The sequence below is a fragment of the Nycticebus coucang genome, chromosome X, assembly GCF_027406575.1.
Source record: "Nycticebus coucang isolate mNycCou1 chromosome X, mNycCou1.pri, whole genome shotgun sequence".
NCBI classification, from domain to species: domain Eukaryota; kingdom Metazoa; phylum Chordata; class Mammalia; order Primates; family Lorisidae; genus Nycticebus; species Nycticebus coucang.
In genome coordinates this window covers 145,265,337-145,409,515 of record NC_069804.1, presented here as the reverse complement: position 1 = coordinate 145,409,515, position 144,179 = coordinate 145,265,337, and the positions used below count along the sequence as shown (strand labels likewise).

The 144,179-nt window shown below is 41.2% G+C and overlaps 2 protein-coding genes, 1 non-coding gene and 3 pseudogenes across 3 annotated transcripts; all 6 read left to right on the top strand.

Moving 5' to 3' along the window:
• The first annotated feature begins 1,764 nt into the window (after nt 1-1,764).
• LOC128577031 (ER membrane protein complex subunit 8-like) lies at nt 1,765-7,171 on the top strand (annotated as a pseudogene).
• An 8,543-nt stretch (nt 7,172-15,714) lies between these two features.
• On the top strand, nt 15,715-16,511 carry LOC128577765 (complement component 1 Q subcomponent-binding protein, mitochondrial-like; annotated as a pseudogene).
• Nucleotides 16,512-39,767: 23,256 nt separating this feature from the next.
• CUL4B (cullin 4B) lies at nt 39,768-75,609 on the top strand. Its single transcript, XM_053580084.1, has 21 exons — nt 39,768-39,896; nt 40,613-41,146; nt 43,212-43,327; nt 55,339-55,442; nt 56,182-56,251; nt 57,668-57,741; nt 58,970-59,132; nt 59,276-59,365; nt 59,672-59,754; nt 60,512-60,579; nt 61,386-61,504; nt 62,107-62,299; nt 63,216-63,320; nt 63,820-63,930; nt 64,664-64,749; nt 65,852-65,959; nt 67,111-67,224; nt 67,902-68,007; nt 69,454-69,626; nt 72,026-72,178; nt 74,942-75,609. The coding sequence occupies exons 1-21, from the start codon at nt 39,869-39,871 to the stop codon at nt 75,035-75,037; spliced, it is 2,694 nt and encodes an 897-aa protein (XP_053436059.1). The 5' UTR covers nt 39,768-39,868; the 3' UTR covers nt 75,038-75,609.
• Nucleotides 75,610-96,730: 21,121 nt separating this feature from the next.
• LOC128577767 (type III endosome membrane protein TEMP-like) lies at nt 96,731-97,076 on the top strand (annotated as a pseudogene).
• Nucleotides 97,077-115,859: 18,783 nt separating this feature from the next.
• LOC128578690 (U6 spliceosomal RNA) lies at nt 115,860-115,963 on the top strand. The gene has a single exon (XR_008377830.1). It is a non-coding gene; the product is annotated as a U6 spliceosomal RNA (small nuclear RNA).
• Nucleotides 115,964-118,645: 2,682 nt separating this feature from the next.
• Nucleotides 118,646-121,293, top strand: LOC128577762 (protein argonaute-4-like). Its single transcript, XM_053580085.1, has one exon. The coding sequence runs from the start codon at nt 118,646-118,648 to the stop codon at nt 121,229-121,231; it is 2,586 nt and encodes an 861-aa protein (XP_053436060.1). The 3' UTR covers nt 121,232-121,293.
• The last annotated feature ends 22,886 nt before the right edge of the window (nt 121,294-144,179 follow it).

Below are 144,179 nucleotides of genomic sequence, written 5' to 3'. Positions count from 1 at the left end.
CTCAGCTGTGAATAACATTTATGTCTCCAATCCAGACCTCTCCCTTACACTCTAGACTTGTATATCCAGCTGTCTACTTGACTTCTTTGCTTAGATAACTAAAAAACATATCAAAGTACATGTCCAAATCTGTACTTCGAGTCTCTCTCCATCCTGCCCCCATCCTTCAACTTATATTACTGACAGTCTTCAATTGATGATAACTTTTCATGTGCTCAGACCCCAAATCTTGATTTGAGTCCTCTCTTTCTCTCACATTCAATCTTCAAGTCATCAGCAAATCTTATTTATTCTTCAAAATATATATATCAAAAATTATTCAGTGACTTCTCTCACAGCTACCATCTTGGTTCAAGCCATCGTTATTTTATCTCTTGCCTGGGTTGTTTCAATAGCCTCCTAACAAGTGTTCTACCTTTTCCCCCTACCACAACCTACTCTCGACACAAGTTGGATTTTCCTATCAAAAATGAAAGTAAAGGGCGGTGCCCGTAGCTCAGTGGGTAAGGTGCTGGCCACATACACGGAGGCTGGCTGGTTCAAACCCAGCCTGGGCCAGTGAAAAAAACAATAACAACAACAACAAAAATAGCCAGGCATTGTGGTGGGTGCCTGTAGTCCCAGCTACTTGGGAGCCTGAGGCAAGAGAATCACTTAAACCCAAGAGTTTGAGGTTGCTGTGAGCTGTGACATCACAGCACTCTACCAATGGTGACAGCTTGAGACTCTGTCTCAAAAAAAAAAAAATGAAAGTAAACAGCCAAGCAGGTGGCACACATCTGTAATCCCAGCTACTCTGAAGGCTGAGGTGGAAGGACTGCTTGAGCCAGGAATTTGAGGCTGTGTGTGCTATGACCATCTGTGAATAGCCACTACACTCCAGCCTGGACAACATTGTGAAACGCCATCTCTTCAAAAAATAAAATTAGATAACAAATAAAAATGAAAGTTAAAATCTCTCCTGTGATCAAACTTCTCCAATGGCTTCCCATATTATTTAGAAAAAAATCAGTATCTGTATAAGAACTTACAAGTTCTGGGCGGCACCTGTGGCTCAAGGAATAGGGCATCAGTCCCATATGCCAGAGGTGGCAGGTTCATACCCAGCCCAGGCCAAAAACAAAAAAAAAAAAACAAACAAACCCACAAAAAAAGAACTTACAAGTTCTTTAATTCTCTGGATTTCTGTTACCTCTTTCACTTCATTTCCTGCTACTCTCCCCTACCTTCTCTAACTCCTCTCCAGTCACACTGACCTTCTTTCTATTTTTGCAGCACACTAGGCATGTTCATGCTTTAGGGTCTTTGCACTGGTTGTTCTTTCTACCTGGAAAGCTCTACCTAAGATTTTCAAGGAACTATTCCCCTCACTTCCTTCAGGTCTTTGCTCAAATCTCTCTCTCTTTTTCTCTCTCTTTTTCTCTCTCTCTTTCTCTGCATGGTATCAGATTAGCTCGCAGCAACCTCAAACTCCTGGGTCCAACCTCCTCCTGCCTCATCCTGCCTCAACCTCCAAGCTTGGACTACAGGCACCTGCCACAATGCCCAATTTTTTTATTTTTAGTGGAGATGGGTCTCGCTCTTGGTCAGGTTGGTCTCTAACTCCTGAGCTCAAGCAATCCTCCCACCTTGGCCTCGCAGTGTGCTAGGATTACAAGCATAAGCCATCACTCCCAGCCTAATGTTACCTTCTCAGGTAGGCATTGCCCTATTCACCCCATTTAAAAATGTCATCTGGTCAGCGGCGACTGGCGAGAAGCCCAAGTGGAGTTCCAGGTGGCGGCTTCCTGGAGGAGTCCCGGTCGGAGGAGGATGGGCCTGTGGAGGGGCGGGGGAGCCCACCAGCCTGTGGCTGCACCAGGCAGTCTCTGCCTCCTCGTCCGGCTTCTCCGCTCAGGCGCCAAGCCGCTGGGTAGAGGGTCCAGGCCTCAGCTACTCGCGCAGGGGACTCTGGGGCCCTCCCAGGCTCTCCATGCCGGGGGTAAAGCTGACCACTCAGGCCTACTGCAAGACGGTGCTACACAGCACCAAGTACTCGCACTGCCCATCAACGGACTCCTTGTGGCCAAGAAGCAGAATCTCTGTAAAATACAATGTATGTATGCATGTAAGTGTTTTTGTCTTAATGTTGCTACTCCCATGGCAAAGAAAAAAGAAAAAAAATTGGAATAAAAAATCAGGCTCATAGCAGCTACTGTGTAGAAATTTTCCCTTCTAATTTGCTGAATGAAGAAAAAAATCTTTTATTTGTGATATTTTCAGAGACATTTGCTCTAGTATGGTGTATTTAAATAATAAAAACTTAAAAGAAAAAAAAAAGAAGCAGCAGAAGCCGTGCAAGGAGCACCACCCACTGGGAGACCCCCGCTGCCCACCACACCCTCTTCGTGGACTGTATCCCCCTCTTCCACGGCACACTGGCCCTTGCCCCCATGCTGGAGGTGGCTCTTACCCTGATTGATTCACAGAACAAATATAATAAATAGCTAGGTGATTGCTGGTTATTACCAAGCTAATGAACAAATGAAGGATGCCAGTCCTAACCAAGTTGCAGAGAAGGTGGTGTCCAGAATCTTTGAGGACTTCAGCGACACAGCCCTCATCATGGTGGACAACACCAAGTTTACAATGGACTGCGTAGCACCTATGATCCACGTGTATGAGCACCATAAAAACAGGTGGCAGGTGCAGGGACCCACATCATAACTACTGCAAAGACTGGCCAGAGGCACAGAGGATCTTGGTGTGGCTACTGGACAGCTGGTCCTACGAAAGGCTAGTGGATTTTGCTAACCACCTGAATGACGTTGGTCTCAGTTGCTTTTTCTTTTTCTTTTTTTGAGAAGAAAACCTATTTTTAAATGTAAATATAGTATCTTATAGCCTGCGTGGAAAGCTGAGAGTTTTAAGAAGTGGCATGTGCCTTGAGAGAGGGCAGGATTAGAGTGTTTAATCAGTCATCTTTTAATGCAGAGTCTTTAGTAAAGAGGTACAGACAGTACAATCCAACCATCCCTGTGGATTTTTTCCTGGTTGTATGTTGCTATAATCTTCCAAATCAAAGCTATTTCTGCTTGTCCAAGATTGTTCCTATTAAACAGTTTTAACTAACTTTTTTTTTTTTTTCTTTTGAGACAAGAGTCTCAATTTGTCACCCTTGGTAGAGTGCCGTGGCGTCACAGTTCACAGCAACCTCAAACTTTTGGGCTCAAGGGATTTTTTTTTTCTTTTTTTTTTTTTTTTTTTTTTTTTTATAGAGACAGAGTCTCACTTTATGGCCTTCAGAAGAGTGCCATGGCATCACACAGCTCACAGCAACCTCCAGCTCCTGGGCTTAAGCGATTCTCTTGCCTCAGCCTCCTGAGTAGCTGGGACTACAGGCGCCCGCCACAACGCCCGGCTATTTTTTTTTTGTTGTTGCAGTTTGGCCGGGGCTGGGTTTGAACCCGCCACCCTCGGCATATGGGGCCGGCGCCCTACTCACTGAGCCACAGGCGCCGCCCGGGATTTTTTTTTTCTTAGAGACAGAGTCTCACTTTGTTGCCCACGGTAGAGTGCCATGGCATCATAGCTCACAGCAACCTCCAACTCCTGGGCTTAGGAGATTCTCTTGCCTCAGCCTCCGGAGTAGCTGGGACTACAGGTGCTACCACAACACCCTGCTGTTTTTAGAGACAGGGTGTCACACTGGCTCAGGCTGGTCTGGAACCTGTGAGCTGAGGTAATCCACCTGCCTCAGCCTCCCAAGTGCTAGGATTACAGGCATGAGCCACCTTGCCCAGTCTTAACTAACCTTTTATTAAAAAAAAAATGTCATCTGCCTTCCCATCCATTTTATTCAATTCAATTTTTTCATAGCATGCATTACCTTCTAATATACTATAAACTTTATTTATTATGTTATTATTCATTGTGTCTCTTCTCAACTAGATTGTAAGCTCATAAAGGCAGGAATTTGCTTGCTTTTCATCACTGTCATATGTAAGTTCCTGGCACACAGTACACATTCAATAAATATATGTTGAATGAATAAATGAAATACCACTTTAGCTACCATTATACCAACAATCCTGGAAATAGGTGTCTATACTGACAGTCAAGGTTAACATCAGTGACAGATCATGTCAATGTACTCTTAATATGATGTGGTAATAATGGCACTTTACCTTTCTGATCTTCCTTCCAGAAATTCCTAACTCCTGTCTCATATGAAAAAAGCATTAGACAATCACAAATTCTCCAAAATATCTCAAAAGACTTCTTAAAATTATCAACATAATCAAAGACAAGGAAAGTCTAAGAAACTATCACAGCCAAGAGAACCTAAGGAGACATGATGGACTAAATATAATGTAATGTCATGGATCCTGGATGGGATCACACAACAGAAAAAAGAACATCAGGTTTAAAAAAAAAAAAAAAAGAAGCCTGAATAAAGTGTGGACTCCAGTTAATAATAAATACTGATTCATTAAGTTGAAACAAATAACCTTTCTACTTTCTCAGGAACCTTGCCTTATCAGTTACCTTCTCTCTCTCTAATTCCCCTCTCCTCGAATCTGGGCTGGTTTTGGGTATTTTCTTAACTAAAATAATGTAGTAGTCTCAGCGCCTATGGCTCAAGTGGCTAAAGCGCCAGCCACATACACTTTAGCTGGCAGGTTCAAATCCAGCCCAGGCCCACCAAACAACAATGATGGCTGCAACCAAAAATTAGCCAGGCGTTGTGGCGGGCACCTGTAGTCCCAGCTACTTGGGAGGCAGAGGCAAGAGAATTGCTTGAGCCCAGGAGTTGGAGGTTGCTGTGAGCTGTCATGTCACAGCACTCTACCTAGGGCAACAGCTTGCGGCTTTGTCTCAATAATAATAATAATAATAATGTAGCAGAAGTGACACTCTGGGATTTATAAGCCTAGGTCATAAGAAGCTTTGCAGCTTCCATCTGAGCCTCTTAGAACACTCACTCTTGGACCCTTGAGATAGCATGTAACAAGCCTGTCTAACCCAAGTCTGTCATTGTAGGAGGAGACCCCAGTTAGCAAAGTGAAGATGCTACCTAGAGAGAGAGATAACCAACCTGCCTCCAACTACTGTAGTCCCTTCTCTTCCTTTCCCCAAAACCAAAACCAAAATAACCTGATCCTTTTGCAGTGTTCCTTAAATCAGTAAATGGCACCATCATCCGTCCATTTGCACAAACCAGAAATTAGGAAATAATCTTTGTTATGTTCTCTCTCACATCTTCATGGGCAACCCATCCTGAAGCCCTACCAATTTTTCCCACTAAATATAACTTAGAACTTGTCTGTTCTTTCTTGTTGTCTACCTCTTTACCATCTCTAAGTTACTGTCTTTTCTTTTCTTTTTTTTTGAGACAGAGTCTCAAGCTGTCACCCTGGATAGAGTGCTGTGGCGGCACAGCTCACAGCAACCTCAAACTCTTGGGCTTAAGGGATTATCTTGCCTCAGTCTCCCAAGTAGCTGGGACTATTGGTGCCCGCCACAAAGCCCAGCTATTTTTTTTTTTTTTTAGAGGTGGGGTTTTGCTCTTGCTCAGGCTGGTCTCGAACCTGTGATCTCAGGGCAATCTACCTGCCTCAGCCTCCGAAGTGCTGGAATTACAGGTGCGAGCCACCATGTCCAGCCCTACTGTCTTTTCTTAGGTATAGTAATAGCCTGCTAATTGATCTCCCTACTTTGACTTTTGCCCCTTATTCAGTTCTTTTTATAGTCAGTTGTGGCCTTTTTCACTTTTAAACGTTTCAATGATTCCTATTTTTCTTAGGATAGGACGTTAATATAGCTTCTGAGACCCGGCACAGCCTGGCCAATCTACCTCTTCAGCCTCGTGAAATTCTCTACTGCTGTCTGAGCTCCAGCTGTCCTGGCTCTCTTTTGTCCTTCATATTCTCTATGCTTCATCCTGCCCCAGGATCTTTACACATGCTTCCCTCCTCTGCTTGGAATAATTTTACTCCCTCTTCACCTGGTTAACTCAAATGCACTCTTCAGATCTCTGAGCAAGTTTTGCTTGCTCAGGAGAACTTCCCCGACCTCATAGCTCTGTGCACCTCTCCTGCAGAACACTCATCACAGTTGTAATTTTACATGTATTCGAATGAATATTTGAATAATATGTGTCTCCCTAACTAGACTATAATAAGCTTCATGTAGCAGGTACCAAGGTTCTTTTGTTACTATGCCCACAGTACCTAAATAACACCTGGTACATATTATGTGCTAAATACATATTTATTTGGAGGAAGGAAGAGAAGGCAAGAAAGGGATAAGCAGAGAAGTGGGGAAGAAGAGAAGCAATAGCAAAGAGGACAATCTCCTCCTGTGATTGGTTATTTATAAATTTTTATTCTCCTTGTGTTTCTAATAGACTTTGTTTTATATATCTCTAATTCACATCATTATATGCATAAAGGCCCAGACTGAAACATAGTCTTGGTGAAGTATACCTTTTATCAATAATAAATATCTCTTTATCTCTTTTTCTTTCTTTTTTTTTTTTTTTTTGAGACAGAGTCTTACTCTGTCACCCTGGGTAGAGTGCCATGGCATCAGAGCTCACAGCAATCTCAAACTCTTGAGCAATCCTCTTGCCTCAGCCTCCCGAGTATAGGCTCCCTCCACAACGCCCAACTATTTTTAGAGACAGACTCTCGCTCTTGCTCAGGCTTGAACTGAGCTCAAGCAATCCACCTGCCTCAGCCACCCAGAGTGCTAGGATTACAGGCGTGAGCCACCGTGCCCAGCCCCGTTGTCTCTTTTAATACTATTGGCTCTGAATTCTATTTTTGTCTGGTTTGAATATTGTTCCTGTTTGCTAGCATTTGGACAACTCCAAGTTTCACCATTTTCTCACTCATTACTTCTTGTATTCCACATGGTCCTCTATTTAGATACATTTTTCATTTTCTGTAATACATACTTGAGTAATTAATAGAGGTTCTGAATATGTCTAAAATGTGTTTTGAATATATTCTGAACATGTCTGAAAATCAGAACCTGAAAATTGAAGTTTTGTTCCTTGTATTATTTCACACATGCACACACCCTGTCCCTTCTCCATGCAGGGTCAATTGTTCTTTTTATTCATTTTTGTTCTTCTATGTTGTAGATTTTCTCCAAATGTAATACTTTGCTATCTGTGCATATTTAGTGAACAAGGGACAAATCAGTCAGCAAAAATAACCTTGCCTGGGTTTGCTCTTTAGTCACAATGGCCTGTGTTTCCTAGCTGGGCTGGCTGTCTCCTGAGGGAAGAGCTTTATGTTAGTGGGCCAGATGCCTTGACCTGTCAAGCTTCACATTAAGGTAGGTACAAAACAGAAGAAATGGTCTCCCTCCTGCAAACTGTCAAAATAATTTTATTCAAGCAGTAGAGGTTCTTAGTATATTTCTTTCACTGGCCAAAGCTGCTTGTCTTTTTTTGTTTTTCCCTATTATTTTCTGGAAGTCCAGATTACAGCAAAGTCTATTCTGCTTTTGGGGTTTTTTCTTTTGTTTTTTTTTGTTTGTTTTTCACTACGATCCCATGCTCACACTAGCAAACTTTTGGAAGTAAACAATTTATTTTTTTACTGTGAAGTTCTAGGTTTTAGCCTTGGAAAAAGTTGGGGGAAGGAGAGGCAGGGCTGATCACAAAGGTGCCCAATTGGCCCTTCTTTTCTGAAAGCAATTCTTTAATTAACCAAGAGGGTCTCCCTACTTTTTGTATTTATTCATTATGAAATTTGATTTTCTCTGTATTTTCTCCAATTTTCTCTTACAACTTTAAGACAAAGTTCCTCATCCTCTCATCAATATGATTCTAACTGATTTCTTTTCTTTCTTTTTTTTTTTTTTTTGAGACAGAGTCTCACTATGTCACCCTCAGTAGAGGGCCATGGCATCACAGCTCACAGCTCACAGCAACCTCCAAGAGCAAACTCTTGCTCTTCAGTGATTCTCTTGCCACAGCCTCCCAAGTAGCTGAGACTACAGGCGCCTGCCACAATGCCTGGCTTTTTTGTTATTGTTGTAGTTGTAGTTATCATTGTTGTTTGGCAGGCCTGGGCCAGGTTTGAACCTGCCAGCCCTGGTGCATGTGGCCAGCGCCCTAGCCACTGAGCTACAGGTGCCAAGCCTAATTCTAACTGATTTCTATCCTCGAGAGATTGTTCACTGGCCAGGTGCAATGGCTCATGCCTGTAATCCTAACACTCTGGGAGGCCGAGGCAAGTGGATAGCTTGAGCTCACAAGTTCAAGACCACCCTAAGCAAAAGTGAGACACCTCGTCTCTACTAAAAAATAGAAAAACTGAGGCAAGAGGATCGCTTGAGCCTGAGTTGGAGGTTGCTGTGAGCTATGACAGCACAGCACCCTACCCATGGTGACACCTTGAGACTCTATCTCAAATTAAAAAAAAACAAAGATTCTTCACTTTTTCTGGACTAATGGTATGCTTTCCATTAATTATACCACTCTTGTTCCTTTTGCTATTGTGATGTTTTAAGGGATCTGGAGAGATAAGAATGGGTACAACATTAAAAGTGCTTAGGCTCCCATCTTGATCTAAATTGACCAAAGTCATTTTCTTATGTCAGTTTGACCGAAACAAGGAGACTCACCAGGGCTCACTCAGAGAGGTCCTCTTCCAGGGTAGGCTTCTGATTACTAAGGACTTCTGGTGAAGGCCAATTAAGACATAGAGATCTGGGCAGCACCTGTGGCTCAGTGGGTAGAGCACTGGCCCCATATACCAAGGATGGTGGGTTCAAACATGGCCCCGGCCAAACTGCAACAAAAAAATAGCCGGGTGTTGTGGCGGGTGCCTGTAGTCCCAGCTACTCAGGAGGCTGAGGCAAGAGAATCGCCTAAGCCCAGGAGTTGGAGGTAGCTGTGAGCTGTGTGACGCCACGGCACTCTACCGAGGGCGATAAAGTGAAACTCTGTCTCTTAAAAAAAAAAAAAAAACGTAGAGATCTAGCATCTGCTTATCTGCTTATCAGTGCCTCAAAGAGATCCAAGCTGCAGCTAGCATATATGGCCCCTTATGGCAAATGAGAAAGGGGCATGACCCTCAGAGCAGAGACACCCCTTCAGACAGTCCAGTTACAAAAAGCTTGCCTTTCTCTACTGATCCTGGCTTCCCTGCATTAGCAAACAAGGCTTGGTTAACTAGCAGAGTACAGTGTAGATTTCATTCCTCCACACACAGACTCTTGTGCAGGGAACAGCCTGACAAACCACATATAGAGTATGGTAACCCCTGCCAGTGCCAATGACAATACCCAAAGACAAGGCCTCTGGTCTCTGGGGCTTTTCTCAACTCCACTCACAGGTCTAAAAGGTCAGGTTGAAGCTCAGAGAGACTTTTTTTTTTTTTTTTTGAGACAGGATCTCAAGCTGTCACACTAGGTAGAGTGCCGTAGCATCATAGCTTACAGCAACCTCCAACTCTTGGGCTCAAGAGATCCTCTTGCCTCAGTTTTTCTATTTTTAGTAGAGAAAGGGTCTCACTTTTGCTCAGGCTGGTCTCGAACTCATGAGCTCAAGCTATCTACCTGCCTTGGCTTCCCCGAGTGCTAGGATTATAGGCGTGTGCCATTGCACCAGGCCAAGACTTTTCTTTTTTTTTTTTTTCCTTTTTTTGTAGAGACAGAGTTTCACTTTATGGCCCTCGGTAGAGTGTCGTGGCCTCACACAGCTCACAGCAACCTCCAACTCCTGGGCTTAAGCGATTCTCTTGCCTCAGCCTCCCAGGTAGCTGGGACTACAGGCGCCCGCCACAACGCCCAGCTATTTTTTGGTTGCAGTTTGGCCGGGGCCGGGTTTGAACCCACCACCCTCGGTATATGGGGCCGGCGCCCCACCGACTGAGCCACAGGCGCCGCCCCAGGCCAAGACTTTTCTAAAAGTAGGCCTGACAGTGTTCTTTGTTCCCTACCATCCACTGCACCAAAAGACAGGCCTCTGACCTCCCTAAGCCCTTACGGAGACAACATTGCAGAACAGCCCAGAGATCATCCTTCCAACAACCAAAGCACTCTGGTTTTAAAAACTAGGGACTGTGGCTCAATGCCCATAGCTAAGTGGTTAGGGCACCAGCCAATTATACCAAGGCAGGCGGGTTGGAAACCAGCCCCAGCCTGCCTGCTAAACAACAATGACAACTACAAAAAAAAAAATATATATAGCTGGGCGTTGTGGCGGATGCCTGGAGTCCCAGCTACTTGGGAGGCTAAGACAAGAGAATTGCTTAAGCCCAAGAGTTTTAGGTTGTTGTGAGCTGTGACACCACAGCACTCTACCCAGGGTGACATAGTGAGACTTTGTCTCAAAAAAAAAAAAAAAAACTAAAAACAAAATCTAGAAGCTGGGCGCTGTGGCTTATGCCTACGATCCTGGCACTCTGGGAGACCAAGGAATGTGGATCGTCTGAGCTCAGGAGCTGGAGAATAGCCTGAGCAAGAGTGTCTCTAAACAGAAAAAAAAAAAAAAAAAGACTAGGCCTCCTCTCTGGGGCTTCTCATATAATCACATCTAACACCAAGAGAAGTCTTTAATGCAAATGCCACCAACAGCTCTGAGACCATCAACTACCATTAGGTCTCTGTAAGAATTGCCCTGAGGAACTAGAGACAAGGTCTCTATTGGTCATGATATACCCTCTTCCCCACAACTTACCCCCCTTACCGAACTGAGCAATCAGCACATCCACTACAAGGCAAATACCTATATTTATATTTTTTAAACAAAAATAAGATTTGTCAATAGACATTGAGGTACAATTTGTTTCATTTCCCATTTAATGTATCACAGACACCTTTCAGATAGGTATACACAGTTCCATCACTTTCTTTTTTTTTCTTTTCTTTTTTTTTTTTTTTTTGAGACAGAATCTCACTATGTCGCCCTCAATAGAGTGCTGTGGCATCACAGGTCACAGAAACCTCCAACTCTTGGGCTTAAGCAATTCTCTTGCCTCAGCCTCCCAAGTAGCTGGGACTACAGGCATCTACCACAATTCCCAGCTATTTTTTGTTGCAGTTGTCATGGTTGTTTAGCTAGCCCAGGCCAGGTTCAAACCTGCCATCCTTGGTGTATGTGGCTGGCACCATAACCACTGTGCTACGGGCACCAAGCCCCACCACTTTCTTTTTAATGCATGTACCATTAATTCATTAAGAATCTTTTACCTTCCCCCCAATTCTATCCTCCTCATCCTCTCAATAGAGTTATGGCCACTTATAGACAAACTATTATATTTACAGCATTATGATTATGTTTAAATAATCAATTGATGAGCCAAATAGAATATTATGATTACAATTCCTTTTCTTTTTTTTTTTTTTTGTGACTATACAATAAATGGCCTCCTGAGTTACTTTATTTAACAAAGGGTTTCAAGACAAAGCAAAATTTCTCCTATCATTTTGGCATGCCCTGCCAGCTGTTCCGAATTCCTCTTCTGTGGAAATCGGTAATACTCCACCCAAAACTATCTCATCCCTCTTGCTAATAGTTTAGTGTCTAAACAGGAAGGCCAGTCCCTGTTACAGGTAACCCGTTCCTGAAAGTCCTGGGAATGGTGCTAGCTGCAATGAGTGGCCACACAGATCTGGTCCGGATAGGGGAGGAACTTGGACACAGGGCCCCTGGCTGGGACCAGATGCTGCCAGACTCAGCAAGCAGCATGGAATGTCCTTGTTATTTATAAATGCTGTCCTGAAACAAGGCTATGTTTGACTTAAAAGCCAAGCCTTCAGCTCATATCCCTGGATACAAATGATTTTCTTAAAATTTGTATTATTCTAACCAAAAGTATGGTTATTAAAAAATAAACCAAGAGGGGCGGCGCCTGTGGCTCAGTCAGTAAGGCGCCGGCCCCACATACCGAGGGTGGCGGGTTCAAACCCGGCCCCGGCCAAACTGCAACCAAAAAATAGCCGGGCGTTGTGGCGGGCGCCTGTAGTCCCAGCTACTCGAGAGGCTGAGGCAAGAGAATCGCTTAAGCCCAGGAGTTGGAGGTTGCTGTGAGCTGTGTGAGGCCACGGCACTCTACCGAGGGCCATAAAGTGAGACTCTGTCTCTACAAAAAAATAAAATAAAAAAAAAAATAAACCAAGAGATATCCAGAAACAGGTTTCTTATGAAAGTTTGTAACAGGAGGAATTCCAATATGATGCAACTATCTCATCATATTCTTTCATCTAAGGAGAATACGATGTTATCACAGCCCCTTCCATAAGCCCTCCTGAAACCCCTTCAGTAGACAGCACTCCAAATCAGAAACCAAAGTGAAAATCTCTTTGAAAACAGTGATGTGCTGGCCGGGCGCGGTGGCTCACACCTGTAATCCTAGCATGCTGGGAGGCTGAGACAGGTGGATTGCCTAAGCTCATTGGTTCAAGACCAGCCTGAGCAAGAGCAAGATCCCATCTCTAAAAATAGTTGGGCGTTGTGGCGGGTGCCTGTAGTCCCAGCTACTTGGGAGGCTAAGACAAGAGAATCGCTTGTGCCCAAGAGTTTGAGGTTGCTGTGCGCTATGATGCCATGGCACTCTACCGAGGGTGACAAAGTGAGACTCTAAAAAACTGACTGGAAGTTCTGAATGCTTGAGAAAAGGGGAAGACTTTGATGTATGGTGATTGGATGTCAGGATGGTTTTGGGGTGGCTAAGTTCTCCAGGGAAGGATAGTTTAAATTTCTTTTTTTTTTTTTTTTTTTTTTTTTTTTTTGTAGAGACAGAGTCTCACTTTATGGCTCTCGGCAGAGTGCCGTGGCCTCACACAGCTCACAGCAACCTCCAACTCCTGGGCTTAAGCGATTCTCCTGCCTCAGCCTCCCGAGCAGCTGGGACCACAGGCACTCGCCACAACACCCGGCTATTTTTTGGTTGCAGTTTGGCCGGGGCCGGGTTTGAACCCACCACCCTCGGCATATGGGGCCGGCGCCCCACCGACTGAGCCACAGGCACCGCCCTAAATTTCTTTTTTTTTTAAATTATTTTATTTTTATATTTTTAAGACTAGTCAAATGCAGTAGTGAGAAGGGAAGAAAGAGCAGAACAAGGAGTTCAATCTGTAACTAACTAGCAACCAATCAAGTAAGGTAACTCACTACCTTTAGACCAGCTGAATAGTTTGAATTTCTTATCTGGAATATAAAGTGGGCTGTTTATATTCCAGAAACTAGATGTGGGAAGTAGAATCTCAGACTTTCATACATTCACCCTATTTTTAGTCTAGCATACTCTACTACCCCTATTTGTCTCCAAGTCTATAACCTCTCTGGCTCATTTTCATTTATTTGTATTTTAGCCTATTTTTAAAAATTTTTAATTGATGGCGGTGCCCGTAGCTCAGTGGGTAGGGCACTGGCCATGTACACCAAGGCTGGAGGGCTCGAACCCAGCCCGGGTCTGCTAAACAACAATGACAACTGCAACAACAACAAAAAATAGCCAGGCGTTGTGGCAGGCGCCTGTAGTCCCAGCTACTTGGGAGGCTGAGGCAAGAGAATCGCTTAAGCCCAAGAGTTAGAGGTTGCTATTGAAAGAAAATATTACCATGAGAATGTGACCACCTCTCACTCCCTACCATAGGAATGTGACCACCTCTCACTCCCTACCATAGGAATGTGACCTTTTGTAACTGTTCCAGGAGATAGCCCCAGGAGCTGCAGCAAATGTTTACTATTAAACAAATATTTGACTGTTAGTCTTGTCTTAAGACAGTTGAATAATGAACCAGAGTTCTTCTTATCTGGAGAGCCCCTGCTATGTCTACTCCCCCCACCCTACTTTATGGTTAGAGTCCCTGCTATGTCTGCCATTCCCACCTACTTCGTAGTTTTTGCCTTTATAAGCTTGTAAAAACTGCTGTGCAGGGCTTGACTCCTAAGCTTCTAAAAGAGTTGTGGGTCAAGCCCCAGCATGCAGGAATAAAAATCCTCTTGCGTTTTTGCATCAAGTGCCGTCTCTTGCGGTTGATTGGAGTGGTCAGAGCTCCGGGCAGAGTGGGGGGTTCTGCCCCAAGTCTTTCACTATGAGCCATGGCATTCTACCCAGAGTGACAGCCTGAGATTCTGTCTCAAAAAAATCTTTTTAATTGATAAATAAGAGATGAGAATGCACAAATCGTAAGTGTGTACAATTCAATAAATCTTCACAAACAAAACTTGGTCAGTTTCAGGTCTACAAATAATAGACCTCTTTTGCCTGGGTAATATATACCAAGAACAGAACAGTCCATAGTATATTATGAGTACTTCTACTGGTGCTTGCTAATATCATTTAGTAATCTGTTCACCTCTTTCTCATACAAATTGTACTTTCATGTAACACTTACCTCCTACTTTCACTGAAAGTAGAGTCTATATCCCAGTTTTTCAATTTTGTTATTGTTTTCAGGTGATTTCTGTACTTTCCTATAGTCCTTACAAAATTAATTTTTTTTTTATTGTTGTTGTTGCCCAGGCCAGAGTGCTGTGGCGTCAACCTAGCTCACAGAAACCTCAAACTCCTGGCTTAAAGCAATACTCCTGCTTCACCCTACTGAGTAGCTGGGACTACAGTCATATGCCACCATGCCTGGAGATTTTTTTTTTTTCATAGAGAAGGCAGGGGGATATCTTGCTATGTTGCCCAGGCTTGTTTCAAACTGCTGGGCTCAAGCAATCCTCACTCTTCAGCCTCTCAAAGTGCTGAGATTACAGACATGAACCACTGTGCCTGGATATTTCTTTTACTTTTATAAACCTTATTTCATTTTCTTGTCTTATTGCCTTTCCTGCTTCAGGAAACAGGAGGGTAAGGCAGAGTATGGTGGCTCATGCCTGTAATCCTAGCACTCTGAGAGGGAGAGGCAGGTAGATTGCCTGAGCTCAGGATTTTAAGACCAACCTGAGAAAGAGTGAGACCCCGTCTCAGAAAAAAAAAAAAAAATTTCCAGGTGTTGTGGCAGGTGCCTATAGTCCCAGCTACTCAGAAGGCTGAGGCAAGAGTATCACCTGAGCCAAAAACCTTGAGGTTTCTGTGAGCTATGATGCCACAGCACTCTAACAGGGGCAAAAAAGTGAAATTCTGTCAAAGAAGAAGAAGGAAGAAGAAGGAGGAGGAGGAAGAGGAAGAAGGAAGAAAGAAGAAGCAGGAGGATCACTTAAGACCAGGAATTCAAGTTTACAGTGAGCTATATGATCAGGCCCATGTACTCCAGTCTGGGCAACAGAATAAGACCGTATCTCTAATAACAAACAAACAAACAAAAAGAAATCAAATAAATAAATCTAAAAGAAGGAAAGAGGAAAAAGTATAATTTATGTGCAGATGATCTGATTAGACACATCAAGAATCCAAGAAGTGGGCTCGATGCCTGTAGCTTGGCAGCTAGGGTGCTAGCCACATACCACCACATACACTGGGGCTTAGGGGGATGTAACCTGGCCAGGGCCTGCCAAACAACAAGGACAGCTACAACAACAACAAAAATAACAGGGCTTTATGATGAGCACCTGTATTCATAGCTATTTGGGAGACGAAGGCAAGAGAATCACTTAAGCCCAAGAGCTGGAGGTTGCTGTGAGCTGTGACGCCACAGCACTCTACCAAAGATGACATAGTGAGACTCTGTCTCAAAAAAAAAAAAAAAAAAGAATCACAAGAAGTGCAATTTAAGAAGTCTACTTTTGCACGTGTTGAGAAGGCAGCCTCTGGCACCATGCTGCCTCTGCTCCACTGTGTGCCCAGTGCCCTAGGCCCCTCAGTTGCCAGCCTCTCCAGCAGCTTACTGAAGCTGGCACCCCAGTCCTTCGGATTGCTCTGCATGTGCGCGGGTCGGAGCCACAGCCAGGCCTGCTGCAGCCTCCGGGGCCCTGCACCTGTGGCTTTGGCTGCAGCGCAGTGCACACCAAAGGGGACAAAGCTTTTGTTGAATTTCTGAGTAACGAAATTAAAGAGGAAAAGAAAATCCAGAAGCATAAGTCCCTCCCCAAGATGTCTGGAGGTTGGGAGTTGGAAGTGAATGGGTCAGAAGCGTAATTAGCGTGGAAAGTTGCTGGGGAAAAGATCATTGTCACAACAGTTTCCCACCAACATATGACAGGTGAAGAGGAGCCCTCACAAGGGTAGAAGGTTAAGGAACAGGCGCCTGAACTGACGCCAACTCCCAATTTCATGGTTGAATTTATGAAGAATGATGGCAAGAAGGCCTTGTGCTGGACTACCACTATCCAGAGGATGAGGCTGGATAAGAAGAGGAGGCTTAAAGTGACATTTTTCTGTATCAAGGAAGTTAGCTTTCAGTCCACCAGTGATTCTTAATGGAAGGACACTCATTACACACTCAACATAAATTCCCTGGACTGGGCCTTGTATGACCATCTAATAGATTTCCTTGTAGACCAAAGGGTGTACAACACTTTTGCAGATGACTTGGTAAAACTCAGCACAGCCCTAGAACACCGGGAGTACATTACTTTTCTCCAAGACCTCAAAAGTTTTGCCAAGAGCCAGTAGAGCATACAGAGACACTGAAAGCCTTACTTTTATGGTGAGCTTTGGCCAGTGAACAAATCCCACTCTACAGCCAGACACATGTGCTTTGAAATGGTTATCATCCTACTATCATGGAAAAAAAAAAAAACAGTAAATGTAAATTATTTCTTTTCCATTCACTTACTATTCATTTGGCTTTTTTTCTGTACAAATCTAGATTTTTGTATAACATAATGATAGACAAATTGGTTTATCTCTTCAAAAAAAAAAAAAAAACCTAAGAAATATATGTAGCAGACATCTGCTGTTTTGCTTTACTCAGTATTCCTTACTTACTTCTAGTAATAGCACTCCACACTCCTCTTCCTTTGGAAATCTGCTCCTCCTTCACTGTCCTTTTAATAGTATTGGTGGGACAGGCAATCACAATATCTCCACCCTATCCCATAGTGAGGTACTTAACCCAGGATGGAGCTATTTATATTAGTTAAAAAAAGAAAAAAATGAAAGCTATGGGGTTCTATATATTTATCTTACATCCAGCTTGTGTTAATAAGGAGAAACCCAACTTGAATAAGCCTAAAAGGAAAATGGATTTATTGATTAATGTGATTGTGAAGGACAGGGCAGATCACAGACCTAACAGGATCCAGCTCCCTTTTATTTTCCAACGTTTATTATAAATATTTTTAAACATGCAGTAAAATTTGAAGAATTTTACAGTGAACACCAATATACTCACCACCTAGATTTTATTTATTTATTTACTTAGTATTATTATTATTGAGACAGAATCTCACTTTGTCAACCCTCGGTTGAGTGCTGTAGCATCATAGCTCACAGAAACCTCAAACTCTTGGACTTGAGCAATCCTTTTGCCTCAGCTTCCCAAGTAGCTGGGACTACAGGTGCCTGCCACAATGCCAGGCTGGTTTCTCTATTTTTATTTATTTATTTTTTTAGATAGAGTCTCACTTTGTCACCCTTGGTAGAGTCCCGTGGGGTCATAGTTCCAGTAACCTCAAACTCCTGGGCTTAAGCGATTTTCTTGCCTCAGCCTGCCAAATAGCTGAGACTACAGGTGCTGGCCACAACACCTGGCTTTTAGGGATGAGGTCTAGCTCTTGCTCAGGCTGGTCTCTAACGGTTGAGCTCAGGCAATGCACCCGCCTCGGCCTCCAAAGAGCTGGGATTACAGGCATGAGGCACCGCGCCTGGCCCTGGTTTCTCTATTTTTTTAGACAAGGGTCTTGCTTTGCTCTGTCTGGTCTCAAACTCCTGAGCTGTCCACTCACCTTGGCCTCCCAGGGTGCTAAGATTACAGGAGTAAACCACAGCATCCAGCCCACCACCTAGATTTTACAATTAACATTCTATTGCTATATTCCAGTAACTGTCTCTTATTCTAGCAATAACAAATAGAAACAGAAAAAATACATACGTGTACTACACATATCCCATTCACAACAGTGGAATAAAGTATGTGTGACACACCAACAGGCACAAACAAAGCTGCAACAAAACTCTGCTCTCTCTAGACAAAGAACGGAAAAAGAACAATTCAGAAAATTTTAGATAATTGATCTAATGTAGCAAAAGCCACGAAAAAACTGTGGACTCTATTGAGTACAACGTATACTTTTCACGTGACAAGTACACTAAAAGCCCAGACATCATCACTATAGAATGCATCCACATAACACAAAACTGCTTGTACCCCTCAATCTACAGAAATTTTTAAAAATAATATAAAAAACTGTGGACTCACCCTCACCCACACCAGCAATGGCCAAGTTGGGGAGCCCAGACTTCCACTCTCAGAAGGCTGCAACAAGGCGTCCCTCCTCATCTTCCATTCGGCGTTTCTTCTCCTCTTTCAGCACAGAGGAGGCCACCAGGAATCTCTGACGTCGCTTCCACGAGGATGGAGTTAGCACCACTCCATAGTAACACAGCCATTCATCCCAGCGGTGTCAGTTTAGAAAGTGTGCGGCACACAACCTTGGCTGACCTGTTGCTATCCCATAGATGATATTATTATAGGTAGAATAACCCAGCCTTTGAGAAACATATTGCCATAAAATCATTTTGAGTCTTCGGGTTTGGGGGGTACTTTTGCTTTTGGTGCCAACCAGGCCCCTGTTAGTCAAGTGGGGTTTCCTTTGCAAGGATTGGTCAGATCTGCTGTCAATCATCCCCCAAACCATTAATTTAAAGGAAAACTAGCCTCTGCCAGAAGACTAGTTGGACAGGTGGCGCTATAAATTAGCAAGCGTATTTTCTTCCCAGTTCTCTTATTTTGAGAGCTCGGATGTTAGGCAGAACACAACAACAAATCTTCCAGTAAGGTGAGCTAACCTGTCCTTTTCAATCTGTGTAGATAGAACAAAAACAACGACAAATCCTCCAGTAACGGTGAGCTAAACCGTTCTTTTCAAGCTGTGTAGACGCAACAAAACAACAACAAATCCTCCAGTAACGGTCAGCTAAACCGTTCTTTTCAAGCTGAGTAGATAGAACAAAAACAACGACAAATCTTCCAGTAACGGTGAGCTAAACCGTCCTTTTCAAGCTATGTAGATGGAACAAAATAACAAGAAATCCTCTGGTAACAGTGAGCTAAACCATCCTTTTCAAGCTGTGTAGATGGAACAAAACAATGACAAATCCTCCAGTGGCAGTGAGCTAAACCGTCTTTTTCAAGTTGTGTAGCTAGAACAAAACGACAAATCTCCAGTAACGGTGAGCTAAACTTCCTTTTTCAAACCGTGTAGCTAGAACAAAACAATGACAAATCCTCCAGTAATGGTCAGCTAAACCGCGCTTTTCAAGCTGTGAAACGTGGGGTGGGTTTCATTTTGTAACGTACCAAAGGTGAGCTTGGTTTCGGGCCATGAGACTCTACACAAAACCATATTTTTAGGCAATTTTAAGTTATTTTCAATGTTGTAAGAAGTTTCCTTATTCCCAGGCATTGAGAAGAGGTATGTTAAAAGTTATATCCTTTATTCACTTGTTAAAAGTTATATCCTTTATTCACCCGTGAAGTTGAGAATTTAAGGAAAGGCACATTAGATATATAGTTATCTATGGAGAAAACTACCTGGCAAAATGGTTATCACAGGGGCCCTCAACAATCATACCACTGCAGCTTGATGAGGAGGGCAGAAAAGAAGAAAATTAGTGATCTGGTTCAAGATACATGCAAGATAGTACTTCGGAGAAGCCCCAGAAATAGTTAGGAGGACACTTGGAAGGGAGTCTATTTTGTTGGCATTCAAACTGGTGGGATCAAGCCATTATAATTTAAAAGACGATGTCAAACTTCCAGTTTAAGATATTAGCCTGAACAAATGTGTTTTCCTCCCAAATTAACTTCAAGTGAAAGAAGAAATATGTAAGAATAACACTATAGGGTAGCGCCTGTGGCTCAGTGAGTAGGGCGCTGGCCCCATAAACCGAGGGTGGTGGGTTCAAACCCAGGCCCCGCCAAACAGCAACAACAACAAAAAATAGCCAGGAGTTGTAGTGGGCGCCTATGGTCCCAGCTAACTCAGGAGGCTGAGGCAAGAGGATAGCCTAAGCCCAAGAGCTGGAGGTTGCTGTGAGCTGTAATGCCATGCACTCTACCCAGGGCAACAGAGTGAGACTCTGTCTCTAAAGAAAAAAAGAAAAAAAAAGAATAGCACCATAGGGCTGCACCTGTGACTCAAAGGAGTAAGGTGCTGGCCCCGTATGATGGAGGTGGTGGGTTCAAACCCAGCCCTAGCCAAAACTGCAACAACAACAACAAAAAAAAGAATAGCACTATAATCACAAGGCATAACAAGGAAGGGTATTATTAGCAGACCTAAATTCTGAGAATTTACTTGAAGATAACAGAACAAGTAGGATAAAATTGGTTGAGAATCCAGAGTCAATGAATTCTTACACTATACAGATATGGAAGAGGGCTGTTGTAAAAGTGAATTCTTCATTTTCTAACATAGGCCCAAAAGACAGAGGATGTCACAGTCATCTGAATCGGAAGAAGAGAGTGATGATGGGGCCATGTCAGAAGACAACAGTGAGTAAATGGACTAATAAAACCTAGAGTTCATATTAAGTAATTTTTAACAATATTATCTAGGAAGCATGAGTAAATTATTAAGAAATAATTCCTGGGAAGGAGGGAAGATTAAAAAAAAGAAATTATTCCGGGTGGCGCCTGTGGCTCAAGGAGTAGGGCGCCAGTCCCATATGCCAGAGGTGGTGGGTTCAAACCCAGCCCAGGCCAAAAGTCACAAAAAAAAAAAAAGAAAAGAAAAGAAATTATTCCTAAGAAGATCAAGCATAACTAAACAATAAAAAAATAGGAAGGTGGAATTGGGGTTAGAGGATGGTGGCCAAGAGGGCACTCCTCTTTTTACTTTGTTGTTTCACAGTGAGAATTAATCCATTTAATATTTTAGCAAAAATTTTAAGCAAAAATTTTGAAAATGGAGAAGATGGGGGTGTATATTGGCATAACATTTCTGAAGGGTGATATGGCAACCTATCCAAATTTTAAATATACCTTCCCAGTGACCCAATTCTACTTCTTCAAATATATGCTCAGCAATATTTTTATACATGCACAAAGATTTATGTTGCAGGATGTTCATTGCAACATGTTTGTAGTCACAAAAAATAGGCTAATGGTTAGATAAAATGTGGTATATCTTTACTGTAAAATATTACACAGCTCTTAAAAAGAATAAGGTAGATTGCTATGTACTGTCATGCAAAGATCTCTAATATATATTAAATGAAAAAGTAAATCGTAGAGCTCTTCAGTAATGATGCCATTTTTGTTTAAAAGTGCCAAAGCTGCCTATTTGTACATATACAAGTATATATACAAATGCTGAGGAAGGCAATGCACCAAACTTAACAGGGAAGGGAAACTTTCCTGCTTTTATTCTATATTCTTCTATATTGTTTGATTTTTTTCTTACAAGAAGAATGTGTTTGTATATCATCTATATAAGTAAACAATACTGAAAGGTAACCATTAATAGAATGTAAGCAGTCTATAGAATTTCCCATACACTAATAGTTGGAAAAGGAACAAAGAAAAGTTATTCAATCCAGCAAAAGTAAAGTAAGGGGGGAAGAAAACAATATTAAAGGGATATGATTATATTTTTTAAAAAAGGATAGGAAGGGCGCCTGTGGCTCAGTGAGTAGGGCGCTGGCCCCATATGCCGAGGGTGGCGGGTTCAAACCCAGCCCCGGCCAAACTGCAACAAAAAAATAGCCGGGCGTTGTGGCGGGTGCCTGTAGTCCCAGCTGCTCGGGAGGCTGAGGCAGGAGAATCGCGGAAGCCCAAGAGTTAGAGGTTGCTGTGAGCCGTGTGACGCCACGGCACTCTACCCCAGGGCGGTACAATGAGACTCTGTCTCTACAAAAAAAAAAAAAAAGGATAGGAAGGGCCCGTCTCAGTGGCTCACGCCTGTAATCCCAGCACTCTGGGAGGCTGAGCTGGGTGGATTGCTAGGGCTCACAGGTTGGAGACCAGCCTGAACCAGAGCGAGACCCCCATCTCTAAAAATAGCCAGGCATCGTGGCGGGCATCTATAGTCCCAGCTACTTGGGAAGCTGAGGCAAGAAAATCACTTGAGCCCATGCATTTTGAGGTTGCTGTGAGCTGTGATGCCACAGCATTCTACCAGGGGCCACAAAATGAGACTGTCTTAAAAAAAAAAAAAAAGATAGGAAAATGTACGTATACTATGCAACCCATAAAAATAGTGAGGTAGATCTATATATACTGACAAGGAAAGATGTCTATGATAATTATATTAAGCAAAAAATAAATAAAGCCACATAACAATTCATATAGTATGATCCACTTTTTTAAAAAATGGCCAAAACTGTATAAATGTATAGAAAAATTAGAAAAATATCTAATTGGCAAACTGTTAATTACCTGTGGTTAATTGAGGTGGGGCAATGGGTTTAGTTGGGGAGCATGGAGTAAGGGGATTATATCACCTTATTTTGTAGTCAAAGCCTATTGAGACCTAGACATTTCTTGTTCTTTTTTTTTTTTTTTTTTTTTGGTAGAGTCTTACTTTTCGCCTTGGTAGAGTGCCGTGGCCTCATAGATCACAACAACCTGAAACTCTTGGGCTCAAGCAATTCTCTTGCCTCAGCCTCACAAGTAGCTGGGACTACAGGTGCCCGCCACAATGCCTGGCTACTTTTAGAGATCGGGGATCTTGCTCTTGCTAGACTGGTCTTGAAGTGAGCTAAGGCAATCCACCCTCCTCAGCCTCCCAGACTATAGGATTATAGGTGTGAGCTACCGTGCCTGGCCAATACCTGGACATTTCTAATTGTATCATGTTGTTCTTTTCCCTGTTTGAAGCCCCTCAGTGGTTACCTACTGGATAGAATACAAATCATGACCTACTGGATAGAATACAAACCATGGAGCATGTCATATATATAATGCCCACCATGATCTGAACCTGCCTTCCTCTCTGTCTTCATCTCCTACCATTCCCTTACAGGTCTACTGCATATCAGTCACACAACATGAGAATACAGATTTTTCTCTGTATCAATGGGGGATTGGTTCCATTTACCAAAATACATGCATACTCAGTCCTACAGTTGGCCCTCCAGAACCCCCCTCTGTATATACAGGTTTCAAATCCCACAAGCACTATTTTGTATCTGAGTTTGATTATGCATGAGGGACTGGCAGATACAGAAAATCAACTATAGGGCGGCGCCTGTGGCTCAGTGAGTAGGGCGCCGGCCCCATCTGCCGAAGGTGGCGGGTTCAAACCCAGCCCCGGCCAAACTGCAACAACAAAAAAAAAAATAGCCGGGCATTGTGGCGGGCGCCTGTAGTCCCAGCTACTCGGGAGGCTGAGGCAAGAGAATCGCGTAAGCCCAAGAGTTAGAGGTTGCTGTGAGCTGTGTGACGCCACGGGGCACTCTACCAGAGGGCGGTACAGTGAGACTCTGTCTCTACAAAAAAAAAATAAAATAAAAATAACAACGGGTTCAGTGCCTGTGGCTCAAGCGGCTAAGGCGCCAGCCACATACACCTGAGCTGGCGGGTTCTAATCCAGCATGGGCCTGCCAAACAACAATGACAGCTGCAATCAAAAAAAAAAAAGAAAATCAACTATATTTATTGAAAGACATCCCTGTATCAGTGGGCCTGTGCTATTTAAACCCATGTAGTTCAAGGGTCAACTGTACTTACATTTACTTAAGCAGACCATGATCTTTCTCATGCCCACATGTCTTTGTAAGGAACTGCTCCCTCTTGCAAGTAAGAGGTAGAGATCTCACCATTCTGAACCTACAAATTAAATTGAGATTTGTATGATTAATATATAAATTACAACAAATCTAAGCCCTTGTCTTGGGGACCATGGAAAAATACCTTCTTCCACCAGTTTGGAGGGTGCTTCCCCCTAACCCCTGAATGATTTCAAAGAATCCATAAGATATGCTTAAATGTTCTAAAAATCAGTCCTAACTGTAGTTTGCCACATACCAGCTATTCTTTCTCCAAATCACCATGTTCTAACTATCAACAGGTCAACACTTGCTGTCTTTAAAAAGAATGTGTGAGATGTATATATTTATGGACCATATAATAAAACATAAATCCAGGAATCCATCATCAGTGTAAGAACTAGAATGGTGGTCCCAACCTTTTTGGTACCAGAGACTGTTTTCATGGAAGACACTTTTTCCATAGGTGGTGAGGGGAGGATTAGATTCTCCTAAGGAGTACACAACCTAGATCCCTCACATGCACAGTTTACTGTAGGGTTTGCACTCCTATGAAAATGTGATGCCAACCCTGATCTGATAGGAGGTGGAGCTGAAGCAGTGATGTGAGTGATGGGCAGTGGCTATAAGTACAGATGGAGCTTTGTTCTCTTGCTTGCCACTCACCTCCTGTTGTGCTGCCTAGTTCCTAACAAACCATGGACTGGTACCTGTCTGCATTCTGGGGGTTGGGGACTGCAGTACTAGAACATTACTGATGCTTTTGAATCTACCTAAATTCTCTTTCCCTAAAATTCACCCCACACTTAGAGCAGTTTCCTATCCTGGATCTTATGTTCATTATTTCCTTTTTTTTTTTTTTTTAAGACAAGGTCTCACTATGTTGCTCAGGCTGGTATCTAATTCCTGTGCTCAAACAATACTCCAACCCCACCTACTCAGTAACTGGAATTATAGGCACATGCTGCCTAGCCTAGCTATTTCCCTTCTATATTTTAATAATTTTATCATATTATATACGATTTTCTTATTTTTGAGCTTTATAAAAAGGTTATCAAATCAGGTGGCGCCTGTGGCTCAAAGGAGTAGGACACCGGCCCCATATACTGGAGGTGGTGGGTTCAAACCTGGCCCTGGCAAAAAAATGCAAAAAAAAAAGGTTATCAAACCATACATATTCTGTGATTTTCTTTTTTTTTTTTTTAGAGACAGAGTCTCACTTTATGGCCCTCGGTAGAGTGCCGTGGCATCACACAGCTCACAGCAACCTCCAACTCCTGGGCTTAAGCGATTCTCTTGCCTCAGCCTCCCGAGTAGCTGGGACTACAGGCGCCCGCCACAACGCCCAGCTATTTTTTGGTTGCAGTTCAGCCAGGGCCGGGTTTGAACCCGCCACCCTCGGTATATGGGGCCGGCGCCTTACCGACTGAGCCACAGGTGCCGCCCCAGATTTTTTTTTTCTTCATATAACATTGAGACTTATGCACATAGCTATAATTCATTCATTTTTCAATGCTGTATAGAATTTAATTTTTGTGAATATACTACAATTTATTTAGCCATCCTCTTAGCAAAGAATATTCTCGGCCAGGCGTGGTGCCTCACGCCTGTAATCCTAGCACTCTGGGAGGCCTAGGCTGGTGGATTGCTTGAGCTCACGAGTTCAAGACCAGCCTCAACAAAAAGCAAGACCTCGTCTCTAATAAAAATAGAAAAACTTGGCTCAGTGCCTATAGCTCAGTGGTTAGGGCACCAGCCACATACACTGGGGCTGGCAGGTCCAAACCCAGCCTGGGCCTGCTAAACAACAATGCCAACTACAGCAAAAAAATAGCCGGGCACTATGGCGGGCACCTGTAGTCCCAGCTACTTGGGAGGCGGAGGCAAGAGAATCGCTTAAGCCCAAGAGTTTGAGGTTGCTGTGAGCTGGGATGCAACAGCACTCTACGCAGGGCGACAGCTTTTCTGTCTCAAAAAAAAAAAAAAACTGGCTTGTATACCCATAGCACAGTGGTTACAGTACCAGCCACATACACCGAGGCTGGCGTGTTTGAACCTGGCCCAGGCCAGCTGAACAACAATGACAACTGCAACAAAAAAATAGCCAGGAGCAGTGGCGGGTTCCTATAGTCCCAGCTACTAGGGAGGCTGAGGCAGGAGAATCACTTAAGCCCAGGAGTTTGCAGTTGCTGTGAGCTGTGACACTACAGCTCTCTACCGAGAGCGACATGATGAGACTCTGTGTCAACAACAACAACAAAACAATGACAACTACAACAACAACAAAAATCCGGGTGTTGTGGAGGGCACCTGTAGTCCCAGCTACTTTGGAGGCTGAGGCAGGAGAATTGCTTAAGTCCAAGAGTTTGAGGTTGCTGTGGCTGTGACACCATGGCACTCTACCCAGGGTGACAAACTTGAGACTCTGTCTCAAAAAATATATATATTGAAGTCTGTATCAAAAGTGATGCTGACTAGGAACAGAAATCCTTAGTATGTTTTAAATCTGTTTCTCTTTTGTGCCACAACTAAACATTCTCCAAATCTCTATTTTTAGCATATTTATTATATCCAAATGCAAGGATAAGCAATTTTTTTCTGTTAATGGACTAGAAAGGAAATATTTTAGGCTTTCTGGGCCATATGGCCTCTGTCACAACTCTGAACTCTGTTGTTGCAACACAAAAGCAGCCACAGGAAATATGTTGTAGACAAATGAGTATGGCAGTGCTCCAATAAAACTTTATTTACAAAAACAGGCAAAGGTTGAAGTTTGGTCCGTGGGCCATAGTTTCCCTAACTCTGCTCTAGTTCATATGAATTCCTGTAGTATTGCCTAGTATTGTGATCATATTATCAAGCATTTGTCCTATTTCCCATCGTCAACACTCACTCCCCACCAGTTCCTTTGTGTTTCTCACTTCCCATATATAAGGGTGAGCCCAACCTCTAAGTCCAATTCCTGAAGCAGTGTAGTGCAAGGTTAGAAACATTACCAGTAGTCACAGCTCCAACAGCAGTTAGGACCCATGAGTAATATTTGGTGCTAAGAGCCTGGGAATTGCTACACCAGATTTGAGACTGGGATGCTGCATTGATTTCCCTCATTAGCTCTCCATGGTCTCTGGTTTGGACTGAAGTTATGCTCGAATAACCAGTCTCCTTGCAATTTCATGAATATGCCTTATTCTTTCTCACCTTTGGGATTTAAATGTACTCTCTATTTTCCTTCTTCTTGCTCCCTGCCCCCTTACACTCCCCTTGCCTAATTTCTGCTCACTCTTGGGGATTTAAATTAAATTTCTTTCTATGGAAGCTATTGTTAACCCCCTCCTCCCAACTTTCCTCTACTCCACCCCACCTCACTATCCTGGGCTGGGCTGAATATTCTCCCTCTGTGTTCCCATAGCAGCCTTTATTGCTCTGTCCTATAATTGTCTGTCCCACCCACTAGGCCAGTTGAGAACTGTTTGAGAGCAAGGGTTGTCTTTGTATCCTCAGTGAGTAGATCATAATGGGTCCTCAGGCAAGGTTTGTTCAGTTTTTGCCTGGATTTGGCCAGGAAAAAGAGCTGGTTTCTACCTCCTGCGAAAATCAGCCACTGTCCAGTCAGGAATGGACTAAGTCTGTAAAGCCAAATTACTACCTCCTTAAATGTGCATTGCTTTCTACATTGTCCCACCTGCTTGATGATAGTCTAAAATGCCTACAACTTTGGTCTCCTTTTGGGGAGATTCAGCCTGTGATTTGGCTCATCTCAAGAAAGGAATTACTTTATTATTCTTCACTTTTTTTTTCTCCTGGGGAACAGAACACTAAATGTTTTTTCCTAACTCATCCACTACTTGAGACTATTTTATTGCATGTCTCCTTAGGAAATTGTAAACTATGGAAGGTAATGCATTTTAAGTTAGTGTAGAATTGGGTTTAAGTCTGTGTGTTTTGTGACTTTGGCAGGTAATTTCAACCTCTGCTATGCTTATTTCTCATCTGTGAAGTGAGTTTGGTACTCGACTTATCTCACAGTGTAGTTATGAGGATAAAATAAGATTGTGTATGAAAGTGCTTTAAAAAAACGTAGAATAAATTACAAATTTTCTATTAGTTTTATATTCCCTCATGGCATCTAGCATCATGCCTTACCGAGGGTAGCTGCTCAATACATTCTTGTTGAATGACTAAATTGGCAAGAGAAATAATGCTATTGGTGAGAATAAAGGACATTTAATAATAGAATCAGGAAAAAATAGATGACTTTAGAGTAGAAGCTTTCATATGGTGAGTGATAATTTAAGAAGTGGACATTTATGGATAGCTCTAAACTTACATTGCTAGTATTTTCTCTTTGCTTTGCTTACAAAAAAACATTTTTCTTTTAACATGGTTTTGGCAGCTGAGATAAGCTGCCATACTTGTCTAGATTTTTTTTTTTTATTGTTGGGGATTCATTGAGGGTACAATAAGCCAGTTACACTGATTACAATTGTTAGGTAAAGTCCCTCTTGCAATCATGTCTTGACTTGTCTAGATTTTAAATATGCAGTCATCACAAAGCAGGATTGGGTCTAGACAATACTATGAGGTCAGCAAAATGTACTCTCAGAAATCTTTCCTATCTTGTTAGTCACCTTACTTCTCACCACTCTCTGTTGTAGTGCCTTCTCTTAAGTTCTTTTTACCTCAGGGCACTTAGGAATTTTATATTATCCTATTTTCCTCCAAGAGGCTTTCACCTTAAAGGGTTAGGAACAAAGTCTCCTAGGCTAATTTGCATTTAAAAAAAGGATTCCAAGAGAAGAAGGCCATGTTTTATCCAAAGAAGTGAATAAATAATTGTGAAATTTTTGGCATTAAAGGGAATATGAGGGTTTATCAGCTCACCTGAAATCATAAGATATACTTATTTTATCTACAACTGTGGCCTCTCAACCTTGGAAGAATACAGAATCACCTAGAGAACTTCTTAAAAATACTAGTAATTGAGGCCCTACTCATGGAGATTCTGTTTTAATTGGACTGACTGACTAGGTTTGGACCTGAGCAAAGATGTTTGTTTTTGTTTTTTTGAGACAGAGTCTCACTATGTCGCCCTTGGTACAATGCCCTGGTGTCACAGCTCACAGCAACCTCAAACTCTTGGGCTTAAGTGAATCTCTTGCCTCAGCCTCCCAGGTAGCTGGGACTACAGGTGCCTGTCACAACGCCCAGCTATTTTTTGTTGTAGTTGTCATTGTTGTTTAGCAGGCCCGGGCCAGATTCAAACCCACCACCTTCAGTGTATGTAGCTGGTGCCGTAACCACTGTACTATGGGTGCCAAGCCGAAACATGGTTTTTTAAAAATTCCCCAGGTACTGTAAGCTATGACCCAGGACACTCTACAGAGGGCAACAGAGTGAGACTCTGTCTCAAAAAAATAAATAAATAAAATAAAAATAAAAATACCCCAGGGAATTCCATTGTGCAGATTTGGAAACTGCTGATTTAAACCTAAATTGGCCTTTTTGTGAGAAAAAGAAAAGCTGAGTGCCATTAGATCAAACATTGAAGCAGAGTGTGGGGAACATTGAAAGTCATTGATAAAGTGAACACAAGGGTAAACATAGACTCAGCAAATCCATAAGCAAGTGTTTGGCAGCGCTATAAGAAAAAGTAATGTGTGGGGCGGCGCCTGTGGCTCAGTGAGCAGGGCACCGGCTGCATATGCCGAGGGTGGCGGGTTCAAACCCGGCTCCGGCCAAACTGCAACAAAAAAATAGCTGGGCGTTGTGGCGGGCGCCTGTAGTCCCAGCTACTTGGGAGGCTGAGGCAGGAGAATCGCCTAAGCCCAGGAGTTGGAGGTTGCTGTGAGCTGTGTGACGCCACAGCACTCTACCGAGGGCAATAAAGTAAAACTCTGTCTCTACAAAAAAAAAAAAGAAAAAGTAATGTGTGACTGGTCAGTTCTTCACTCCCAAAGCCCCAGGGAAAACAGTTTGTCTCTTTTAGTCCTTAAATCTGCTTTCTAGATGTTTCACAGGTATGACAGATAAAATCTCTGGGCTAAGTACCAAGTAAGTCAGTCTTCAGGTGATGACATAATTTTACATAAAATAGTAATGATTTTTTTTTTTTTTGAGACAGAGTCTCACTTTGTCACCCTCAGTAGAGTGCTCTGGTGTCACAGCTCACAGCAACCTCAAACTCTTGGGCTTAAGCGATTCTCTTGCCTCAGCCTCTCAGTAGCTGGGACTAAAGGTGCCTGCCACAATGCCCGGCTATTTTTTGTTGCAGTTGTCATTGTTGTTTTAGCTGGCCTGAGCTGGATTCAAACCCACCAGCCTCGGTGTATGACTGGCGCCGTAACCACTGTGCAACGGGCGCCAAGCCAGTAACCTCCAACTCCTGGGCTCAAGCAATTCTCTTGCCTCACCCTCCCAAGCAGCTGGAACTACAGGCACCCACCACAGTGCCCGGCTATTTTTAGAGATGGGGTCTCACTCTAGCTCAGGCTGGTCTCAAACCTGTGAGCTCATGCCTCGGCCTCCCAGAGAGTTAGGATTACAGGTGTGAGCCATGGCACCTAGCCCGATTAATGATTATTTTTAAGAGACAAAGGGTCATACTTTCTCTGCCCAGGCTGTGTGCAGTAGCACAGTCACAGTTCACTGCAACCTCATACTCCTGGGTTCAAGCAAATCTATAGGTGTGTGCCATGCCAGACTAATTTTTCTTTTTTAGACATAGGGTCTCACTGTGTTGCCCAGGCTAGTCTTGAACTCCTGTCTTTAAGTTATCCTATCACTTGAGCCTCCCAAAGTGCTGAGATTACAAGTGTGAGCCACATGCCAGGTCAATAGAGGATTTTGTTAAAAATATGAGATCTGTTATCTATTTACATTTTACTTAGCCCTATAGGTTCAGTACGTACTTACCGTATTTTTCTGTTTGTAATGCACTCCCATGTATAATGTATACCCAAGCTTTGGGCCCAAACTTTCAGGAAAAAAAAATATTTTGTTAAAACAAACCTTTTTAATTCAAATTTAATTTAAATTTATATTTGTTTACATTTATGCACTTGGTTTTTTGTGTGTTATAAAGGAATTCTAGCATTATTTTTTAATATATTGTGGTACAACAAATTTTATGTAACAAATAATTACAAAACACAAGAACAGATACAGGTACAAGAAATTTGATGTAATGATATTTACACACCATAGAAGGCCAAGAGCCCACTGTCAGTATCAGAAATATGGTCTTCAATTTCTACATACTGTTGCCTTCTGAAGAGTCTCTCTTTCCTCATCCCAGTAAATTTCATCCTCCTCAGTTCCATCCATACCATTGCTGATGCTGCATTTTTTAAAATGAATTCACAACTTCCTTCTTGATACCATTCCATGATCTTAGGATCTAATCACAAACTTGGGTGGTAGATGTTTTCTTCATTCTGCCTATAGGTGTTAAATCATTACCAGCTGACTGCATCCCAACATCCACTCTTTCTTCATTAGGCCCTTAAAGGGCTTGTTTTACTGGCTCCAGGCTTGTTTACTGGCTCTGCGCCTGTAGCTCAGCAGCTAGGGCGCCAGTAACACACACCAGAGCTGAAGGGTTTGAATCCAGCCCGGGCCTGCCAAACAACAATGACAACTACAACCCCCCCCCCAAAAAAAATAGCCAGGCATTGTGGTGGGCACCTGTAGTCCCAGCTACTTGGGAGGCTGAGGCAAGAGAATCGCTTAAGCCCAAGAGTTGGAGGTTGCTGTGAGCTGTGATGCCATGGCACTGTACCCACAGCAACAGCTTAAGAAAGAAAAAAAAAAAGGGCTTGTCTGTCTCTAAAAGAAAAAAAAAAAGGGCTTGTTTACTGGCCAGGTTCCATGGCTCACACCTTTAATCCTAGCACTCTAGGATGCTGAGGCAGGAGGATGGCTTGAGTTCAAGACCAGCCTGAGCAAGAGTAAGACCCACTCCCCCATCTCTACTAAAAATAGAAAAATTAGCTGGGCATCCTGGTGGGTGCCTGTAGTCCCAGCTACTCTAGAGGCTGAGACAGGAGGATCACTTGAACCCAGCTTTGAGATTGCTGTGAGCTAGGATGTCACCAGGACACTCTAGCCTGGGGCACCAGAGTGAGATTCTGCCTTTAGAAAAAAAGGGCTTGTTTACTAACAGATCAAGAGGTTGCAGCTGGCTGGTTATCCCACCAGGTATCACAGCAAGTTGGATTTTCAAGTCCTCTGTGATTGCTTTTGCACTTTGTTTAGCTGTGACTTTTTTTTTTTTTAAGACACAGAGTCTCACTTTGCCGCCCTCGGTAGTGTGTTGTGGCGTCACAGCTCACAGCAACCTCCAGCTCTTGGGCTTAGGCGATTCTCCTGCCTCAGCCTCCCCAGGAGCTGGGACTACAGGCGCCTGCCACAACACCCAGCTATTTTTTTGTTTGTTTGTTTTGCAGTTTGGCCAGGGCCGGGATCAAACCCACCACCCTTGGTATGTGGGGCCGGCGCCCTACCCAATGAGCCACAGGCACCGCCCTACCTGTGACTTTTGCTGCAAATTGACTTTTGCTGCAAGTTCCTTATAAGTTCAACAAAAACTGATTACCATATTCCAGGGTATTATTTTCCATACAGATATCATTATTGCTTTCTAGAGTTATATTGTTAATTTATAAGCATAAATAAAAGAATTAAAAATATTTACATAAAGGCCGGGTGCGCATGCCTATAATCCTAGCACTCTGGGGGGCCAAGAAGGGTGGATTGCCTAAGTTCACAGAGTTCAAGACCAGCCTGAGCAAGTGCAAAACCCCTTCTCTAAAAGTAGCCAGGCGTTGTGGCGGGTGCCTGTAGTCACAGCTACTTGGGAGGCTGAGGCAAGATGATTGCTTGAGCCCAAGAGTTTGAGGTTGCTGTGAGCTATGATGCTACAGCACTCCACCGAGGGTGACAAAGTGCAACTATGCCTCAAAAAAAAAGGAGGGGGAAGGGACTCAGCACCTGTGGTTCAAGCAGCTAAGGCACCAGCCACATACACCTGAGCTGGAGGGCTCCAATCCAGCCCAGGCCCGCCAAACAACAATGGAGGCTGCAACCAAAAAGTAGCCTGGTGTTGTGGTGGGCGCCTGTAGTCCCAGCTACTTGGGAGGCAGAGGCAGGAGAATTGCTTGAGCCCAGGAGTTGGAGGTTGCTGTGAGCTGTGATGCCAGAGCACTCTACCCAGGGCAACAGCTTGAGGCTGTGTCTCAAAAAAAAAAAAAAAAAAAGGATGTGCGGGCGGTGCCTGTGGCTCAAAGGGCTAGGGTGCCAGTCCCATACGCTGGAGGTGGTGGGTTCAAACCCAGCCCCAGCCAAAAAAAACCCACAAAAAAAAAAAAAAAAAAGGATGGGCATTATATTTGGGTCATACTAATTCCACATCTAATATATATTTTTTGACACAAGGGTTTCACGTTATCACCTTCATAGAGTGCTTTGGCATCATAGCTCACAGCAACCTCAAACTCTTGGGCTTAAGCAATCCTCTTGCCTCAGCCTCCCGAGTAGCTGGGACTGCAGGAGCCCGCCATAATGCCCAGCTATGTTTAGGGATAGGTCTGGATCTTACTCAGGCTGGTCTCAAACCTGTGAGCTCAGGACAATACCCCTACCTTGGCCTCCAAGAGTGCTAGGATTACAGGCATGAGCCACTATGCCCAGCCATAATGCACATCCTTATTTTTCCCTCAAAAAATTTGGCCAAGTTTTTATAAAAAATAAATAAAAATAAAAATAAAATTTTGGCCAAAACAAGTGCCATTATACATGGCAAAATACAGTAAGTTCCTAGCCCAACCCTCACCTTTTTTTGTAGAGATGGGATCTTGCTGTGCTATTTAGACTGATCTCCAATTCATGGGCTCAAGCAGATCCTCCCATATTAGCCTCCCGAAGTGCTGGGATTACGGGAGCCACCATGCCTGGCCTTAAGTTCTTTGCTTTTATAAAGCAACCCCATGACGGGAAAAGGATGAATTCACATTCTGCATTTAGATTATCTTTGCTTGAACTTTGGCCTCCTCTACCATTCCCGGCAGCCATTGTTGTTGATAGCATAACAAAGCCCTTATTATGATATTATCATTATTGTCTCAGCACTGCTTGCTTTGCCTTCTCTGTAATTCCTTCAAAGATAGTCCTTAAGAAGAGTGGGGGAGGTTCAGTGCCTGTAGCTCAGGGGCTAGGGCACCGGCCACATATACTGGGGCTGGCGGGTTTGAATCCAGACCGGGCCTGCCAAACAACAATGACAACCACAAAAACAGCCAGGCTTTGTGGCAGGTGCCTGTAGTCCCAGCTACTTGGGAGGCTGAGGCAAGAAATTCACTTAAACCCAAGAGTCGGAGGTTCCTGTGAGCTGTGACGCCACAGCACTCTACTGAGGGTGACATAGTGAGACTTTGTCTCAAAAAAAAAAAAAAAAAAGTGAGGGAAAAAAGAAAAATGGACAGAGAAAATAGACTGCCTTTTTTTAGATCTGCACATTCTTTTTACTTATTTATTTATTTTAGAGATATGGTCTCATTCTGTCACCCAGGCCGTAATGCAGTGGTGCAATCATAGCTCAAGGGATACTCTCACCTCAGCCTCTGAAAGTGCTGGGAATACAGGTGCAAGCCACTGAGCAGGCCTTGACACATTCTCAAAACTATCTTTCTCTTCCTTCTTTCTTTTTTTCTCTCTCTTTCTTCTAGGCAGAGTCTCACTTTGTTGCCCTTAGTAGAGTGCCTTGGCATCACAGCTCACAGCAACCTCAAACTCTTGGGCTTAGGTGATTCTCTTGCCTCAGCCGCCCAAGTAGCTGGGGCTACAGGCGCCCACCACTACACCCGCCTAGTTTTTTGTTTGTTTGTTTGTTTGTTTTTTGGCCGGTGCTGGGTTTGAACCCGCCACCTCCGGCATATGGGACCAGCGCCCTACCCCTTGAGCCACAGGCGCCGCCCTAGTTTTTTTTTTTTTTTTTTTAAGAGATGAGGTCTTGCTCTGGCTCAGGCTGGTCTCAAACTTACGAGGTCAGGCAATCTACCTGCCTCAGTCTCCCAGAGTGCTAGCATTACAGGTGTGAGCCACGTGCCTGGCCTCAAATTATGCTTTCTTTAGAATCATCTTTAGTATTTTCCTGAGCAAGCAGTCTCTTTTAATGTTAAGGAAAATCCCACCCATCGGACAACAAAGATTCCAGGAGTATCTATCTAGTGGCAAGCCCTTGCTATACAATGTCTGGAGAGGACCTAAAACCCAGTACCCTGGGGAATCACTGTGATCAAAAGTGGGTTACACTGCCTTTTAAGGAAAACGCCTACAGAAATAGGGGAATGGACATTAGAAAAAGTAGTCCTCTGTTTTCATCTGTGCATTTCTGCCATTACACATATACTTATATCTATAAATAACTTTGTTAAAAGAAGGCAAATAATAACTATACCTCATCTAGCAGCATTGTAAAGGTTAATTAATGTTTCTAAGGCATGAGTTGAACTCACAAGATGAAAGATCCTACACATGGAGTATGTGTTAAGTGCCCGATCTAGTTTAGTCTGATAATGGCTATAATTGTATGGTGTCCTACATTACACATCTTGATTATTGTGGCTTCAATGATGTTAACCTTGAAAATATATCTTAATGTTGAAAATGTCTTTAACATTTGGGTGTATACAATATATGCTTGTTTTAGCTAGCCCCAACTGGTTGATTTTTTTTTTTTTTTTTTGAGACAGAGTCTTACTTTGTCACCCTTGGTAGAATACTATGGCCTCATAGCTCACAGCAACCTCAAACTCTTGGGCTCAAGCAATTCTCTAGCCTCAGCCTCCCTGGTAGCTGGGACTATAGGTGCCCACCACAACACCTAGCTATTTTTTGTTTGTTTGTTTAGCAGGCTGGGACTGGGTTTGAATCCAGCAGCCCTGGAGCATGCAGCGGCGCCCTAACCACTGAACTACAGGCGCCCAGCCGAACTGGTTGACTTTTGATGTAAAAAATGTTTTACAAAGCAACATGGGATGTTTTTCTTCTTTTTAAATTGGTCCAAGGGTCCAAGAAGAAACAAAGTTGTGTTTCCCACACATGACATAGTGATATCTAAGTTGGTTTATGCCACAAAATCCAAATGTTAAACAAAAAATATTACTAAAATTACATCACATATTAAGATCTGCTAACTACAGTAGAACCTCCATAGTTGACCACCTCTCTACATTGACCACTTCCTTAAGTTGACCTCATTTTCACAGATAGGACATGTACCACATGTACAGTAGGCCTAGTTCCTTATGTTGCTACCTCTGTATATTAACCAGTTTGTTAGTATCTTGGATAGTCAAAATACAGAGGTTCTACTGTATGTGAGGATGGAACAGGCACAACATAAAATGAGAATGTAAAATGCCAAAAGGAATATTATTAATCACTTAAGAAATAAAAATAAAAATTATTTTTTGCACAAAACTCACTTAAGGATATTTCATGGAAAACTTAAATAGTAGGTTAGACTACTGGGTCAATCAAAGTGAGCTAGAGCTCAGGAGGCAAGGATGTATGCTTTTAGAACTATATAGAAGATATAACTCAGAAGACTGAAGGGTTTAGATAACCATGTGAGACTGTGAACTATTATTACTAGAATGTAATTGAATATTAACAGGACTCAGTTATCCTTCAGGTGTATATAAGTTTATCTTTGTATGTGAAAAACAGCTATTTATGTCCATTTCTTTTCAACTGTATTTATATTCATAATTTGAAAAATAGCTAGCATTTCATGCAGCCTTCTAAGGAATTTACATGACTTAGAATGACCTTGTTTGTTCAATCCTGAAAATTAACCAGTTAATCCTCCCTTATAAAGACAAAGCATTTTTTTATTCTCATTAAATGAAATATTCAATTCAGTAAGTATTTACTCTGCATTTACACAGTAGTTTGGCATTGTGTGAAATGTAAGCCACAATAAAGGAAAGCTGAATGTTTTAGGACATCTTCCTGGCCTTAAGAGTTTCTGCTACAGCAGGCAAGTGCAGTGGCTCATGCCTGAAATCCTAGAGGCAGGTCGATTGCTTGAGTTCAGGAGTTTGAGAAACCCCCTGCCCCATCTCTGCTAAAAACAAACAAACAAACAAAAACAACAAAAAACTGCTTCACTTTGAATGGCAAGAACTGTATGTATGTGTGTGTGTGTGTGTGTGTGTGTGTGTGTGTGTGTGTGTGTGTGTGTGTGTGTGTGTATACTCACAAAAAATCGGAGTGCCTCCTTCTGTCACTTTTCAGGCCTCTGTCTCTCTCCTCCAAGGCCCTAAGGCCTAAATTCCATTAGAGCCTTGCTCTTTGTAAGCTGTCCTCAAATTCACAAGGTTGATTTGCATTTTAATTTGGGACTTTTCAGGACCAAAAAAAAAAAAAAAGCGGGGCTGGGTGCCTGTGGCTCAAGTGGCTAAGGCGCCAGCCACATACACCTGAGCTGGCAGGTTTGAATCCAGCCCAGGCCCACCAAACAACAATGATGGCTGCAACCAAAAAATAGCTGGGCGTTGTGGCGGGCACCTGTAGTCCCAGCTACTTGGGAGGCTGAGGCAGAAGAATCACTTGAGCCTATGAGTTGGAGGTTGCTGTGAGCTGTGATGCCATAGTACTCTATCCAGGGCGATAGCTTGAGGCTCTGTCTCAAGTGGGCATGTTTAAACAGAGTTAGAAAGTTTATTTATTTGCAGGGTTCTGATTCACCTATCACAAGCTATACCAAACAAACTGATTTTACTCCACCCATAATCCTGTCACTCCCCGTTTATAAAAGCCCAGCTTGCTGGACTGTCTTCCGGCAATTGCCTACAGAGTAGACTCCAAAATTCCCAACTTGGTGTATCAGGCACTTTTGAGCCTCATTTTCCTTACTCCCAACCAGACATCCTAGTTTCTGGTCCCACTGAGCTTTCCATGTTTTCCAAAATAGGCCAGGCTTGTTAACAACTCCTTGCTTTGCCCCTTCTTTCCATTGCTCAGAATGCCTTTCACCTTCTCCTCTCTCCTCTTTCTGGCATCTCCTCCACTTTGAGACCCAGAATAAACATCATCTCTGAAACTCTTCCTGACACTTCCAGATTTCCCTGGAATTTTTTGTTTTGCCTCTTCCCACAGTACTCTGTACATTTGTTATAGTACCCTATGGCAATGAGTTTTGAAAAAGTATTCCCTAACTGGATTCTCAATGGCAGGAACCTTGCATAGTGTCTTTAAATATATGTTCCTTGAATGTTTCTGTGGTTAGTATGATCAACAGGTTGCCAAATATAGTTTTACCTGACATTGTGTTCTCTCCCTTTGAGAATGCCCTAGGGTTAAGTAAAAACTCCTTTTTTTTTTGTTTTTTTGAGATAGAGTCTCATGTCGCCCTCGGTAGAGTGCTGTGATGTCACAGCTCACAGCAACCTCAAACTCTTGGGCTTAAGCAATTCTTTTGCCTCAGCCTCCCAAGTAGCTGGGACTACAGGCGCCCGCCACGATGCCCAGCTATTTTTGCTGTTGTTGTTGTTGTTACTGTTGTTTGGCAGGCCTGGGCTGGGTTCAAACCTGCCAGGTCTGGTGTATGTGGCTGGTGCCCTAGCCACTGAGCTACAGGTGTGGAGCCTAAGTAAAAACTCTTAACAGGGAATTTATAAGGTTTATTGTTGTTAATTTAACCAAATTTAGAGATTTCTTACCAATCGAATTTAAAATGGCTTTATAGAACATATTTATAGAAAACAATGAGTTTTGCCAATATCGTTCTCCCAAAATGTGTCCTTTGAGATACTGTATAAACTGAAATTTGGTAAAAGGAGGAAGTGGGTCTTAGCTTTGTCTGGTCTATAAAATTACAGAGTTAATGACTAACGGGGGTAGGGGTGGTCCTGGGAATTGTGATTGGAGGTGGGGGGCCTTAGTTATAGTCCTGTTTCTTGGCTTTAGAATGCACCCTTAACTCCGGCCATCCATCTTAGAAAAAGCTCCCCTGGTAAGAAGGTAAAAGGGACTCGGCGCCAGTACTCAGTGGTTTGGGTGCCGGCCACCTATACCTAGGCAGGGAGGTTCCAACCCAGCCTAAGCCAGGAGTTCTGGCAGGAGCCTGTAGTACCAGCTACTTGAGAGGCTGAGGCAAGAGAATAACTTAAGCCCGAGTTTGAGGTTGCTGTGAGCTACAACGCTACAGCACTGTACTGAGGGCGACATAGTGAGACTCTGTATCAAAAAAAAAAAAAAAAAAAAAAAAAGGCTCAGCACTCGTAGCGCATTGGTTACTGCGCCAGCCACGTACACCCAAGGGGGTGGATTTGAACCTGGCCCGGAACAGCTAAACAACTGCAACAAAAGCCGGGTGTTGTGGCGCAGCTACTTGGGAGGCTGAGGCAAGAGAATCGCTTAGCCCAGGAGTTTGAGGCTTCTGTGAGCTGCGACGCAACAGCACTCTACCGAGGGCGACATAGTGGGACTCTCTCTCAAAAAAAAAAGGTAAAAGAAATTTACACCCTACATTACTGAAAAAAGTATCTAAATTATCAAAATTCAAGGCCTATTCATTGTTGGGTCTGTGGTGCCTTGAATAAAAGAGAAACAATTTATACCTGCACCAAATCAAAAACTCCTTTTCTTCCTATCTAAGCTCATTTTCTTCTCCCATCTTATCTTAATATTGTGACATTCTCTCCAACCGGGGCATAATGTAATGATTACGTTTTTCACCATTTCAGGTTACTCCTTTAGCCTTGCAACCCCTCCTTAGTCTTTTATCTCTTTAAAAGTTTCCATTCTCCCATTCCCTTACTTTTTACACCCTTCCTCCACCTCTTCCTCCTCCTCTTTTTTCCCAGCTACCTCATCCCGCCCCGCGCGTCACCTTTCCTCCCCTTTCGGGCTCCTTCCCGCTCCTTCTCCTGCTACTCCCCGCCCCTCGCGTACAGAAAGCTCCAATCAATAGCTCCGAAGTGGTCGCGAAGGCCCGCCCCCTTCTGGCTTTCCACTTCTCTTTCCCCCCTTTTCTCCCTCCCCCGCCCCCCAGTCAAGTCTGTCGGACCTGGGGGCTTCGAGAGCTGGGCGCTATGAAAAGTGTTTGCCCAGTCACTTCCGGTAAGGACCCTGAGGCGCGAAGCTTCTTTCGGGACCGTTAAGGAGGAGGCGGGAGTTACTGGAGGGGCAGGGGAAGAGGATGCTGACAGAAAAGGGTAACTAAAGAGAGTGTCTTGGGTGCTTTAGCCGCCCCTTTCCCGCCGCCCCACCACGCGCCAGCTCCCCGCCCCCAGGGCGGCTGCAGTGCTTCCCTCCACCCCCCACTGCCGGAGAGAGTCGTCGCCCCTCCCTCAATACCGTGTGACCGGAAGTAGCGCCATCTTTAGCTGCTTGTGCTATTGACAATAACAAGCTCTGCTTCTCTCCCCCTCCTCCTCCCCCCAACCACAGCGTCTCCCCTCCCAGAGAGAGGGTGAAAAGGAGGAGGAGCTGCAGCCTCACAGACTCGCTGAGTTGCTCCAGCAGAAAGGGGGGGAGAGAGATCGAAAACCAGGGGAGGGGGACGGCGCGGCCGTTTACCTGTCTGCCTCCTCATTCGCTCTCCCCCTCGTTCTGCTCACTTCTGGTGTCAGCCTATCTGCCTTCCCAAACCCTCCCATTCCCCCGGTGTAGCCCCCCCTTCACTTTCCTTCTCGTCCTCTGTGTTTCTCCTCTTTTCTTTCTTCCCTTCCCCCTCTAGGATTGCCACCTTCTCTCCTACACGCACGCAGGCATATAAACGTAGGTTTTTGATGCTCCTCTGCCTGTTGACCCCGCTATTTTCATGTTTCCAACAGGTTTTTCTTCCCCCAATCCCTCAGCTGCTGCTGCTCAGGAGGTCAGATCTGCCACTGATGGTAATACCAGCACCACTCCGCCCACCTCTGCCAAGAAGAGAAAGTTAAACAGCAGCAGCAGTAGCGGCAGTAACAGTAGTAACGAGAGAGAAGACTTTGATTCCACCTCTTCCTCCTCTTCCACTCCTCCTTTACAGCCCAGAGATTCGGCATCCCCTTCAACCTCGTCCTTCTGCCTGGGGGTTTCGGTGGCTTCTTCCAGCCACCCGATACAGAAGAAGCTGCGTTTTGAAGACACCCTGGAGTTTGTAGGGTTTGATGCGAAGATGGCTGAGGAATCCTCCTCCTCCTCCTCCTCTTCACCAACTGCTGCAACATCTCAGCAGCAGCAACTTAAAAATAAGAGTATATTAATCTCCTCTGTGGCTTCGGTGCATCATGCAAACGGCCTAGCCAAATCATCTACCACCGTCTCTAGCTTTGCTAACAGCAAGCCCGGCTCTGCTAAGAAGTTAGTGATCAAGAACTTTAAAGGTAACCAAGCCCCAAATCCGTAATCACTTACTAAGGATTTGACACTTGAGGGGTCACGTGCTCTATTTATGTTAATGTATTAAACAGTATAGAGATGGCCTAATGTTTTATGCATAATCAATGAGGAGGAGGGGAGGTCCTTTTTTGGTGGAGGGTTCATTTGCTGGGGGTGGTTAGTATCCTTGTGCTGCAGCGCACACCGGGTGTTTCTGTGCAGTATTTTGAGGATTTTCTCAATCTCTTGTATTTAATCTGTTATTCCTTATAACATTGACAATCGGTATGATTGATCCGGATTTTACAGGTGAGAAATTTGTATTCTAAAGAGGTTTATTTTTTTCAGGTGCATAGTGAGTCTTGGCACTGTTGGGATTTTTATTTTTGTGCTTTAGTAGGCCACATTCTCCAGTCCCTAGAAATACAGATAGCAGTGGTGATAATTTCATGCTCAAATAATGTTTTTAGTTAGATTTATAATGTTGAGTACTATATTCACGAAATTCATTGTGGGAGCAATATTTGGAGAAAAATTTTTAGCTATCTGCATTTCTTTCCAAAGGGAGCGTTTGGAAATGAAAAATATGGTGTATACACAGAAGTAGTAACTTTGTGTACCACTAGTCTAAAGATGGAAGCAATTACTACCTCTATTTTTCATCACTAAAATGGGTATAAAGTATTGACCAGAAGCGTTTAGGCAAGTTTTATCTTTGTGTTTGGGATACGTGATGTAGAGTTTTGTGAATTCTTGGATGCAAATAAAAAATCAATTTTTGAAAATGCTCTTAACCTGAATTAATTTTATCTATTGAAAATGTTTCCATTTTTCTTACTTTTTCAACACCCTTAATTGGTAGATAATTAATGCTAAAGTATTTATTAAATAGAGGAGTAAATGAATGAAGTTATGTTTACCAGATAAGTGCTGCGTGGCTAAATGTTAGTGTTGAGAAGATTAAGTTCTCCATGCTTGTGTTTTCAATATTAGTGTGGAAATCAGGAATATGTTCTATTTTGTCTCAAGCAAAGGGTTATGGTGTTGTTTTTAACCCTTTCTTTTTAATATCACTCTTCTCTCATCCCCAAGCTCTCAAGACTGTTGTTTTCTGTCTAACTTAATAGTAGAGCTTTCTGAAGTAAATAAGAATTGTAATTGACTAATGTATTCACTATTTCACCTAAAGATACTGATTTAATTAGCCAAGTGTTTTTTTTTTTTTTTTAAGATGTGAGTGATGATCCTAATTGTATTTGCAAATTGGGTTCAGAGATTTTGTTTTTCTCTCCCTCCTAAAATAAAAATACATTTTTTAAGGCATTTGGATGTTTTAATTAGAAAATTTTCTTCACTCACTGCTGGCCAGTGGAGTTTAAATTAAAGCCTAGAGTAAGGTGTTTCTACTCTGAAAATGCTACATTGGTCTGAAGTTACTTGGACGTTTTAATTTTTTTTAATTTCACTTGGCTTATAAATGTAGTTCAGTACCTGAGTTAAGATGTTTTTCTCCATTTCTGTAGATGCTGCATAAATGTGAGGCTTAAACAGACCTGAATTAGAATCCCAGCTTTGCTATCGACTAGCTTTGGTGACCTTGTGCAAGCTTACTAGCCTCATTTTCCTCAGCTGTAAAATAGGGATAATAATACCTTCCTCAGGACATTGTTGGGACAATTAAGAGGTTTATAAAATACCTTGTACATAGTAGACACTCAGTATTTTAAATCTTGGGTACAAAATTTATGTTGAGTTAGGTTTGATGAAGATGAGGATTGTTATTTTTTATCTGTCATTCTTGAATTTTTATTTTTCTGAAGCAATACAATCAATAGGAGAAAAACCTCACCTTCAGTTTTAATAGGTGAGTCAAAATGACTTAAACAGTATTATGGCATTTCAAACTTTATTCTTTATATTAAACTTAAATACAGTTTTTTAATATTTAGGTATAATAGTTATAAAGATCACTGTTTACTTTAAAAAACAATAATGCTATTGTATTTTGTGGATCTTTGGTTACTATATTCTACATATTATTCTTATACCAGTCTTTTACATGTCATCTAGATAAGCCTAAATTACCAGAAAACTACACAGATGAAACCTGGCAAAAACTGAAAGAAGCAGTAGAAGCTATTCAGAATAGTACTTCGATTAAGTACAATTTAGAAGAACTCTACCAGGTATGTATTAATGTGGATAATCATATTTGATTAACATAAACTGAAATGGGGTATATGTGAATTTTACTTTCTGAAATGGGTCCTTTAATAGACTTTTGATTCCCTCTTAATTACAGTTTCACATATTCTCACATAAACTGGATATAATCATACTAGTGTAAGTTGGGCTTATCCTGGGCCCTTCTGATTAGGAATTACAGTCAGGTGTATCTTAGTATAATAGAGGTTACCTATAATGGATTCCTACAGCGTGGATCCCAAAGATGAATTCTGGTAGCATGTTATTATGGTAATTCTTAGTTATATAATATATCTATAAGAAAGGACTCAGGACTTACAGATATTCTTCACATCCTTTATTCTACTTTCTATTAGTAGCCTTTACCATTTCTTTTTCTTGCTCTCATGTTGGCTTACCTCCTGAGCTATAAGACACAGCTTAGCCTAGAAATAAACAGCACCTTAGCCTGAGGTTCAGATATGTTTCTTTTGCTTAACAAATGGGTCCTTACTTGAAAAGTGTAACTTAAATATAATGTCAAGGGTGACTACTGATTTAGACTTCTTGCTGCCAAGAAATTCTACCATACTGTGTTTTATGACTCACATAACCCAATTCAAGAAGTTACTTTATGGGGTGGCACCTGTGGCTCAGTTGGTAAGGCGCCGGCCCCATATACCGAGGGTGGCGGGTTCAAACCTGGCCCCGGCTGAACTGTAACCAAAAAATAGCCGGGCGTTGTGGCGGGCGCCTGTAGTCCCAGCTACTCGGGAGGCTGAGGCAAGAGAATCGCTTAAGCCCAGGAGTTGGAGGTTGCTGTGAGCTGTGTGAGGCCACAGCACTCTACCGAGGGCCATAAAGTGAGACTCTGTCTCTACAAAAAAAAAGAAGTTACTTTATTTTTTGAGACACAGTCTCACCATGTTGCCCTTGGTAGAATGCCATGGTGTTACAGCTCACAGTAACCTTCAACTCTTGGGCTCAAGCCATTCTCTTGCCTCAGCCTCCCATGTAGCTGGGACTACAGGTGCCTGCCACAACACCCGGCTATTTTTTGGTTACATTTTTCATTGTTACTTAGCTGGCCCAGGCCAGTTGTGGCTGGCGCTGTAACCACTGTGCTACGGGCACCGAGCCTCAAGAAGTTCCTTTCTATTATAACATCAGCAATTTGGTATTAAAAAGTACTTCAGGGTACAATAGCTTGAGGTTTTATATTGATGAGTACCTTGTAAGAAATTATGTTAGTTCAATTTATTGTTACTCGTGATTTTCCTATTAGTTGTAGAGGCAGTATGGTGATGGGCAAACCCCAGAATAGGAGTCAGAAGTCAAACTTGGGATCTAGTTTTGACTGTTCTTAACTCTTGTGATCTCAGGCAAGGTACTAAACCTTTAGTTTCCTACTCTGTATGATAAGAAGGAATATTTGCCCTATCTACCTCCCAGGGTTGTTTACATAAGTCAAATAAAATTTTTGTGAAAAACACCTTGAAGCCTATAATCCTATAAGATGATGTTATTGCTAGTCAGACTTTTTCATAAGCCACAGTAAAGTTTTTTTTTAACTTGCAGTATGTCAATTGAGATCACCAGTTTCTGTTGCTGTAAAAATTAAATGAGTCAGTTCATGCACAACACTCAAAACAGTGCTCAACATATAGTAATAATGCTAGGCAATATTTTTTCACACTGTTGCTAGCTTGAAGAATGCTATCAGAGTCTCACTATGTCACCCTTGGTAGAGTACCATGGCGTCACAGCTCACAGAAACCTCCAACTTTTGGGCTTAAGAGATTCTCTTGCCTCAGCCTCCCAAGTAGCTGGGACTACAGGCACCCACCACAACGCCTGACTATTTTTTTGTTGCAGTTGTCATTGTTGTTTAGCAGGCCTAGGCCAGGCTCGAAACCACCAGCCTCTGTGTATGTGGCTGTGGTCCTACCCCTGAGCTATGGGCGCTGCCTATAATGCTATATCAATGTCAGCTGACAGTAGTAGTGCTGTTATTAGCTAAGGATGGCCCATTTCATTTGGCTCTTTTGGTATTACATAGGGGGCTCCTGATATGCACACTAATAAAAGTAGAATTATGGAATTAGAGTTGGAAAGGCTTTTTTTTGAGACAGAGTCTCACTGTGTCACCCTCTGTACAGTTCCGTGGCATCACAGCTCACAGCAACCTCCAACTCTTGGGCTTAAGCAATTATCTTGCCTCAGCCTCCCAACTAGCTGGGACTACAGGCGCCCACCACAATGCCTGGCTATTTTATTTGGTGCAGTTGTCATTGTTTAGCTGGCCTGGGCTGGGTTTGAACCTGCCAGCCTCTGTGTATGTGGCCGGCGCCATGACCACTGTGCTAGGGGTGCGGAGCCAGAGTTAGAAAGGCTTTTAAGATTTCATGTGGTTCGGTATCTTTTCTTTGTATTGTGCCTACAACACAGGTTCATCTTACATTATCTCATATGAGCATTACAGAAGCCCTTTCTGAAGTAGATAAGGTAGTAGTTGTTACTAATACTTTATTAGTTTTGAGAAAAGTTAACCTGCTGGGAGCCATATATTGGCAGAGTGGAAGGAGACTCAAACTGAGATGCTTGATTCCTTAGTCCAGTGCACTTTGACTACCAAACTGCTTCACTAATAAGCCATGGCACTTCAAATATCACTGTAGTATAGTGTTGAAGCAATTCGGTTTAGGAAAAACCTTCATCATCAAAGTAGATAACTTTTTCATCCATGCATATATATGGAGTTTATTTGGATATGCTGGTATACAGCATATTTAATTTCAATAATGTGTTCCTTTAAATATTCCGTGTTTAATAACCAATGTTGATTGTAGTTAATGAACCCTATTTACTTTACCTTGAATATTTTTCCGGAGCTTTTTGATTTGAAAATATTTTCCCTAAATATTGATTCTGTTAAATCTTTTTGTTTCAAGCTTATAGCTTACATTTTGTGTTTTTACTTTCTTATACTTCATACATTTTACCTGCTATTTTTCAGTTGCATTTCATTAACCTGAAATCACAAGTGTTGCAACTTCTCAGTTTGATTTTTCATAGTACCTTGCTACTTTTGCTATAACAAATTCAAAAGCATTGATTTTTAGCTTATTTCATGCCATCTGGATTTTAGGTGCTTGTTTGATTTTTAACTCATTAAAATACAATAAAAGTACTTTCCTAAAATTAAAACAGTATAGAAATATGTGGTTAAAATAAACAAAAGTTCTTTTTTTCTTTGAGACAGAGCCTCAAGCTGTCGCCCTGGGTAGAGTTCTGTGGCATCATAGCTCACAACCTCCAACTCATGGAGACAAGCAATCCTCTTGCCTCGGTTTTGTTTTGTTTTTTTCCTGTTTTTAGTAGAGACCAGGTCTCAATTTTGCTGGTCTTGAACTCATGAGTTCAAGCTATCCACCCACCTCAGCCTCCCAGAGAGCTAGGATTATAGGTGTGAGCCCCGGCACCCGCCAAAATGGGAATCTTTTTTTATTTTTAAGCAGGCCCAAGCCGGGTTTGAACCTGCCACCCCCTGTGCATGGCCAGCACGCTAAACAAAAGTTCTGTAAACCATTATCTCACCCTCTTTCCCTGAAGTAAACACTTGTTGGCATATATTTATTCAGAACTGTTTTCTGCATGAAAAACCATCTTGCTTTAAAGCTGCAATATGGAAGTCCCTAGTGTGGGTTGCGTGTACTGCCTACTAATTTTTTCATTTCTAGAAAAGAACATACTGTTCTTAGTATATTTGTAATAAGCGAACATTGTCTTTCTAAAATAATTTTAAATGAGAATTGTACCTGAGTTTTAAAATCGTCTTTCCTTGACAACCTTGAAATTCTGTAAGAATGAGGCAGTGATTAATATTTTGGTTTGGCTTTTTTGTTTACTTGTTTGTTTTTGATTAACAACAAACAAGACTTTGGTTAAATGCACTTACTGGCTTTTGGGTTGATTAGCCTGTCTTAGTTTGGAGATCTATTATTCATCATATGACTTTGGGTGAGTTACTTCTTTAAGCCTTGGTTTCCTCATTTACAAAATGAAGACACTAACATTTACCTGTATCACAAGGTTATGTAGTTATAAATTATTCCAAAAAAGAACTTAGTACAGTCCCTGCTATATATCGGTATCATCAATGCTAATAAATACTTGTCTTCAAAAAAGAAATCTTTATTATATAATTATATTTATTTTAGAGCTCTAAAAGCCACATGTATGTCTTTAAATTCTAAATCCACAGTAGGCCAGAACAGCTGGCTGATAAATAGATTACATTCCAAATATGCTTCAGTAGACACCATTAGCAAAATTGAAAAAATAATAGAAAAAGAGAACTCTCTAGGAACAGCGTTCCTCTGCACTTTGTGCAAGAATATATTGGAAGGTTGGTTTTTGTGTGTTTTTTACTAAGTAACATTTTAAATAATGGGATTATTTTCCTCATGTTCTCAGTTTTTGTATGAGTAGCTGCATAGTGTTTTAAAACTAGGTGCCTGGACTTACTGGCACATGCCTATAGTCCCAGCTACTGGGGAGGCTCAGGGAGGAGGACCGTTGGAGGCCAGCCTGGGCAGCATAGTCAGACCTTATCTCTAAAAAATAAAATCAGCTACCTTTTTTTGAGCTGCTAGAAGTTTATATATGGGAGTGCAACATTTATTCTCATAAATGTCTAGCTAATTTTGAAGGTAGGCCTAGTCCATACTTCAGTTCTAATGAAAATAATTGTATCTGTCATTAAAATGGAAATTCTGGTTAGCTTTTTTTGAAAAAATATTAAATAATGAACATTTTTATAAATGATTCATGTATAGAGCAGAGGACCACAAAACTAGAAGCAAATAGTGCAGGCTGTCCGTTGTAAAATCTGGTTGCTTTAACAGTCAGTGGTTATGAGAGAGAAGATAGATTCTTAGTGTTGTTGACTAGCGATTGGATTCTTTGTGTTACTCTATTGATGTTTTAAAGCTTAGTCATTACACATTATGTATTTCTGTTCTTTTTACTGCATTATTATTAGTACTATCACTGCTATTTTTTAATTATTTTTTAAGACAAGAGTTTTCACTATGTTGCCTTCGGTAAAGTGCTATGGCATCACAGCTCACAGCAACCTCAAACTGTTGGGCGTAAGCGATTCTCTTGCCTCAGCCTCCCAAGTAGCTGGGACTACAAGTGCCCACAAAAGGCCTGGCTATTTTTTGTTGTTGTTGCAGTTGTCTTTGTTTAGCAGGCCCGGGCTGGATTCAAACCCGCCAGCCTGGGTTTATATGGCCAGCACCCTACCCACTGAGCTACGGGCCCTGCCCTATCATTGCTATTTTTTAAAATGTGTGTATAACTTCTTAGTCCTTGGTAATTTTAAGTCTTTTTATTTTTATTTACTTTTTATTTATTTTTGAGATAGAGTCTCACTCTGTCACCCTCAGTAGAGTGCCGTGGCGTCACATCTCACAGCAACCTCCAACTCCTGGGCTTAAGCGATTCTCTTGCCTCAGCCTCCCGAGTAGCTGGGACTATAGGTGCCTGCCACAACGCCTGGCTATTTTTTGGTTGCAGTTGTCATTGTTTTTTTCTTTTTTTTGTAGAGACAGAGTTTCACTTTATGGCCCTCGGTAGAGTGCCATGGCATCATACAGCTCACAGCAACCTCCAACTCCTAGGCTTAAGCGATTCTCCTGCCTCAGCCTCCCGAGTAGCTGGGACTACAAGCGCCCACCACAAGGCCCGGCTATCTTTTGGTTGCAGTTCAGCCGGGGCCAGGCTTGAACCCGCCACCCTCGGTATATGGGGCCGGCGCCTCACCGACTGAGCCACAGGCGCCGCCCCTGCAGTTGTCATTGTTGTTTAGCAGGGCCAGGCTCAAACCCACCACCTTTGGTGTACGTGGTTGGCGCCCTACTCAGTGAGCTATGAGTGCTGAGCCTATGGCCAGCATTGTTTTTTTTTTTTTTTTTTTTTTTTTTTTTTTTTTTTTTTGTAGAGACAGAGTCTCACTTTATGGCCCTCGGTAGAGTGCTGTGGCCTCACACAGCTCACAGCAACCTCCAACTCCTGGGCTTAAGCGATTCTCCTGCCTCAGCCTCCCGAGTAGCTGGGACTACAGGCGCCCACCACAACGCCCGGCTATTTTTTTTTTTTGGTTGCAGTTTGGCCGGGGACGGGTTTGAACCCGCCACCCTCGGTATATGGGGCCGGTGCCTTACCGACTGAGCCACAGGGGCAGCCTATGGCCAGCATTTTTAAGAAAGAAACAAAATAGAAAGTAATCAGAGTGCATCACAAATAATAATAATGAAGATTTTATCTCAATTACCTAAATTTATTTTATCTACTATGGGTGACATAAAATATTTTTTTAATTTCAGATTAATATCACAGCATAGATGGTTTAGGTTGCGTTCTTTGCATTAGTTACATAGATTCCAAATTGTAGTTGTGCCCTTCACCCAGGAGGTGTGCCATTATACCCTTACATTGTGTCTGTTAGGTGAGAATGCCTCAATCCTTTATCTTCCTTCTCTTCCCCCCATTGGAGTTTAATTATGTTATATTCTCTTATGTAGGTATATATTTGTTCATCTACTAGTTTCATATTAATATTGAGTACATTGGATTCTTTTTTGTTCTTGTGATACTTCACTAAGTAGAATATTCTCCAACTCCATCCAGGTTAATACAAAAGACGTAAAGTCTCCATCTTTTTACGGCTGAATAGTATTCCATTGCATACATATACCACATTTTATTAATCTATTAATGTATAATTTGGGCACTTGGGTTGATCCTGCATCTTGGTGATTATGAATTGAGCTGCAATAAACATTCTGGTGCATATGTCCAACATAAAATATTTCTCAATGCAACTTGGGGTGAAAAAGGTTTTTTTTTAAGCCCAAATATTTTATTAGGCTCAACACACATAAAAATTACTCTGTCACATTACTATGAAGATTTTTTTTTTTTTTTTTGTAGAGACAGAGTCTCACTTTATGGCCCTCGGTAGAGTGCCATGGCCTCACCCAGCTCACAGCAACCTTCAACTCCTGGGCCCAAGCGATTCTCTTGCCTCAACCTCCCGAGTAGCTGGGACTACAGGTGCCCGCCACAACACCCGGCTATTTTTTGGTTGCAGTTTTGGCCGGGGCCGGGTTTGAACTCACCACCCTCGGTATATGGGGCCAGCGCCCTACCGACTAAGCCACAGGCGCCGCCCTACTATGAAGATTTTTAAACACTGACTCTCTAATTTCTGCACTGATCTTACCATGAAGTTATTATAGCCTGTGAATCAACACTGGTCTGTGGACTGCACTTTGAGTAGATGATGGCTAGCCTCCCAGAATTAGGTTGCTAGGTCAAAGGGTAAAGGCATCTGTGGCTTTGAAAGATATTGCCAGGGGCCAAGTGTGGTGGCTCACGCCTGTAATCTTAACACTCTGGGAGGCTGAGGCAGGTGGATTGCTTGAGCTCACAAGTTTGAGACCATCCTGAGCAAAAGCCAGACCCCATCTCTACTAAAAATAGAAAAATTGAGGCAAGAGGATCGCTTAAGTCCAAGAGTTGGAGGTTGCGGTGAGCTATGATGCCACAGGTGAAAAAGTTTTGAAAGCTACTATTTCAGACACATTGCTCCAAACAAACTTTGTTCAAAAATGAGGAAAGCATAGTGCTTAGATCACAGGGTGTGTGGAAGGTTATTATCAGACATGAAGCTAAAATGGTAGGAATGGCCTTAACACCATTAAAAAGTATGGTCATGGGGAAATTGGAAGGGTTTTAAGTTTTTGTTTTTGTCTTTGAGACAGAGTCTCACTTCGTCGCCCTCAGTAGAATGTCATAGCATCATAGCTCATAGTAACCTCAAAGTCTTGGGCTCAGGCGATTCTCTTGCCTCAGCCTCCCAAGTAGTTGGGACTATAGGCATCTACCATAGCACCTGGCTATTTTTAGAGACAGGGTCTGGCTCTGGCTCAGGCTGGTCTTGAACCTGTAGGCTCAGGCATCCCACTCGCCTCAGTCTCCCATAGTGCTAGGATTACAGGTGTGAGCCACCACGCCCAACCAGGTTTTAAGTTTTTTTTTTTTTTTTTTTTTTTTTTGGCCGGGGCTGGGCTTGAACCCGCCACCTCCGGCATATGGGACTGGCGCCCTACACGTTGAGCCACAGGCGCCGCCCAGGTTTTAAGTTTTTTGATTACTTATTGTATTCCTCTGGTTCAAAGACCAAAATGCAGTGCATTTAGTGAAAAATCTTACTTCTACTCTGTCGTCCAACCCCCAAGCTAGTCCTCCTCACAACAAACATTCATTTTTTGAATATCTTTCCAGAGATGGTTTATGTATGTAAAAACAGCTGTGTTTTTATTCATTTTTCCCATTTTTTACATAAATGATAGTAGACCAAGTACCACACAGTTCTGTCCTTTCTTTTTGCTTTCTCCATTAACAGTACACAAAGAGCTTGATGGAAGGTTGTTGGGGAAGGGTAATTATTAGATCTGGTATATATGTTAAGACACAGTCAAAGCTAATTCAGGGAAGCAGAGTGTTTGCTTTGAATCAGACCTTCAAAATTCACCTTAGATACTTCTGCCTTTCCTTGCTACAAACTTTTTTTTTTTTTTTGAGACAGTCTCAACTATGTCACCCTTGGTAGAGTGCTGTGGCATCACAGCTCACAGCAACCTCAAACTCTTGGGCTTAACCGATTCTCTTGCCTCAGCCTCCCAAGTAGGTAGGACTACAGGTGCCCGCCACAACGCCTACCTATTTTTTGCTTGCAGTTGTCATTGTTGTTGGTCAGGCCCAGGCTGGGTTCGAACTTGCCAGCTCCAGTGTATGTGGCTGGCGCCCTAGCTGCTGAGCTACAGGCGCCAAGCCAATTGCTTCAAACTTTTTTTTTTTTTTTTTGCATTGCAAATGGTTAAAAAAAAATTTATTTCAGTTTTTACTAAATCACAGCTGTGTACATTAATACAGTAGTCATGGGGTATGCTTCAAACTTCTTAAACCACCTTCCAGCTAAACATGGGTGAGGCTGTGTACTATAAAGCCCAGCTTAATTCAGTTTCTTACTGTTTCCACAAACTGTCCATTTCCTTCTGAGTTTATAGGATTCTTCCTCTTTACATTGTGCCCAGGAAGATTTTTCTGACTTGCCCTGTCCTAAAGGCTAGGCTAGGGGCCTCATCTCCCTGCTTATCCCCATCATCATATCTCGCACAGTCTGTTGTAATTACATGTTTTCTGGCAAGTATTCTCTTTATACTAGAATCCCCTTTCATGTACAGGACACATCGCTAATTATTTTGTAGATATGTTAGTTTTTTGAATACTTACCTGGTTGAAAGCCCAAAAACTATGTATTGAAGAACTTACAGGTACATTACCACATGATCTCTTTCTATCAGTAAGGAGAATCTGGCAGGCTGAATATACACATAAAAAGATAAATAGTATTAACTCAATGAGGAGTTATTGTGGTATTAATATTAGTGGGAATGCCATGTGAGTCACTGACAGCTAAGGCAATTAATACAAACTTGTTAGAAGAAATGAGACTTAATTGGGTAGTAAGGGAATGTGATATCTTTTTTTTTAAGAGACAGTGTCATTTTGTTGCCCTTGGTAGAGCGCCATGGCGTCACAGGTCATAGCAACCTCCAGCTCATGGGCTTAGGCAATTCTCTTGCCTCAACCTCCCAAGTAGCTGGGACTACAGGTGCCTGCCACAATGCCCGGCTATTTTTGTTGCAGTTGTCACTGCTGTTTTAGCTGGCCAGGGCTGGGTTTGAACCCGCCACTCTCGGTATATGGGGCCGACGCCCTACCCACTGAGCACAGGCACCGCCTGGGAATGTGGTATCTTACGTGAAAAGATAAATAAGTGCGTCAAGAGCTGTTTTATGGGAGAAAGAGAAACACAGCAGAACAAAATGAGATAAATAGGACATGGAGAAGTACTAGAAGTGGGAAATGTGGAGAATATGATGTACACACTAAGTCATATGACAGAATCTAAGCAAGGAAATGGGAAATGCTAAGGAGATGAGTCAGTCACTCAAAAGAAACACCAAGATATAATGAGAAAAATATTAAAGGGGTAAGGGGGACAGTGCACAGAAAACCAGTATGAACACAGGGGCACATGAAATAAACATAAATATACCCTTAAGCATTTGTGGCCTAACCCCCATCATGTGGAAAGTGGCCAGGCCAGCAGAGACTTAGCCTTCTTATTCCTTCGTAGCTGCAGAATCTAATTGGCATGCTGTTTCCTGGTGAAGTGTGGTGATCTCCCTCTCATGTTTTAAGAGGTTTCCTTTAAGCTTTCTTTTCATTTGGTAATTTATTTACTGGACCTGCACACTGGAAATGTAACTTCCAACTCCAACCAACAGAAATTAGGTGCCCCCCTAAGAGTCCATTCTAATGGAATTTTTGCTTTCTGTTGTGGTGAGAAAGGAATACTTAAGTCATTTCTAGTTGGAATTGTAGATTATATCTGAATTTACCCAAAGAGTTTTACTATGCTTGCTTCTTGTTTTAAATTTATAAGTCTTTTGATACGAATAATAAGTTCACTGAAATCTGAAGGTTCTCCTTTGGGATCTGAGTATAAAAGAAGACCAATTCAACTATTAGAATGAAGTAAAAATGCATTTGCTTCCTTTGTATTCATGTTTATTCAGTTATGTGAATTTTAAATATTTATTTGACTATTCTTAGGAAAAAAGGTACTTAGTTATAATACTGCTAGCAATAACTTTTGCTTTGTTCTATTCAGGAAAATCTAAGAAAGGATAAATAAATTTTGATTCAATTGTAGTAGAACTTTCCAACCCATATAATACATAAACAATTGCTGAAATTAGTTTTTAAACTCAAAATGGAGTTCTGCTTGTGAAAATTATTAACATTTTTTTTTTTTTAAGAGACAAGAGTCTCACTTTATGGCCCTCAGTAGAGTGCCGTGGCCTCACACAGCTCACAGCAACCTCCAACTCCTGGGCTTAAGCGATTCTCTTGCCTCAGCCTCCCGAGTAGCTGGGACTACAGGCGCCCGCCACAACGCCCGGCTATTTTTTTGGTTGCAGTTTGGCCGGGGCCGGGTTTGAACCCACCACCCTCGGCATATGGGGCTGGCGCCTTACCGACTGAGCCACAGGCGCCGCCCGATTATTAACATTTTTAAGAAGACAGTTTTTGTTTTTTTTTTTTTTGTAGAGACGGAGTCTCACTTTATGGCCCTCGGTAGAGTGCCGTGGCCTCACACAGCTCACAGCAACCTCCAATTCCTGGGCTTAAGCGATTCTCCTGCCTCAGCCTCCCGAGCAGCTGGGACTACAGGCGCCCACCACAACGCCCGCCCGGCTATTTTTTGGTTGCAGTTTGGCCGGGGCTGGGTTTGAACCCGCCACCCTCGGTATATGGGACCGGCGCCCTACCAACTGAGCCACAGGCGCCGCCCAAGAAGGCAGTTTTTAATGTAGCAGTCGTTATAAATTGGATGTCTTCACAAACAAGAACATGACTTCATTCCCTCTATTGTTAACCCTTGTAGTCCTAATAATATATGTTCAATGACCCTTATCCGAAATACTTAGGACAGAAGTGTTTTAGGTTTTGGATTTTTTTCAGACTTTAGAACATTTGAATTATATGTACTGGTTGGAGCAGCCCTAATTTGAAAATCTAGGAAATGCATCATGCATGTCTTTTGAGTGTCATATTGGTGTTCAAAATGTTTCCGATTTTGGACTAGAAAGGTTTGACCTGTACTTTGTTCTTTTTTGGTACACTATATTGGTTATGAAAAAGTTTGCCACCCACATTGATATGCTTTGTTGCTTGTGTCTTAAGTGGATGAATAACCCTTTTAAATAAGCTGACATGGTACTAATGTCAAAATAATAGGAATTTGATATAAATAATTGAGAAATTCTCCCCATCCTCTCCTTTAAAAAGTACATGTTTAATCTTGCAGGCTGTAGAAAATCTCTGTTCTTACAAGATTTCTGCAAACTTGTACAAACAACTGAGACAGATCTGTGAAGATCACATCAGAGCACAGATTCATCAATTCAGAGAATATCCTTTTGAAAACAAAAAAATCTTGTGTTTTTGTCTTATCCTTCCTTCCTATCTCTCACTGTTTAACCCAGCTTGAAGTGGAATACCTGTGTTTTGTATGTTTGTTTTGTCATTTTTTTTTAGCCTTAATTAGGGTCTAAGTCTGCGTGTGGCATTCATGTAAATAACATGTCTTCATGTCTTTGTGTTTTTTTGTCTTTCCATTTGAGGAAAGATAATCTTCTAAGGGAAATCATAAACTGAAAACATAATGATCAGATTAAGACTTGTTTTAAAGGTGTTTCTTAGTAAGATCTATTTTTTTTTTTTTACAGTTTAAGAAATAGCATTTTGGCTCGGTACCCATACTACAGTGGTTATGGCGCCAGCTACATGCACTGAGGCTGATGGGTTTGAACCCAGCCCAGGCCAGCTAAACAACAATGACAAATACAGCGAAAAAATAGCCAGACATTGTGGCAGGTGCCTGTAGTCCCAGCTACTTGTAAGCTGAGGCAAGAAAATCACTTAAGCCCAAGAGTTTGAGATTGCTATGAGCTGTGATGCCACGACATTCTACCAAGGGCGACATAGTGAGACTCTGTCTCAAAAAAAGAAAAGAAATAGCATTTTGTTCTATTATTGCTATTTAGTTTCATTTAGTATATGAGGTATTTCATATTTAAGACGTGTGCTGTTAATATTGTATGTATTACTTGTACTAAGTACTTTAAAATATCTTTAACATATATCTCATGGATTCATTGGACAGTGTTCTTTTTCTAAAGAAGATTGATAGATGCTGGCAAAACCATTGCAGACAAATGGTAAGCTGAAAAGGTAGTACATTTCAGCTAAACATTTTTTTAACCTTGAAGTTAAAAAACAAAAAACAAATTTCTTCCATATAGGGAATGTTAGTTTTAAAAGCTTTGCAATAAGGCCGGGCGTGGTGGCTCACACCTGTAATCCTAGCACTCTGGGAGGCCAAGGCGGGTGGATCATCTGAGCTCAGGAGCTCAAGACCAGCCTGAGCCAGAGTGAAACCCCGTCTCTAAAAATAGCTGGGTGTTGTGGTGGACGCCTGTAGTCCCAGCTACTGGGAAGGCTGAGGCAAGAGGATCACTTGAGCCCCAGAGTTTGAGGTTGCTGTGAGCTGTGATGCCATGGCACTCTACTGAGGTTGACAAAGTGAGACTCTGTCTCCAAAAAAAAAAAAAAAAAGAAAGAAAAAAGCTTTGCAATAGGGAGAGTTCCTCAATATGTGTTTTTTTTTTCCATTGGAAACTAATTTTGGTTGTATTTTCTATAGTAAAACAGCAAGGTACAGGCAAAAAACCAGCATTTTAGGATAACTTACATCTTAGGGTCATTTTTATTTTTGTGACACCAAAAAGTATGCATCTCATTAAAAATTTACATTTGTCTGTCAGTCTTGATGGCTATCCAGTCTACTGTTTGATTACCTGTGAAAGTGTCTGATAATCCTATACTATAATTCATTCGGATGATAACCTTTTCTGTTCTTCCTACTCAGCTATTAGTTTATACCTTATGTTACTCAAATTGGAATATTAAAATCTCGCCCACCAGAAAACTCCACATGTCACATACACAATTTAAGGTAGCTTCACCCCAAGCACTGTTGCTAAAGAAGAACTGTATAAGCGTCCCCTTCATTTTCTGTTTTTCTTTTCTTTTTTTGAGACAGTCTCACTATGCCACCCTCAGTAGAGTGCTGTGGCATTACAGCTCACAGCAACCTCAAACTCTTGGTCTTAAGTGATTCTCTTGCCTTAGCCTCCCAAATAGCTGGGACTAATAGCACCCTCCACAGTGCCCGGCTATTTTTTTGTTGCAGTTGTCATTATTGTTTAGCTGGCCCAGGCTGGTTTCAAACCTGCCAGCCTCAGTGTATGTGGCTGGCGCTGTAACCACTGTGCTGCAGGTGCCAAGCCCTGCTTTTGTTTTCAATTACTCCTAAGTAGCAAAGAAATTGGAAGACCGTTTTCAGTATCTTTTTTTCTAGACATCACAGCAAGGATTAAGACAATAGAATAATAAAAATGGTATGGGCATATTCTCAGATGTGTTTATCTGCTTATTTAATCCTAGTAATCGAATATATATATATACACACACAAATGAACCCTACATTTTTATTCTTATTAAGAACAAATTTTCAGATTTATAAAATAGAAAAAAATGTTTGATTTCTTTTTTTTTTTTTTTTCCATTGGCAGATCATGATCAGGAGCATTTTTTTGTTTCTGGATAGAACTTACGTTCTTCAGAATTCAATGCTACCCTCCATTTGGTAAGGATGCCATAAAAGCATTATGAAAATATAAGTTACAAATCGTAGTCAAATCTTAATTACACTCATGAAAGAGTGTAAGCAATATTGTGAATATTCTCCTAAAAATTCAGATTTGGCTTCTACATTCTTATTTATAGCAGCTTTACATTCTTAATGATACGTTGCTTATGCTAATATTGAAGATAGTTAACATTCCCTGAGCGTATATTAATTTATAAAGGAGTTTTTTGTTAGATAAGGGCATTATTAGTTTGCTCTGCAGTATTAATTTATGAATGAATCATTTTACTACTGATCATCAAGAGTTCACTCATTTTTTTAAATGTCATTATGGAAAAGTTCACATACACACAAAAATAGAATGATGTAATGAACTCTTTCCCTATTATGTGCCTAGCTCTCCCTACAGCAAAGATCAAGACAGTTTTTTTTTTTGTTTGTTTGTTTTTTGAGACAAAGTCACAGTTTGTTGCCCTCAGGAATGCTGTGGCATCAGAGCTAAGAGCAACCTCAAAGTCTTGAGCTCAAGTGATCCTCTTGTGTCAGCCTCCTGAATAGCTGCGACTACAGACGCCCACAACGCCCAGCTATTTTTAGAGATGGGGTCCCACTCTGGCTCAAGCTGCTGTCGAGCTCCTGAGCTCAGACAACCCACACGTCTGAGCCTCCCAGAGTGCTAGGATTCTAAGGGTGAGCCACCATGCCCAGCCAAATTTTTCCATTTTTAATAAAGGCGGAATCTCTTTTGCTTAGGCTGGTCTCCAACTCCTGACCTCAAGCTATTCACCCGCCTTGGCCTCCCAGAGTGCTAGGATTATAAGTGTGAGCCACCATGCCCCACCGAGTTCACTGAGTTTTGAGTACCAAAGTCACTTGATAAATGATATAAACCTTCAATACCAGTATGTTGAAAACTATTTTCTGTCTTTGAACTAATTTTATCTCTTGATTTGACTAAGGAAGAAATCCACAGGAGGAAAAATATAAGAAAAGTTAGTTATGGAGGAAGACAAGAATTTAGCTTCAATTCTCATTCAAGACAAAATGAGTTTCCTGTATGCTTTAATCTAATAATGTTATTCAAAATTAAATGTGTTGGATTTTATCCTTTTACAGTTGCTACTTCAAACCCTGGAGCCCTAATTAACATGTGGTAAGAAGTTAAGCCTCTTTAGAAGTGGTATTATTGTCAATTAATCTAGATTATGTATTTTTTTTATTTTAGGGACATGGGACTGGAGTTATTTAGGGCTCATATCATAAGTGATCAGAAAGTTCAGAATAAGACAATTGATGGTATTCTTCTCTTGATTGAGAGGGAAAGGAATGGTGAAGCAATTGATAGAAGTTTACTCCGAAGCCTTTTAAGCATGCTCTCTGATTTGCAAGTAAGTTAACTACTTCAGTTACTATAAAGCTGATTGCTATCCCTAGGTTGATATTTAAACCCCAGATTCATAGTGCTGTTTACATAGAGGACATTTTGTAAATATTTATTGAGTAAATGAACTCCTTCGTTCCCTTCTCCCAGATTTATCAAGATTCTTTTGAACAACGATTTTTGGAAGAAACTAACCGGCTGTATGCAGCTGAAGGCCAAAAATTAATGCAAGAAAGAGAGGTATTTAAAAATTGTGATTAATAAATCCTGTTTCTCGCAATAGACTTTACTTTGTATAATAGAATATAAGGTTTTCTTTGCGTTTGTCTTTACAGCATTGTGATATTCTTCTCTCACTTAGGTACTCCTTTCTTTTCTCTCTTCTTAAAGGCCAGAATTCTGTCTAGATCATGAACTTTACCTATAATTTTCGTATGATTCTACCCCATCACATTTGACAGGGCTGCTCCCAGGATCTTTTGGACTTGATATTTTCTGAGTGATTTATGGGGAGGAAAACAGTAATATAAAACACTGTCTTTGTAGGTTCCTGAATATCTTCATCATGTTAACAAACGTCTAGATGAAGAAGCAGACAGACTTATTACTTACTTAGATCAGACCACCCAGTAAGTATTAATATATGCTCAGCCTAATAGTCTTAAACTGTCCTCAAATCAGTTAAGGCACTTTAGGCATCCTAAACATGTTAATATTTATGGATATGATTTTGAGATTTTAACAGTTGTTTTCACAATGTAAACTTCAAGTCGTTATTTTCCCTGGTTTATTAAATTTAATCAAGGCTTTGATTATTGGTTGCTGTGTGTTTTTAGGCTGTAATTAAAAATTATATTAAAGACTGATGTGATCTTTGAAATCTTTGGGCTGATTAAAATTGAATAGCTTTTCATAGGAAAGACTTTCTGTGCTTCCTAAATACAATAGAACCTCCATAGTTGACCACCTCCTTAAGTTGACCTAATTCTCATAGACTATCTGGTATAGTAGGCCTAGTTCCTTGTGTTGACCAGTTTGTTACAGTTTCTTGGCACAAAAACTTACAGAGGTTCTACCGTGTTACCAATCATGGGGTTTAAGTAAACACCATAGATAATTTCTTTACTAAAAGTAGAGAAACTTAGAAAAGGCTAGCCACAGCAAAACCATGGAAATATTTATTTTGTGATATAAATTAAATTTTGAAATACACAGCATTTCCTTCTTCTGGGCTTAGAGTAACTTTAAGCACCAATAATTTATATGTAGGACAGGAATTTTGAAATTAACATACGATTAGTTATTTGACTTTTTTCCCCTTAGGAAGAGGCTTTACATTTTCAGGAAAATCAAATGTCAATAATCCTAAACTATTTTTCCTTGTAGGAAGTCATTAATTGCTACTGTAGAAAAACAACTGCTAGGTGAACATTTAACAGCAATTCTTCAGAAAGGTAATTAACAATTTGTAAATAAGATTACTTTAAAAATGGTAATAGCAAACACATAGGGAATCCTTTAAAATACTGCCATTTTAAAAGCTTAATAGCATGTAGCTGCATTTCTGAAGATGGTTACAATCTTTTTCACCTATTCATCACAGTAAACTTTCTGGAGGAGCTGGTTTCCTTAACTGAGTGAAAGAGTAACTAGAAGTGAGTTGTCTACCAGTACCAGTACACAGTGGTTGGCACGCACCTATAGTCCCAGCTACTCAGAAAGCTGAGGCTAGAGGATTGCCTGAGCCCAGGAGTTCAAGGCCAGCTTCAACAACTTAGACTATGTCTCTTAAAAAAAAAAAAAAAGAGAGAGAGAAGCAGTGGGAAATTCTTGACTTAATATGTACAACTACAGTAAGGAAAGGCAATCCTTTTTGTGCTAAAGTGGGGTTTCTTTTTTTATTCATAGTATGTAAAATCAAACACTTCTACTAATCTCAAGTTGTCTTACAGTATACCCTCAATTTTACTTTGACAATGCTACAAGTTGGCAAAAGTCTTATTGTTCTCTCCAACAATCTTTTCTTTTGCATAGAATAGAATCAACTATTTCTAAAGCAACTAAAATAGCTATATTGAGTTTTTACCCAGAAAGGTAATGTCTATTTGGGTTTAATTCATAGGAAATCTTACATTACAACTCACAGTCTAGTCATAGTTCAAACCAATATTAAAATAATAGTTTTAACTTAAATTTTACTAAAATATCTGATAATTTTGTTTACTTTTTTATTTTAATGCCAAAATGTTTTAAAATTCAGGTTTAAATAACCTCCTTGATGAAAACCGAATTCAAGATTTATCTCTTCTGTATCAGCTCTTTAGTAGAGTTCGAGGTGGAGTTCAGGTTCTCTTGCAACAGTGGATTGAATATATTAAGGTATTAACAACGTACATGTTATTTTTTCCCCTCTCATGGCTTATAATCTATATACCAAGAAAGCATATTGGCGAGTGTTTCTTGTTTTATCCACTTCTTTTAAGGAGGGGATTTTTTTTTTTAAATAATAGGAATTTTGAAAACAGTCATCCTGAGAATGATAGCTCTGTGACAAATCAGCAATAAAATCTGATTAATGTCTGATGTGATTTCTAGCTCCAATACTTAAAGCTGTGAATGTAGAAAAAGAAAGACCTTTTTTGAACCCAATATTTCTTTCCTTTCTTCAGTCTTACACAGAAGCCCAATTGCCATTTTTAAAATATTCAAAGCTGACTATTTAAAAAATAAGGAAATTCCCCAGAGCCTTCTAATGATACTCTGTTATAATATGGTATACCCAGTGATCATTTCTAACTACTTTTGTGATTATGGATGAATGTTGTCAAGCTGGATATTTTATCGCTTCATTTTTCCCCCCACTTCAACACAATTTTAATTTTTTAAGATTTTTAAATATATGTGCCAACTTAAAATATAATTTGGGAATTTTCATTGTAGATAATTCCATTCCATTAAAAAGTGGTAATTTTTATTTTTAGGCATTTGGTAGCACTATTGTAATTAATCCTGAAAAAGATAAAACTATGGTTCAAGAATTGCTGGATTTTAAAGATAAAGTTGACCATATAATTGATATCTGCTTTCTGAAGAATGAAAAATTTATCAACGCCATGAAAGAAGCATTTGAAACATTCATTAACAAAAGACCAAATAAACCTGCTGAACTTATAGGTATTTTTCCAGTTTTTTTGCAGTTACTTGATGTTCATTTAGTCATAAATCTCAATCTGAATTTTTGACAAGGTTTTAGTGCACTTATACCTCATTTAAGGATGTTTAGCTGGTAATAACAAGGTTGAAGTGTTTCTAAGAACCTGGATATAAGCAATAAAGTCCTTTAAGGTAAAGAATGTCTCAAAGCCCACATCTCAAACATGATGTGCTTTCTTTATGAGAAAGTACATTGGACCCTGTTTACTTTTACTAATAATAATCTTGATTGTCCATTTTCCAAGCCTTCAGTGATTAGATATGGGGCAGGGTGCTATTTCTAGAGGCCTACACTTAGAACTGCACAAAAGGACAGCACAAAATTATAGTTGCTGGTAAGAAAGGGAAAAGTCCAGGGTAAAAAATAACCTAAAGATTTGGGCCCATTTAGTGTAAAGATGTGAAATTTTGTTGAAGCCTTGTCTACTTTTTATCCTTAAATGTTTAGCAAATTATACTTTCTGTTCTGTAACATATGTCGTTTATTTTAATAGTAATGTTCAAGATTGCTTACCATCAGTGTAAAATAGACACTCCAAAAGATGCCCCATGTCTTTCAGTGGTTTTGATTATCCCTGCACAGGGCTATATGCAGCCTTCCCCAAGGGATATCTGTATCCCATTTTAATGAACATTGGTGTTGTAGAAATAGATTTGATGTAGAGACAAGACTTGGGTTTGAGTTCAGGCTCTGGTATTAGGTCTGTGGCATTAAACAAGACACTTGGTCTCCCTGACTTTGGAGACTTTATAATAATGTTATATGTATCTCTGAAGCATTAAAAAAGTCAGGATATCATACTGGTCTTTGGGTATGTATAATGTCTAGTACCTCATCAATACTTGTGGACATTAACAAATTTTTCTCCCATTTTAGCTAAATATGTAGATTCAAAGCTTCGCGCAGGCAACAAAGAAGCTACAGATGAAGAACTTGAGAAAATGTTGGATAAAATTATGATCATATTTAGATTTATCTATGGTAAGTATAACTATTTTAATATTTTTTTTCTAAAAAACCACTCAGCTCAGAAGCTAGCAAGTATATTCTACCTAGAAGGAATATTTATTTGGGAATTAGAGATTTAAAATTATATCTTATTCCTTGCATTTAATTCATTAGAAATATTTAAAGAATATTATTTAATTGCCTTGTGCTTTGACTTTTCCACTGTTAAGTAGCCTTGATTTTTGCTACTTGTTTTAATGTCACAAATATTAGTGCCAAAGCTACCAGTCAACTAAAGTTTTTCCTAAGAAAAGTTAATGCAATCTTAATTTTATTTTTACAATAAAGACCTTTTAAAATGTCTGGCACAAAAATAGACCTCTAATGTTTCTTGCACTTAACAAACTTGGATATGGTGTATTATACAGCAGAATAACTTTGAGTAATGGTGTGATTTATTAAGCACTTTAAAGTAGTTTGTCAGAACTTTTTATTGGAATATTATGAGTGTTGTATTTTTTATTTAACATAGGCAAGGATGTTTTTGAGGCCTTTTATAAGAAAGATTTAGCCAAACGCTTATTAGTTGGGAAGAGTGCATCTGTAGATGCTGAAAAATCAATGCTGTCCAAACTCAAACATGGTATGTTTGTCACTCTTTTTGTTCCTTTTCTTTGTTTTCTGAGGGAAAATGTTAGCTTAATTTTTACTCTTTCAAATGATTTCCTCTTCTGTCAATCATGTGTATTTACATAGGATGAAAACAGAATTGAGAAGCACACACAGTTTCCAACCTATTGTACATATACAGAGCTGTTTTTTTTTTTTTTTTTGGAGAGCATTATTCTTGTTTTCATAATTTGTATAAAAAATTTCCATTTATCTTACACCTAAATAGTAGATAAGGTTACTACAGGATTAAAACTTTTGACTCTGGGCTTGGCGCCTATGGCTCGAGCGGCTAAGGCACCAGCCACATACACCTGAGCTGGCAGGTTCAAATCCAGCCCAGGCCTGCCAAACAACAATGATGGCTACAAACAAAAAAAATAGCCGGGCATTGTGGCGGGTGCCTGTAGTCCCAGTTACTTGGGAGGCAGAGGCAGAAGAATCGCTTGAGCCCAGGAGTTGGAGGTTGTTGTGAGCTGTGAAGCCATGGCACTCTACCCAGGGTGACAGCTTGAGGCTCTGTCTCAAAAAAATTTTGACTCTGAATTAGTGGAGCACACACTTTGGCGTAAGGATTTCTTTCTATTCTTATGAATAGTTATGTATCATATGTCATGCCAAAGTAAATTTTGCATTTCATGTTTTCCATTTTAAATTTTATGTTTTTACACCTTAAAATATTATAAATGTACAAACATCTTTAATAGAATGCGGAGCTGCTTTCACCAGCAAACTTGAAGGAATGTTTAAAGACATGGAACTTTCTAAAGACATCATGATTCAGTTCAAACAGGTAAAAGTGAGTTAAATTCCTAATTCCTCAAATTTAGTTATATTTAGTTAACTCCTTGCTGTGATTTGTACTGAAGAGGATAAATAGAAACATACATTTGTTGTACATACTTCATAGCAACTTAGATGGTATTCATATGGTACAGGAAAAAAATTAATGAAATAGAAGTATATTTGACTTACTTTAGGATTTTTTAATAAACTCCCAAAATAACACACACACACACACAAATAAACTGTATTTAACTAAAGTCAGCACAAGAAGAGCTATAGCTAGATAGTGGGAACAAGACTTTGCCCAACATCTAATCACTTGGCAATTGCATGTTCAGAGCTTGCAATGGGGAGGGAGCACAGATGATAAAGTGGTTGTATAACGTTTGGGGATGAAAATTTAGATCCATAGTTTGGAAGTTGTAGGTAGAAAGTAGTTTTGAAATATTTAAGAACATAGGTGATAGTGATAGCAAATTAGATATTTCCTTCTTAGGATTTTAGTAGTGACTTGTTTACCACTATATTGCTAGGGTGGGAAATAAAGGTGAAAGACTCAGAAAAGATTAAAGCCAGTAAGATCATGGATTCTATGGTAGCTACAGAATAGAGTTTATCTGCTTTGCACTTCCCCCACTCCCCACTTCTTCCTTCCCTACTTCAGGTCACCCCCTGTAAACAGGCAGTAGAGCAAATGAAAAACCAGAGACTTGAGCTGGCTGGTGGGGTGAGGAAGGGGGATTGCTGCAGGGTGGTTAAGCCACATAGGGGTCTCCAAAGGTAGGTACCACAGGTGGTATTGGGGAAAAGAATGGAGAAGATATCCTTTAACAACTTTGAGAAATTATTTAAGTTGATAATGCCTATAATGAGGTCATCTGATCCTTGTATGCCGTTGTATCATATTGTTAAGCTATATGCTTTCATAGTGCATTTTGTGTAGGCTTCTCTTAGAGTCCTCTTAATAGTTGCCTTTTATTTTAACGATGGTCAGTATTTGTATACAATTTTATAATGAGTAAATTTTAAAATGGGTTATTATGATATGGCGTGTATGCAGTTTTACTGTGTATTTTAAGATCTAAGTATGTATATTGATTTTCTTACAGTATATGCAGAATCAGAATGTACCTGGGAATATTGAATTAACTGTGAATATCCTGACAATGGGTTATTGGCCAACATATGTGCCTATGGAAGTCCATTTACCACCAGAGGTAGGAGTTACTGTTTAGGACCTGAATTATAGGCATAGAAATCATGGCACTTCTATTTTACTTACCATTTAATAATAGTTGCCTTTTAAAAGCTTATGTTAGTAAACACACCAATACCAATGCCAACTGTTTTCATATTTTACTCTTATATTTCCAAGTCCAGTTTATTGCATAGCTAATAATACCAAGTTCCTGGGTTCAAAGTCCACTTCCCTGACTCTTCTTTCATCTCCCCAGATTATACCTCTCACTCTGTTTTGCTATTAACAATTCTTGCCCCAGCTGGGCGTGGTGGCTCATGCCTATAATCCTAGTACTCTGGAAGGCCAAGGCAGGAAGATGACTTGAGCTCAGGAGTTCAAGACTAGCCTAAGCAAAGTGAGACCCTCATCTCTAATAAAAATAGAAAAATTATCCAGGCATGGTGGCAGGTGCCTATAGTCCCAGCTATACTCAGGAGGCTGAGGCAGTAGAATCACTTTGATGTTGCTGTGAGCTAGGCTAACAGCACAGCACTCTATACTGGGCAACAGAGTGAGACTCTTACCTCAAAAAAAAAAAAAATCCTGCACATATTTCACCCAGAGGTGGGGTGAGATTGCTGTATAATGGGTGCTTGATTAAATCTGTCCTAACTCCTGGAAAAAATGTCTAGCTCAGGATGATGCCTAGAAAAGGGGTTGAGGACTAGAGAAAGATTGAGAATCCTCCATGAAGATGATCATGAAAATGTAGGGAGTAGATATCCCTTAATACATGGGAGAATATAGAGAAGAGGAAGAAAAAAGGGCAGGGGCACAACTTTAGAACAAGCTCACATTTAGCAGATGGTAGGAAGAGGAACCTGCAAAGGAAACTAATGCAGAAACAATGGTGAGATGAAAGAGCCATCATAAAATGCAGAGGCAAAAGCTACTGGATGTGACCATTTGAAAAGAGGGGGTGATTAAATGAGGCAGAGAATATAAAGACTGATAAATGCCATTAGATTAGATGGTTGAGAGATCATTATTTTACATCAAAGTCATCAGTGGACCCACTGGATATAGTCTTAAAATGTGCCAGAAAGTATTACACAAGATAAGTATAAAGAGTGGTTAATATGGCATTGAATGCAGAGCTTAAATAAAGCCTTATTTTATTTACTTTAGATGGTAAAACTTCAGGAGATTTTCAAGACGTTTTATTTAGGCAAGCACAGTGGTAGGAAACTTCAGTGGCAATCAACCCTGGGACACTGTGTGCTAAAAGCAGAATTTAAAGAGGTGAGTGGATGACCCCCAGACTTTTAGTTTTCATCTTTAATATTGAGATCATCCCTCTTTAACTCAAAGGTTTAAGCTGTTTTATAAATTTATTTTAGATATCTGCATGACTATACTGATATCTTGTTACAGCTCTGTGTATATTTTAAGTTTGGCCCTCCCGCAAAACCGAAAACATTAAACTTCTTCTCTATCCTTTCTGCGCCTGTGGATGCAAAATTCATACTGCCTCTTTACAGAAAGCTTGTTGCTGGGAGCTAGAAAATAGAGTGGGAGTAAAGAGGAACATTTCCCATACCTAATTTCAAGAAACTCCTGTAGCAAATCAAAAATGCATTTGAAATAGTGATTTCTTGCTGCTTATGATGAATATCTGTAATGACACATAGGGCTGAATTATTAATTTTCATTATTTTGTTACTCTATTTTAATTATAAGGATTAAAAAAGACCTGATAAAAGGTCAACTGATCTTTTCCCCATTCTAAGTAGGATCGTACCTAAATCCTACAGTGAACATACAATATTACTACCCCAAATGGCTTTACTGGATAATGTTAATCCATGTTTCTAAACCCACTAATCGAAAAATGATTTTCCTATAAAAGATTAGTTATTCAGTTTATTTTTCATGTTTTTTTTTTAAAGTGATGATTAAAACTGCTCTTTCTCCAACAGGGTAAAAAAGAACTCCAGGTCTCTCTTTTTCAAACACTGGTGCTGCTAATGTTTAATGAGGGAGAAGAGTTCAGTTTAGAAGAGATCAAGCAGGCTACCGGAATAGGTTTGTGTCAAATCAGTCAATTAGCAAGCATTATTAAGTGTCCACGTGTATACCACCATGTTAAGAGCTCTGAAGGGTACAAAGAAATAATCCTTCACCTTGGAACTCTTAATAGAACTCTAGGGAAAGGGGAAAAAGATACTTGAAGTAATTTCAAAACCAATAAATACCTATTTGGGGTGCTGACTAGAAGTGTGTTCAGAGTTAAGCAAAGCAAAAAATCACTGGACTAGCACAATTGAGAAAGCCCTCATGAAGGAAGTGGGACTTAAGTTGAGCCTTCAAGTTATGGTCAGAGAGAAGGCATATGCAGTAAGGAGAAATACTGTGAGAAGAAGTTTGGAGGTATGAATGGGCAGTGTAGGCAGGAACCATGAAGAGCTTAATTGTAGCATGGAATAGTAGGGTACAAAATTAGGATCGTGGAGAGCCTGATAAATCTAGCAAATCAAACCTACACTATAGTGTATGTATGTATACAACATAGGGAGAAGGGGGAAAGGGAGGGGAGGTAGGTGGAGGGAGGGGGATTAATGGGATTACACCTGCGGTGCATCTTACAAGGGAATATGTAAATCCTAGTAAAAGTGGAATGTAAAGGTCTTAGCAAAATAACTAAGAAAATGCCACGAAAGCTATGTTAACTAGTGTGATGAAAATGTGTCAAACGGTCTATGAACCAAGTGTATGGTGCCCCATGATCATACTAATGTACACAGCTATGATTTAATAAAAAAAATAAATAAAAATAAATAAATAAATAAGTAGTGATTGGAAAGCTTACCTGGAATCAATATACAGGGCAACTTGAAGGAAGAAGAAATTCCAGTTCATAAGTTATTGGGATTATTCAGGCATAAAGTGGTAAGGGGATTAGACTAGAAGGAGGCCATGAGAATGGAGAGGAGGCATCTGTAAAAACAACTAGTAGATACTATGTGCAGGATAGAGGGGAAGAAAGAGTTAAAAGATGATTCTGGGGTTTCTTACCAAAGTAGGTTGGTAGTAGTATCACCACTAAAAATTGGAAAGAGGACACAGTTTTATAGGGAAGATGATAAATGTAATTTTGGACATAAGTAGAGTTGATAATAGAACCAGCTAGATGAGGGGTCCTTTAAATGTGGGATTGAAGAAAAGTAATTTTGGACATAAGTAGAGCTGGTAATAGAACCAGCTAAGTGAGGGGTCCTTTAAAAGTGTGACTGAAAAAAAGTAAAAGGTCATTTTGTAAGATTTGGTAATTACCCATATGGAGTGATAATTGACACTTAGAAGATGACTAGGAAAAAAAGCCAATGGACAGAACAAAGAAGTTGTTGATGACCTTGGGGCAAAAAGAAAGAGTTTTCACTGAGAGATGGAGTAGAAGCTAGATTGTGTTTGAATGTACTAGTTCATGCTGATGAGCTGGTAACAAATTAACGAAACCTGTTTGTTCTTCAGAGGATGGAGAGTTAAGGAGAACACTGCAGTCATTAGCCTGTGGCAAAGCTAGAGTTCTGTCGAAAAATCCAAAGGGCAAAGATATTGAAGATGGTGACAAGTTCATTTGTAATGATGATTTCAAACACAAACTTTTCAGGATAAAGATCAATCAAATCCAAATGAAAGAAACGGTATTTCTTTGGCTTTCTCCTAGTCTTAATGTGCTGGAATTATGTGTGTTCATAATAGAAACGTATTATATAAAGAACATTTTATACCCATTATATTACAACTACAATTAATATTTTCTGTGCCTTTATCAGCTAAATATACTGGGTGGCTGTGAAGTTTGCATGCAATTTAAAATACAGGCCACCCTGTATTTTAGTATGTGACTTGGGGGTTTGGAGTTTGCACATGTTTGGATTTGATATTCAACATAGTTTTATATCCAGTTTTTTCATTTAATATTCAATCCTTAGAATTTTTCCATCCCATTAAATGTCTTCAGAAGTAACAGATGGCTGCATAATATTCTTTTACATGGTTGTTATAATTTTTTCAACCACTATTCATTGTTGGACAATTAAATTCATGATTTTTTTAGTATTCTAAATAAAACTGCAAGAAACATCTTGGTACCTGAATTCTAATCTCTCTCATCCTTCCTTTATGATAAATTCATGGAAGTAGATTTTTTTGGGTCAAGACTATGAACGTTTTAAGAGTCTTAGTACGTGATACCACATCATGTTTGAGAAAGGCTTGGACCAATTTACAAAAGGCTTTTGTCCAACAGCATATGAGCACCTATCTTACTATACATACCTCACTAGCACTAATGATCACATTTTCTTTTAAAAAAGGTTTGCTTGGTGAAAAATCTGAATGATTATTAGTATTTCTTTGATTAACAGTAAGGATAAATAGTGTTTTGTTTTTTCCATTGGAATTTGTAAGAGACTTTTTAATTAATACATTGGCTACCACACCAGAAAAAAAATTTTTCCTTGAGGCCACAGTGTTTAATTAGGTCAAAATACATTAAGAGACATGTGAGTTATATATGCTTAACAAAGCCCAGGGCTTAAAACTAATTTAAGTATATTAAATACAACTCAAATGGTACTTAATGTATTAAGGAAGCCAACTGTAACATCCTGAAACCAGTTGGTTTCAATTCCAATCAGATTTAATGCAGTACATGAGAAAAAGTTTTAAATGTGGGACAGGGTCAGTATTTTCAAACAAATTCCTATCTTTTTCCCATACATATCAAAGGCATGGTATTCCTTGAAAGGATTATCATGTCCTTTTAAAACGTTTGTTTCATTCCAGAATGAGACTCCTGCACAAAGCCCAAACTGTTCTTTCAAGTTAGTTACTAAAAGATTAACGTTTTTACTTTAGCATCAAGGTCTCCTAAAGACCTAAACTTTTGTTAAGTTTTTTTTTCTAGGCAAAATCTCACTTTGAGTCAGTCACTGGGTAGAGTGCGGTGGTGTCATAGCTCACAGCAAACTCAGACTGTTGGGCTCAAGAGATCCTTTTGCCTCACCATCCCAAGTAGCTGGGATGACAGGTGCCCACCACAACGCCTGGCTGTTTTTTAGAGACAAGGTCTCACTCTTGCTCAGGCTGGTCTTGAATGCCTGAGCTCAGGCAATCTACCCACCTTCCCAGAGTGCTAGGATTATAGGCATGAACCACCATGCCTGGCTACTGCTGTTAAGTTTTGAAAGAATGTAAGCACTGCCGAGGGAGGGTGATTGGTGGGATTACACCTACGGTGCATCTTACAAGGGTACATGTAAAACTTAGTAAATGTAGAATATAGATGTCTTAACACAATAACTAAGAAAATGCCAGGAAGGCTATGTTAACTAGTGTGATGAAAATGTGTCAAACGGTCTATGAAACCAGTGTTTGGTGCCCCATGATTGCATTAATGTACACAGCTATGATTTAATAATACAAAAAAGAAAAAAAAAAGTAAGCACTGATTATGCATTTCTGATTTATATATTATAAAATAAAAATTATTTTTCAAAGAGTTTAATTCTAGCTTTCTTAGCTAGTTTGTACCAAGCTTTGAGTCAGTCACTTTATAGGTAAGCTATCAGTCATGTAGAAATCTGATCAAAAACCCCTTGTAACTTACACAGACATTTAGAAGATATCAAAGACAGTGTAAAAAAAAAAAAAAAAAAAGAAAGAAAGAAAGAAAATGGTAAATTCCACATCAACCATCTCTATCTAGAACAGCGGTTCTCAACCTGTGGGTCGCAACCCCTTTTTAACAATGAAAATACATTGGAGCATTAGAAAGGGTTGAGAACCACTAATCTAGAAAACCAGTTTAAAGATGGTGTTTTTCTGTTTACCAATATTGGCATTGCTATAAGACAACATAATTAAAAGAAATGTTTGTGGGCTTTTTTTCTTGTTATTTGATGTATTTACAAGGTCCCATTTAGATAATTCTATACTTTAAAGCAATAATAATGTCATGTCCCTAGAATGTACAGTTTATGTAAATAGTCAAGTTTCATTTCTGGTATAATTCTTAAGTGTAAAACTTTTTTGTTAGGTTGAGGAACAAGCAAGCACTACAGAAAGAGTATTTCAAGACAGACAGTATCAAATTGATGCTGCAATTGTTCGAATTATGAAGATGAGAAAGACACTTAGCCACAATCTCCTTGTTTCAGAGGTGTATAACCAATTGAAATTTCCGGTAAAGGTAGGTACTTCTGTTGTTTTGTACTGAGCTTGTTATAAATAAAAGAGAATACATTAGATTTTCAGACACAAATCATACAAACATACTGTATTAAATCCTCAAGACCATTTAGAGACATAAAGTTTCAAAAAAAAACTTTGTTGGTATTTATGGACAGCTGTGACTAAGGGGGAAAAAAAAGTTTATAAAAGCTCTTAGACCTGAAAGTTTAACTGCTAAATGAGTCTTTGAAATTTTCGAGTTCAGGCGGTGCCTGTGGCTCAGTCGGTAGGGTGCCGGCCCCATATACCGAGGGTGGCGGGTTCAAACCCGGCCCCAGCCAAAACTGCAACCAGAAAATGGCTGGGCGTTGTGGCTGGCGCCCTGTGGTCTCAGCTACTCGGGAGGCTGAGGCAGGAGAATCGCTTAAGCCCAGGAGTTGGAGGTTGCTGTGAGCTGTGTGAGGCCACGGCACTCTGCCGAGGGCCATAAAGTGAGACTCTGTCTCTACAAAAAAAAAAAAAGAAATTTTCGAGTTCATTCACCATTTATCTTTTTTTTTCTTTTTTGTTTCAGCTTATTCCCTAGGTTTGATCATTCACCATTTCTTTTGAGCTTCTTTGTTGTTTTTATTTGCTACTTTTCACCTTGAAATACCATGGTCTTTGACAGATTTGGTTATTTTAGATTGAGTTGAATCTTCTGTTTAGTCAGCTAAGTGTCTATTAAAAACTATATAAAGATGACTAGTCTTCACTAAAGCATTTTTTCTGAAAAGTTCAGTGTTAGTTCTGGTGAAGTGAAACTGGTCATTAGATGGAAATGTTCCAGAATAAAAGCCCAATAATAAAGAAACTTAGACAATGAGATGTTATTCTGGACTACTTTCCAAGTTTTAGGAGAGACCTATTGTGATGACAAATACTATAGTTTGGATAAACTTCTGGTTATTAGGGTTCTTATGAGCTTTGGACTTAGGTAAATCACTTCACCTTGCTGAGCTTGTTTCCTTTTTTATAAAGTAGAAATAATAATACTTACCTTGTAGGATTATTGTAAGGCTTAACTGAGATCATGAATGTAAAAAAACTTAGGACTGGACTTGGCATATAATAAGCATTCAATAGCTATTAGTTGTAGGAAGGTAAGCTTTTTTTCCTTCTCCAGACCTTATACTCCCTCCTGATTACCATGCTCTCACCTTCGTGGCTTTGCCTAATCATTTCACCTCCAGCCAGAGAGATCACTGGTAGTAAGGAAGTTAGGGGATTACTGTAATAAATATTATGCTAAAATTCTAGGTCTTTCACCATAATAAAGAGAAAATCATTTGGTTTTCAAACCTTGGTATTACTGGGTAAAATTATAACTGAAATTTTGACTGCCCTATCAAACTACTTTTTCTCTTCTGCCCTCTTGATCAAGTAATCATTTTACTTCTGGAAAACTTTCTATTAACAAACAAGATAATATTCTTTTTATAGGCTAGATACACAGGACATATAGTAGAATTTTATCATACGCAAGCTCAGAATGGCAATCATGAAGACAAGCTACAAAGTTTTCTTGATGAGTTATCACTTAAAGTAGGTAACAGTTAAATCTTACATTAAAACCAAAATATGAAGATCTAAATTATGAAATGATAACATAATCTGTCAAGCCATTTGTGTAGTGTTCTTTTAAATAGTAATTTCCTCAATACATTTTTAAATTTAATTTATAAAAATAAAACCTACTAGCTTTTGCCCAAAGTAAAGATATCATCTCAAACTATCTTAGCAAAACTAAATAGCATTCTGTTTTGCTAAGCGATAATGTGTTACTCATGTGAGGTTATAAATTTAGTCTTTTCTATTTAACTATGCTGAGGGTAGCTGCTTCTAGGAAGACCTCTTTAAAATAATAGAAAGTAGGCCAGGCATGGTGCCTAATGCCTATAATCCCAGCACTCTGGGAGACCAAGATGGGTAGATTACCTGAGCTCAAATTTCAAGATCTACCTGAGCCAGAGTGAGACCTCGTCTCTTAAAAATAGCGGGGCTGTGGTGGGCACCTGTAGTCCCACCTACCCGGGCGGGTAAAGCAAGAGAATTGCTTGAGCCCAAGAGTTTGAGGTTGCTATGAGCTATGATGCCATGGCACTGTACTAAGGGTGACAAAGTGCAGCTCCGTTTCAAAAAAAAAAAAAAAATAGAAAGTATTTATAACGATACGGTAAGGGTATGACAGTATAACATATATATAGTATATAGTACAGGTTGAATATCCCTAATCTGAAAATCCAAAATGCTTCAGAATTTGAAACTTTTTGAGTGACAACACACTACCACCAGTGGAAAATTCCACACCTGACCTTATGTGACCAGTCACAGTCCAAACTTCGTTTCATGTATCAGAGTTAAAAAATTACCTTCAGGCAATGCGATAAGTTGTATATGAAATATAAATGAATTTCACGTTTAGACTTAGATCCCATCCCCCAGATAATCTCTTTGTCTATGCAAAAGTTCCAAAATCTGAAAAAAATCCAAAATTCAAAATACTTGTGGTCCCAAGCATTTTCAGATAAGATACTCTCAACCTGTACAAAAACATGTCATAACATGGTTTATTTATTTTCTTTAAACTAATCTCTAAAAAATTAGGATTTAAATAAATAAAAACTGAGAACATTAAAGATTAAACCAGTGTTAAACTGTTCTTTTTTTTAATGGGGTGTTGATAAGTGGATTTGAGCCGATGTTTATGAGCTTTGCATTGAAAATTTGCTTTCTCTTACAGCCTGCTGATCTTAAGAAGAGAATAGAGTCCTTAATTGACCGGGACTACATGGAAAGAGATAAAGAAAATCCAAATCAGTACAACTATATTGCATAAAATGTTGGCCTTGGAGCACTTGGTGTCATATGCAGTAGCCAGTGGATAAACTAACCTATTGATGCTGTATTATTTGACTTCTTTTATACTACCAATGACCAAACGAAGCAGTATAATTAATGGAAATAGTTGAGTGCACTTTTTCTCAGTGGTTAACATGCCCATTTTAAAGAGTAATACTTAACTTTAAGAAGAATGTTTTTGAACTCTTTGACTCTTTGCATGTTATTTAGTATGATGTGCAGAAAACACTTAAGAAAGTACCTGGTCTTCATGATTCCTTTTTGGAACTGGGGAAGAGGTCCCTATGGCTGTTAAAAGGGAGGGGGGTTCTTATACACCGTTAATTATGAAGCAAAAGGTTTATTTGCTTAAAATGTCATTTAAAGATACTTAAACTGCATGCAAACTTTATTTACTGTACAGAGTTCTGGATGTATTTATCAAATAGAAAAACCACCCTTGACTTGGTTGTTCACCTGTTTTGTGATTTCCCTTGAAAAGAAAAATAAGTTGTCATAGCTATTGATATTTTATTAGGTAATGTTCTGTTACACTGAAAGGGATTTTTTAAAAACTTATTTGGAAACAAGTTTTCAAGTAAGGGGATAGTTGCTTACATAATATCTTATATACTCACATCCTGAAATTTCTCATTTAAGAGTATGGGATGTGTGTATATGGTTTATCCCCTGAGTTTACTGTGCTGATTAACAAGTACTTAAAAAATAGATAAAATAGAAATTTGCTGATCAGTGGTACTAGAGGAACATCTTAAGAGAAAAATCCAACTCTTTCTTTATATTAAAAATGAATACAATAAGAAAATTGCAAAAGAGACCAAAATCAACATGTTTTATAAGTCATTACAGGAACGAAAACTCATCAACTAGTTTTCAACATACTTTAGACTTTAATTGTTGTTTGGACAGTTTTGTCTTTAACTTGGACCAATTGTAGATCGTTACAGGTTTCCTAGGAGTTAACATTCCTGTTTTCTCTACCAAAGTTTTTCTTTTTGAAAGCATCCCAACTCTTTGTTGATAAATAAGCCTTTCCTATCATCTTTATTTTTACTTCCTAAAACCATAGACATAAAGGTCCTCTCTCATTTTCCCTAATTGGGAATTTGAAATTCTGTATCCTGCTGATCATCTTCTTTCTTTCAAAATTGCTTGAAGTTCAAAGATCTCTTAGCCACTGGACATCTACTTTTCACAGGAGTCCCAGGATTGTTTATATGTAGAAAATGGCAAAAGCATTGTTTTCAAATTGATAATGTGAGTAAAGGGATTCTCTTTACCATCAGTGGTGTATTGTTTTTGTTTTGCTTCCTTGTTTGTACTTCCTTGAAGGTTTGAAGGGAATTTGTTCATGGAGGAGAAGCAGAAAATTTTGGTTTTGATTTTTAAAAATCAGAACTACCTTAATGCTTTTTCCAACAGCGAATTTCCTTGCCTGTTAGAACCATTGGGAAGAATATCTAGGTCTGAATTTTCAACTGAGGAGACTTGTTGGCTCTTGTGTCTACTATTGTTTTTTTGAGTAATCAAAGACCTGTAACTGGCCATTAAAAAATTGCTTGTTTCTTTCTAATTGCATCCACTTGCACACTGTTGTCTAACTATATGTGGTGTTTAGGATTCCTTCCTAATTCTTTTTTGAGTAGCCATTGCCTATGTTTTCTCAGCTCACTGATTTCCTTACATGAGCTCATCTGACAAGGAAATGCAGCTATTTTGTTTACCCTTTCTCCATGTTGGACCATCTACATCAGTGTTTTAATTCGTCCCTGATGGTCTCTGAGATTTGTAAACTATTACATAAGAGTCAGTAGTTACTCTAAAGCAATTTTTAGGTAGAGTTGGTCCTGTTTGGGGGAGACTCTGGATGTCACCTTCATTATCTTGAAAGTGGGTCCCTCCCTGAAGCTCATAATTTTTTTTTTTAAAACTTGATGCTGTTTCAGCTGAAAAATTAGCAAGACTATTAAAAAGTAAGTTGAGGGGGGCTGTTTACGAAATTGAAAAGTAATTGCAAACTACATTGGATAACTGACTTTCAGTTCTGTATCAGTTGAATTTTTGTGCTCTTTTCCCTGTGTACATGGTGGTTCTATTTTTCTCCAATAAAACTTTTATTTAAAAAAGGCTTCTGGAGAAGATCTTTAAAATTCAAATATTGTAAGAAAGTTTTAAAACCACAGGACTAAAAATATGCCTAATGATTTCTTTTAGTGAATTCACATTTATCAATTTTGTTATTTTTTATATTCTTTTTATTTTTGTGGTGGTTTTGTCATTATGCTGTAGGAGTATGGGAAGGGTATGGTAAAAAGGGTAATGTTCCCAGGAATCCTCAAGGTAGATAATTATTTTTCAATGTCATTTTAGAAAAATCAAGTACAAATATAAATGTTTCATATCCTCAGAGTCAAATAGGCAGTATGAAACTAGTCTAGATTTGAATTGAGGGCAGAATAAAAGATTAACTACACTTTTATTTTACATATAGCATTTGATCTACCTTTTCTGTTAATAGTTTCAGTCCTTGGCTAAATACTCTCACTGTAAGATATTCCTCAAACATTTTTGAGCCCAGTTCCTGATTCTGCTGAATGGTCTTAAAATGATATCTAGCCACACTCTTAAATTTACTGTGTATATGAGTATGCATTTCATGAGATCAGTTTAGTCAGTCACCTGTGTCTAAAGGTTTGAGAAGTTTATCTCTTAATCCTAGTGTCCATAAACCTTTTAAAATTAGCTGGGTTTTGTTTGTTTTCATGATCACACTGTTTAATGCTGTGAATGGCAGGAGTGTTATAAACATTTTCTGTTTTCTCATTTAATGGCAGAAAATTCTCATAAAATGGCAAAAAATTGTTCATTTAAAAAAATAATACTGATATGAATTTGCATAATTATGCTTTACAAAATGGTATCATTGGAAATGAATATTTTTCAGTTTCCTACCAAAAAAAAAAATCTTGCTTTCCATTTGAATAGTGAACAGATTTGCTCACCTGGAAACACTTGGTTCATATTTAATACTTGCTATTAGGAAAAAAAGGCATTTCTTCTTTTGAATGGATACACAAAATATATATAGAAATCCTTAGATGTGTAGCATAGTAAAAAAAAAAAAACTGACCTTTGGTAGAACCCTTTTTAGTTGATGTAAAATATAAGAATATGGCGTATTGGCACATTAGAACTCTATGTTTTGCAAGCTACAAAAACAATAGCGCTTCCTCAATTATTCTCTAATTCGTGTAATGAAACCCTTTAAAACCTTTTGTTTAATTTTTTAAGTTTTTTTTTTTTTTTTTGAAACAAGGTCCCAATCTGCAGTAATGTGATAATAGCTTACTGCAGCCTTGAACCCCTGAGCTCAAGTGTTGCCTTCTGCTTCAGCCTTCTGAGTAGCTAGGACTACAAACACACATGGCACCACACCTGGTTAATCTCTTTTGTTTGTGAAGATGGGGTCTTGCTATGTTGCTTAGGCTGGTCTGAAACTCTGGGCCTCAAGCTATTCTCCCACTTTGGCCTTCCAAAGTGCTAGCTTTATAGGCATGAGCCACTGTGCCTAACTACAATTTTTAAATTTTTTATTGTGGTAGAATATATAAAGTTTATAATTTTAATAATATTAAAGTATACAATTCATACAGTTAGCAGTATTACGCAATTTGATCACCATTACATAGTTTGAGAGTATCTTCATTAACCCTAAAGGAAACCCAGTACCTTTAAGCAGTCATTTTCCATTCCCCTTTTACCCAGTCTCCCAGAAACCATTAATCTTTTTCTCTCTCTGGATTTTCTTATTCTGGATATTTTCTAACAGTGGAATCAATTATGTGACCTTTTGTGTCTGGTTTCTTTCACTTAGCATGATGTTTTCAAGATTCATCATTCCTTTTCAGTACTTCATTCCTTTTTATGTCTGAATAATAGTATGTATACCCCATATTTTGTTTATGCATTCATCTCTTGTTGGACGTTTGAATGGTTTCTGTCTTTTGGCTATTGTGCATAATTCTGCTATGAAGACTTGTATACAAATACATTTTGGAGTTCCTGTTTTACAGTCTTTTAGAAATACACCCGTGAGTTAAAATGCTGTATTATGTGGTAATCCTGTGTTTAACTTATCCAGGAGCCACCAAACTGTTTTCCATGGCAACTATTCCATTTTATATTGTCACCAGCAGTGTACAGGGTTTTCAGTTTCTTCCCTGCATCAATACTTGCAGATCTTGGGGTTTTTAAGTACGTAATATTATACACATAGCCATCCTACTGAGTGTAAAGTAGTAATTCATTATGGTTTTGAATTTCACTTCCTCAATGACTAATGATGATCATCTTTTCATGTGCTTTCAGTCATTTGTACATTTTCTTTGAAAAGATGTCTTCATATCTTTTGGCCATTTTTCTTTCTTTTTTTACTTTTGAACTCGGATTTTTGGCCATTTTTTAAATAGGTAGTTTTTCTGTTGTAAGAATTCTGTAGATATTTGAGATAATAGGCCCTTGTCACAGAATGATTTGCTAATATTTTCTCCAGTTCTGTAAGTTGCCACTTGCTTGATAGTGATCTTTGCACAAAAACTTTTTTTTTTTTTTTTTTTGGTTTTTGGCCAGGGCTGGGTTTGAACCCACCACCTCCGGCATATGGGACCGGCACCCTACCCCTTGAGCCACAGGCACCGCCCTGCACAAAAACTTTTAGTTTTTCCTGGGAGCAGGACACAACTACAGCAGGGACTCTACCTAACAAATGCAAACCTTGTAACGTAATTGTTCATATCCTCACAATAATCTGAAATTTTAAAACTTTTAGTTTTAATGACATCCAGTTCATTTATTTTTCCTTCTGTTGTTTGTGCTTTTGGTGTCACATTTAAGAAACCATTACCAAATCCAAGATTATGGTTTACCCCTATATTTTCTTTTTTTTTTGGGTTTTGGCCGGGGCTAGGTTTGAACCCGCCACCTCCGGCATATGGGACCGGCGCCCTACTCCTTGAGCCACAGGCGCCGCCCTACCCCTATGTTTTCTTGTAATAGTTTTGCCATTTTATTCTTTATATTTATATCTTTGATCTCATTTCAATTAGTTATTTTATATGATAAGAGGTAAGGGTCAAACTTAATTCTTTTGCATGTGGATAACTAGTTATTCCTGGAGTATTTGTCAGAGAGGCTATTCTTACTCTCTTTCAAAATCTTGAATCATCTTGCTACCCTTGTCAAAAATAAATTAACTAAGGTGGCGCCTGTGGCTCAGTCCGTAAGGCGCCGGCCCCATATACCGAGGGTGGCAGGTTCAAACCCTGCCCTGGCTGAACTGCAACCAAAAAATAGCCGGGCGTTATGGCGGGTGCCTGTAGTCCCAGCTACTTGGGAGGTTGAGGCAAGAGAATCACTTAAGCCCAGGAGTTGGAGGTTGCTGTGAGCTGTGTGATGCCATAGCACTCTACCGAGGGCCATAAAGTGAGACTCTGTCTCTACAAAAAAATAAATAAATTAACTATAGTTATATAATTTTATTTCTGGACTCTGAATTCTGTTCTTCTATATGTTAGTTATTATGCTAGTATTATACCATTTTGATTACTATAGCTTCTTAGTAAATTTTGAAATCAGGAAATGTGAGTCATCCATCTTTTACAAAATTGTTTTAACTATTTGGATCTATTACTCAACAATCCCATTTGAATTTTAGGATCAGCTTTTCCATTTCTGCCAAAAAGGCCATTGAGATTTTTGTAGGGATTGCATTGAATCTATAAATCACTTTGGGGAGTATTGTCATCTTAACAATATTAAATCTTCTAATCCATGGACATAATGTGTCTTTCTGTTTTAAATCTTTTTAAAATTTCTTTCAGCTAGGTACAGTGGCACATACGTATAATCCCAGCTATTCAGAAAGGTGAGGCAGGAGGATTGCTTGAGCCTAGGAGTTCAAGAACAGCCTGGGCAGAATAGCAAGACCCTGTCTCTTAAAATAATAATAAAATGTTTCTTTTCCATAAAGTTTTATACTTCTCCAAGTACAAGTCCTATACTATCTCCCTGGTTAAATACATACCTGTTTTATTCTTTTTGATACTATCATAAATGAAATTATTTCATCTTAGTTATCTACTTTCTTTCAGTAAAGTTTTGTGTTTTTCAGTATATAGTTCATAGTAATTTTTTATAATCCTTTTTACTTCTGCAGGGTCAATTAAATTTACTTTTAATTTCTGGTTTTAGTAATTTGAGCCTTTTTTAAATATAGCTAGAAGTTTGTCAATTTTGTTGATCTTTTCAAAGAACCAACTTTTTTGGTAAGTGACACCCAGATAAAAAGTTTTAAAACTCAACTTTTAATTTTTTTAATTTTCTCTTTGGTTTTTCCATTGTCCATTTCATTTGCCTCTGCTATGGTCAGGGCCAGGTTTGAACTCACCACCCTTGGTATATGGGGCTGGTGCCCTACTCACAGGTGCCGCCCTCTCCTATGATTTTTATTTACTTCCTTCTGCTAGTTTGACATTTTTATTTGTTTTGGTTTTTATTTATTTTTTTTTGAGACAGAGTTTCACTACATCACCCTTGGTAGAGTACTGTGGCATCACAGCTCACAGCAACCTCAAACTCTTGGGCTTAAGTGATTCCCTTGCCTCAGCCTCCCAACTAGCTGGGACTACAGGCATCTGCCACAATGCCTGGCTATTTTTGTTGTAGTTGTTGTTGTTTGGCAGACCCGGGCTGGATTTGAAACCTCCAGCCCTGGTGTATGTGGCCGGTGCCCTAACCACTGTGCAACAGGTGCCAAGCCTTGTTTTGGTTTTTAAAGTATAAAATTAGCTATCGATTTGAGATCTATCCTTTTTTTTGGTAGTTTTTGGCCGGGGCTGGGTTTGAATCCGCCACCTCCGGCATATGGGGCTGGCGCCCACTCCTCTAAGCCACAGGTGCCACTGAAATCTATCCTTTTTAATGTAGGCATTCACTGCTATAAATTTTCCTCTAAGCACTGTTTTTACTGTATCTCATAGATTTTGATATGTTGTTTTCATTTTAATTCGTATCAAAGAATTTTCTAATATTCATTGTAATTTTTTTACCTATTAGTTTAAGAATGTATTAATTTCCACATTTTGTGAATTTTTTAGTTTTCTGTTACTGATTTCTAATTTCATTCCATTGTCAGAGAAGATACTGTGTGTGATTTCAGTCTTTAAATTTATTAAGACTTCTGTGGTCTAACATGGTTTAACTCAGATAATGTTCCATGTGGAGTTGAGAAGAATATGTAGTCTTCTCTTCATATGGAATGTTCTATATGTTTGCTAAGTCAAGTAGTCTAATTTTATCTATTACTGATTTTGCTTCATGTATTTTGGGACACTGTTAGGTGTGTGTTTGCGACTATTATATATTCTTGGTAGAGTTATAAATTGCTGTTCCTTGTATCTTATAATAATACAGTTTTTTACTTAATATTTTATCTGATATTAGTAGAGTAACCTTCGCTGTCTTTTTTTTACTATTTGCATGCAGCATTTTTTCTGTCCTTTCTCTTTAAACCTATTTGTGTCTTAGAATTCAAGTGAGTCTCATCTAGATGGTGTATAGTTAGATCATGTTAATCCATTCTGCGAATATCTGCCTTTTGAAATTAAGTGGTTTAGTCCTTTTATTCATTATTTATTTTTGTTTGTTTTTGTAGAGATGGAGATTTACTGTGTTGCCTAGGCTGGTCTTGAACTCCTGACCTAAAGGGATCTTCCTGCCTTGGACCTCCCAAAGTGCTAGGATTACCTGGCCAGTTTAATTTTTTTACATTTAAAATAATAATTACTAGTGAAGAAGGACTTTTGCCTTTTTGAGATTTATTTTTTATGTATCTGATGTCTTCTTCATTCGCCTCATGGGTTTTAGATGGAAACTGCATTTTTGCTTGTACATTTGTTCTAAGGTTGAATTTATAGCTTTATAACCTTTAACATCTAGTAGAGATAAGCTTATTGACTAGTAAACCCAGAGAGAATGAAAATTGTGTGTCTGCATTATATTTAATGCTGACAACTCTGAAGATGTTTAGGAATTTCTTTTCCTTTTTTAACTAAACCAACAATATTCGTATTTACCAAAGATTATGAATTTGAAAAGCATTTGGGGGGATTAGGTTTTTTTATATTTCCTGAGAGAATACTTAATTTATATAAGTGTTATTTTTCTTTAAGCCAATTAAATAGAGCGTGTTTACATACTAATTTTGGCAATACTATCCAGAGGTAGAAAAACATGTTTACATAGACATAAACCTATACATGCAAACAGATTTTACAGCTTTTGTTTTAAAATTTTAGGCATGTGTCAAGTGTAATAATATAAAATCGCTAGTTTGTAAAAGAATAGCTAGGTTTAATTTATGTTCCTGGTAGATGGAATAAGTTAAGGGTATGTACTCAGATGGCTAAGGTTTTTTACCAATATTTCTTTTGTTAGATTTTTGAGATGGAGTCTGTTCGTCACCCTCAGTAGAGTGTGGTGGCGTCACAGCTCACAAAACCTAAAACTCTTAGGCTTAAACATTCTCTTGCCTCAGCATCCCAAGTAGCTGGGACTACAGGGACCCACCACAACGTCCGGCTATTTTTTTAAGAGACAAGGTCTCACTGTGGCTCAGGCTGGTCTCAAACTCATCAGCTCAGGCAGTCTACCTGGCTCGGCTTCCCAGAGTGCTAGGATTACAGGCATGAGCCACCGCGCCCAGTGAATATTTGTGAAAAAGATTTAAGATTTTCATCTGCCCAGATTCCAAATAGCTTCTTTTTTTCTCCCTCTGGGCAGAGTCATCTCCCTGAGATTTGTTTCTTTGTTGTTGTTGTGTTTTGAGACAGAGTCTCACTTTGTCAACCTCGGTAGAGTGCAGTGGCATCACAGCTCAGAGCAACCTCAAACTCTCGGGCTTAAGCGATTCTCTTACCTCAGCCTCCCAAGTAACTGGGACTACAGGCGCCTGCCACAACACCCAGCTATTTTCTTCTAGAGAGGAGTTCTTGCTCTTGCTCAGATTGGTCTTGAACTCCTGAGCTCAGTCAGTCCACCTGCCTCAGCCTTCCCGAGTGCTAGGATTACAGGTGTGAACCATCTCACTCAGCCACAGATTTGTATCTTATTTTTTCCTTTTTTCATTTTTTTTTTTCCTGAAGCAGAGTCTCACTGTGTTGCCCTTGGTAGAGTGCTGTGGTGTCACAGCTCACAGCAACCTTCAACTCTTTGTTTGTAGTTGTCATTGTTGTTTGGCAGGCCCGGGCTGGATTCGAACCTGCCAGCCCTGGTGTATGTGGCTGGCGCAGTAGCCACTGAGCTACAGGCCCTGAGCCACAGATTTGTATCTTAAAAGAGATAGCCCTCGGGCTCTACAGAAAACGGAGGTAGAAAACTTACATCTCAAGGCACATAGGAAGGATGACAGTTCTCTTCTATAAAGAATCTTGTAGTGTACTTTCCTATCATCACATGACAGTCTTATGGAGGTCCATGTACTAAATTTTTAGGTGAACGACTAAAGATATCTAGGGGCTGTCTGAATGCCTCCAAAGCCCATCTGAATTGATAAAATATCCAGTTAATTTCCAATTAGATACCCAATTAGCCTTGTTTTCTCAACCTCAGGTTTCCAGTGTCCTTGGGTCTCTTTAAGATTAGGGGACCTGAGTGGCGCCTGTGGCTCAGTTGGTAAGGTGCCGGCCCCATATACCGAGGGTGGCGGGTTCAAACCCGGCCCTGGCTGAACTGCAACCAAAAAATAGCTGGGCGTTGTGGTGGGCGCCTGTAGTCCCAGCTACTCAAGAGGCTGAGGCAAGAGAATCGCTTAAGCCCTGGAGTTGGAGGTTGCTGTGAGCTGTGTGAGGCCACAGCACTCTACCAAGGGCCATAAAGTGAGACTCTGTCTCTACAAAAAAAAAAAAAGATTAGGGGACCTGAAGTTCAAATGAGGGGCTTCAGTGGGAAGGGAAAAGGTCTGGCTGGGGTGGACAGAGGGATTGAGGAGGGTAAGGGTTTGGAAGGGAACAGAAGAAGTTCAAAGGAACTGAATTAGTTCAAGATGAAAGAGGAAGAAGGAACAGAAGCAATGGGGTTTTGGAAGCAGTTTGGGGAGAGCTTTAGTTTTCTGAAGAAGCCAGTGAAGTTTCAAATTATTAAATAAGCAAAATTATGTCAAGAAGGAGGTAGACACAGTTGGCAAAGCATATAACCTTCAGGGGTTCAAAGAAGGAGTTTAAGCTGACTGAGGTTCTTCTGGGAGGAACAGAATCAAAACAAAAAATAGTCCTAGATACAGCCCTCGCAAGATCCAGCATCACTCCCTAAGATAACCAAAAGAAAGACTGAGAGAATCTCCCAGAGAGCTCACAATAGTTTGTAGGATCTTAGCCCCAAATAGGGGGCAACCTATATTTCTAGGCCACATTTTGAGAGGCCCACAACCTTTCAGTTGGCCTACCTGCAAGCAGAGGCCTAATAACATGCGTTTCCTGACAGAAAACCAAGTTATGGTCTCAGGACACAAGATGAGACAAAACACCTATTTCTGAGAGGCAAAGGATCAATCCAAATGGGTTGTCCCCAAGCCAGAGTCACACTGGAAAGAATTACTTTTTATAAGTGTTTTGTTTTTGTTTTTTCCTGCTAATCTGAGGTTTGGAAAGGGAGGGACAGGGAGAAATTTTTGCCTTTCTCTCCTGACCAGGCACTAATTATAGGCAGATCCAGGAGATCTGACTTTGATAATCATTCTTACCCTTGGGCAGTTGCTATCAGTTTTCCCAGGATCCCATTGGTAGATTCCAGAGTAAGGGGGGTACCCCAGACATCCTGTCCTCATCCCCAGAAACTCTAGGGGAGAAAAAAATAATTTTCTCTCTACTCTTCGTAGTTGTTAGTTGGAATGGATCTTGTAACAAAAGACATACCAACAAGAGAAAAACAGTTGAATTGCACGTAGGACAGTCCCCCACCTCACCTGTGGAGGATGTGTTCCAAGATGCCCAGTGGCTGTCTGAAAGCTCAGATAGTACAGAACCCCATATATATTGTATTTTCTTATACATACATTACTATAGTTTTGTTTTTTTAGAGACAGAGTCTCACTTTATTGCCCTCGGTAGAGTGCTGTAGCATCACAGCTCACAGCAACCTCCAACTCCTGGGCTTAGGCGATCCTCTTGCCTCAGCCTCCCAAGTAGCTGGGACTAAAGGTGCCCGCCACAACGCCTGGCTATTTTTTTGTTGCAGTTTGGCCGGGGCTGGCTTTGAACCCACCACCCTTGATATATAAGGCTGGTGCACTACCCACTGAGCCACAGGCACCACCCATAATTTTTTTTTTTTTTTGTGAGACAGAGTCTCACTTTATTGCCCTAGGTAGATGCCATGGCATCACAGTTCACAGCAACCACAAACTTTTGGGCTTAAGCGAGTCTCTTGCCTCAGCCTCCCAAGTAGCTGGGATTACAGGCACCTGCCACAACACCCGGCCATTTTTTGATTATAGTTGTCATTGTTTGGCAGGCCAGGCTGGATTTGAACCCATCAGCTCCGGTGTATGTGGCTGATGCCCGAGCTGCTGAGCTACAGGTGCTGAGCCTATTCCTATAATTTTAATATATAAATTAAACATAATAAAAAGTTAACAACAGCAATAATATTAGAACAATTATAATACTATGCCAGTATCACTACTGTTGTGCTTTGGGGCCATTACTAAGTAAAATAAGGGTTACTTGAATAACATTGACACTCAGTCTGTTAACTGAGATGGCTACTACGTGACCAACAGGTGAGTAGCATATACAGCATGGAAATGCTGGACAAAGGTATGACTCGTGTCCCAGGAGGGATGGAGCAGGATAGCATGAGATTTCATCATACTCCTCAGAACGGCGTGTAATTTATTTTATTTTATTTTTTCATTTTTGAGACAGTCTCACTTTGTTACCTTCGGTAGAGTGCTGTGGCATCATAGCTCACAGCAACCTCAAACTCCTGGGCTCAGGTGATTCTCTTCCCTTAGCCTCCCTAGTAGCTGGGACTGCAGGCACCTGCCACAATACTTGGCTATTTTTAGAGATGGGGTCTTGCTCTGGCTCAGGCTGGTCTCTAACTAGTGAGTACAGGCAATCCACCCGGCCTATGGCATGCAATTTAAAACTTCAGAATTGTTTGCCTCTAAAATTCTCTACTATTTTGGGATCATAGTTGACCATGGGTAACAGAAACTGGAGAAGCCAAAACTACAGGTAAGAGGGGACTATTGTATATCTCATATATACCCAGAGAAAGATGAGTAAATCTCCCCTTCTTTTGTGTTTAATTGATTTCTTATAGTATACTGTTTTGATTCCCTTCTCATTTCTACATTATCTTTTAGTTTTATTCTTAGTGGTTATGATTGACACCTTAAACTTATAACATTAATTGTGAATTAATAATTTCAATAGAACTTACAAAAACTGTGCTTTTATACAGCTCCTCCCCTTCTCCTTCATGTAGTTATTTTCATAAACTACATCTTTTTACATTGTGTGCCCATTAAAAGATATGTAATCTTTCTCATGTTTCAGAAATACCCGTTGAGGCAGTCTTAAGTTGAGAGTAATATAAATATCAGAGTGAGTTGTTCTTAGATATTCAGTTGTTTTGTGTAAATAATCAACAACTACAGGCCCACAAGAGAGAAAAATACAAATTCGAGGAGGGGGTAGGGGGGGCTCAGTAAGTTCCCACCTATCAGGTACAATGTAGGGGTATATGGCACACTTCCTGGAAAAAGGACTAAACTACAGCTTAGACTTTGGACGTGACATTACGAACACAAATAACGTAACCTAATCATATGTATCCTCATATTTGCCTGAAATAAAAAAGAAAAAAATCCCTCCTGTTTAAACATATATTCTTGTTCATTACTGTATGTCAGAAGTTATTTTTTTAAACATTTGTCAGACAGTAAGAACATATTAAGTTACAAAGACATCTATTCCTTTAGTTGATTTGTTTAAATCACTGATATGTGGATATCTTGTAAAGCCATTTCCAAAAGTTGTCATAATTTTTTCTTTAAGAAACAGTGTTTCTGGATAGGCACAGTGGCTCATGCCTGTAATCCTAGCACTCTGGGAGGCCAAGGCCAGTGGGTTGCTTGAGCTCAGGAGTTCGAGACCAGCCTGAGCAAAAGTAAGACTCCATCTCTACTATAAAGATGAAAAACTGAGGCAAGAGGATAACTTGAGCCCAAGAGTTTGAGGTTGCTGTGAGGTATGATGCCATGGCACTCTCCCAAGGGCTACAAGTGAGATTCTAGTCTCAGAGTTTTAAGAAGTGAGACTCTTGGGCGGCGCCTGTGGCTCAGTCGGTAAGGCGCCAGCCCCATATACCGAGGGTGACGGGTTCAAACCCGGCCCCGGCCAAACTGCAACCAAAAAATAGCCAGGCATTGTGGCGGGCGCCTGTAGTCCCAGCTACTCGGGAGGCTGAGGCAAGAGAATTGCTTAAGCCCAGGAGTTGGAGGTTGCTGTGAGCTGTGTGATGCCATGGCACTCTACCGAGGGCCATAAAGTGAGACTCTGTCTCTACAAAAAAAAAAAAAAAAAAAAAGAAGTGAGACTCTTAAGAAAACAAATAGGGTTTCACTCTGTTCCCTAGGCTAAAGTGCAGTGGTATGATCATAGCTCACTACAACCTTGAACTGGGCTCAAGCAATTCTGCCTCAGCCTCCTCAGTAGCTGAGGCTCGGAATACAGATGTGTCCCACCAGGCCTAACCTAGCTACAAAATTTTATTTTTCCCCAAGACAGACTCTCACTCTGTCACTCTAGGTACAGTGCCTTGGCATCAGAGCTCACAGCAACCTCAAACTCCTGGGTTTGAGCGGATACTCTTGCCTCAGATTCCCACATAGCTGGGACTATAGGCGCCTACCACAATGCCTAGCTAATTTCTCTATTTTTAGGAGAGATGGGTTCTCGCTCTTGCTTAGGCTGTTCTTGAACTCCTGAGCTCAGGTGATCCTCTTGGCTCAGCCTCCCAGAGTGCTAGAATTACAGGCTTGCTCCACTGTACCTAGCTAAAATTCTGAAAAAGAGAAGTATAGAATTTGCTGGTTTTTAAGAAAGACAACACAATTGCAAAGCAAAGGCAAATTTTCTTAGAATCAACCCTACGTAATAAATGAGACATGTCCAAAACACAAGCCACAATTCAGGCTATAAACTTGTCATCTTTAAAAGGTCTGTTTCTAATTCCTCTTTGAGTTGAGGATGATGCAGAAAGGTACTATATAAACATCTTTCCTTTGATCTTTCAAAAATACTAAATGATTTTCTTTTATGCTTAGAGATAAAAGAGTTTTGCTATGTTGCCCAGGCTGATCTCAAACTCCTAGCCTCAATCAATCCTCTTGTCTCAGCCTACCAAAGTGCTGAATTACAGATTGAAGTCACTGCACCCAGCTTCAATTTTTAATATAATTTATAAAATGTGTAAAAATCTCAAGTATCCTACTTAACATAGGTTTGCATTTGATTGTTTGAAGAGGAAATTAGATATAACAGGTCAAATGTTTTAACCAAAAACAAGAGGGCTATGAAACCCTCAAGGCTCTTTAAATTACATGGAACCTGTATCAGCCTTCTCATCTTAACTCTTGTGTAGGAATTAATAAACAAAAGATCACTTCCATTTCAGTTAAAAAGAACTAGAAAAGTTGATTGTTCCAGACTGGTATGTATAATTCCTATGTAAAACAGGTCATTACATTTCTTCATTCGAGAATGTGTATTTGGGTGGTATCAGGTTCTATTATAACACTAGAATATTCTCTTCATTTCCTTTCTAATTTATTGTTCTAAAGCAGGTCATTAGTGCGCTTTTTAAAAGAAAGGAGTAGTGAGGTGCCTGTGGCTCAAAGGAGTAGGGCGCCGGCCCCATATGCTGGAGGTGGTGGGTTCAAACCCAGCCCCAGCCAGAAACTGCAAAAAAAAAAAAAAAAAAAAGTTAAACAATAAATAAATAAATAATAAAAGAAAGGAGTAGGATGCAAGAAGCATGATGACCAAAGTAATTGATGAAACATGTTCATATACTTAAGTAAGCACTGACTAAAAGTAAAAATGGCGAATTTTATTGGGGAAAGTGAAAATAAGAATGACACTAAAACACTAAAGCTATCGTGGAAGATAGAAGGGAAAAAGGTTTGGAGTTAAAATGTATTGGCTCGGCGCCTGTAGCTCAAGCGGCTGGGGCACCAGCCACATATACCTGAGCTGGTGGGTTCGAATTCAGCCCAGCCTGCCAAACAACAGTGACAGCTGCAACCAAAAAATAGCTGGGCATTGTAGTGGGTGCCTGTAGTCCCAGCTGCTTGGGAGGTGGAGGCAGGAGAATCACTTGAGCCCAGGAGTTGGAGGTTGCTGTGAGCTGTGATGCCACAGCACTCTACCCAGGGCGACTGCTTGAGGCTCTGTCTCAAAAAATAAATAATAAATAAAATGGAAGGAAACCCAGAAATCCCACTTCTACATATTTGCCAAGAGGAATGAAAACTAAATGTTCACACAAAAGCCTATATAGAAATGTTTATAGTAGTTTTGCATATGATTGACAAAAACCTGAAACATCCCAGATGATCTTCAATCGTGAATGGGTAAACAGTAGTACATCTATGGAAGGGAATACTACCACTCGGCAATATAAAGGGAACAAACTATTGCAAGAGTCAACAACATGAATAAATCTCCAATCCCTTATGCTACATGAAGGAAGCCAGAATCAAAAGGCTACATGTGATGTAATTCCTACATTTCATTCTGCCAACAGCAAAACTAGGAGTGAAAAACAGAAGAACAATTAGCATGGGTTGGGGTGGGGAAAGTAGCTGACTACAAAGGCATAGTAAGAGGGAATTGGGGGGGTGATGAAACTTTACCTTAATTGTGGGGGTGGCAGGGCAGCACCTGTAGCTCAAAGGGGTAGGGCGCCGGCCCCATATGCCAGAGGTGGTGGGTTCAAACCCAGCCCCGGCCAGAAACTGCAAAAAAAAAAAAAATTGTGGGGGTGGTTATACAACTATCAAAATTTAGAACTGTACACTTAAAAATGAATTTTACTATATGTAAAATAAAATTTAAACATTTTAAGGGTGACCCTAAAAAGAATAGAAATAGAATATGTAACATCAAAACAGTAGAAGGGCTGCCAGGTGAGGTGGCTCATGCCTGTAATCTTAGCATTCTTGGAGGCTGAGGCGGGAGAATTGCTTGAACTCAGGAATATGAGACTTGCCTGAGCAAGAAGGAGACCCCATCTCCACAAATTTTTTTTATGAGACCAAGTCTCACTTTGTCGCCCTCGGTAGAGTGCAATGGCATCATAGCTCACAGCAACCTTAAACTCTTGGGCTCAAGCGATTCTCTTGCCTTAGCCTCTCAAGTAGTTGGGACTACAGGCACCCGCCACAATGCCTGGCTATTTTTAGGGATGGGGTCTGGCTCCGGCTCAGGCTGGTCTTGAATTCATTAGCTCACACAATTCACCCTACTCGGCCTCCCAAGTGCTGAGATTATAGGCATCAGCCACTGCGCCTAGCCTCCACAAAATTTTTTTATAAAATCAGCTGCACATTGTGGTGTGTGCTCGACGTCTCAGCTACTCAGGAGGCTGAGGGAGGAGGATCCTTGGAGCCCGGGAGTCTGCAGTTGCAGTGAGCTAAGATGACACCACTGTACTATACTCAGAGTGACAGAGCGAGACTCTCAACAACAAAAAACAGGGGAAAATGTAATCAATGAAATAGGGAAAGAAGGTGGGAAAAGATGCTTAGAACAGTTAATACAAAGTACAAAAATAATATGGTAGAGATAGTTATACTATAATAAAAGGTCCCATAAAAAATCATAAAGACCGTCCAGAGACTGGGAGAAGATATGTACAGTCTGTATAACCAATACAGGATTAATATTCAGAAAATATAAATAAGTTTCATAAGTCAATAAGAAAAACAGGTAACTCAAAAACATGTAAAGTATGGGAATGGGCAATTCACAGAAAAGAAACCCAAATGGCTAATAAATTTATAAGCTCAATCTCGCTGTAATCAGGGGAATTAAAAATAAAACAGGGGCGGCGCCTGTGGCTCAGTCGGTAGGGCGCCGGCCCCATATACCGAGGGTGGCGGGTTCAAACCCAGCCCCGGCCAAACTGCAACCAAAAAATAGCCGGGCGTTGTGGCGGGCGCCTGTGGTCCCAGCTACTCGGGAGGCTGAGGCAAGAGAATCGCTTAAGCCCAGGAGTTGGAGGTTGCTGTGAGCTGTGTGAGGCCACGGCACTCTACCCGAGGGCCATAAAGTGAGACTCTGTCTCTACAAAAAAAAAAATAATAATAAAAAAAAATAAAAATAAAACAGTAAGGTACTATTGAATGCATCTAATTATCAAAAAATGGAAAAGTTTTACAGAATTAAGTGATGGTGGTGATGAGGCACAATGTAAACTAATCCATGGTAGAAGTATAAATTGGCATAACTACATTGACATACAATAGTGATACTTAGTAAAGGTCAAAGATGCTCACAGCTTATGACTGAGCAATTCTAATCTTAGATATAAATCCAAGAGAAATTCTACACTTTATGAAGAAAAATCTACAACCATGTTTACTTCTTGTATTTATCTGTAATTAGTAAAAAAAAATTTGAAACTATTTGAGAATGAATTGTGATACATTTATAAAATGTTATATCAGTTAAAATGATTTACTACTACATGTGTCAACAAAAGTCTCTAAAACAATGATATACAGAAAAAAGGCACAGAAAGATACATCCAGTACAATACTATTTAAGTTTTTTAAAAAATATTATAAGTATATGTGCTGCCTAAGCGAGCACAAAAATTATAAGTAAATATTTAAAACTACCTCTTTCAAATACAAAAACATACATAATAATTTATAATGTTTATGGACATATACAGGATGATTTGCTTTACCCAATATCAAGATTTACCATAAAGCTATAATAATTAAGAAAAAAATTTAAAACTTTAGAACTTACAAATATAATCAGAAATAAAAAACTCATTGGATGGACTAAGTAGAGATGACAAAACATAGAATCAATGAACTTTAGGACAGATCAATAGAATTCCCTCAACCTGAACACCGGAAAGAAAATAGAATTTGAAAACATTAGAAGTCTTAGGGACTTGTGGGACTATTTGAAAAGATCCAACATTCAGATCCTAAGAGGCCCAGAAAAAAGAGAAAGAGTGAGAGGCTGAAAGAGTATTTGCAGAAATAATATCTGAAAATGTCCCAAATTAGGCAAAAGACATAAACCTTCAGATATAAAAGGCTAAGTAAATCCCAAATAGGGTAACCCTCCAAAAATTCATGCCAAAATACATCACAATTATACTTCTCAAAACTAAAACTAAAAATCTTGAAAGCATCCAGGAAGAAACAACACATTACCTATGGGAGGACATCAAGTAACAGTGAATTTCTTACCTGAAGCCATTATGGACCAAATGTTTGTGTTCCTCAAAATTCATATGCTCAGCTAGATAGAAGGAGAAAATTCTAGTGTTCCAAAGCACTGAAAGATGACTGTAGGTAACTATATAGTTTCAAGTAGCTAGAAGAGGGATATTGAATGTTCCCAACACAAAGAAATGATAGATGTTTGAGATGAGGATAGGCTAATAACCCTTATCTGATCACTATACATTATATGTAGGGCAACATCACTACGTAGCCCACAAAATGTTATAGCTCACAGCAACCTCAAACTCTTGGGCTCAAGTGGACCTCTTGGTCAGCCTCTCAATTAGCTGGGGGGATTACAGGTGCCCACCACAACACCTGGCTATTTTTAGAGACAGGGTCTTGTTCTTGCTCAGGCTGCTCTTGAACTCCTGAGCTCAAGCAATCCACCTGCCTTGGCCTACCAGAGTGCTAGGATTACAGGCATGAGCCACCATGCCTGGCCTTACTGTAAATTTTTAAATGTTACATTTTCCTGATTTCTTAACATCCCCACAAACAGACTGTAAACCCTTGACCAGGTGACCCAGTATGATGAGATTGGTCCCTGTCACAAGTTCCCCTTCTTTCCTTCCCCTGTGAGTCAGTAACATATAAATATACCAATAAAATCTCTTCACGCCATTTGCTTTTATGGTAAGTCTTCACTTAACATTGTCCATTATTGATAGGTTTGTGGAAATTGTCACTTTAGGCAAAATGAAGTATAAAAATTTTTTTTTCCTCATCACAAGTATAATGAAAGAACAGTAAAGGACCTACTGTAAGCCATTTCACTTAAAATGGCAGTTTCCAAAAGCCTACATTAAGTGAGGCCTTACTGCATACTCCTTCCTGACCTCCAATTGAGTCATTTGCCCATGTATCTTTAAGCTGCTCCCTGGGAGCTTCTTCTACGTGGCCCCCTGAGCGGTGTGCAGTACTGCCTGTCTTCTAAGACCTATGAGTATAATAAATCTCTTTTATTTTCATATGATTATCTGTGGTAGTATTCTGGGTCTCCACCTAACTGATCATTTAAAAGCCCCATTTTAAAGCAACAATTATTTCTTTTTTTTTTTTTTTTTGTAGAGACAGAGTCTCACTGTACCGCCCTCGGGTAGACTGCCATGACCTCGGGTAGAGTGCCATGACGTCACACGGCTCACAGCAACCTCTAACTCTTAACTCTTGGGCTTACGCGATTCTCCTGCCTCAGCCTCCCAAGCAGCTGGGACTACAGGCGCCCGCCACAACGCCCGGCTATTTTTTTGTTACAGTTTGGCGGGGGCTGGGTTTGAACCCACCGCCCTCGGCATATGGGGCCGACGCCCTACTCACTGAGCCACAGGCGACACCCCACAACAATTATTTCTTATGACACAAAGTGGAACAAAATTTTTCAGATTCTGAAAGAACTAAACTGTCCATTACAAATCGTATATCTAGTAAAATTATCCTTCAAGAATAAAAGAGAAATAAAGGCATTCTCAGACAAAGGAAAGCAAAAAAAAAAAAATTCCCTATCAGAACTACCCTTAAATAATGGCTAAAATAGAAAGGAAATGATAAAAGAAGGAATCTTTGAGCATTAGAAACAAAGAACAATGAAAAGAACAGAAATAGAGGTAAATATAATAGACAAACTTCTCATGAGTTTTCTAAATCATGTCATGATTGAAATTAAAATAATGGGGTGGCGCCTGCGGCTAAAGGAGTAGGGTGCCGGTCCCATATGCCAAAGGTGGCAGGTTCAAACCCAGCCCCGGCCAAAAAAAAAAAAAAAAAACACACACACACACACAAAAGAAATTAAAATAATGAAAACCATCTGATACTTAAGACAATTTTAAAGTGGGAAAAGTCAAGGGACCTAAGTGAAAGTAAGGATTCTAAACCTTACTCAGAGTGGTAAAACTTTGATACTGATAGATTGGTGAGTCAGTCTTACCACGTACATACATAATACATATATGTGTGTTTCAATACTCTGAACAACTGAGAAAATTATTCAAACCAATACACTTTAAAACACTATAAATCAAAATGTAATTCTCAAAAATGTTCATTCATCTGTAAAATGAGAATAATAAAAAAGTTTTAGGGCACGCCTGTGGCTCAAAGGAGTAGGGCGCTGGCCCCATATGCTGGAGGTAGTGGGTTCAAACCCAGTCCCGGCCAAAAAACTGCAAAAAAAAAAAAGTTTTAAAAATGAAATTCAACTAACCCAGTGAAAGGCAGAAAAGAGGAAGAGAGGAACAAGAAACAGTAGACGCAAACAGAAAACAATAAAATGGCAGACTGAAGCATTAACATTTAAATAACTACCCTAGGCTGGGCAGTGGCTCATGCCTGTAATTCTGGCACTTAGGGAGGCCAAGGAGAGAGGCACTTTCAAATGTGCCCAGATAACATGTGAGGCCAGGAGTTCAAGACCAGCCTGAGCAATTGAGCAATACCCTGTCTCTACAGAAAGTAAGAAAAATTAGCTGGGTATGGTGTCATGCACCTGTAGTCCTAGCTTCTCAGGGTGCTGAGGCTTGAGCCCAGAAATGCGATACTGCATTGAACCCCACCACTGCACTCCAGCCTGGGTGACAGAGCAAGACTCTGTCTCTAAAATAAATAAATTAAATAAAAGTAAAATTTCGTTAAAGGTTAATGGTGTAAATGTCCCAGTTAATAGGCAGAGATTGGCAAGGGGGGTTAAAAAAAACGGGACTCAACTACATGTTTTTTATAAGAAACTCATTTCAAATTCAAAAAATATAAGTAAAAGGATAAAAAAAACCTACATATCATGCAAAGAAAAATTTACAAAAAGTAGGAGGGATCTTTATTAATATCAGTTAAAGTATACTTCAGAACAAAGAAAACTATTAGAGAGGTTCTGCTGGCCCCAACCAGAAGCTTGGACTGTGCACGGTTCCTGAAGCCTGGCTACTCTCCCTCCACGGACTCCCTGGAGTCGGGTGCTCCTCCTGCAGACACTCACCAGTCCTAACTGCTGCTGCTCCAGGACTGGTATCTAGGGGGTTCTCCTTGGAGCCCCGGCTCTTTCTGGCCAAGGCCAAGATTCACCAGTGTCATCAGGCCCCTCCATGAATGGGACAAACCAAACCATTGTGGGGCCCTCGGAGCTCCCCACGGCATCAGCCATAGCCCCTGGACCAGACACTGGGGCCTGGGCACAGCCAGTGCTGGTAGGTGTTGTGCTGGGGGCTGTGGTCCTCTCTTTCTTCATCGCACTTGTTGCCAAATGCCACCTCTGCCACCGATACTATGCCAGCTATAGGCACCGCCCACTGCCTGAGATAAGGAGGGGGAACCACCCAGAGTTGGTTGAAGATGAGGATGATGATGGCTTCATCGAGGACAATTACATTCAGCCTGGACTGGTGAGCTGGGGACAGAGGATAGCAGGGACCACCTCTCCCTCTGAGCCCCAATTTTTGGACACTGCCCCCTTCCTCTATGAGTGATAGCTAAGGACAGAGGCTACTATGTGGGCGCCTTGAGCCTCAGGGACAGAAGCAGTGAGGGCTTAAAGTTTGACCAAGGGAAGACCATCCTCCCTTCTTTGATAGTAGCCACCAAAGTGACAATGACCCTTCTCTTGCTCTATAACCCTCAATGGCTCCCTATTGTTTTCAGGATAAAGCCTAATAAACACTTAGCTTGAGCACGGGAAAAGATTGACTTCTGGGCCTTTTGATCTCCTTTCTTGCCACTCCCTATGTAACTAAATGTTTGCTGTTCCCCATGCCCCACTCCATGCAGTTTTTCCATGCACTTCTGCTTGGTAATCCTCTGCCTAAATCCTCTATGTCAGTAATGAAAACTGTAGTCAGTAGGTCACATGTGGCCTGCCTACCTGCCAGCATTTCAAATGTGCCCAGATAACATGTGAGCAGGTGAAAAACAGTGCTAAGCCTCTTAATGAAATTTTTTCCTATCAATAAAGTGGATATTCTGGTTATAATATATTATGTCTTTCACAGGGATTAATAAATGTATTGTCATTTTGAATAAAAAAGAAAACTATTAGAGAAAAAGAGGGACATTACATAATGATAAAAGGATCATTTCACCAGAAAGACATGATCCTAAATGTGTACCATTAAACAGCAGAGTCTCACAATACATGAAGCAAAAATTGATAAGGCTGAAAGGAGAACTAGAAAAATTGACCATAGCTGAGGACTTCAACAACCCACACTCAGCAACTGATAGAAAATTGACAGGGACATAAAGTGTCAGTACGTAATCAACCAACAAGATACAATTGACATGTATTAGGCATTCCATCTAATAGCAGAAGAACACACTTTTCTTTTTTTTCTTTCTTTCTTTCTTTATTTTTTTTTTTAGAGACAGAGTCTCATTTTGTCGCCCTCAGTAGAGTGCTGTCCTGTCACCACTCACAGCAACCTCCAACTCCTGGGCTTAGGCAATTCTCTTGCCTCAGCCTCCTGAGTAGCTTGGACTATAGGTGCCTGCCACAATGCCCGGCTATTTTTTTTTTCTGCCCAGCTATCTTTTTGCAGTTTGGCCGGGTCCAGGTTTGAACCCGCCACCCTCAGTATATGGGGCCCGCGCCCTACTCACTGAGCCACAGGCACTGCCGAGAACACACATTGTTATCAAGGTTTTGTGAAACATTTACCAAGATAGACAATATCGTGGGCCATAAAACAAATCTCAACAAATTTAAGAAGATTGAAATAATACCAGCTGTCTAACTCTAACCACAATTGAATCAAACTAGAAATAATAGAAAGACAACAAGAAAACCTCAAACACTTGGAAATTAAACAATACACTTCTAAATAATCCATAAATCAATGAAAAAGTCTCAAAGGAAAATTTAAAACACACAAAACAGAATGAAATGAAAATACATGTCGGGGCAGAGGAAGATGGTGGACGAGAGAAATCTCCTCGCTGGCTGCTGTCAGTGAGACAAGGGACAAAGGACTTTGGCCACCTTTGGCTGGGAGAATTTACCCAGAAGCATCACTCCAGGGGCACAGTGAAGCAGTAGGAGACTCCAGGAGCCAATGAGGTTTGGAGCTGAGGAGGACTAGCACACAGGGCAGGTGCTGAGGTGGGCAGAGGTCAGCCAGCGTCCCTCCCTTGGAGGACTAGAGGTGGGAAAGGGCTATACTGTGGTTTTTGTTTTTGGACTGGACTGCTCTCTGGAATGCCTTAAAGAGGCTTGGACAAGCAAGGGAACTCAAGGGTAGCCAAGCTTGAGTGCCAGAGAGGGTGAACCTCCCATCAGCTTGGATACACACAGGCCGCCATTGTGGGAAAGCCATGAAGGAGAAACAGTCCACAGGGTCCTAGTGCATAGCTGGCTCTGGTACCCCTGCTGAGCTTGGACAGCGATCCTTGGGGTGAGTTGCCCCCCGCCCCCAGGAAAAACCACTTGTTATCAGGGGGCACTTTTGCCAAGATGTGCCACCTGAGAGATTTAATGAGAGCTTTGGGATCCTAATTTCATGGGCACTCAGTGCTGGTGAAGTGACCAGGCCCTAATTGAGGGCAAGTAGGTCAGGAGGACAAGTCCAGGGTTTCCTCTGAAACTACAGTGTAGCTTCTGGGCCCCAGTATTATAGAGTGAAAATAGCATATGTGTTCTCCATCTCCAAATACCACAGTGTTACCTGGGGTACAGGCACTATATTGCAAGTGTGTGTGTGTTTCTCTCTCTCTTTTTTTTTTTTTTTTTTGGCTTTGTCCCCAATTTTTTTCTTAGTGTTTATTTTTCTTTTTTGTTGTTGCTGTTGTTACTTCTTGTTTTGTTTGGTTTAGTTTGGTTTGGGTGTATCTTTATTTTTTTCATTTTTACATTCTTCAATAGCAAGGGCTCCTCCATTTTTGTTACAGGTTTTTAGCCCCTTTTATTCTTTCTTTCTTTTCTCTCCTTTCGTAGAGATTTTTCTACTTTTCTCATCTTATCCAAATAAATTTATCATACAACAACTAAGATATCCTCCTTTGTTCTTCAGTTTATATAATCGTATTTTTAATTTTCTTTAAATATTTTTATTATTTTTTCTCTTTTCTCTGAGGAATGGGGATCACAGCATTGGTCTGGCTCAAAGAGTCCATGAGCTCATAGTCTAGGGTGTCCTTCTACCTTTGGCCTTTGGAAAGATGTTATTGGTAGGTCCCCACTGTGACATACTGGTGATTTTTTTTCTATATTTGGTGGAAGTGGGGTCTTGATTTAGCCTAGGCTGGTAAGGATAGTCTGACCTCAAGGGACCCACCCAGCCCAGCCTCCCCAAAGTCCTGGAGTTGTGGATGTGGGTAAAGGTATCCTGCCAAACACCACTATTTCTCCTCTTTCTCTCTCTCCCTTTTTCTGTCCTTCTTCTCTCCTTTTCACCAACTCTATCCTTTCACCCCTTTCTTTTTTTTTCTATAACTTCTTCTTTGCTCCCTTCCTTCTTGCATTTTACCCTTCTCTTCCTTTTGGCCTTATGTCTAAAGTCCACTTCAACACCTAAGCTCAAAGACAAGGTAATTTAAAGCAAAGGAGGCAGTGAGAGGGAAAAAGTAGGGAAAGGAAGTTAACAAGAATAAAATACACATGAGGATGAACCAGCAGAAAAATTCTGTCATCATGAAAATCCAGAACAGAGCAACCCCTCTGTTAATGAACTCACAAGGGAGGTTCACTGTTACTCGCTGCCCAGAAAGCCAATTACTGAGACAACGAAGATTATCAAGGAGGAAAGGATTTATTTCAGAGGACACATCAACTGGGAAGGGGAGGCAGAAACTACCTGAAATCTACTTCCCAGATTAGCAGGGTTAAGGGATTTTAATGGAGGTGAAAATGAACAATGTATAAAGGGAATGGACTCCATTGCATGTTTGGGATGGAGTACAGAGCACACAAGTGCAGTGAGGAATCATGCTAGTTGGTATATCTCATGAACAAAAAATGGTGGACAAATTCCTCCCCAGGGTGAGAATTTTAGTAATATAATGAGTTAGGGGTTAATATTGTTCATTCTTTTAGCCTTGTGCGTAGGCTCAGTGGCTCTTGGTCACAATCTCCTGTGGCATATTGCTTATCTTGACTTTCTCCAGACATTCTGATAAGTAAGGCACTGTAGTTATCTCAGGGCTGTAAGGAGGTTCTGATGTTTCCTGGGAAAAACTCAAAGAAATTGTATCAGTGTAGAGAAAATTACAAAGTTCTGCTCAGCAATTTGTACTGAGACCTCTTTGTCTCTTCTTTACTTTTTCTAAAACTGCCATTGTTAGGCCACTGGAGCTGAGATAACACTCACTGTTCCCTTCCTATCAAGTCAAGGCCACTTAGCTGCTTGTTTCAGTTCTGATGTGAACACTAGAAACTCCTTTGGAATATGAGGGAGCTAAGAGATTAGAGAATTGTAAAATTTTGTTATAAAACTGGTCACACCTCCAAGAAATCATGAGGTAGCCATAGCAGAAGATTCCACCTATAAATATTTAATTGGGCGGCGCCTGTGGCTCAGCGAGTAGGGCACCGGCCCCATATACCGAGGGTGGCGGGTTCAAACCCAGCCCTGGCCAAAACTGCAACCAAAAAATAGCTGGGCGTTGTGGCAGGCGCCTGTAGTCCCAGCTGCTTGGGAGGCTGAGGCAAGAGAATCACATAAGCCCAAGAGCTAGAGGTTGCTGTGAGCCGTGTGATGCCACGGCACTCTACTGAGGGCAGTGAAGTGAGACTCTGCCTCTACCAAAAAAAAAAAAAAAAAGATTTAATGAAAATGACAGGAAGGGAATTTAAATATAGGAAAGGCAATAAAAGGAATTGATGAGAAAGTAGAAAAACAGAACCAATAAAATGGATGAATGATATGAAGAATATAGAAAGAATATGGTGGTGCTTAAGGAATTGAAGGGGGTCAATCGGGAACTTACAGATGCAGTAGAAAGTATCAATAACAGAATATACCAAGAAAGAATCTCAGAACTTGAGGATAAAGCTCTTGAGCTGACCCAGGTAGTTAAAGAGGCAGATAAGAAGAGAGAGAAGGCAGAACAGAAACTCAGAGAATTATGGGACTTCACAAAGAATTCAAACATGAATTACAGGGATCCCTGAAGGGGAAAAAGAATATCCTAAAGGAACGGAAGCCCTACTGGAAGATATCATAAACGAAAACTTCTCAAGTTTCATTCAAGATTTTGAAACACTCCTTTTAGAGGGAAATTGAACCACAGGTCATCTCAACACGAATAGAGTATCTCCAAGACACATTGTAATGAACCTGTCCAAAGTCAAAACAAAAACAGAAAATTCTACAAGCAGCCAGGAGTAAGCACCAACTGACCTACAGGGGCAGATCCATCTGGATGACAGTAGACTTTTCAGCTGAAACTTTCCAAGCCAGAAAAGTATGGTCATCTACTTAAACAAAACAATTTCAGCCCAGAATTCTATATCCTGCTAAACTAAGCTTCAGAATCGATGGAGAAATCAAATCTTTTACTGACATACCAACATTGAGGAAATTTGCCACAAGACCAGCTCTACAGGAAGTACTTAGAACTATTATCCACACTAACCATCATAATGTGCCACCAGCAAAGTAAACACCCAGAAACTAAAGGACAAAACCTAGTTTCACAATGGCACAAAGGATAAAACTAACCAATGGACTTTCACAAAATAAGATGAATAAAATGCCTCCACACTTATCAATTCTCTCAATTAATGTAAATGGCTTGAATTCCCCACTGAAGAGGCCTAGGCTGGCCAATTGGATAAAAAGCGATAAACTTATTTCTCACAGTTCTGGAGGCTGGAAAGTCCAAGATTAAGGTGCTGGTAGGTTTGGTGTCTAGTAAGAGCCCCATTCCCTGCTTCTAAGATAGTACCTTGTTGCTGTGTCTGTCAGAGGGGACAAATGCTATGTCTGCATATGGCAGAAGGTGGCAGGATAAAAGGGGCCTAAGTTCCCTCTCTCCAGCTATTTTATTTCATTTTCTTTTATGTTATTTCATTTTTATTTTTATTTTGAGATAAGGTCTTTCTATGTTACCTAGACTGGTCTGAACTCCTGGGCTTAAGTGATCCTCCCTCCTCAGCCTTCCATCATGCTTGACCCTCCTGCCCTTATATATGGCACTAATCTATTCACGAAGGTGGAGCCCTAACAACTTAATAATTTCTCCCAAAAGGCCCCAGCTCTTACTACTACCAAGTAGAGAGTAATTTTCAACATGAATTTCAAAAGGGACACATTCAAAACATAGCACTATTGTTGCCAGGCATTTTCCTACATGTTATAAATTGTACAATAGCCTGTTATAATTTTTAAGTTAAATATCTTACAAAGAGATTTAAATGATAAAAAAAATCTCATGCATCCTACCCATGTAGTTCCCATATCCAGTATTCCTCATTCCTTTGTGTAGATCCAGATTTCCATTTGGTATTATAAAGAACATCATTTAACCTTCATGCAATGGGAGATCTGCAGCTCTTGCCCTTCCTTATCCCACCAACAAAGCAAGCCAGTCCCTCCCACCTCATCCCAGGCACATACTCCACCACCATTAAGAAAGCCTTGGAAAGACTACAACCATGGGCGGTGCTTGTGGCTCAGTCGGTAGTGCGCCGCCCCATGTCCCAAAGGTGGCAGGTTCAAACCTGGCCCCGGCCGAACTGCAACAATAACAACAACAAAAAAAATAGCCGGGCGTTGTGGCGGGCGCCTGTAGTCCCAGCTACTCCAGCCCAGGAGTTGGAGGTTGCTGTGAGCTGTGGGATGCCACGGCACTCTACCGAGGGCTATAAAGTGAGACTCTGTCTCTACAAAAAAAAAAAAAGACTACAACCGTTATCTTTTAACTTTCCAGTGAAGGAGTAAAGGTATGGTGACCTGGAAAGAGCACTGGACTAGAGACACAAAACAAAAATTTAATACTATCTCTATCACTATCTAGTGAAAACTTGAGCATTTCTTGGCTTTTCTGTTTTCATCTGAAAGGAGGGAAGGGGAATAATTTTCGAACTTTCATTTGCATGATTATTAGATAATAGAGGAAGCTGTCTGGTAAAGTGTAAAGAGCATATTGAATCCAACAAAATGATGCTTACAATTCCAACATAAACACTTTCTAGGTGTGTGACCTTGGGGAAGTTGCCTGAAAGTAACCTTTCAGGGCCCTAGTATCTCAATCTATAGAATGAGATAATAACATCTGTCTCACAGGCACATATGAAGAGTGAACAAGAAAATGCACAGAAGTACCTGGCCTGTGTTAGGCACTCAGGAAATGGTAGTGCACTACAAAATGTAGATGATAATATTTTGTATAATCCTCTGCTAATGGGGAAGTAGTATACACAATGGGAGGAATTGGCTGCACTTTTATTCAAGGATTCAGCCCTTCTTCATAAAGATTGATTATCCCAGTTATTTGCCATAGCATCTTTAAATTCAAGATTTCACAGTAACAGTTTTCAGAGAAACTCAGGGCAATAGTGTGTCCTAAAGAATTAAAAAAAAAAAAAAGAAAGAAAGAAAGAAAAACACTTCTGAGGCCAGACGTGTGGCTCACGCCTGTAATCCTAGCACTCTGGGAGGCCGAGGCAGGTAGATTGCCTGAGCTCATGAGGTCGAGACCAGCCTAAGCTAGAGTGAGACCGCATCTCTAAAAATACCCAGACAATGTGCTGTGTGCCTGTAGTACCAGCTATTTGGGAGGCTGAGGCAAGAAGATCAATTAAACCCAAGAGTTTGAGGTTGCTGTGAGCTAAGATGCCATGGCACCCTACCGAGAGTTGACAACATTTGCTCTACATACGGCTTTATGGTTCTCTAAGAAATGACCCAAGCAGAAGAATTTCCGTGTGTAATTCACAATTTCCATTGTGCCAGTAGCTGGGAATAGAGTGGGGAGCAAGCCAAATCCAGTTTCTGTTCTCACCAAACTTTCAGTCTAGCAGAGGACACAGATCAGGAAATGGGCCATCCCCAACCAGGGTGGTGAGATGATGAGGAATTTTAGATCCACAAAGGACAGTCACCCAATCCAGGTTTGGAGACCAGAGAAGACTTCCTGGAGGAAGTAATGTCTAAGATGAGCCAGAAGGAGGAGTAGGCAAAGTAGAAGTATTGAGCCAGGCAAAGACAGAGGGAAGAGGGTCCCAGCAGGGAGCACAGTGTTCAGTGAGCCGGATGATGAGGAAGTCTGGAGAGGTAAGTGGGAGCAAGGCCACACAGGGCTTTATAAGCCACGGGAAAGAAGTAAGGAGTAGTGGGGTCCTCTGGAGGGAGACCCTTGGAGTCTTAGCTGTCTCTTCCACTTAGCAGTGTGAACTTGGACAAGTTACTTATGACCTCAACCCTCAGCCAGGCATGGTGGCTCATGCCTATAAATAATCCTAGCACTCTGGGAGGCCGAGTGGGGTGGATAGTTTGAGCTCACGAGTTTGAGACCAGCCTGAGCAAAAGTGAGATCCCATCTCTACTAAAAATAGAAAAACTAGGCAAGTGGCTTGCTTGAGCCCAAAAATTGGAGGTTGCTGTGAGCTATGATGCCACAGCACTCTATCCAGGGCTGCAGCTTGAGACTCTGTCTCAAACTAAAAAAAAAAAAAAAAAGACCTTAAGTCTCAATTTCCTCTGAGGATGGTACTCTAATAATACCTACCTCATGGGCTTAGGCAATAAATAGTGGTCATAGGGGTTGGGAGCAGTGGCTCACACCTGTAATTCCAGCACTTGGGAGGCTGAGGCAGGTGGATCACCTGAGCTCACAGGTTCAATTCCAGCGTGAACAAGGGTGAGACCCCCGTCTCCAAAAATAGCCAGGCATTGTGGCAGGTGCCTATAGTCCCAGCTACTTGGGAGGCTGAGGTAAGAGAATCACATGAGCCAAGTAGTTTGAGGTTGCTGTGATCTGTGATGCCACAGCACTCTACCGAGGGCAACAAAGCGCTGTCTCAAAAAAAAAAAAGAACATAGTGGTTATAAGATAACTGATACATAGCATATGCTTAATAAATATCAGTAATTACTATTTCTGTTTTTTTTGTTAAGACAGAGTACTTCTGGTTGCCCCAGGTAGAATACCATGGCATTATCACTTCTCACAGCAACCTTGAACTCTTGTGCTTAAGCAATCTTCCTGCCTCAGCCTCCCGAGTAGGCACCCGCCACAGTGCCTGGCTGGTTTTTCTATTTTTCAGTAATTATTATTTTATGAACTCGGCATTTTGGCAGTTGGAAACTCAATGATCTCACAGTCTGTGTGTTGCAGGGAAATGGCAAATTAAAATAGGCAGACACCCATGAATCCTATGTACTCAATTTTGATATGAGGACAGTTAATGACAATTAAGGTTATGGGGGGAGGGATGGAAAAGCAGAGAGAAGGAAGGAGGGAGAGGGGTGGGGCCTTGGTGCCTGCCACACCTTCTGGGGGCAAGACATGATTGCAAGAGGGACTTTACCTAACAAATACAATCAGTGTAACCTGGCTTATTGTACCCTCAATGAATCCCCAACAATAAAAAAACAAAACAAAACAAAACAAAAAAAAACAGGCAGACACACCAACAATAGAGGAAGGAACCTTTAATTGTAGGCAAGAACTCAGGTGTCTCACGGCGTAAAATGCTGAGTTCCAGGGAACAGTTTTTTTCTAAATTCTTTTATATCTTTTATTTTTCTTCAGTTCAATATCAGCTACATAGTTATGGCTACAAATGTTAGAAACCAGGGTATTGTTATTAGTTACAGAGTCTTTTTTTCTTTCGTCTTTCAAGGTTATTTCAGCTCAGTGTAAAGTTTGTTCTTATCTTTAGAGGAGGAGTTTTTCTACAGATGCCTGCTGCCCTCTCAGGATCAGTAAGAAGTATAAGATTTATTTCTCCTTCCTCATGTGTATATAAATTTTATAACTATAACACATGATTAATTATATATTATACATAATGATATATGCAGTATCATATATATAACTTTGTATTGACCTTTTATCATTCCTACATATTAAAAACATTTCTCACATTTACATTTTTGCTTTTAATCTTAGTTGTATTGATTATGAACCAGTTTTATATACAGCAGAACCTCCATAGCTGACCACCTCCCTACATTGACCACCTCCTTAAGTTGACCTAATGTTCATAGACTAAACACGCACCATATGTGCTATCTGTATAGTAGGCCTAGTTTCTTATGTTGCTATCTTCATAGGTTGATCAGTTTGTTACAATCCCTTGGGTGGTCAATTTACAGAGGTTTCTCCTGTATTTATATTGTCCTATGTGGCCTCCTTTTCTTTTCTAACTTATCATCCATGGGTTTAATATCTTAAACATTATCATGCTTCCACAGAGACAATGTCTTCTCTAGTGAGTCTCCTTGAAACTTGCTATTTCTGTACCTTCCTGCTCAAGGAATCTTAATTGGTACTGCTTTCTAATGAGAACCCTGTGCCATTCATCCCATTTCAGCTCAAGACACTGCATCACATTGCTGTGTTTTCTAGTCCCTGCCTATTGTCTTTTTGAAGAAACTCTGAGCCCCAGAAAGCACAGAGGTTGATACAATTTTAAGTTTTACAATATAAAAACCTCTATTATACAATGTCCTTGTGCTTAAAATTTCAAAGATAGCACACAGCTGCTTATCAGTATACAGCCCACATTAATGCATCCATGTGCAAAGATTATTACTTACAAGGCCTGGCATAGTGGCTCACACCTGTAATCCTAGCACTCTGGTAGGCCCAGGCAGGTGAATTGCTTGAGCTTAGGAGTTCAGGACCAGCCTGAGCAAGAGTGAGACCCCCGTCTCTAAAAATAGAGATAGTGTTGTGGCAGGCGCCTGTAGTCCCAGCTACTCAGGAGACTGAGGCAAGAGGATCCCTTGAGCCCAAGAGTTTGAGGTTGCTGTGAGCTATGATACTATGGCACTCTACTGAGGGCGAGGGGGATTAAGTGAGACTCTGTCAAAAAAAAGATTATTGCATACAAAGAGACTTTCCTAAAACATAAAGCGCAAGCATTTGGCGTCCTGAAATCTGTCTACCTATGCGCTATCACTGTGTGGCCTTGGGAAAGTCCTTCTTATATTGAGCCTTTCATTTTTTAAATAAAAATGTTACACTAGATCTATGTTTCACATAATATGCAGAGTATATTAATTTTGAGACATCACATGCATACAAAAAGAGAGAAGGAGAGGTACATTATCAAATAAATTTGGAAAAATTGGCTTGGCACCTGTAGCTCAGTGAGTAGGGCAGCAGCCACATACACCGAGGCTGGCAGATTGGAGCCCGGCCTGGGTCTGCTAACAACAATGACAACTGCAACCAAAAACTAGCTGGGCATTGTGGCAGGCACCTGTACTTCCAGCTACTTGGGAGGCTGAGGTAAGAGAATCACTTAAGCCCAAGAGTTTGTGGTTGCTTTGAGCTGTGATGCCACGACACTCTACCAAGGGCAACATAGTGAGACTCTGTCTCAAAATTAAATAAATAGGGCGGTGCCTGTGGCTCAAAGGAGTAGATTGCTGGCCCCATATGCCCCATATGCCGGAAGTGGCAGGTTCAAACCCAGCCTCGGCCAAAAACTGCAAAAATAAATAAATAAATAATAAATAAATAAATTTGGAAAAATAAGGATCAAACGAAAGTATTTACTGCAGGACCTCTGAGAGACTTTGCAGTGCTAATATGTACTGTGAATTTATAAGACATGGCTGTAGCTTCCCAAAATCAGTTGAGGGCAGAACCCTTTGCTAACAGAGCACCTTGCAGAATGTTGTAATATTTTGCAGTCTTCTTGCAATATTATTGCAGTATTCTAAGGAAAATGTTTTTGAAAATGCCATTTAATTTGGCAAATCTTCCTGATCACTGAGTCTTTTTGCTAAATAAAGATAAGGTCAAGCAGTCAATCTGCTAATGTTAGGACACTAAGTCAATGATAAGGAAAGGCTGACAGTAATCATGAATATTGTCCCTTAATAATAGTAACAGCAGTGATAATAATAGTTCATGTTTATCGAGTGTCAAGGCAGTGTGTGTTAAGTGCCTTTTACATGTTATTTTATTTCATTCTTGCCACAACCCAATGGGTGACTGTAATCCCAGATACTCTGGAGGCTGAGGCAAGGGGATCACTTGAGCTCAAAAGTTTGGGGTTGCTGTGAGTTAAGTGGCCTTGCCAGGGTGACAGAGAGAGATTCTGTCTAAAAAAGAAAAAGAAAAGAAATATGACTGGATGTGGTGGCTCCTGCGTAGAATCCCAGCACTTTGTGAATCCGAGGCAGGAGGATCATTTGAGGTCAGGAGTTTGAGACCAGACTATGCAATATAGTGAGACCCCATCTCTACAAAAATTAAAATATTAGTCCAGCATGGTGGAATGTAGCTGGTGCATGTAGTCTTAGCTACTCAAGAGGTTGATATGGGAGGATTGCTTGAGCCCAGGAATTTGGATTACAGTGAGCTATGAGCTCCACTGCGCTCCAGCCTGGGCAACAGAGTAAGACCCTGTCTCAAGAGAAAAATTTTTTGGAGTTGTTCGCACCTTCAATTGGCTCATATTTGTAAAGCACATTATTTTTATTTAGAAAATATTTTGTCTTCAGGTGCTGCAGTACCCTGATACTCATCAAGTTCTACTAAATGGAGGATATTCACAATTTTTTTAAATATTGAAATGTATAAGTATTTAATGTCAAATATTTTCACAGCAACACTCTATTCAAAATGTCACTCTTCGATAAATATTTTCACAAAACAAAATTCATCAAAAAGTCTCTCTGTTCTTTTTTAAAATGTTGCCCAAAATGTGATGCTAAAAATCACATTTAAATGAGGAAAATGACTATGAGATATATTGAATAGTTTATATTCTTAATTTCATTCTATTTGGGTACAGAATATACATCTATTTACTTAAGATTTTATTCAATTAAAAAAAATGAGCTTTATCAAAATGTCAAGGGTTTTCTCTCAAATCAAGATATCCCAAAGCACAATTACAGAACTTCACAATCAAATCCTATCTGTTAATTTTTACCCATTATTGCTCTCATTTTATTTGTTCCTGTCTCTTTTTTAGGGATATATATATATTTGAGACAGACTCTCACTTTGTCACCCTTGGTAGAGTGATGTGGTGTCACAGCTCACAGCAACCTCAAACTCCAAGGCTCAAGTGATTGTCTTGCTTCAGCCTCCCAAGTTGTGACTACAGGTACCCACCACAACACCTGGCTGATTTTAGAGACAGGGGTATCACTCTTGCTCAGGCTGGTCTCGAACCTGTGAGCTCAGGCAATCCACCTGCCTGAGTCTCCAGAGTGCTAGGATTATAGGCGTGAGCCACCATGCCTGGCCTTAGGGATACATGTTAATGGCTTTCTGTTTTTTAGGTATTCTTTTCAGTAACTGAAATTTGCCAAAAGCTTTAAAAGCTGAAGTATTTTTTAAGCACTCTATTTGTTGAATATTTTGATTAAATATTACCTACTGTTGTTTAAAAGAATAACCCTAATTTAGAGAAGTCTTTGCAAAAAAAGTTCAGTACCATCGTAAGACACTTAAGTGGACTAACAAAGTAGTTCTTCAAAAGCTCGAACATTCCTAAAATCTGACTGATGACTGGTAGCAAAGAGAGAATGTATATACTACCATGATACATTTTTATTTGTATTTTTTAAAATACAGGTATTCAACATGAACTTTGTCACATGCAAAAAATGTAGTCCTGGCAAAAATGTAGTCCTGACTGGGTGGAGTGAATTACACCTGTAATCCTAACACTCTGAGAGGCCAAGATAGGAGGATGGCTTGAGCTCAGGAGTGAGAGACCAGCCTTAACAAGAGGAGACCCATCTCTACTAAAAATAGAAAAATTAGCTGGTCAACGTGGGGGGCTCCTGTAGTCCCAGCTACTCAGGAGGCTATGGCAAGAGGATCCCTGGAACCCAGGAGCTTTAGGTTGCTGTGTGCTAGGCTGATGCCACAGCACTTTAGCCTGGGCAACAAAATGAGACTCTGTCTCAAAAAAAAAAAAAAAAAAAAAAAAAGTAGTCCAGACACTAATTGTGTTTATAGAAAAAAATATCTTTGTAAACTTTGCCACTACGGTTTTCTTTCTTTTTTGTCTTTTTCTTTCTTATTTTATTTTATTTATTTATTTATTTATTTTGCAGATTTTGGCCAGGGCTGGGTTTGAACCCGCCAACTCGGGCATATGGGGCCGGCACTCTACTCCTTTGAGCTACAGGCACCACCCCATTGTCTTTTTATTTTTTTAGAGACAGGGTCTCACTCTCTCACCCAGGCTGAAGGACAGTGGTCTGATCATAGCTGACTGTAACATCAAACTCCTGGGCTCAATTGATCCTATTGCTTCAATCTTCCAAGTAGCTAGGACTATAGTGTGCACTATCATGCAAAAAATAATAATTTTTTGTAGAGATGGGGGCTCTCGCTATGTTACCCAGGTTGGTCTCCAACTCCTGGCCTCAAGTGATCCTCAAGTGGCCTCCAAAAGTGCTGGGATTATGCCATCATGCCCAGCCTTCAGTTCCTTTTATGATAGGCATGCTATGGCAGCTTGTTTGGCTGCATGAATTAAATTATCAGTTATAGGCTTCTGAGGCCAGGCATGGTGGCTCACTCCTATAATCCTAGCACTCTGGGGGGCTGAGGCAGCTAGATTGCCTGAACTCAGGAGTTTGAGACCAGCCTAATCAAGAATGAGACTCTGTCTCTAAAAATATAGCTGGGTGTTGTGGTAGAGACCTGTAGTCCCAGCTACTGGGGAGGATGAGGTACGGGGATCACTTGAGTCAAAGAGTTTGAGGTTGCTGTGAGCTATGATGTCATAGCACTCTACTGGGGGCAACAAAGTGAGATGCTGTCTCAAAACAAATAAATAAACAAACAATTGATTATACATGGATGTAATTGATAACCTATCCCACAGACGTGTTAAAATGTGTTAAAAAAGAATGTTTTTACTCAGTTAAGAAACTGCTTTGTTAAACTTATTTCTTATTTGAGTAAAAAACATTCTTTTTTGTGTTCATATCATCACTGAAAAAAACCCAAGTAATTATATATTTGACATTAAATTTTGTCACTAAACTTACAATAGTGTTTACAACGCTATCAGATGTTTTACCTCCATCAGAATTAACCTTCAAAATTATTATTATTTTTTTTTTTGAGACAGAGCCTCAAGCTGTCGCCCTGGGTAGAGTGCTGTGACATCACAGCTCACAGCAACCTCCAACTCCTGGACTCAAGAGATTCTCCTGCCTCGGCCTCCCAAGTAGCTGGGACTACAGGCGCCCACCACAACACCTGGCCATTTTTTGGTTTCAGCCATCATTGTTGTTTGGCAGGCCCGGGCTGGATTTGAACCTGCCAGCTCAGGTGTATGTGGCTGGCGCCTTAGCTGCTTGAGCCACAGGCACTGAGCCTCAAAATTATTATTTTGATTTCATGCATTAGATGAAATAATTGGACTCGTTAATTTAACTTCTATTTGAATCACCTGAGGACACTGATATAAAGTCAGTGTCATTAAACTGCTTGGCTAATGAAGCTGACTTTTTTTTTTTTTTTTAGAGATAGAGTCTCAGTTTATTGCCCTTGGTAGAGTGCCGTGGTGTCACAGCTCACAACAACCTGCAACTCCTGGGCTTAGGTGATTCTGTTGCCTCAGCCTCCAAAATAGCTGGGACTACATGCACCCACCACAACGCCGGGCTATTTTTTTGTTGCAGTTTGGCTGGGGTTGGGTTCAAACCCACCACCCTTGGTATATGGGGCCAGCGCCCTACCCACTGAGGCACAAGCACTGCTCGAAGCTGACATTTTAATAGCTACTGCTTCACTTTTTGTATCTATACAAAGAAATTTGGAATAAAAATTGATCAAAGTGAATTTAGAGGAGCAATCATTTGATCTATGTGAGAAATCATGTTTCATAGCTAAACAGCAATGATGACAACCTCACCAAAAAATAGCTGGGTGTTGTGGCGGGCACCTGTAGTCCCAGCTACTTGGGAGGCTGAGGCAAGAGAATTGCTTAAGCCCAAATGTTTGAGGTTGCTGTGAGCTGTGACGCCACAGCACTCTACCGAGGGTGACATAATAAGACTCTGTCTTAAAAAAAAAAAAAAAAGTGTGTTCGGACTGTTCTATCTGTTGTGGCAGGACTGCTCAGTTTTAATATCCTCCACATGTTTCATGTAGGCCTAACCTGTAATTGCCCACATTTTCCCTCTTTTGCCTGCTGAGGAGTTTTCATCATAACTGATGTTCCTCCTCCTCTGCCCAAGTCTGGCTAGAATGCTTCAGGTCTTGGCCCTGGGCCTGCTTCTCTTCTCCACCTATGCTTTCTCTTTTCTCTGTGACTACGCATGTACAGTTATCTGGTGCGCAGACATTTCATTTCATGTTTCGTACTATCCTGTGTCAAGAGATGGCTGCCAGTCCTCTGAATTAACATGTTGAGATATGGTTGGGATTCACTGTTCTGAACAATCAATGTTTTGCTTCGTGTTACCTTGTTGGTTTCCCCAAGAGTGGTGGACACAGAGAATATGCCACACCATTCCTGGACCCCTTCAAAGGAAGGAATTGTATGCATAGACACCAGCTGTCAGCTACTTCAGTGTCTGCCTCCACTGTAGGTCATGAGATCCTGCTCTTCTGGGGGAAGCCTGCTTCCAGTGATTGGGTGGGTGGGGGGTGCACTCTGATGACAATACTCACTGCAGACCTTCTCAGGGGTAAGGCTTTGTTGGTCTGGCTTCACCATCGTTGGGATGATCCTCCTCCCACCCCTTCCTTTGACAGGTATTGATGTCTAAATAAACATCTTTCACCTCAAATTCTTCCACAGCATGGTTTTGCAAAACCCAACCATGACACCCTACTTCCTGCCCTTATAGCTACTACAGCTAAAAAAAAAAGTACACAAAGTCCAGGGGAACACCTCAGCGCAAATTCAGATGCCTTCCTGCAACTCAGTGCCAGCTGACCCAGCCCAGGTCTCCTGCCCTAGCCTGTACTTGGTAGTGATGCTCACTCCATTTGCAACCACAAGAAAGGCCCCATGCATCAAGTTGGGGGACATGAATCAGGGAAAGCTTCATGGAGTAAGCTGAATTTGAGCTGAATGCTTCAAAGAAAAGGAGCGGGAAGGGGGAAGAAAACTAATACCACCTGAACCTTTTATCTCAGCCTCTCTGCTAGGAACTCTACTTGCTTTATTTTATTAATGATTGGCTCACATTACTAGGAGGTAGGCGGTTCTATCACCAATAATAATTTTTTAAAAATAAGTTGATTACACCAGCAATGACAATAACAAAAAATTGTTGTTGTTTTTTTACATAGTACTATGTATCAGGTACTGTTCTGAGCCTTCACATTCATTATTTTCTCATTTAGTTATTAAAAGTCCTCAAGGTCTGGCTGGGTACCTCGAGCTCAGTGGTTAGGGTGCCGGACACATGCACCAGGGCTAGTGGGTTCGAACCCAATCCAGACCTAAACAACAACAAAGAAAGAGTCCTCAAGATCTGAGAAACTTTTAGATTTTTTTTTTTCTTGTTTAGCAGGCCCCAGGCCAGGGTTCAAACTCACCAGCCCCAGATGCACGTGGCCAGCCCCCTAACCACTAAGCTACCAGCGCCCAGCCGAGAAGCTTTCAGATTTTGAGGATACTCACCAACCTCTCACCCTCTAGTATCAGTGTTGGTGGATTTTTCTTAGGATCAACTTTTACAAGAATCATTCTCCCAGAAATCATTCTCCCAAATTTATCACAAGGTAACTCATATTTGAGGCACACGTAGAGTTGAAGCTCTCATCAAATGATCTCTCTTTATGTTCCTTATTTGCTGAGCTTGATTCACTAAGGGACTCTGTGAGGAAGCTGAAGCTCAGAGAAAGCAAGGGACTTGCCCTAGCTCACGTAGCTGGCAAGTGGCAGCGTTTGAATTCGGACCCAGGCCAGCCTGACTTCTTAGCCAGGGTTTCTGACTCCAGTGCTGTTATCTGCTACTAGGCTGAGACGATTTGTTTCCTTTCGCTTTTCTTTTCCTTTCCTATTTTTTTTTTTTTGAGGCCTGATTACTTTGTGTTTTCTTAGGTGTCACAGCAATAGTAGATAAAATATAAATGAAATATCCTCACCTAGGAAAAATTTTGCAAGTACAACAATGTGCCTATGTTACCAAAGAGGGTCTGGCCACCCATCACTGTCAGCCAATATGCAGAGATGGAGATAGGTCCACCAAACTTTCTCAAGGTCAGAGATTCTGGAGAACAGTGAGAGTAGCCTCTCCAAGATTGTTCTGTTCTTCCATTTCCAAAATCAAAGTTTTATACATAAAAGCAAGAACTGTACTAACCTTTATCTTAAATAAGAGTAATTAACATAACCATGACCCATAATAAACAAAAATTGACATAACCCAAAACAACATTTCTAATTAAAAGTTAATCTCCTAAATCAATTGCCCTAAACTCTTCAAGATATACACTTTGGGTTAAAGATGAGTTTACAAAACAAGAATGGGAGACATGAAGTAAAGGTCATGTAGGACCTAAACCAACCAGACCCGCCCTAGCCTGACTGACTCCATCTTTTCACTACATGTGCTCTCAGCTATATTTACAAAAGTTTAAGATTTACGATAAATAGCAGCTAAATGAAAAAAATGGCAATAGTTATGATTTTTCCCCACTATGTAGTGGTGTAGATAAAAGAAACTTTTTTGTATTTTATCAGTTACTTAATCTCAGTTACTGTTGAGTATTTCATTCCCTGAAATGTGTTTCCTTTAAACAGCTTTATTGAGGCATAAGTGATATACTAATAAACTACCCATGCATTTAAAGTGTACATTTTTTTTTTTTCTGTAGAGACAGAGTCTCACTTTATCGCCTTTGGTAGAGTGCTGTGGTATCACAGCTCATAGCAACCTCCAATTCCTGGGCTTAGGGGATTCTCTTGCCTCACTCAGCCTCCCAAGTAGCTGGGACTACGGGCGCCTGCCACAATGCCCAGCTATTTTTTTTTGTTGCAGTTTGGCTGGAGCCGGGTTCGAACCCACCACCCTCGGTATATGGGGCTGGTGCCTACCCTCTGAGCTGTCCTGTTTAAATGCTCAAAACTGACAGGTAGAACTGTACAAGAAAAGGTGAAGGCGTGCTCGCTTCGGCAGCACATATACTAAAATTGGAACGATACAGAGATTAGCATGGCCCCTGCGCAAGGATGACACGCAAATTCGTGAAGCGTTCCATATTTAAAAAAAAAAAGGTGAAGGTGGTGATGCCAACCAATAAATTAAAAGAGGCTGTTTGGAAAAATCACTGAGTCAAGAGTCGGGCAATTGCCTGAAGATTTTCATAAAAACGAAACTTAACCAGACTTAGGCACCGCCCCCTAAAGTGTGCAATTTGATATGTATATATGCCTGAAATAATTGTGATGTCTCTTTATGTCTCCCTAAGTAATCTATAGCCACAGTGGCACTGTATCCCACCAACTTGCCTACCCAGGAAAGGCACTAGGTTTTGATGCATGCTTGGATAAAGGAAACTAGGTGAGTAGGTACTCTGGAAAAAAGACTTCAAAGCATCTACTGACAGTGAAGTCGGGAGCATCACCTTTACACATAAAGGACAGCACTGTATTCTTTTCTCACAGAGGCCATAATTAACTGTGGAAAAGAGTCCATGCTACCCAAAGCCAAGAATAAAGCAGCATCACACTGTAAAAACAAACTGAGTTTAAAGCCGAGGCCTCGAGAGGGAGAAAGCTCCTGGAGGAATGCCTAGAAAGCGGCAAAGCCTCCGGAGTCACTAGCTCAAAGTACAATAGTTGCTTTGCTGAGCAAGGTGGCCTTGACCACTGTCAGTGAGCACAGACTCTCACAGTTGCAGCCGCCCCCGAAAGGTACCAAACGCAGGAACACAAAAGGATAATGTTTCATCCAGATGGATTTGCTCCTATTCCTTCAACCCGGACCCACGTGCCTGACGGCCCCTGGGCCGGGCCAGATCCCACGTTCCGCTTTCTCACGGGCTCCGCCCAGTGGAGAAACCAAATTATTGAAATCCACAGGCAGCAGCCCTTTAACAACTCTAGGAAAGGTGAAGTGGGAGGGAAGCCTAAGTCTGGTTAAGTTTCGTTTTTATGAAAATCTTGACGCGATTGCCGGACTCATTCAGCGATTTTTCCAAACAGCCTCTTTTAATTTATTGGTTGGCATCACCACCTTCACCTTTTCTTGTATAGTTCTACCTATCGGTTTTGAGCATTTAAACAGAATTTTCCCGTTTGAAACAAAGAACAAATAACTTTTAAAAACAAAAATTAAGGGTTGATTTCTAAAAAAGTTCAGTTTAGCCCAATTCATTTTGAACCCGCAAAGGACAAAATATGGATTTTATATAATCACTTGACATGAATCTCCTCCTTCATTCTCCAAGGAAGCAGCTGCCCCACATTTTTTTAAAAAGGACCATCAGGTTTTTCACTCTTCTACCTTGGTTCTAGATTATTATAGACTCTTCTTTCTTTTCTACTACAGCCTTCCTTTATTTCTTATTTCCTTTCTTCCTTCATTTAAACTGAAAAATAAAAATCATATATATTTATGGTGTACTACATAATGTTTGATATATGTATGCATGTAGCATATCTTATCTCCTATATTTGTCCCATTTTGTGGTTGAGAACACAAATCTACTCTCTTAGCAATTTTCAAGCACACAATATATTGCTATTAACTACATGCACAGTAAGCATGATGTACAATAGATTTATAGACCCATTCTTTTTTAAAATCTTTTTCTTTTTTCTTTTTAAAAAATCTTTTGCTTTTTTTTCTTTCTTTAATTTTTTTTTTCTTTTTTCTTTTCTCTTGCCTCAGCTTCCCGAGTAGATGGGACTACAGGCGCCCGCCACAATGCCCAGCTATTTTTTGTTGCAGTTTGGCCCGGCCGCGTTTGAACCCGCCACCCTCGGTATATGGTGCCGACGCCCTACTCACTGAGTCACAGGCGCCGCCAATAGACCCATTCTTAAGCAAATGGGAAAATTTGATAAACAGTTCTCCTGGAAATTTTTTTCCTCAATAGTTACCCTAGTAGTGAAACTTCTGAAAAGTTTTGTGCAAATCAAATTCTTAGAAATCAGATCTTGAGAAGGGAGGATGACTAGAGGCCAGGAGTTCAAGAACTGCCTGGGCCAATGAGTGGAGTTCAAGACCAGCCTGGGCCAATGAGCGGAGTTCAAGACCAGTCTGGGCCAATGAGTGGAGTTCAAGACTGTCTTAGGCCAATGAGCGGAGTTCAATGCCAGCCTGGGCCAATGAGCGAGAGAGACAACCTCCATCCCGCCACCAGTTGCTAAAAAAAAAAACAGTTTAAAAATCAGCGGAGCGAGGAGGTGGTGCGAGCCTGTAGTCCTAGCTACGCTCTAGAGGCTGAGGTGAGAGGATCGCTCGAGCCCAGAGGTTCCAGGGTATGGTAAGTTTTGATCGTGCCATTACTCTTTCGTTTGGATGATAGTGCGAGATTCAGTTTCTTAAAAAAATAAAACAGGGCTGGGTGCGGTGGCCCACGGCCTCCTAGCACTCTAGGAGGCCGAGGCCGGCAGCTCGCTTGAGCTCACGAGTTCAAGACCAGTCTGAGCAAAAGCAAAACCTTGTCTAGAAAAACTGGGCGACGGCGGCGGCGGGGATTGTTTTTGTTGTCGCTGAGGCCTGAAAAGCCGCGGGAGCCGGGTCCCTGTCCCCAGGTCGGGCGCCGCGGCAGCACCCGAGTCTCCGCGGCTGCCCCTCCCGCCTCCGCAGCGCCAATATTCCGGAGACCTAGCGTTTCACCGCGGCGGCGGCGGCGGCGGCAGCGGCGGCGACGGCAGCGGCGGCGGGGCCGGGAGAGGGAGGCGCGGGGTATCTGAGCGAGGCAGCCCCCATCGCCGCCATGGAGGCGCTGAGACCCCGATCTCTAACCAGGCTGTTTCAGTCACCTCGTCGTCCTGACCATGGCACTGCTGGAAAACCAATTCGACTGTTAGCCAATCATTTTCGAGTTCAGATTCCTAATATAGATGTGTATCACTATATTGTGGATATTAAACCAGAAAAACGGCCCCGCAGAGTGAACAGGGCGGTAATAGATGCAATGGTGCGGCACTTCAAGATGCAAATATTTGGTGACCGGCAACCTGGCTATGATGGCAAAAGAAACATGTACACAGCACACCCACTGCCAATTGGACGGGATAGGGTTGATATGGAGGTGACCCTTCCAGGTGAGGGTAAAGACCAAACCTTTAAAGTGTCTGTTCAGTGGGTGTCAATTATAAGCTTTCAGTTGCTTTTAGAAGCTTTGGCTGGGCACTTGAATGAAATCCCAAATGACTCAGTGCAAGCACTTGATATTATCACAAGACACCTTCCCTCTATGAGGTACACCCCAGTGGGCTGTTCCTTTTTCTCTCCCCCTGAAGGTTACTACCACCCTCTGGGAGGGGGCAGGGAGATTTGGTTTGGTTTTCATCAGTCTGTGAGACCTGCTATGTGGAATATGATGCTCAATATTGATATATCTGCAACTGCTTTCTACCGAGCTCAGCCTATCATTGAGTTCATGTGTGAGGTTTTAGACATTCAGAACATCAATGAACAGACCAGACCTCTAACAGATTCCCAACGTGTCAAGTTTACCAAAGAAGTCAAAGCTCTGAAAATTGAGGTGACCCACTGTGGACAGGTGAAACGAAAATATCGAGTTTGTAATGTGACCAAACGATCAGCCAGTCATCAAACTTTTCCTTTGCAGCTAGAAAATGGTCAAACTATAGACTGTACAGTAGCTCAATATTTTAAGCAAAAATATAGTCTTCAGTTGAAATACCCCCATCTTCCGTGTCTCCAAGTGGGACAAGAACAAAAGCATACCTACTTGCCACTTGAGGTCTGCAAAATTGTGGCAGGACAGCGATGTATAAAGAAGCTCACAGACAGTCAGACTTCCACAATGATCAAAGCTACAGCAAGAGCTGCTCCTGACAGACAGGAAGAAATCAGTAGACTAGTGAAGAGCAACAGCATAGTGGGTGGACCTGATCCATACCTTAGAGAATTTGGCATTGTTGTACACAATGAAATGACAGAATTCACAGGCAGGGTACTTCCAGCACCAATGCTGCAATATGGAGGCCGGAATAAAGCAGTGGCCACACCCAACCAGGGTGTCTGGGACATGCGAGGAAAGCAGTTTTATGCTGGCATTGAAATTAAAGTTTGGGCAGTTGCTTGTTTTGTGCCTCAGAAACAATGTAAGGAAAATTTACTAAAGAATTTCACTGACCAGCTGCGTAGAATCTCTAAGGATGCAGGAATGTCCATCTGTGGTCATCCATGTTTCTGCAAGTATGCCCAAGGTGCAGATAGCGTGCAGCCCATGTTTAAACATCTGAAAATGACATATGTGGGCCTACAGCTAATAGTGGTTATCTTGCCTGGAAAGACACCAATATATGCAGAGGTGAAACGTGTTGGAGATACCCTTCTAGGTATAGCCACACAATGTGTCCAGGTAAAAAATGTAGTGAAGACCTCACCTCAAACTCTTTCCAACCTTTGCCTGAAGATAAACGCAAAGCTCGGAGGAATTAACAACGTGCTCGTACCTCATCAAAGGCCCTTGATATTCCAGCAGCCTGTCATCTTCCTGGGAGCCGATGTCACACACACCCCAGCAGGGGATGGGAAGAAGCCCTCCATTGCTGCTGTGGTTGGCAGTATGGATGCCCACCCCAGCCGATATTGTGCTACGGTTCGGGTGCAGACTTTCCACCAGGAGATCCCCCAAGAGCTTCTCTACAGTCGGGAGGTCATTCAGGACCTTACTAACATGGTTCGGGAACTACTAATCCAGTTCTACAAATCTACCCGCTTCAAACCCACTCGGATCATCTATTACCGTGGAGGGGTCTCTGAGGGACAAATGAGACTGGTATCTTGGCCAGAACTAATAGCAATTCGAAAGGCATGTATTAGCTTGGAGGAAGATTACCGGCCAGGAATAACATACGTTACGGTGCAGAAAAGGCATTACACAAGACTCTTCTGTGCAGATAAAACAGAAAGGGTGGGGAGAAGTGGCAATGTACCAGCAGGCACTGCAGTGGATAGTACCATCACACATCCGTGTGAGTTTGACTTTTACCTCTGTAGTCATACAGGAATTCAGGGCACTAGCCGTCCTTCACATTACCAGGTCTTGTGGGATGACAACTGCTTCACTGCAGATGAGCTCCAGCTACTGACTTACCAGCTGTGTCATACCTATGTGAGGTGCACACGCTCCGTCTCTATTCCAGCCCCTGCATATTATGCCCGGCTCGTAGCATTTAGGGCACGGTATCATCTGGTGGATAAAGATCATGACAGTACGGAAGGCAGTCATGTGTCAGGACAGAGTGACGGACGGGATCCTCAGACCTTGGCTAAGGCTGTGCAGATCCACCATGATACCCAGCGCATGATGTATTTTGCCTGAGAGTCTCAGAAAAAGAACTCAACCACTTTGGCACCCCATGCAGCCTCAAAATGTTTCAAATGCCTACCTGCTCTAGATAGAGCCAAGTTGACTTCAGGTGGTCTTCTACCACCAGCTTGCAATACTTGCGCTGAATCTATACTTTGCACCACTGTCTAATTTATCAACAAAATTGAGCCATTTTTTTGGAAGTAATAGATACTCACAAATTATCTTTTATGATGCACTGGACTGAATTTTTACCTCAATGTGAGAAGGCTGATCAGCCTAAACTTTCTAAAAGGACTTTACTGGCCGGGCGCGGTGGGTCATGCCTGTAATCCTAGCTAGTATTATGGGAGGCCCAGGCGGATGGATCGCCTGAGCTCAGGAGTTCGAGACCAATCTGAGCAAAAGCGAGACCCCGTCTCTACTAAAAGTGTAAAAAACTGAGGCAAGAGGATCGCTTGAGCCCAAGAGTTGGAGGTTGCTGTGAGATATGACACCATGGCACTCTACCCAGGGTGGCAGCTTGAGACTCTTGACTCAAAAAAATAAAAATAAAAAGACTTTCCAAGAAAGATTTCTACTGAATATTTTGCTACCTGTGGTATTCACTGCATCCCTCCACTCTTATAAGAGAAGATTATTCCTTTTTTCTATGTTCATTCAGTGGGGTGTATGCATAAGTGGGAGAGAAAAACCAAACAATCTACTTCAGTTCAGTGTTACTATTTTTGTGGGTCCGTAGACTTTTTCGTGAAGATTTCTGACTTGGCCACTGTAAATGCCTTTAAAAGTTTTACAGACTTTTATTAGCTTTACTACTTTCTCTTACTGATCTCTGTGGCTTGTGCCGGTGCAAGTACAGGCTGCCAGACAATTGCACTATATTTGGCTGCAGATTCAAATATGCAGTTCTCTTATTTGGTTGAATTTGTGAATGTCAGAACCAGGATGCTTCCTTATTGGAAAGGCTTTGCCAGTCCTTAAGGTTGATTGGGCGATGCTGTAACTTGCAAAAACTTACCAGCGTTCAAAAAATTTTTCCCTGGGAACCAGTTATTCACACAATTACTTACGGCGCAAATTTTCCCTTCTCTTTCAATCTAAAATGTACTCGGTATGTTTTCCTTCCTTTTATTAAAATGAAACTTGTTGGATAAAAATAAAAATACAAATAGAGAAACTGAGCAAGAGGATCACTTGAGCCCAAGAGTTAGAGGTTGCTGTGAGCTATGACACCATGGCACTCTACCCAGGGTGGCAGCTTGAGACTCTAACCCCCCCCAAAAAAAAATAAAAGGACGTTACAAGAAAGGTTTCTACTGAATATTTTGCTACCTGTGGTATTCATTGCATCCCTCTAGTTTCATAAGAGAAGATTATTCCTTTTTTCTATGTTCATTGAGTAGGGTGTATGCATTAGTGGGGGGAGAAAAATCAAACAATCTACTTTAGTTCAGTGTAACTAACTGTGTGGGTCCATAGACTTTTTCATGAAGATTTCTGACTTGGCCACTGTAAATGCCTTTAAAAGTTTTACAGACTTTTATTAGCTTTACTACTTTCTCTTACTGATCTCTGTGGCTTGTGCCGGTGCAAGTACAGGCTGCCAGACAATTGCACTATATTTGGCTGCAGATTCAAATATGCAGTTCTCTTATTTGGTTGAATTTGTGAATGTCAGAACCAGATGCTTCCTTATTGGAAAGGCTTTGCCAGTCCTTAAGGTTGATTGGGCGATGCTGTAACTTGCAAAAACTTACCAGCATTCAAAAAATTTTTCCCTGGGAACCAGTTACTCGCACAATTACTTACAGCGCAAATTTTCCCTTCTCTTTCAATCTAAAATGTACTCGGTATGTTTTCCTTCCTTTTATTAAACTGAAACTTGTTGGATAAAAATAGAAATAGAAATAGAGAAATTGAGGCAAGAGGATCGCTTGAGCCCGAGTTGAAGGTTGCTGTGAGTTATGACACCACGGCACTCTACCCAGGGTGGCAGCTTGAGACTCTAACCCCCCCCCCAAAAAAAATAAAAGGACAAGAAAGGCTTCTACTGAATATTATGCTACCTGTGGTATTCATTGCATCCCTCTAGTTTCATAAGAGAAGATTATTCCTTTTTTCTATGTTCATTGAGTGGGGTGTATGCATTAGTGGGGGGAGAAAAATCAAACAATCTACTTCAGTTCAGTGTAACTAATTGTGTGGGTCCATAGACTTTTTCATGAAGATTTCTGACTTGGCCACTGTAAATGCCTTTAATGAGCATTCTTTTTTCAAGTTTTACAGAGTGTTATCAGTTTTACTACTTCATCTTACTGATCTCTGTGGCTTGTGCCGGTGCAAGTACAGGCTGCCAGACAATTGCACTATATTTGGCTGCAGATTCAAATATGCAGTTCTCTTATTTGGTTGACTTTTGTGAATGTCAGAACCAGGATGCTTCCTTATTGGAAAGGCTTTGCCAGTCCTTAAGTTCTTTGGGTGATGCCATAATTTGCAAAAACTTACCAGCATTCAAAAAATTCTTCCCTGGGAACCAAAATTATACAATTACTTACAGTGCAAAGTTTCCCTTCTTTTTCAGTCTAAAATGTTATTGGTGTGTTTTCTTTCCTTTTATTAAACTAAAACTTGTTGAAAAAATAGAAATAGAAATAGAGAAACTGAGGCAAGAGGATCGCTTGAGCCCATGAGTTGGAGGTTGCTGTGAGCTATGACACCACGGCACTCTACCCAGGGTGGCAGCTTGAGACTCTAAACCCCCCCCCCAAACAAATAGAAGGACGTTACAAGAAAGGTTTCTACTGAATATTTCGCTACCTGTGGTATTCATTGCATCCCTCTAGTCTCATAAGAGAAGATTATTCTTTTTTTCTATGTTTATTCAGTGGGGTGTTTGCATAAGTGGGGAGAAAAACCAAACAATTTACTTCAGTTCAGTGTAACTATTTAATTGTGTGAGTCCGAAGACCTTTTCATGAAGATTTCTGACTCGGCCACTGTAAATGCCTTTAATGAGCATTCTTTTTTCAAGTTTTACAGAGTGTTATCAGTTTTACTACTTTATCTTACTGATCTCTGCGGACTCGTGCCGGTGCAAGTACAGGCTGCCAGACAATTGCACCATATTTGGCTGCAGATTCAAATATGCAGTTCTCTTATTTGGTTGACTTTTGTGAATGTCAGAACCAGGATGTTTCTTTATTGGAAAGGCTTTGCCCGTCCTTAAGTTCACTGGGTGATGCCGTAACTTGCAAAAACTTACCAGCATTCAAAACAATTTTTTCCTGGGAACCAAAGTTACTCGCACAATTACTTACAGTGCAAATTTTCCCTTCTCTTTCAATCTAAAATGTACTTGGTGTGTTTTCCTTTTATTAAACTAAAACTTGTTGGAAAAAATTGAAATAGAAATAGAGAAACTGAGGCAAGAGGATCGCTTGAGCCCAAGAGTTGGAGGTTGCTGTGAGCTATGACGCTACAGCACTCTACCAAGGCAACAGCTTGAGACTCTGTCGTAAAAAACAAAATAAATAAATAAAAATAAAACAGACCTGGCACGATGGCTCATGCTTATAATTCCAGCTCTCTGGGAGGCTGAGGCGGGTAGATCATCCGAGCTCAGAAGTTGGAGACCAGCCTGAGCAAAGTGAGACCCTGCCTCTTCTAAAAATAGAAAAACTAGCACCTTTAGTCCCAGGTACTAAGTAGGCTGAAATAAGAAGATAGCCTGAGTCTACTGAGTTTGAGGTTACTGTAAGCTTGACAGCCTGGCACTCAACCCCAGGGCAACTGAGTGAGACTCTGTCTCAAAAAAAAGGCCGGTCACAATGGCTCACCTGTAAACCTAGCACTCTGGAAGGCCTAGGCAAGTGGATTGCCTGAGCTCAGGAGTTCCAGACCAGTTCAGAGCCAGAGCGAGACCCATTTTTAAAAATAGCCAGGCATTGTGGCAGGCAATAGGCCCAGCTACTCTGAAGGCTGAGTCAAGAGGATTGCTTTAGCCCAAGAGCTGGAGGTTGCTGTAACGCCAGTGCACTCTACCCAGGGCAACAGCTTGAGACTCTGTCTCAAAAAAAGAATAAAAAAATAATAATAATTTGGTATTTTTCCTTCTAGTCTTTGTATCAAGGATTTTTAAGACTAATTATAATTATATAATTTTTGCAATTTCTCCCCTCATTAAAATGTTAGTATTTTCCCATTTTACAGAGTCTCACTATGTCTCCCTGGGTAGAGTACCGTGGTGTCACAGCTCACAGCAACCTCAAACTCTTGGGCTCAAGCGATTCTCCTGCCTCAGCCTCCCAAGTAGCTGGGATTACAGGCATCCATCATAACGCCGGACCATTTTTTGTTGTAGTTGTCATTGTTGTTCGGCAGGCCTGGGCTGGATTCAAACCCGCCAGCTATGGTGTATGTGGCTGGCGGTTTAGTAGTCCATTTTCTGAACTGAATATAGATCACTTAATCTCAGTTCCTCTATTTCTAGATGTTTGCGTTCAATTTCTTTTTCAGTTGTACTAACTATGTAAAATAGCCCTGTAGTACATTCTTTCTGTTAAATGATACCTCTTTGAAATGTGAAGAGCTATTCCCAGACCACATCTAGCTTTATAAATTTGAGTTCTCATTTATTTCAGTTTGCATAAGGTAATTTTTTTTTGAAGTTTGGGAATTGTTTAAGGTCTTCCTACAAATGTATGTTAAAAACAAAACACCCTCAAACTATTGTTCTAAGCATCTTTGTGTTTTTTTTTTTCCCCAAAGCATTTCAACACCATGTATATACACGTAAGTACCAAGATTCCATGGAAGGAGTGATTTAACTCCCTTCCCATCCAACATGCCCTTCTGCAGTTAAAAAAATACCCTTCCCTTCCCACTTATTCCTTCCCACTGAGGCAAGAGAAACTTTGGGAGAGAATGGGCGACCACTAGAATAGCAATTAGGGTTGGGGTGCAGGGAGAGAAAGGAACTGAGTGAGCACTGGGGGAGTCAAGGGAAATTAAACATGGGTTTACCTGCCCCCAAGGGTTTATGGCCTAACCTGCCAGAATGGAATCAAACACTTGTTGACAGTCCAAATAGGGTGGACCCACCTAAAAGAATCAAGCCCCTACCCTCCCCCACCAGATGTCCCACCTAACAAAGGTGAATGAGTCAGCCTCCTGCCCTACCCCACTAGATGTCCCACCTGGGAAAGGTAAATGGGCCAACCCCTACCCTTCTGAGAGATGTCCAACCCAGGAAAGGGAATGTCCCGACCCCCACCTTCCTAACCTTTAAAATCCCTCTTCATCTTGACTCACGTGCTGACTTCCTTCTCGAACTCAGCTCACCCTCACCAGGGTGAAATAAAGGCCATGGTTGCCCACACAGAGCCTGGATCCTGTTTTCCTTTCGTCTCGTGTCTCGGAATAATCTTGTATTTTTGGTCTTTGACCTTTCATTTTGGTGCCGAACCCGGGAAGGGGAGAAGCCCCCCCCCGGGGGGGCCAAAACACCTTGTCAGACCCAACCAGATGGACTCCAGCTCCCACGAGACGAAGGGAAACGAGGGAACCCCTCCGACCCCTGCCTGAGATTTATCCATTTATTGGCGAGGTGAGCTTTTTCATCTAGACCTCCTTTTCTAAAGCTTTTGTAACTCCTCTTCCCATCCTCTACTCTTAACTTCTTCTTTCCCTCTCCCTCCATCTCTGAACCTCTTACTGCCTTCTTTTCCATTTTTCTTCTGGCTGCTTTCACACATGGAGACCACTCCCTGATTCCAGCCCCAGACTTTCTTCTTCCTCCTCCTCCATTTTTTTCCAGCTGGTTTCACACGTGGAGGCCTCACTTCCCTGATCTCTGATTTCAGGCTTGGCCACCCCAGCAAGCCAGACTCACCTGTCTACCCAGTGCCTCATGCTTGGGGATGACCTCTTGTAGACCTGGGCTCCAGCTGGTTCCCCAGCCTCACCTCTCTAGTGCCCTTCTGTGGGCCTAGACCCCGCCGGCTGGTTATGGTCACATGGAGAGGCCAAAAGTCATATGAGGAGAGTCCAGGTAATCTCTCAACGCCAGCCTCAACAAGCCAGGATTGTCATTCCATTGCCCTACTATGGGCCACACCGTTTTCGGTAGATCCGTGAGCTAAGCTCACCTGTCTTGTGCTCTCCTGGAAGACTGGATCGCGGCTCAGCTGCCTGCGCAATGCCTTGTGTTTGGGGACGCCCTCTTGAACACCTGGACTCCAGCAGGTTCTCCAGCCTCCACCTCTGGTGCCCTACTGTGGCCTACTTCTGGCCTGTCTCACACGTGCAGACTCACCTCCCTGATTCCAGCTCTGTACTTTCTTCTTCCTCCCCCTGCATTCTCCCTTTAATCTCATTTGTTTTCCTTCCTCCACTTTTCAACATGGACACCACTCAGTCACAGATTCCCTCTTGTTCACTTCTAAGCTGCCTTTTACCTCCAGAATCACTCATTCCCCTTTCTTCACCTCTAAGCTGCCTTTTGACTAATCTCAAACCTTTGAAACTCTATCCTGACCTCACCTAAATGCCTCATTTTTTTCTGTAATACTGCTTGGCCTACATACAAGCTTGATAGTGGCTTGCAGTGGCCTCAGCATGGCACCTTTGATCTCTCAATTTTCACTGATCTCAATCATTACTGTCAAAAATTAGGCAAATGGTCGGAGATCCCTTGTATCCAGGCATTTCTCATACCCTGAAACATTTCTTCCCTGTGTTCATCCTGTGAACTCTCTCAGGTTCTCCTGGCAAGAGTAAGGGTATCTCCTGATACCCTTCTATAGCCGCTACTGGTCCTCTCCAACCCCCTCCTACAATCCCTCAAATCTCGATCAGAACACCTGGTAAGTTCTCTGTGTGGGACACCTCTCCCCCTTCTATAGCTTTGCATCACACACCCATTTTCATTGCTCTCCAACCCCAACATTTATACCCTTCCCTTAAACAATACCCAATCCCTAAGGCAGCCCTCAGGGGAGTTAAACCACTAATCCTCAAACTTCTGTCAGCTGGTGTTCTCAGACCTATTAACTCACCCTATAACACTCCCATCCTTCCTGTAAAAAAAAAAAAAAAAAAAAAAAAAACAAAAACTGATGGTTCATATCAGTCAGTGCAAGACTTATGGGCCATTAATAAAATTGTTCAGCCCATTCACCCAGTACTCCCTAATCCCTAAACCCTCCTATCTACCATTCCTTCCAACACCTCCCAATACACAGTTTTAGATCTCAAAGATGCCTTCTTTATCATCCCCATCCACGAGCTCTCCCAACCCCTTCTTGCCTTCACCTGGACAGACCCTGATTCTTCCACCAGCCAACAGCTAACCTGGACAGTCCTTGCACAAGGATTTAGAGATAGCCCTCATTACTTTGGACAGACACTTCAGGCGGACCTCCAGCAGTTAACTTTACTGGGGAATTCCACAATTCTTCAGTATATAGGTGATCTTCTTTTATACAGTCCCTCCCCCACTGTCTCCTGGCAAGACAGCATTCATTTACTCTCCTTTCTTTGCTACCAAAGGAGAGTGTCCCCTTCCAAAGCCCAGTTAATCTCTTCCTCTGTCTGATAACTTTGGCATTCTCTTATAGGGAAAATAAAAACTCATTCCCCCGATCAGGTTCAGACTGTCTCCGCCTTACCCCTTCCCCAAACAAAAAATGACTTCTTAGGGTATTTTGCAGCCTCCGCTAAACCTCCATACATGGCTGCTAAGGGTTCCCCAAGCGACCTTTTAGCATACCACACCAGCTTTGGTCAAGTTCCTTCCATTCCCTGCAATCTTCTTTGTCCCAAGCACTCTCTCTTCATCTCCCTGATTCTCGCTACCTATCTTACCTCTCAGTGTCAGAACACTGAGGATGTGCAGTAGGAATCTTAACACAGAAACCTCACAATACTCACCTCCCAATAGCATTCCTCTCAAAACAGATAGAGTGCACAGTCTTAGGATGGCCCCCCTGCCTCTGGGTGGTGGCAGCCACGTCCCTCTTCCTGGAAGTCCAGAAACTTACCTGCCATGACCCCACATATTTACTTACCCCCCATAACATTCCATCCCTTTTAGAACACCAACATTTATCATCTTTAATCTCTGCACCTCGTTTACTCCAGCTTTTGATCCTCTTCATAGAAAACCCAGACCTTCACTTTCTCCCTGGCCCTCAGGCCATTAGCTGCCCTCCACTCACGTGACCCTCACACTTCCCAAAACTTGTTTCATGATTGTTGGCGTTTAATTGCAGTAACACTGCACCTTTTTCCTAGCATCTCTCTCTTTCCCTTACCTAACCCCAAAGAGCCCACTTTCCCGTAAATGTGTAACATTGCCCCCTGGTTCTTCCCTTTTCTCAAGATGCTTGGTTACTCTCACACGTGCAAAACTGGGCTGACCTCTTTGAAATCTTTAAAGATCTATTGCCAAAGCACCTTCCAAGCCTTTATCCGTGAAGAAACTCATTTTTTCCTCTTCCTACTCTTTTTCCTTTTGGCTACCCCTCCTGTTAATTCTCTCCCCATCGACTCGACTGACTTGCAGGACATACAGCAACAGCCCCTTATTCCCTGGCTTTTAAACACCTCTTTCTCAACTGCCCAGAAATTTTCCTCTCTTCTTACGCCCTCAGGATACTGGATGTGCCTTTCTTTATACCAAAATCTTTTCAACCCTATACCGGTACCTGACATGTATAACTCTTCCATTCCCACAGAAGATAACACAGCTCTATTCGGCCCCATTAGCTAGAGACCTTCCACCTCTAACCTCCCCAAATTGAACCTGCTTCAATCACACCAGTATGGAAAAGTCTGTAGGCTTTATAAAACCTGATCTCAGTTCTCTTAACTCTCCCCTTATCTGCTTCTTACTGTACCCCTCCGGGAATATTCCTCCTTTTTGGCTGCTCCATTTATCAGTGTTTAACGAAAACATGGGAAAAGAAGCAGACTCTTCAGTCACCCTACAATCCCAAATTAATTCTTAGCTGCAAGGTACTTCAAAATCGCTGGGCCTTAGATTTAATTACAGCAGAAAAAAGGGGTGAATGTATTTTACTGGGAAAATATTGTTTCTTGGTTAATCAGTCGGGATTAATCACGAGCAAAGTAAAAGAACTCCATGAACAGACCAAACGGGAAGAAACAGATCCTGAATCATCTAATTCCTGGTCCTTATTCAACTCATGGCCTCCTTGGATACTTACTGTCTATGATAGGGCCACTAATGATTATTTTTTTCATTCTCAGTTTCGGGCCAATAATCCTCCGTTTCATCTCCCGATTTATTGATCAAGCAGTCACTCAGAAAACAACGGCGCATATCCCTTCCCTGCATGGATATCAACCAGTTCAGACTGAAGACCCAAGAATGTTTATGTACCATCCTTACCCCATTCCCCTTCCCCTCCCATTCTCTTTACAGGCAGCCCACTCAGTCCCTCCCACGCAGGAAGTAGTCAAAGAGATACCACGCCCATCATCCCACCTCCTTATAATAGACAAAAAAGACTGGTATAATAGATCAAACCCCACCAAATAGGGTGGACCCACCTAAAAGAATCAAGCCCCTACCCTCCCCCACCAGATGTCCCACCTAAGAAAGGTGAATGGGTCAATCCCCTGCCCTACCCCACTGGATGTCCCACCTGGGAAAGGTAAATGGGCCAGCCCCTACCCTTCTGACAGATGTCCAACCCAGGGAAGGGAATGTCCTGACCCCCACCTTCCTAATCTTTAAAATCCCCCTTCATTTTGACCCATGTACTGACTTCCTCCTTGAACTCAGCTCACCCTCACCAGGGTGGAATAAAGGCCATGGTTGCTCACACAGAGCCTGGATTCTGTTTTCCTTTTGTCTCGCATCTCAAAATAACCTTTTATTTTTGGTCTTTGACCTCTCATTTGTGTGATATTTGAACAGATTCTAAATCACACAATGTCTTCTTTTATAGTCCTGCCCCAGGATTTAGCCTAGCATAGGTACAAAGAAGATAATTAATTCATACATTCAACAATATTTACTGAGTAGATACTACGTCCCAGGCATTATTCTTGGTGCTTAGGACATATCAATGAACATACACACACAAATTCTTGTACTTTGTGGCATTAATACTATAATGGGGGAAGACAGATGCTAACCATGCAACATAATAAGTACATTCTATTTTATGTTAGAAGGAGTTAAATGCTGTGAAAAAATGGGCAGGAAAAAGGAGTTTGAAAATGTGGATGTGTGTGATGGCAGAGAGTTGAATTAGTATTAAATAATTTAGTCAGGATGGGCTTCATTGAGAAAGTGATTGTTGGCTTGGCGCCTGTGGCTCAAGCAACTAAGGCACCAGCTACATACACCTGAGCTGGCGGGTTCGAATCAGCCCCAGCCTGCCAAACAATGACGGCTGCAACCAAAAAATAGCCGGGCGTTGTGGTGGGTGCCTGTAGTCCCAGCTACTTGGGAGGCGGAGGCAGGAGAATTGCTTGAGCCCAGGAGTTGAAGGTTGCTGTGAGCTGTGATGCCACAGCACTCTACCCAGGGTGACAGCTTGAGGCTCTGTCTCAAAAAAAAAAAAAAAAGAGAAAGTGACAGTTAAGCAAAGACGTATAGGAAGTAAGAGAGTTAGTCATCTGGATATCTGAGGGAAGCAAGTTCCAGGAAGAGAAAACAGCCAGTGTCAAGGGCCTGAAAGCAAGAGTGTACCTAAAGAACAGCAAGGGGCGGCGTCTGTGGCTCAAAGGAGTAGGGTGCCAGCCCCATATGCTGGAGGTGGTAGGTTCAAACCCAGCCCCGGCCAAAAACTGCAAAAAAAAAAAAAAAAAAGAACAGCAGGGACATTAACATGAGGAGAGAAGCCAAGCTGATTGTGTGAACAAATGGCTAGATATTACAAAGCAAAAAGTTAAAGTATAACAAAAACCCTACTGATAGAGAAGATATCTGGGAACGATGAGTTCTGGGAGAACAGGTCTTCTCAAGGAGACCCCAAGGATATACCTGCAAGGTCCTCTCCACCGTGACTCAGCTCTTAGGAATTGGTAGACTTAACTTTCTGGGACCTGGAAATTTCCACTTCTGTGAAATCCTGTAGTTCTGTGGGGGCTGGAACAGCGTCTCCCACTTGATTCAAACTGACCAATGAAAAAAGTACCTGTGGGTTGGGACTTTTTGACTTGATAAAAAAGGGAAAGACCAAGCCAGTTGGGGAGCGTGCCCATTTTTAATTCTTCTATGCCATTTGCTCTACCGGCTGAAGTAAAGCCTTTCCTCCTATAAACATGGTTTTGGGGTGCTCTTTCTCTCCACTGGGCCTTGTTTTCCTGCAACAATAGTGCAGATTGAAGGAATGAGTACTTGAGCAGCTGCTGAGTTGGAAAGAAGTTACTGGGTGAAGATAGTTCTAGGTAGGGTTATTGAAACTCCAGTTGTAGAAAGGAGGGGAGAGTGCAAAGGAAATATTAAATGGAGCCAGGGTCTCAGAATCATTGTTCAAGCCTACAGGTTTCTGGAGGATGAGATGAGAAACCCAAGCCTTGAAACTATTGAAAACTGGCGTGTCTGGGACTTAAGTAGCAAAGAATCCCCCTTCCCAGTTTTTAAAAAGGCAATTGAAGTAGTATCAAAAATACACTACTGGGACCTGATCAAACTAAAAAGCTTCTGCACAGCCAAGAACATAGTAAGTAAAGCAAGCAGACAGCCCTCAGAATGGGAGAAAATATTTGCAGGTTATACCTCTGATAAAGGTCTAATAACCAGAATCCACAAACGACTCAAACGTATTAGCAAGAAAAGAACACGTGATCCCATCTCAGGGTGGGCAAGGGACTTGAAGAGAAACTTCTCTAAAGAAGACAGACGCACGATCTACAAACACATGAAAAAAAGCTCATCCTTAATCATCAGAGAAATGCAAATCAAAACTACTTTGAGATATCACCTAACCCCAGTAAGAGTAGCCCACATAACAAAATCCCAAAACCAGAGATTTTGGCGTGGATGTGGAGAAAAGGGCACACTTCTACACTGCTGGTGGGAATGCACCCTAATAAATTCCTTCTGGAAGGATGTTTGGAGAATACTTAGAGACCTAAAAATAGACCTGCCATTGGATCCTATAATTCCTTTACTAGGTTTATACCCAGAAGACCAAAAATCACAATGTAACAAAGACATCTGTACCAGAATGTTTATTGCAGCCCAATTCACAATTGCTAAGTCATGGAAGAAGCCCAAGTGCCCATCGACCCACGAATGGACTAGCAAATTGTGGTACATGTATACCATGGAATATTATGCAGCCTTAAAGAAAGATGGAGACTTTACCTCTTTCATGTTTACATGGATGGAGCTGGAACATATTCTTCTCAGGAATGGAGGAAAAAGTATCCAATGTACTCAGCCCTACTATGAAGCTAATTTATAGCTTTCACATGAAGGCTATAACCCAACTATAGCACAAGACTGTGAGGAAAGGGCCAAGAAAGGGGAAGGGAGGGGGGAGGTTAGAGTGGAGGGAGGGGTAAAGAGTGGGGCCACACCTATGGTGCATCTTAGAATGGGTACAGGCGAAACTTACTAAAGGCAGAATACAAATGTCTACATACAATAACTAAGAAAATGCCATGAAGGCTACGTTGAGCAGTTTGATGAGAATATTTCAGATTGTATATGAAACCAGCACATTGTACCTCTTGATTGCACTAATGTACACAGCTATTATTTAACAATAAAAAAAAAGAAAAAAGAAAATAAAAAATAAAAACTGCATTTTTTCACTGCAATCCTCTAAATGTCAATTTCAGGGGCAAAATGGTTACAGCCCCACCATTCCCCCCATAACCTGATAGTCTTTCATGCAAGGGTGGTTGTATTTATTTTTCTTTTGCTATTTTCTATGATTTTACCAAATCACCCCAAATTGGGTGAATAACACAAACTTACTACCAGTTATGGATGTCAGAAGTCCTAAAATCAAGGTGTCAGTGGGGCTGTGTTTCTTCTGGAGGCTCTAGGGGAGAGTCCTTTTCCTTGTCTTTTCTAGTTTATGTGTGCTGCCTGCATTCCTTGTCTCATGGCCCCTTCCTCCGTCTTCAAAGAAAGCAATGACGGTCAAGTCTTATGTGGAATCACTGTGACCTCTGCTTCCACTGTCACATCTCTTTTGTTAGCTGGCTCTGCCACTTCCTTCTTTCAGTTATGAGAATCCTTATGATTTCATTGACATTGGGCCCATCGGATAATCTAGTATGATCTTCCTATTTAAAAATCAGATGGTAGCAACCTTAATCCCATCTGAGACCTTAATTCCTTTTTCTGGGGATTAGGATATGAACACTTTTGTGGGAGCATTGTTCTACTTACAAAACCAAGTAACTCCTGCATAGGGGTAGGGAGTGTGTCTCTGCTAGATGTTTCATAACTATTAAAAGGTCAAAGGCTTCCTGAAATATTTGTCAAAGAAACTTTGATGGCCTGGAATGTACCTTGCCTTTTATAGTATCACCGTCAAATGCCTTTTATATTTCCATTCACTGTAAACTCCCTCCTCCGACAACTACAAGCACTTAGAGGTCATCTTATCTAACATTTCTTCTAATGCTGAGTCTCATCCTACCCTTTCTGGATAAATGCTTATTCAGATTCTCTTTACATACATCCCGTAATTTGGAACAAGTCGTTAGGAGTTACTACGTTTTAAGGTCTCATCATTAGAAATTCTCCCTTCCTACTGAGCTGAACTCTGGCTCCTTGTAATTTCAAGCTACTCGTCCTACCTTTCTCTCCAGAGCTCTATACAACATCTTCCCTCTGCCCTGTTTTTTTCCCTATTTTCCCTGTTATTTTCCCTTAGAAGGGTAGACCACTACCCTTCTAAGACTTCTATTCCTTTTTTTTTTTTTGAGACAGAGTCTCACTATGTTGCCCCAGGTAGAGTGCTGTGGCATCACACAGCTCACAGCAACCTCAAACTCTTGGGTTTAAGCAATTCTCTCGCCTCAGCCTCCCAAGTAGCTGAGACTACAGGTGCCCGCCACAACACCCAGGCCGGGTTCAAACCCGCCACCCTCAGTGTATGTGGCTGACACCGTAACCACTGTGCTACTGATGCCTAGCCTAAGAATTCTATTCTTCAGGGCAAACGCAGTGGCTCACACCTATAAATCCTAGTACCCTGGGAGGTCAAGGTGAGAGGATCACTTGAGGTCAGGAGTTCAAGACCAGCCTTAGCAAAAATTCTCCTAGCATTCTGGGAGGCTGAGGTGGGTGGACTGCCTGAGCTCAGGAGTTCGAGACCAGCCTGAACAAGAGCAAGACCCTGTCTCTACAAATAGAAAAAAAAAAAAAAAACTAGCCAGGTGTTGTGGTGGGCACCTGTAGTCCCAGCTACTTGGGAGGCTGAGACAAGAAGATCACTTGAGCCCAAGAGTTTGAGGTTGTTGTGTGTTAGGATGCCACCGCACTCTGCCCAGGGTGACAGAGTGAAACTCTGTCTCTAAATAAATAAATAAAAATGCAAAAAAATAGCTCAGCATGGTGATAGGCACCTATAGTCCTAGCTACTTGGGGGGCTAAGGCAAGAGGATCTCTTGAGCCCAAGACTTCAAGGTTGCTATGAGCTAGGCTGAGGCCATGGCACTCTAGCCTAGGCAACAGAGTGAGACTCTATCTCACAAAAAGAAATAAATAAAAAGAATTCTGTCCTTCAGCTTTACCCTGTCCCCCTAGAAAGGTTTTGCAGTGCCTCTCCATCTAGTCTCCTTTTCCTACAAGCTCTCTAGTTTGTTAATGTCCTTCTGCAACTCTGAAACCCAGAACTGGATATAGATAACTCCATGTCAGAGTCCACTAGGATACTACCTCCCTTGACTTCATGCTTTCTACCTAAGTGAACCAAGTTTTCATTTAACACTTTCTTTTTTTCTTTTCTTTCTTTCTTTCTTTTTTTTTTTTTTTTGAGACAAGAGTCTCACTGTGTCACCCTCAGTGAAGTGCGGTGGCGTCACAGCTCACAGCAATCTCAAACTCTTAGGCTTAAATAATTCTCTTGCCTCAACCTCCCAAGTAGCTGGTACTATAGGTGCCCACCACGACACCTGGCTATATTTTTGTTGCAGTTGTCATTGTTGTTTAGCTGGCCCAGGCCGGGTTTGAACTGCCAGCCTGAGTGTATGTGGCCAGTGCCATAACCACTGTGCTACAGGCACCAAGCCAACAATTTCTTTTTTGAGGCAGAGTCTCTCTCATTCTGTTGCCCCAGGCAGAATCCAGTGGCATCATCACAGGTAACTGGAACCTCAAATTCCTGATCTCAAGAGATCCTCCTGTCTCAGCCTCCGAAATGGCTGGAACCAGAAGTGCCCGCCACCATTACTGGCTAATTTTTAATTTTTCTTTTTTGAGACAAAGTCTCACTCTGTTATCCCAGGCTACAGTGCCGTGGCATCAGCCTAGCTCACAGCAACTTCAAAGTCCTGGGCTCAAGTGATCCTGCTGCTTCAGCCTCTGGAGTAGCTGGGATTACAGGCAACTGCAGCAGTGCCTGCCTGAGTTTTCTATTTTTAGTAGAGATAGGGTCTTGCTCTTATTCAGACCAGTCTTAAACTCCTGAGTTCAAGTGATCCTCCCTCCTTGGCTTCTCAGAGTGTTGGGATTACAGGTATGAGCCACTGTGCCCAACGAAAGTATATTTGTAAGCAAGTAAAAAAAAAAAAAACGCAATAGAAATTATCTAGATATAAGTTCGTTTAGAAGAGTTTCTCAAAGCGTGGTCCATATATCTGTATTATCCAGCTATTTTCTAAAAATGCAGATCCCTGGATCCTGCTCAGACCTTCAGATTCTCTGGTAGTGAATCTCAGAACTTTAGATTCTCTGGTAGTGGGTCTCAGAAATTATCATTTTATGTAAACTATAGGTGATGCTTTATGGACACCAGAGTTTAAGAACCCTTCCATAGGCTTGGTGCCTATAGCTCAAGCGGCTAGAGCACCAGCCACATCCACCAGAGCTGGTGGGTTCGAACCCAGCCCCGGCCTGCCAAACAACAATGATAACTACAACCAAAAAAATAGCTGGGCATTATGGGGAGCACCTGTGGTCTCAGCTACTAGGGAGGCTGAGGCAAGAGAATCGCTTAAGCCCAAGAGTTGGACAAGAGTTGGTGGTTGCTGTGAGCTGTGACACCACAGCACTCTACCCAGGGCAACAGCTTGAGACTCTGTCTCAAAAAAAAAAAAAAAAAAAGAGGGTGGCACCTGTGGCTCAGTCGGTAGGGAGCCGGCCCCATATACCGAGGGTGGCGGGTTCAAACCCGGCCCCGGCCAAAACTGCAACCAAAAAATAGCCGGGCGTTGTGGCGGGCACCTGTAGTCCCAGCTACTCAGGAGGCTGAGGCAAGAGAATCGCTTGGGCCCAGGAGTTGGAGGTTGCTGTGAGCTGGGTGAGGCCACGGCACTCTACCGAGGGCCATAAAGTGAGACTCTGTCTCTACAAAAAAAAAAAAGAAAGAAAGAAAGAACCCTTCCTTAGGGCCTGCCATGGTGACTCACACCTGTAATCCTAGTACTCTGGGAAGCAGAGGAGGGTGAATTGCTTGAGCTCAGGAGTTCGAGACCAGCCTGAAGCAAGCACAAGACCCCTTGTCTACTAAAAATAGAAAAAATTAGCCAGGCATTGTGGTGCATGCCTGTAGTCCCAGTTGTAAGCCCAGCTACCTGGGAGGCTGAGGCAAGAGCATCTCTTGAGCCCAAGAGTTTGAGGTTGCTGTGAGTTATGACACCAGAGTTCTCTACCCAGGGCACAGAGTGAGACTCTGTCACACACACACACACACACACACAGAACCTTGCCTTAAGAATTTAACACGGTAATCTATAGCATTGGGTCTCAACACTGGCTATACATTAGAATCATCCGGAGGCCTTAAAAATTCTGACATCAGGGCGGTGCCTGTGGCTCAGTCGGTAAGGCGCCAGCCCCATATACCGAGGGTGGCGGGTTCAAACCCGCCCCCGGCCAAACTGCAACCAAAAAATAGCCGGGCGTTGTGGCGGGCGCCTGTAGTCCCAGCTTCTCGGGAGGCTGAGGCAAGAGAATCGCTTAAGCCCAGGAGTTGGAGGTTGCTGTGAGCTGTGTGAGGCCACGGCACTCTACGAGGGCCATAAAGTGAGACTCTGTCTCTACAAAAAAAAAAAAAAAATTCTGACATCAAGGGTGGCGTCTGTGGCTCAGTAGATAGGGCACAAGCCCCATATACCGAGGGTGGTGGGTTCAAACCCAGCCCTGGCCAAACTGCAACAAAAAAATAGCTGGGCGTTGTGGCAGGTGCCCGTAGTCCCAGCTACTCGGGAGGCTGAGGCAAGAGAATCGCCTAAGCCCAGGAGTTGGAGGTTGCTGTAAGCAGTGTGACACCACGGCACTCTACTGAAGACTATAAAGTGAGACTCTGTCTCTACAAAAAAAAAAAAAAAAGAAAGAAAAATTCTGACATCAAGACCACACCCTGTATTCATTAAGTCAGAGTCTCTGGAGGAGAAACTCTGGCATCTCTGTGTTTAATAACATTCCCTAGGTGATTCTAATGTGCAACTATTTTTGAGAAACACTGATTTATATGTTACCTAGTATATAGATTTCAGCATTCAATACTATTTAATGATTTGTCAGAGCTCATAAAACCCTTTCAGCTCATAAAATGTCACCTGTTTACTTTGGACTTTGAATTACTTATCCTAGAGTAAAAGGTGACTTATTGTGAGGGGAGACATGAGGCATCTTTTGTTCAGCACTCATAGTTCCAACAGCAACCACCACCTTATTCCGCAGACAATGAAGGTTGGGGAACTGCTATGTGGGTACCTGTGAAGCACAGTACTAGGGTAAATAAACTATAATAGTAGAAGGTACCGTCCTCAAAGAACTTCATTGTGGAGAGTTAAGTGAACCTGGAGCAGCCAGAGTAAAAGGTTATATAAAAGCTCATTGTAATGAAGTATTAAGCTGCAAGACAATTGTTAAATGCTAGTTTGAAAGCCCATAGATGAGGGTGGTGAGGTCTACAGTCATCAGGGAAAGATTTGCCAGCAGCATATGGAGTTTGAACTGTGTCTTGAAAACATTTTCAGGATTTAAATTGATGGTGGAACAAATGAGTAGCTTTCTGGATGAAGGGTACATGTATTACATTAATTCAGATGACTTCAAGTGCAAGTAACAAAATTCCCTAACTAATAGTAGCCTAAACTTATATGGAACTTATTACCCAATCTGCCTTAGTTAGCTCAGTCTTCTGTAACTAAATACCATACACTGGATGGTTTAAACAACAGTTTATTTCTCAGAACCCTGGTGGCTGGAAGTCCAAGATGAAGGTGCCAGCACATTTGGTGTCTGGTGAGGGCATTCCTCCTGATTTGTGTGCAGCTGCCTTCTTACTTTATCCTCACATGATGGAGAGAAAGAGGGCTATGGTCTCTACCTCTTCTTATAAGAAGCTACTCCTGTCATGTGGGCTCAACCCTCAGGACCTTGTCTCAACTTAATTACCTACCAAAGGCCCCACTTCCAAATACCAGCATTGGGGGGGGATTGGGCTTCAACATAGGAATTTGGGGAGGACACAAAAATTCAGTCCATGGCACTACTTCACAAGAAATTGGGAAGTGGGCAGTCCCAGGGTTTGTGTTGGAACTCAACAATATCATCAATTTTTTTTTTCTTTTTGCTCTGACATACTCAGTGCAATAGTTGATGTCACTCCTCATGTTTCCAAGATGGTTGCCACAACACCATGCATCACATCCTAACTCTAGTATGGGTTTTTTGTTTTATTTTTTTTTTTCTTTTAGAGACAGAGTCTCACTTTATCACCCTCAGTAATGTGCTATGGCATCACAGCTCACAGCAACCTCCAACTCCTGGGCTTAGGCAATTCTCTTGCCTTAGCCTCCTGAGTGGACTACAAGTACCCGTCAGAATGCCTGGCTATTTTGTTGTTGCAGTTTGGCTGGGGCTGGGTTCGAACCCACCACCCTCAGTATATGGGGCCCGCACCCTATCCACTGAGCCACAGGTGCCACCCCCTAACTCTAGTTTGTTAAATAAGAGATTGATGGAGTTCTTTTCCACCTTCATCTCTTTTTCAAAGAGGAAAAAATATTTCTCAGAATCTCCCTCAGAGTCTTCCTTATGTCTCATTAGCCAGAGCTAAGTCACCTGGTCACCTCTTTGTCCATCACTTGCAAAACTTTGTGTGATTGGCTTAAAAAAATTGTAGTCTTGGTACAGTGGCTCACACATGTAGTTCCAGTAACTGGGGAGGCTGAGGCAGGAGGATCACTTGAGGACAGGAGTTTGAGGCCAGCCTGGGCAATATAGCAAGATTCTGTCTCTAATTTTGTTTTAATTAGCCAGGCATGATGGTGCATGCCTGTAGTCCCAGCTACTTGAAAGGCTGAGGCAGAAGGATCACTTTATCCCAAGAGTTCAAGGTTACAGTGAATTCCAATCAGGCTTGTTGGACTCCAGCCTGGGTGACAGAGTAAGACCCCGTGTATGAAAAAGCAATTGTGATGCACCTCTGCGATTCACCTCTGAGAATATTGTTACCTGTAACATGATCAAGGTTCTGTTACTAAGGAAGCAGGGGGAATGACTGGTAGGCAGCAAGCCATGCCTGCCACAGATGTAATGTGAATGAAAACTTATGCAGCCATAAGGAGACAAGGCAAGTTAGAGCAAGGAATGTGTAATTTGAAAATAAGATTGGCTTGGTGGAGAGGAACCAGATTGTGAATGCCTTAAAAGCCAAGCAGAAACATCTTAATATAGTACAAAAGAAAGAGAGCTATTGAAAGATTTTGAGTAGGAGGAGGATGTGGTAAAAGCAATATCTGAGAAAGATAAATGTGACATTGGTGTGTAAATGGATTGGAATCAAGGAGACCAGCTAGAAGACCTGGTCTAGGGTAGAAATATAGTGCTAAGGATGGATTTAAGAGAAATAATAAAAGAAAAATCAACAGAAATTGATGAGTGGCTAGTTTGGGGTATAAATGAACTGGACTAAAGATAATGTCAAGCTTTCTAGTCTGGATGACTGGGAGAATAGTGCAGACCAAAAAAATTGGGGGGGAACACTTGGCTTGGGGAAGAGGAGAAATGATAAGTTTGGTTTAGACAGTGGTTCTCAATATTCCTAATGCTGCAACCCTTTAATACAGTTCCTGTGGGTTGCGACCCACAGGTTGAGAACCACTGGTTTAGGATATATTAAGTTTGAGTTGTCAGTAAACTATTTGAGTAGATATGTTCAATGGGGGTATGGAATTTTAGGGATTAGAAATAGCATGTATATGGGTGGTGCCTGTGGCTCAGTGAGTAGGGCACCAGCCCCATATACAGAGGGTGGCGGGTCTGAACCCAGCCCTGGCCAAACTGCAACAAAAAAAGAGCCAGGTGTTGTGGTGGGCACCTGTAGTCCCAGCTACTTGGGAGGCTGAGGCAAGAGAATCGCCTAAGCCCAAGAGCTGGAGGTTGCTGTGAGCTATGATGCCATAGCACTCTACATAGGGTGACAAAGTGAGACTCTGTCTCTAAAAAAAAAAAAAGAAAAGAAAAAAAGAAATAGTGTGTATACTTGGGAGGCTGAGGTAGGAGGATCACTTAAGTCCAGGAATTTGAGGCTGCAGTGAGCCGCTGCAGTGAGCCACTGCACTCCACTCCAACCTGGGTGGCAGAGTAAGACCTTGTCTCAAAAAAAGAAAAGAAAAAAAAAGGAAGGAAGAAAGAGCATCTGGTGCTAGAGACCTTACGTAATGATGTCATAGTTAAGAACAGGAACACTGGAGCTAGACAACCAGGGTTTGAAATTTGGCCTTTCTCTACTACTTGCTAGACACGTGACCATCAGCAAGTTATGTAACCTTTCAGGGCTTCTATTCTCTCATCTGTAAAACACAGATAATAATACCTATCTCAAAGAGGTGTTGTGAGGATTACATGGGGTATTATAATATGTGTAAAAGGCTTACAGTAGTCCTGGCATGCAGGATGTCCTAGTTATTATTATTATTTTTTTTTTTGTAGAGACAGAGTCTCACTGTACCGCCCTTGGGTAGAGTGCCATGACGTCACAGGACTCATAGCAACCTCCAGCTCTTGGGCTTACGCGATTCTCCCGCCTCAGCCTCCCAAGCAGCTGGGACTACAGGCGCCCGCCACGACACCTGGCTATTTTTTTTGTTGTTGTTGAAGTTTGGCAGGGGCTGGGTTATGAACCCGCCACCCTCGGCATATGGGCCGGCGCCCTACTCACTGAGCCACAGGCGCCGCCCAGGATGTCCTAGTTATTATTGTTCTTTGGGTATCATCAGCTTGGAGGCGAACCTAGAACCTGGCCATGGATGTGCTCTTTGGGCGTTCTCATTTGAGCTACTGTTGTTAGAGCCAAATATGCCAGAATTTTCCATTGTAAAACAAGTCTATATCAGAAACCCCCAAAAAACCTAGGATTTTGGACTATTGCAGCTGAGAGATAGTTTGGTAATTTTCTGGTCCAGTGTTTTTTTCTTTTAGTTTGTTTTTTTTGCGGTTTTTGGCCGGGGCTGGGTTTGAACCTGCCACCTCTGGCATATGGGGCCGGCACCTACTCCTTTGAACCACAGGTGCCACCCCCAGTATTTCTTGTAATTTTTAGCCATAGAGCTCTTCATTCAAATGAACTTCATACAAAAAGTCCATTATTTAAAACAGAGAAAACTGGAACCATTCTGATTGGTGTGTGGTGAAATGCAGGGTGGCCTGCCTACCCAGTCTCTCCCTCACCCCCTCTGAGATACCATCCCTGAACCCAAGGACTTCATGGAACATACTTTGAGAAACACCAATGTAGTGGACATGGAGATAAATTGCTCTAAAGAGATCAAGTGGCCTGAATAGGTGGCAAAGAGAGTAGTGGTCCCACCAGAATAAAAACCAGCTCCCCTGATTATTATTTTTTTTTCTTCTATGATTTCTTTTTTTCTTTAATTTTTCTTTTTCAGCTCCCCTGATTATTATGCTGAGGACAGCCAGTAACTGCTAGGTACAAGCACAGTGCCAGATGTGGTATTTTGGTGAAGCCTCAGCAGGGCCTGTGAGATCATCAGTTAGATTTTAATCTGAATGGCTGGTATCTCCATCTTGTTTTACAGGTCTTCAAGTGGGGGTGTCTGTTCCTGGAAGCCACCCTGTGGATCTCAGAAATCACTGTGTCTGTGGAGAAAGGATTAGAAAATATGACCTGAAAGGGATAGAATCAAGTGAACTGTATTTTTTTTTTTTTGCAGTTTTTGGCCGGGGCTGGGTTTGAACCCACCACCTCCAGCATATAGGGCCAGCAGCCTTCTCCTTTGAGCCACAGGCGCCGCCCATGAACTGTATTTATTTTTTATTTTTCGTGTGTGTGTGTGTGTGAGAGAGAGAGATGCTTTTTATTAACATACTCAACAACAATACTTATCAGGATATCTATAACTCAAAATTCTGTCATAGTGACGAATAGGGGTAATATTTTAAGATCTCTGCCTCAAATCTATTATATAAAAAAATTGTATCTGCAATTTCTGTTTTTAGCAAATCACAAGTACCAAAAATATTATTGTGGCTTGCTATGTATTTTATTACTTTAAGGAACCACTAAGGTTCAGTATAAAGATGCATTTTATATAATTATAAAGCCTCAAATTCTATCCCTGGACTCCAGATTAAGAACACTGTAATTAGAAGGTAAAATAAATCCTGTAAGAAGGAAACTGACATACGGAAATTACTTGATGTATAACTTAAAACACAATATGATGTCATAATATTAATATATTAGGGCTTGGCACCCGTAGCACAGTGGTTATAGCACCAGCCACATACACTGAAGTTGGTGGGTTCAAATCCAGC

Excerpts from the sequence above, each read along its gene's own strand:
- LOC128577762 (XM_053580085.1), top strand. The coding sequence starts at position 118,646 with ATGGAGGCGCTGAGACCCCGATCTCTAACCAGGCTGTTTCAGTCACCT.
- CUL4B (XM_053580084.1), top strand. The coding sequence starts at position 39,869 with ATGAAAAGTGTTTGCCCAGTCACTTCCG. Across the intron at positions 59,133-59,275 it reads GCATGCTCTCTGATTTGCAA|ATTTATCAAGATTCTTTTGA; the intron begins GTAAGTTAACTA and ends CCCTTCTCCCAG. Across the intron at positions 61,505-62,106 it reads AGTGGATTGAATATATTAAG|GCATTTGGTAGCACTATTGT; the intron begins GTATTAACAACG and ends TTTTATTTTTAG.